We start from the raw sequence: 144,179 nt of genomic DNA, 5'->3' as shown, positions 1-144,179 counted from the left end.
TCAAAATTTATTAAAAATTTTTGCTCGTCTTGCAAAACACTCGTAAACCAAATTACTCGCAAACCGAGGTTCCACTGTACTTGTTAATGCAAAGTCCCATCACTTATTCTAGAGATGACTGCACCATTTTTCATTGTGCTACAGTACCTGCCTTGAAGTTGGTGAATGTGTATACAAAAGAAACCATAATAGTTTTTGTCTTGTTGACTTAGAATTTATGGACATTAAGGTACTGTGCTTAATATAACAGTCCATAATGTAACAGTGTTTCTAAAGAGTAAATTCACCCTATCTGCCAACTTGCTTACTTTAAATCTTGCAAATAACAGTGTCAACATCAAAAATGTATCAAATCTAAAATGTTTAACATTTCCATTTTTGGTTGGGGTTTGAGTGTTATCCACAATAGTCATGTTCTCTAATATTTATTGAACGTTTCTCCATGCAGTTTCCTTCAAATTTTCATTTCTTAATATGTAGAAGAGTAACACCAGATAATTTGTCAAAACTTGAGCATTTTTGTGAACAGTTTCGCACACCAGTGAGATTGAATGACTTGATGGTCTCAAAGTCAAGTCCGCTAACAATCTGATGGGACAACCTATTGAAGTAGCAACCCATCATGTTTAGAGATCTTTTAAATACTGTATTCTGTAAGTATTCATGAGCTAACACTGAAAAAATAGAGCATTGATGCATTATCATATTTTTACATTGCAAACTTTATTTTAGTCCTTCATAAAGTGATTTGGATTTTTTGTCTCTGATAGCGGAGGTGCGATATAGTCCAATTAATGTCCATAACACTTGGCTGGGGTGCTTGTCAAGTCATATAGAAACTGTAAGTTATTTCTGTGTTCCTGGTCATGAAAATGACTGTTGCCACACTACTATGATTTTTGTGATAGCTATGCTACAGCATATCGATTACAACTTTGAATCCATAATGTTACTTTTGATGATGGAGTTAATTTTGCAAAGAAATAACTGTTGGTGCTTGCAGTAAACAAATCACACAGCTCATATTTCCAAGCCAGACTCTTCAGATTCAATAGCTAAACAGCTTTCATCTTTACACAAAACAAGCATTGTTTTAACAAAATAGAATTCTGCACTTTGCTTTTTGCCTTAGTCATGAATATAGGTGATTCTTTTTCTTTCAAATTTAAAGTACAGATGGCAGTTAATCTATAAGAAGTGGCTCAAGCTCTATATACCCCAGAATACCTTCATTAAATTTTTAAAGACAAAAAAATAAAATCACTGTCATTGATAAATTGTTTACTAAACACTATGATGATGTAGTGGATATTTCTAACATCTGTCTTTGAAGGATGAATATCACTGTTTCCTTTTTTTCTTCAAACTCATATAGGGGATAGGTCAAAGTTTTGGATCTTTGTCTAAATACCTTAGTTATGTTATCTCATATCAGGAGCTTCATTACCAACCAGCTTATAGAAATAGGTGTAGTCCTTAGATGTTTTTTCCCCCCACAGAGTTGCAGGAAGATATTCACAGCTGGTTTTGTGGGTCTTTCAAATTTAGTGCAGTGAGCACTATAGGAGTTTCACAGCAACAATCTGATGTCTTGTCAAAGCATTTATGGACTAAGATCTGCATACACTTTTTCCCCATTTGTGACAGACTCTAACAAAACATACTTTTTTTTGTTTGTTTGCTTTGAAAGCCTAGGCTTATTTGACACAAACATCTGCTTTAAATGGAAATATGAACATATTTGACAAAATGACTCTCCATAAGTGACAATGCTTAAGTGTTATTTTACTAATAATTTTGAGAGCTCCTGGATTTTACAGAAAACTATTGAGAGCAGAAATTTATTAATACAAACCAAAACTTTGATTTCACATTCTGTATGCCAAGTTTAACTCTTTGCTCACAAATCTTGATTTTTTTGTAAAACTAATAGTGATAATAGCGCAGAGCAGGGCTTTTTGTATAGAAAATAAATGTATGTATAATGAGATATATATATATATATATATGTGTAATACACACGGGTTATGTTCATAAACTCAACATTGCTCTGTGGCGGTTACCCAAATGATGTACTGGCAATTCTGTGTTTTCATTCCACCTGACATTCCTGTCATTGGTTTTGTTTTTCCTCAGACATCCTCTGCTTCAGAGTTGAGTAGAAGAAGGTACAGAAAGAAAGGGTCACTTTGCTGTGTTAACATTGTTATGTAATCTCTTAGAACACTACATTACCAATGAACATATACCATGTAGTACCTTAAATATATTTTAAAGGAAATTTAGGTCCCTAGAAAGACTGTTCATGCCCTGTACTGCCCACAAAAGCAGATGTATGTGCCATAGTAAGAAGTTAAAGCAATATTGGTTTGCTGTACAATTTTCATTTGGGATCTTTTGAAGGTTTCCAGCTTTCCTGGAATAGTTAATTTTTTATAGTTTTGCAGTGCATTTAATAAATGATGGATCGTACAAGTTTGCAATATTCAAGACGGATACATTACTTTGTATCCGTTCCAAGAGGAATAGATCATTTTGGCAAAAAATGCCTAATTTGCTGATTACTGATCAGTTTCATCCACTTTCTGTTCATATTACTTCCTGCTTGATGGCCATTATTTTAACGCTCTTTAAGAATGTGCTGTTATAATCGAAGTCTGTCTAGTTTAATGTGTCCTTAATTTTCCTAAAATATGAGCACCTGCTAAATATTTTTTATCTTGTCTTTTTCTAGTTCTGCAGTGTACCGTACGTTGTGTTATTTGACCGTCGGCATGGGACATCAGGTGGCTGACTTCCATGAGCTGTTAGTAGTTATTTTTGGGTGACCCAATTTTGTAAATGTATGTGGTGTTAAACTTTTAGGGGGAAAAAAAAACAAATTAGCATTAACAATTTCATAAAATTTGGTAAGGTTGGGATCTTTAATACATTTTAAACTTTTTTCGGTATAAATTTAGTTGATAATTCAGTGTTTTGACTAGAGAGTTGCAGTATTCTATCACAGGTGAATGAGATCCCAACAAAAGCTCAGTTTCAGTTTATACCTCAAAACTTAAAAAAAAAAAAAAAAAGTAAATAAATTCTAGATTGTGGATCTGGATTGTGTTTAAGCAAAATAAATCAAATTTTGACCATAACCTAGATCCACTTGGCATTTTGGATATTTCTGAACACCAGAAGTCTAAACTTCAAGTCCTGACCTTCAATTTTCAAGTCATGTCTCAAGTTATGATGATTACATTGAAGAAAGGCAAGTCACAGGATTTAATGAAGCAAGTCAAGTCTGAGTTGAGGATACTTGAGTAAAGTGCTTACATTTTCGTCACAATCAGCAATTGATCTAATTATAATACATGCCATATACTAGAAAACAATTCTTACTAAGAAATAACTGGTATGTAAAGTAATTGTTTCACTTTGAAGAAACTTGCATATATGCTATTTTTCAGTTTTCTCATAAATGTAGTGTCTAATACAGTATTTAAAGAAAATAAATTTTGAAAGGCTATTTGAAAAGCTGTCTCACTTTAGAGTATCCATCCAATTCCCAAACATTCTATATCCCAAATAACTTCCGTGGGCAAGCAGAGGAGACAGGGCCTGAACAATCCTTCAACAAGGAGCTAGTCCATCGCGGGGTGAACACAACTCACATGGGCCAATTTAGCATAAGCAATCTTCCTAACCTGCATGTCTTAACTGAAGAACTAAACTGGAACAACAGGAGGAAACCCTGACAGACATGGGGAGAACATGCAAACTCCCATGTAGGAAGGACCTGGAATGTGAACTCCAGCTATCATATTGCAATGTGCTGCCCACTTCAGAGTGTACATAATGAACTCATAATTATGCATATTTACCTAAATATTTTAGCAATCTTCCATTATGTAGAATACATTATACTTACAGAAAATTAAGTTTTATCACTTACTTGTGAAAATGTGCCTGCATTATAACCCCTCCATGATTTAACATCCATTCAGCAAGTTAACAGATGCAGGCACTGCCAGTATTCTCACTGCCTCTTTGATCATTGAAGGAGAGCCAGTTAGACTGTTGTGACCATCACATATCCAGGTAAAGCACTGCAGCATTCAGCTTTTTTGCTTTTTATAGTACGTTGCAGATAGCTCTGATTCACCACTACCTTCACTTCAGTATATAGACTGAATAAAACCTTCTAACATGCCTACTGTAGAATTTACCATATACCCTTTTCAATGTTTTGTTGTTTTTTCTCTTCTTCCATGAAAGAAATCAAAGTTACCATGTTAAAATGAAACTGCGTGGAGGTCTTCAGTGCAAGCTCACCACACTGGCATGCAGCTAATGAATTAGAGGTTAAGTAATCTTAGCTTTAATATCACTTAGTTTACGCTACATATCTATCCATGCTAGTCATCTAAACATTATCTAATTCATGTGAAACAAACTGTAAATGTCTCAGCCCTTCTAAACAAATTTCACAGCTACGAACTACATACAGGGCTTTGACATTGGCCATAGTGTGAGTGTTTTGCACGTTGCTTGGGGAATATCACTTACAGGACTTCACTTACTGTATTTTGTGGCATTGTGTGGATCAGGGGTAGAGAGGGGCACCGCGAAACAGGCTCAACGAAGTTCACATGCAGCTGAAGAGACGGGGTGGTTCTGTGGCTGAAGTGGTACATTCGTTGGAACAGTGACTCATCAGTCACAGTATTTTGGGTCAACTCTCTAAGAGTAACTGTCTTTCTGAATCTTCAAATGCCAAAGTTTAAAACTGATGTTGTGTCAGTGATTTTTGACCCTCAGATCTTGCCGATAGCCATTCCATTATTTACAGTATAATCTGCAGTAATTGAAAATATTAAAACTTGATAATCCCCGCTGCCGATTCCTCCATTGCTGTTGCACTCCATCATGCTGATTTAGTCTTGATGATTTTTGAAGGTGTGCAGTGCTAAGTGTATATTAATAGAATGGAAATAAAAATAATGCAGTTTGAAAAATAACTGCTGCTATAATGTGAGACTTTTTAAGTTGTTTATCTTAAGTGTGAGTTAAGTTTCAAGTCGTCATTGTCAAGCAAGTCACAAGTCAGAAAAATTAAGACTTCATGTGACTAGAGTTGTCCATTTCTGCTGTTCACTGCTTTCCTGTAGTTAAGCAAATAAACCTTATCATACCTATTTAATCCAATATACTGTATGTAACATAGTGAAGGCCTGCCCCAGTGGCTTCAAAGAGAAGGCAGAAAACATCTCTGCTAGACAGGGTGCCAGTCCATCTCAGGGTCTACTCCTTGTACTTGCACACATTTCCACCAGTATACTTAAGGTTTATTTCAGTCCACACTCATCACATAGGTTTTATTTATTATATTGTGTATTTTAATCCATCTAATTTATTGATGTCTGCCGAATTAGTACATTTATTTGTTTTTTCCATTTTTCCTAAAGCATTCATGTAAATGAAGATGAAGCAGTGCTTACCTGAATGATCGTTGGAGTCTCAGATGTGTCATCCTATTAATGTTACCCAAAGAATGTTATTCTAAGGAGGGAAGGGGAAAAATTATGTAATCTAAGACTATTCTGATGGATCTTCTAAGTAAATTGAAGAGAACCTTGCCTTGAACAGATATACTGGTACACAGTTCTGGAGCCAGGTGATTGATTGACCTTCATAGCCTGTTGGGCTAAACACATAAAAGCTGTATGGAGATGCCATATGGTCTTCTAGTCATCAATCACCGGTGCAATTCCATGTTGGGTGACAGGCAAGATTGAGAAGGACCTTTATGTATTGGACATTGGTAGTTGAAGCTGGCTCTTGGAAAATGGAACATAACCTCTGTGGCAGAAAAGGATGCAGGATTAGTGCTGCATGTTGAAAAGCAGCAGTAAGATATAGTCAGATTCATTTCTGTGCATGACATTGACTATGAAGACTAATATCCTGAGAGAGAGACCATTCTGCCCTGAAGCTGCCTTACAGCAAGGGACCCCCACAATCCTAGGATATTCTCAAGTCTCTGGCAGAGCGCCATACAGTTAAATTTCTTCCAGTGTATAAAAGTGATTCCTTAATGAGTCATGTTATGGGTGAGAGGCAATCATTAACTGATTGCATGTATACACTAAACTTTTTAGATATATTCAACACTAACATAGGGAATGAAAGCATTGGATATTCCTGAAATTCAGAAGCAGTGTAAAATTAAAAAGATATCTGCAGTGGATAAATAAGGAGCTAAAAAATGTTCAAGACAAAAATATGTGGCTCTAATCCAGAGTCTTGTAAGAACAACTATGACAAAGTTTATTAAGAATGTTAAAAAGCAGTCAGAGAAATATTGCAGGAAAGGTCAAATATGACCCCAAGAAGACGATCTGATCAAAGTAGTACTATGGACATTTTGGTCTCCACATTACAAAAGTAAGACATAGCAGCACTAGAGAAAGTCCAGGGAAGAGTGACTGAGGTATGAAGGAAGATTGAAGAAGATTAACCTTTATGAATATGGAGAGTAATAGGTCACATAATTGAAGTCTTTATAAAGGGAACTAGTACAGTGGATCCTAGCTATTACATTAAAATGTTTGGACAAGAACATATCACACTAACATTACAAAGTCTTTCTTCACAGAGAACATCCATCCATTATCCAACTAGCTATGTCCTAACTACAGGGTCACGGGGGGTCTGCTGGAGCCAATCCCAGCCAACACAGGGTGCGAGGCAGAAAACAAACCCCGGGCAGGGTACCAGCCCACCGCAGACAAAGAATATAGACTTATGAAATAAGCTACTAAGTAGTGTCTTAGAAAGTAAATCTTTAAGGACTTTCAAAATTGAATCAATATTGTTTTGGAGAAATTAGGTGAATATGATTGGCAAGCTTATTGGACTGAGAATGGTCCTCTCCTGTCCAAATAGTTATAATGACATTAATGTGCTTTTATTTAACACATTTATTCACTGTTGCATGGAATATGGGGACAATGCCTTTGGAGCAACAGACTGGTACTCCTAAAATTTTCTTTTTAAATGGGGGCAAGGGAGTTCCAATTACCACATGATTATATTTCTTAGTGTCCTTGAAAGTCTTTTCTAGGATATGAAAACAAACTCTATCCTGTTAATTATTGGCAATTTGTTAGGACCTTGGAGTAGAACTATTTCTCAAATCTAAACAAGCAAGTTAAAGTGGTTCAGGAATGTAGTTGGGATGGACCCACAGGAGATTTATATTCTTGATTGTCTTGGAGAAAGTTGCTGAGGATAGGGAAGTGTGGTCAGTGGAGTTCAGCATATTCCCACGACCCTCACCAGAAAAAGCAAAAAAGAGGAAATTGTCTTTTTTTTATTATTTTTAATATTTTGTTTTCTTTTAGGTCATCACTGAATATGCAAGTGTCTAAATTTTTACTCTTGAGTGTAGTGCTGCTGTCTCCCATCCCAAACCCCAACCCCTCAAAACTTTTTTGCAGGTGCAGCAACATCTAAAATTGTTTTATTAACAGAATGCAAGTATTTTAATATACTGGGTGAATTGTGTTGTGGGAATGAAAGCCTGCCTACTTCTAAAACTTGGAAAGGGTAATCGGTTTGCATGTGTAATATACATTAAAATGAATGTTTTGGATAATTCATTGAGTTTCTTTAATTTCTATTGAGTCGATCATGGGCTATACTCAAAAGTTTACATCTGCTGAGAAGGTAGTAATGCTTTGCATGATTTATAGTTTACGTTCATTGTGTTGTAGAGTGAAGACATGCTTGGCTTCTTAAATTTTATTTTCCTCCATTTTCAGTGACTGACCTAACCCTAAGCATGAATATGACATAACCTTATGTGTTAAACATCTTCATTTTGCATTTTGAACTATAACTGTGGGAAGCTGTGTTTAGTCTAAAGTACTTATTTGGAAATAACTGAGGCTATATATTTGTTTTTCATTTTTAAATTTTTTTTTCAACAGTACATTGGTGTTCTCCATATTGTAATGTTATTACTAAACCCTAAATTTTTATTCAAGTTTTTTCCAGTTTTTTCCAAGTTTTCACTGCATTGTGCACGATCTTGAAATTCACTTGTGGTGTTCTACATTTTCTGTGGAAATTATAACTTGCTCCACAGTCTAACCATAAACATTTGACCATCAATTACAGGAGACTTAAAATGTGTGCATATTAACTACATTCTAGATACTGATTAATTTTTTGTTTCTTGCTTTCTTTCCTCTTAACTGCACCTGCGCAGATCCGAGTAGTGAACGCATTCCGGAGTTCCCTGTATGAAGGATTAGAAAAACCAGAATCCAGAAGCTCCATTCATAATTTTATGACCCATCCTGAATTTCGAATAGAAGATTCTGAGCCACACATCCCTTTAATTGATGATACAGATGCTGAAGATGATGCCCCCACGAAGCGCAATTCCTCCTCCCCACGAAGCTGTTCTCCCCCACCTTCACCCAACAAAAACAACAATGCTGTTGACAGTGGAATTCATCTAGCAATTGACATAAGCAAGTCGGCTACCTCTTCATCCCCAGGAAGCCCCCTTCACAGTCTTGAAACCTCCCTTTGATTTGGAAATCCTGGCCAGAAATTTTTGCACACGCAATAATGAAGCAGAGTTGTGTGCTCTTTTTTCTTTTCTTTTTGTAAAGGAGGGATTAGGGCTTGGCAGGAAATGGCAATTTACACTGTGTTACTGTACAGCTGTTTTGGACTGAAACAGAAGTAAGCAATTGTCTAAGGAAGAAAACAAACTTTATAAAAATTGAAGGTGTTTTGCTTAAGTTTTCCATGAAGAACTTCTTTGAATGTTAATTGGGGAGGTAAGGAGGGTTGGGGTTAAGAATGTTAACTCAGTTTAATTGACTTGTGGATGGGGAGCAGAAAAGGAGTATTTCATTGTTAATACTGAATATGTTGTAATAAAAGAAATACTCAAAATGAAGTGTGATTAAGCAGAACTTCTGGTTATTTTTGATTTGTATGGATGCTATTTAAAGTTCTTTTGCCCGCACTCATTTGAAGTCTCTTAATTTTTTTTCTATTGGCTGTTAATATTATGAATTATTTATGTTCTATAAAAATGCAGATCTGTTTACAAGGTTTGTAGATATTCTGTTTTAGATGGAAAGCTTCCTGGCAGAAAATGAAAAATATACACACATGCACACAAATTTCTTTCCAATAATGTTGAATTTTTCAGGGAAAAAACTGTTTCTATTGAAAACTGCACAATTTTGCCTGCAAGGTTTATTTGTGTGTATTTATATATCATAGCAACTACTGATAGCCAAACGGAGAACACTAAGACTTTTATTGCAGTGAACAGAGATGGTGTAATTCATTGGGAATAGGGTAAACACCTTTTTCCCCATTTTATATTTCTATAAATTGACACCTTTCTTGCGCTACAGTTCAAATGTTTTCTGATTTTCTGGAAAACAAATTACTGTGTTTTGGTTGTATTTTTCTAAAATTGCAAAGGTGTGTTATATTTTTTAGCATGGAAAAATATTCAAATATTCATTAAAAAAATATGGGGGTCCTAACAAACCCAGTTCATATTCTTTAGTTCTGAGTGTTTCAGGCCATTTTTTGTTTGGTTGTATATTCCATTGGATAGTCAAATTTAGAGTCAAACTTCTAGATGCAGTACACTTCAGACATAAAAGGTAAGAACTGTTGAGTGTATAATCTCTGATATAGGCGAAAATACTTGCATTTAGAGGTTTCTCCTTATTCATCTTCTCAGGCTTAGAAAGTAAAATCATGACAGTTATCTGTTGTCTGACAAAACAGTTTTGGTTATAATGGTCTGCAAAAGAATCCAGGCTTTTCATCTTCCCTATTGTGAACACTTGTCTTCATTGATAAAAAAAAAAAAAACATAAACAAGGGCTCTCTTGCTTCAGAAAGAAACCAAACTTTGAGGGGGGTAACATGCCCCTTTTGTCTAGATGAAATACTCTCAAACTCTTGAAGCAGTTATTTCTTAAGATTTGTTTTCCTTTGAAAAACTTGAAATAAAATTTTGGAAACTGTAGACAAAATTTGACACATTGCAGTTATACACTGGTATTGCTGCAAGTCGGTACTTATTCTTGGTAATAGTACCTTTTGCTAATGCTAGACATACTACTACGTATTGAATGTATCTTTTTTTTCTTTTTTTTTTTTTCCTCCCTGAAACAAAAACGGATCTGCATCATGGATAACCATCATGTATTGGGAAGAAGCTTAGTGCTAGGATCTTTTAAATATTGAGGGAATGATCGACTTGATTGTGGTTCTACTGGAAAACATTTCTCAGGGTGGTCAGCATATTTTGTCAGTGTGTACACTGGCGTATGGTTGGAAATGTTTTAAATTTCTTAATTGTGCAATAAACAGTTGTATTTTCTTTTATCCACCAACCTCCTCTTCCAAATACAAATTTGCAAAATGTCAAACTGTTTTTAATTTTATCCATTAGGTCAGAATTTGTGTTTTTATTTTTTTTATTCTAATTTAGCAACATAAAGTCCATAATTTCCCCCAGCAGCATCTTCCTATTTATGGGAATGAATGTGTATCCATCTTTATAAGGATTAATTTTTTATCAGAATATTTGGAAAAAAAACTACATAATGTCTGTTTATTTTAAGCTATGTCAATGGTTACTGTGGTTCGATTTACATTTGAAACTTGTCGAGTAATGTGTATGGTTTTTAAAAATAAAAGAAATTAATATTTAGCCTACTGCAGGGTCATGGATTTTGCATTTGCATTATTTCTGTTCCTAAGTTACACAGATAATATGTGAATGTTCACTGATTTAAATCAGTTTGCAGTAGTGAAGTAAGAAAAAAATGAATGGTTGGACAGAAGAATTACCATTGCATGAAAGTACAATGAAGCCTTTATTTTAGTTCCGGATTGAAGGATCTTCTCTCACAGAGTAGTGTTCTGACCACTTTCCCATCCTGATTTTTTTCATAAAACATCAAAATTTCATAGGGACCAAGAAACTGTAGCACAAGTATTACATTTTTACAGCTTGGAGTGCTGCAACGGTAAGTAAATTGATGAGCTGGTGGTGGTTTACAGTGGAGTGAAAGGCTACCACACACAATTGTTTATACTGTAGGTTAATAGTTATGGTTATGGACTTACTTAGTCTCCATAACACTATACAGCTTTGGTTATACAGGTAGTGGTTTTACAATGTTTGAATTCATTTTAAGATTAACATCATTTTATGCATCTGGTTTACCAAAACACTCCTGTAAAACCAGACTAATTAGAAAGTGTTATACGGCCATTTACATTTTTTTAATCAAGGCAATCTTACTGTCTACAGTACATCTGTTGAAGTCGAGGCATTTATTATTTATTTGCTTAGTTTAGGAGTATTTGGTCAGCTATGAAATTAAGGGGGTACTTCCACAAAGTTTAAATACTAGTAAGAAAGGGAGTATGTTGGTTTGCTGTTGACACTCTACGTACAATAAAAACCAAAAAATAAAAAAGCCCTGTGGATACTATTGAGTGGTGATAACTAGAATCAGTGTGGTTATTTTGCTGTGTCCACAAGTCGCTGACCTCTGAACTATAAAGATCCATACACTAACATCAATTCCATTCATTCATTCATTATCCCCCACTTATCCGAGGTCGGGTCGCGGGGGCAGCAGCCTAAGCAGAGAAGCCCAGACCTCCCTCTCCCCGGCCAGCTCCTCTGGGAGGACCCCAAGGCGTTCTAAGGCCAGCCGGGAGATGTAATCCCTCCAGCATGTCCTGGGTCTGGCCCGTGGCCTTCTCCCAGTGGGGCATGCCCAGAACACCCAACCCCAGGGAAGCATCCAGGGGACATCCTAACCAGATGCCCGAACCACCTCAACTGACTCCTCTCAATGCGGAGGAGCAGTGACTCCACTCCGAGTCTCTCCCAGATAACTGAACTCCTCACCCTATCTCTAAGGGAAAGTCCAGACACCCTGTGGAGAAAACTGATTTTGGAGAAAAAGAAAAAAACATTAATTCCAGTTGCTTTCAATTTGCCTTAGGTAATCAATTAAAGGAAATGCACATATATAACCTTGTATGCACATCCACAAAAGCCTGGCAAATTTTTCCGTTTTAGAAAGGCCCATGCTACATAAGGACAGCCATAAAGTGAAAAAATGAGAAATGTTTGCAACACAAAGTATTGTTACACAAATGTTTGTAACACAAAGGGGCCTGAGTTTTTAGTTAGCCAATAAAAGGTGTCATTTTGCTTGACTTTCATTGCAAATGTTATAAAATGTAGACGCCTGTGTGTGTTTGTCATAGTCAACACACAGTAGTATATTTTTTACTTTAATAAAACTAGGTTAAGTAAAAAGTACTGACAAAATAGAACAATTATATAACAAACAATATGTTAAAGCCAATGAAATGTATAACCACTGCACTTAGGATATTGGTCTTCAGAAGTTAGTCAGAAAAGGGATGTAGAAATTGATATTACTAGCCTTGCATTTGGGAAAGCCAGTCATTAGGGGGATTTTTGCTGGTAATCATCTTTCTCACTCAAGATGCCATGCTTTTTCCCCCAAGCATTCAACTCTCTGAATTATAAGACTTTTATTCTTGATTAAAGCAATGCAGACCTGGTTTTAGGAAGAAAGGTAGTTGATTTAGGAAAGTAAAGATTGCAGCACTATACAATTATATTAAAGTTTCAAATAAACACAAAGCAGAAACTAAAGTAGCAATGCCTTGTGTCCTCATTCCCTCTCACCTTGAAAAAGGAAGCCAGTCCTGAATTAAACATACAGGACTTTGTACCCTTCTCTATATCTGATAAGGACCATGGGATGGACTGGCACCCTGTCCAGGGATTGTTCCTACCTTGTACCCCATGTTTGTTGGGATATGCTCCAGCCCACTGTGGCCCTGCGCAGACTTAGAAAAAGGTATGGAATTTGTTGTTTACAAGCTTTTTAAGATTCATTTCTGTTTTTAAGCTGTGTAAGTGATACTGCACTGAAAATCGTAAACTATTGTCTCAGTAATAGAAAGATTTAGATTAATGTATTTCTGTATAGTTTCTACTCTTTTTTTACAACAACTCTGAATCAACATTTATTAAAGCATTCACTATTTTACTGTAGACATTGGGCATGAGCATAATAGTAGAATTGGAGTCAATTGCTCAACAGTAATAACACTCAAGCTTTGTTTGAATGCTTTCATTTGAAATTATGGATTAAAACCTGTCCATTTTAAGTAAACTTCAATTCCTTGAATGTTTTTCAATGGCTATTCCTTACAAGGTTAATTTCATTAACTTATTTAATTGTATTAAAACATTGTTTTATGTGGAGTGGTTTGCTTGCTTCATCTTTTATTCATGCAGTCAGACAGTTTTTGCTTTCTCTCTTTGGACTGTTGCGTTGTACCTACTGTTTGTCTTCTACATCCAGCACGAAGGCTCCCTTTGAATGGTTTTAATTGCCTTACTCCCAGTGGGAGGCACCTTGCTCTATTTGTTTTCTCTCTCTCTCTACTCATTTTTGTAAAGCAAAGGCAGTGCTCACTTTTTTTTTTTTGGTCTTTAACGTTTCCAGTGCTTATACACAGTCACGGGGAGCTTGTAAACCTAATTTTCCATAGGTAGTGTCTTGTGTTGTTCAGGATTGCAAATATGAGTTTTTTTTCCCTGGTTTTCCTGTTCCGAATGTGTAATCTTGATTGATGTAACATTGGAGGAATTTGTATAGATAGAGATATAGATATATAAGTATATGTTGTTTTTTTATTCCTGGCCAATTGTGCCGTTCTAATGGAAAAAATGGATAGACCATGCTTGGTACAATATTTTGAAAATCTGAACATGGAATTGGTGATTCAGAATGTTTACTGCTCCACTATAGGGGCAGCAGAGATAATAGGCACACGATATACTTAGTGTACAAAAAGCCTTAAGTAAGAACTCTTGCATAAACATGTTGTCTTTGTGCTGTGCTTAACGGTTGATTACTAAATTATTTAAAACTAGTCGTGGAAAGACCCCAGGCATGTTTGCCCCTAGAGAAGGCTTCAGAGCTGGGTATTTAACTTGGCTCCAAGTGCTGTAATGCAACAGTGTGCTGATATCCATTAATGTGAAGAGAGCATTTAACAAAAACTAAGTTGAGACAGATACCAGACTTAAGGTAACCATGTGTTGGTGCAACCTGTACTGAAGAGAAGAAAGAGCGATTAAAAGATCAACAATAAAGTTAAATTATTATGGCAGTAATAGGAACAGCAAGATTTTTATTTGTACTGTGTATTTCAATTTAATATTTTGAGAATTAGTTCCATAGCCTTAAACATGGAACTTGCTACTTCGGAGTGTGCAGTGCTATACTGTATATGATGCTGTCCTGTTTTACTTGATGAATGTGCTGGCAGTGCTCATGAGTGTACTAGTGTTTCTTACCGCAGTGTACTGTATCTTTTAACTTGTTCTGGTGTTCTGTAAAGCCTGTACAATTTGAGAATTGTCTAAAAGTGCTTGTTTAAGAGAGGTTGACTTGTACATTTTTCCTGAACCTGCTTAATCCAAACTGCACACAAAAAACCATAGACTAATCCAGACCATTAGTTGTCAGGCAGGCTGTCACAGTCCAATTAAACAGAACTTACTTTCAACATGTTCTTGGCCAGCCATTCATATACTGAACTTGCCTTGCTTCCATTATTGCTCCTTATTGTTACCCTGAATTGTAAGAAGCAAGAGTCCAACTAGAATTGGGTTGAAGGGACATGTACAAAACTATCAAAAGTAATTTGGCTGATGTTTGTTTGGTGTGCTAATGTTTGCTTTTGTCACTTTGTTACTAAATGGGAAAAGTAGTGGTATTTGTATTAATACTGCAAAAAGTCTAAACAGCTAACCGCAGTAGCCAGTAGCATTGTGAACACCCCTGTACAAAGGTTCACCAACTATGAAAATGGAACTTGAGTTTCATAGCTATTTGTTTCAAATGATGGACTTTCTCATTCTAACTTTTCATGTGGCTAACTCAGTGGTTCCCAAACTCGGTCCTGAGGACCCCTGTCACTGCAGGTTTTTATTCCAAATAGTCCGCCAGTAACAACTGATCTCATTTAATTTGCTGGCCTTTTTTCTCTTCTCTTACTCTGCATTCATAAAAGCACAACAGTATGGTAATTACATTTTTATAAGACATTTAGAATTTTTTTTTCTTTCTAAAGTTTCAATACTTAACTCTCATTTGTTGTTTTTTTCCTATTCCCCCTTTTTCTGTGTAGTTTGCTTCCTTCATTTAACCCTAATAGTGACAATTACCAACAAGCAGAGCAGACAGCCGGGATGATGAAAGCTGCAACTCCTCAAGAGTCAGACCCACTAATTAGTAAATAATGAATTAAATAACCGGAATACCAGGAAAAGCAGAATGGACATTAGGATGAATGAACTGTTAAAAAAAATCCTGCATATTCTCCATATAACTGCTTAGTACATTTTAATAGAAATCTACCAAACTTAGTTTTGTAATTTCTACATTAACTCCAAAACAACAACATATATTTATATAGCACATTTTCACACAAAAAGTAGCTCAAAGTGCTTAAAACACACACACTGGGGAATAATGACTCGCTTAATTAGGCAGGAGTCCAATAAAAAAAAACCTAAAGCCACGGGGGTCCCCAGGACTGACTTTGGAAACCACTGCTCTAACTGATCAATTTTATGAGACTTGACACTATGGCTGCTTGACCACCAAGTTAGAAGCTTCATATATTGATAGGTCTTTTATTCTAGTTTTGTATTTTTTCTGCATGAGAATTTGAAAATTAATTTGTCTTTCCTGGATGTATAACACCCGGGTTCGCTTCCCGGGTCCTCCCTGCGTGGAGTTTGCATGTTCTCCCCGTGTCTGCGTGGGTTTCCTCCGGGCGCTCCGGTTTCCTCCCACAGACCAAAGACATGCAGGTTAGGTGGATTGGCGATTCTAAATTGGCCCTAGTGTGTGCTTGGTGTGTGGGTGTGTGTCCTGCGGTGGGTTGGCACCCTGCCCGGGATTGTTTCCTGCCTTGTGCCCTGTGTTGGCTGGGATTGGCTCTAGCAGACCCCCGTGACCCTGTGTTCGGATTCAGCGGGTTGGAAAATGGATGGATGGATGGATGTATAACATTGAGGTGAGGGTGAGAGACTGACAACAGCTGCTGCTGTTTAATAGGTTACCCTCCCATTTGAAATGTAAATGTTAAAAGCCTGCTGGCTCCCTTGGATTGTTGGAAGTTCCTTTACACCCAGGAGGATGCCCGACTATTTCATGAGTTGAAGATCCCTAGTTTATGGCCAGTCCCTCTGTACACGGATAGGAAACAGAGCTGGGCAAAGACCTGAGTGAGTACTAGTCAGTGGCCGGAGGTGCCAGACATGTCTTCAGTGTACACTTCCCAGAAATAGGGTCCTTAAGGCTTGGAACACATTCGTTCAGTCAAGTATCTTGTTTGTGATGCTGCATTTGAAGTTCCTACACTACTTGTCCCTGTCACAAGGATTCATTTTATAAAACCATAGTGCTTGATTTTACCTTTTGTCAAAACTACTATTAAAAACCCAGCCACAGGAGATGCACAAACCAGTGTGTTTCTTCATGCCAGTCCCAAGCCCGGATAAATGGGGGGGGTTACGTCAGGAAGGGCATCCGGTGTAATATTTTGCCAAATCAATATGCGGACAACAATACAAATTTCCATACTGGATTGGTCGAGACCCGGGTTAACAACAACAGCCACCAGTACTGTTAGCCAACAGGGTGCTGGCAGAAATTAGGCTACTGTTGGCCGAAGAAGAAGAAGGGGGGAGACGTGTCCGATGGAAAGTAAAGAGAGTTGAACTGAGGGTAGGAACTTTGAATGTTGGCAGTATGACTGGTAAGGGGAGAGAGTTAGCCGATGTGATGGAGAGAAGGAAGGTTGATATATCGTGCGTGCAAGAGACTAAATGGAAGGGGAGTAAGGTCAGGTGGATCAGAGGTTCAAGTCCTGTCTGACTGATAGGCTAGAGTTTGTTAGTCTTGGCAACAGCTGATCCAGCTCAGCGCTAGTCACACAAGGAGTCCCTCAAGGCTCTGTCCTCTGCCCTCTTCTCTCCTGTATTTATATGCTTCCCCTTGGCCATATTATCCGTAGCTATGGACTGGGTTATCATTTTTATGCAGACGATACTCAACTCTATTTCAATGTTAAAAGTGGAACTTCATCAGAGCTTTCTCAGCTCACAACCTGCCTTAGTGAAATTAAAACCTGGATGGAGCAGAACTCTTTAAAATTAAATTGCAATAAAACTGAACTCCTGCAAATTGGGACTAAAATGCAACTTAATAAAATGAGCTCCTTCCCAGTCTATCTTAGCGGTGATCTCATCAGACCTGCCTCTACTGTAAAAAATCTTGGTGTCATTTTTGATTCCTCCCGCTCTTATTCCGCCTACATAAATCACATTAAGAAACTTTCCTACTTTCACCTCCGTAACATATCCCGTGTTCACTCCTTCCTCTCCTTCTCTAACGCTGAGAAACTTGTCCATGCTTTTATCACATCCCGCATCGATTATTGTAATTCCCTACTGGCAGGTACCCCTTCTAATCTTATATCACAGCTCCAGCTTATTCAAAACTCTGCTGCTAGAGTCCTTACTCGAACCAGCAGCAGCAAGCACATCACACCCATCCTGCTCCGTCTTCACTGGCTCACTCTGTCTTACAGAATCAAATATAAAAATCCTACTAATAACCTACAAAGCCTTAAATAACCTCGTGCCAAACTACATCAGTGACCTACTCCATCACTATGTGCCTGCCCGCCCACTAAGGTCCTCTGATTCTGGCAATCTTGTTGTGCCCCACACTAATCTACACTCCATGGGTGACAGGGCCTTCAGCTGTATAGCGCCCAGACTCTGGAATGACCTACCGAAATTAATCGGGTCAGCTGACTCCAAGAATTCTTTTAAAAAACAACTCAAAACTCATCTGTTCAGGAAGGCTTTTAGCTCTATTTGACTTTATTACCCTTCTCTCTGTTTACTTCTCTGTCAAGATGCTCATGTAACCTGTGTGTGTGTGCGAGACCATCAATTATGGTGTCTGTTTCTTTTTTTTTCAGAATTCACTGTCTTAATCTTCTTTATTTATTTATCTGGTTTGTACAACACTATATACTGTATACCCTGCTGTTCTTTCTTATATTCTGTAAGTGCCTTGAGCATGGGAAAGGTGCTATATAAATAAAATGTATTATTATTATTATTATTAAGAGTTGTGCAGGATATGTATGAGGTAAGTGTGACTGTGGTGATGTCTGCGGTAGGAGTGATGGATGCATTCAAGGTGGAGGTGGGATTACATCAGGGATCAGCTCTGAGACTTTTCTTATTTGCAATGGTAATGGACAGGTTGACAGACGTGATTAGACAGGAGTCCCCGTGGACTATGTTGCTTGCTGATGACATTGTGAACTGTAGCGATTAGTAGGGAGCAGGTTGAGGAGACCCTGGAGAGGTGGAGATATGCTCTAGAGAGGAGAGGAATGAAGGTCAGTAGGAACAAGACAGAATACATGTGTGTAAATGAGAGGGAGGTCAGTGGAATGGTGAGGATGCAGTGAGTAGAGTTGGCGAAGGTGGATTAGTTTAAATACTTGGGATCAACAGTACAGAGTAATGGGGATTGTGGAAGAGAGGTGAAAAAGAGAGTACAGGCAGGGTGGAATGGATGGAGAAGAATGTCGGGAGTGATTTGTGACAGATGGGCAAGAGTGAAAGGGAAGGTCTACAGGACGGTAATGAGACCAGCTATGTTATATGGGTTGGAGACGGTGGCACTGACCAGAAAGCAGGAGACAGAGCTGGAGGTGGCACAGTTAAAGATGCTAAGATTTGCACTGGGTGTGACGAGGATGGATAGAATTAGAAATGAGTACATTAGAGGGTCAGCTCAGGTTGGATGGTTGAGAGACAAATTCAGAGAGGCGACATTGCGTTGGTTTGGACATGTGCAGAGGGGAGATGCTGGGTATATTGGGAGAAGGATGTTAAGGATAGAGCTGCCAGGCAAGAGAAAAAGAGGAAGGCGTAAGAGAAGGTTTATGGATGTGGTGAGAGAGGACATGCAGGTGATGGGTGTAACAGAACAAGATGCAGAGGACAGAAATATATGGAAGAAGATGATCCGCTGTGGTGACCCCTAACGAAGAAGTCAAAACTACTATAAAATTTACTTTCTGATTCTGATTTATCCAGCACCAGGCACAAAGCCTAGTGTTATCTGTTTATGTTAGTGTTCACAATACCATTAGTAGTTCTTGATTGATGGAGCCCCTACCCTGCTATTAAAACTTCCTTTCAGCACAGTCAATCCAACTTTATTTCATACACCTTACAAAGAATGCAAGAATACAGTTAAAAATGATCAAGAATGGAAAGTGTTATGGTTGTGTGAATCCAAGCAGTCCTGCATTCATGAGAAAATAGTGTTACTCGAGCAACCCCTCTAACCGAATCAAACACGCACCCCCCTTAGAAGACAGAAGCCAGCCAAGTTACTGTATGGTTTTAAATGAGTTATACTGTAACAACCAAACTACTACAAAGTGCTTTTGTTGGTTGTTCCCCTTACAAAAGGGTTGCACAGCAGTAAGATGTTTTTATTTTTGTACCATGCAGGTTTTGGAGGACTGAGCAGAGCTTCCTGTTGAAATATTCTGGGATTACTTTCATTTCAGTCCTAACAGATCACTATATATACACAAATAAATGTGCTCTAGACCACTCCTGTAAGGAAATAAGGGGGGGATGCATGCCATTCAAGTCACCAGTTATGTACTTCTTATAGCTAGAAACTGAAACTTGTTGGGAGGTTAGTGGAGCAGAAGGAATCTCTGGAGAGAAAAGCCCTAGGACTCAGTTATATTTCAACACTTTTTGGTGCATATAACGTGGTGGTGTCAGTCCATCCTCAAGCCTACCATCCAATGTTAACTGTGCATCAACAAGCATGGTGGGTATGTGAGCTTCTTTAATCCTCTAAGTACAGTTCTTTCTATTTTTCATAAACCCGTCTTGCCAGTTAAAGGAATACTCCACCCAAATGATATTTCTCTTTAATATGTTACCACCTATACAGTCGTGGCCAAAAGTTTTGAGAATGACACAAGCATTGGTTTTAACCAAGTTTGCTGCTTCAGTGTTTTTAGATCTTTTAGTTAGATATTACTGTGATATACTGAAGTATAATTACAAGAATTTCACACGTTTCAAATACTTTTATTGACAATTACATTACGTTTATGCAAAGTGTCGATATTTGCAGTGTTGGCCCTTCTTTTTCAAGACCTCTGCAATGTGCCCTGCCATGCTGTCAATCAACTTCTGAGCCAAATCCTGACTGTTGGCAGCCCATTATAACATAATCAATGCTTGGAGTTTGTCAGAATTTGTGGGATTTTGTTTGTCCACCCGCATCTTGAGGACTGACCACAAGTTCTTAATGGGATTAAGGTCTGGGGAGTTTCCTGGCCATGGACCCAAAATTTCGATGTTTTGTTCCCTGAGCCACTTAGTTATCACTTTTGCCTTCTGGCACCAGACTGAACTGTGTGTCATAACCAAACTGGTCTTGGATGGTTGGGAGAACTTGCTCTTGGGGGATGTTTTAGTCCCATTCTTTATTCATGGCCGTGTTCTTAGGCAAAAAAACACTCGCTTGGTTGAGAAGCAACCCCACACATGAATGGTCTCAGGATGCTTTACTGTTGGCATGACACAGGACTGATGATAGCGCTCACCTTTTCTTCTCTGGACAATCTTTTTTCCGGATTCCCCAAACAATCGGAAAGGGGATTCATCAGTGAAAGTGACTTTACCCCAGCAGTCCACGGCAGACCAATCCCTGTCCCTGCAGAATATCATTCTGTCCCTGATGATTTTCTAGGAGAGTAGTGGCTTCTTTGCTGCCCTTCTTGACACCAGGCCATCCTCCAGTAGTCTTCACCTCACTGTATGTGCAGATGCACTCACACCTGCCTGCTGCCATTTACTGCTGGTGGCCCGATCCCACAGCTGAATCACCTTTAGGAGGCGGTCATGGCACTTGCTGGACTTTCTTGGGCGCCCTGAAGCCTTCCTCACAACAATTGAACCTCTCTATTCTACCTTAATCAGCATGATGGAGTGATCTCCAGCCCAGTCCTCCTCACCACTCTCACCCGTGTTATCGAGAGGATCACTGAAATGATGTCAGCAGGTCCTTTTGTGGCAGGGCAGTGGAAATGTTTTTTTTTTTTGGGATTAAGTTCGTTTTCATAGCAAAGAGGGAGTTTTTAAATTGCAATTCTTCTGATCACTCTTCATAACATTCTGGAGTACAGTATATGCAAATGGCTATCGTAAACACTGAGGCAGCAAACTTTGTGAAAATTAATATTTGTGTCATTCTCAAAACTTTCGGCCACGACTGTAGTTTGTAGTGATGGCTGAGAAATTTTCCATGTCCTGTTTTTGTGCAGAACAGAGAGAGTAATGTTTCTGATATTATAGGGGTTTGGTGTTTATGCAAACCAATGCCGGACTTTCAAAGAATCCCTAAAACATCTTGCCTTCCCATGTCACATAATCTATATCTATTTTATGCTCACAACATCCCAAACAAATATTTTTTACTAAATATTTGTTAAATAAACCATTTTTGAAAAACACTCTTGTGAAAGAAAAGTGGAATATACTCCGATGTGTCTGAGCACTGGAATTAAAGGTCCACCTAGTTCACTGGTCAGGAGTCCAGCCCAATAACCGCTTAGGCGTTGTTTAACATGGCGCTTCGTGTGACAGCAACAGAGAGAGTGCACTGGGAGACGTGTACAACTAAAGACTGAAAGTTCAAAAAGAATCATCCTCGCCAGGGGTATACGGTGTGCCTCATACTTGTCAATGAGAACGTCTTAGGTGTGCACGTTTCTGGTATTGTTTGCTGTCATCATATATGCCTGCTATATTGGGAACGTGCGGCATGAAAATATGAGATTACATTTTCTTGTCCATCAGTACAAATTACATGGGGTAAGTAACACACATTAAAAATAAATAAATAAAAGTCCCCTTTGGATGGAGTGTTCCTGTAAGTTTGGGAGGGCGAGAGGAGTAAACTAGTCGCTTCTAACTTGTGTCCAGTTGACCGAGCCCCGTTGTGGCAGTGTGGCTTGTGCTGCTGGCTCACCTGGGCACCCAGGTTTAAGGCCAGCTCCAGACTGTATACGGCAGGGGTCTCCAGCTCCCGTCCTGGCTGGAATGTGGCTACAGGTTTTCACTCGAACCCTTTTCCTAATTTTTGACCAGTTTGTGCTGTTGATTGAATTCACTTCCTTTTATTTTAATTGACGTTCAGTCTTCTGAATTGTTTCATTTTCTTCCTTGAACGGCACCCAAGCAGCAATGAGAAGTGAAGTCTGCCAACAGTTGACAGCTAAGTCGGGACTTCAAGCTCCAACCAATTAGAAGAATTCTGGTTGTAAAATAAACCCATTATGTAATTGCTTGGCTTGTTGGTGCTCTCGTTCTGCCACAGCAGACGGTTACAAAACGTTTTTTTTTTTTTTCCTTAAAGAAATGACATGAAGCTCACTGGATGAGCAAAGCAGCAAGCCAACTGACATAGCAGCACATATACAACATCCTCCACAATGTTTGGGACAAAGGCACATTTTTCTTTATTTACCCCTCTGCTTTAAATTTACAAATCAAACAATTCAGATGTGATTAAAGTGCACATTGCAGACGTTCATTTAAAAACATTTGCATATCCTTGTATTCAGTCTCACAGTGTACAAATTAGAACCCTTCATACGCGACACCAGTGTTTTCAAAACAGTGCCCTCCTAAATAGCCGGAGTCAGAGTTGGGAATGAGACCATTCAATTACTTTTGACATTTATTTGCTTGGCAGACGCTTTTATCCAAAGTGACTTACATAGAGGTGAACATAATCGAGTAACATAATGCTAGGGCCTGTTTATTCAGCAAGTGTAATAGGACAGGTAACAGAAAGTTAATTGCCACAAGTGAACAAGATGTTATGTACTCTCTCTCTCTCTCTCTCTGTGTATGTGTATGTATATATATATATATATATATATATATAGATATATATATTCACGGCATTCGAAGTCTGAGTCACAATCTGTTAGTGTGGGTGGTTACCTACCAGGTAACGATTTGTGGTTGGCCAGCAATCTGCTAACATCCGCCAGGTGCCCTCAGTTTGTGAAGAGCAGATTAAAGAACGGTTGCAATAGTTTACTGTCAAATAAATGCAAAGAGTACACGACACGTGTTTCGCCCTCATTCTGGGCACATCAGGCGTACACACTCCACTGCACTCCCTCTCGGGAATCGAACCTCGGCGTCAGAGGCGATGCCCCTAACGTTGCGCCACGGCGTGTGGTTCGTTTATTTGACAGCATGTAGATCGGGGTAATTACATTCACGGCATTCGAAGTCTGTGTCACAATGAATGTAATTACCCCGATCTACATGCTGTCAAATAAACGAACCACACGCCGTGGCGCAACGTTAGGGGCATCGCCTCTGACGCTGACGTCCGAGGTTCGATTCCCGAGAGGGAGTGCAGTGGAGTGTGTACACCTGATGAGCCCAGAATGAGGGCGAAACACGTGTCGTGTACTCTTTGCATTTATTTGACAGTAAACTATTTCAACCATATATATATATATATATATATATATATATATATATATAAAATATATACATACACAGGTCCATAAATATTTGGACAGAGACAACTTTTTTCTAATTTTGGTTCTGTACATTACCACAATGAATTTTAAATGAAACAACTCAGATGCAGTTGAAGTGCAGACTTTCAGCTTTAATTCAGTGGGGTGAACAAAACGATTGCATAAAAATGTGAGGCAACTAAAGCAGTTTTGTAACACAATCCCTTCATTTCAGGGGCTCAAAAGTAATTGGACAAATTAAATAACTGGAAATAAAATGTTCATTTCTAATACTTGGTTGAAAACCCTTTGCTGGCAATGACAGCCTGAAGTCTTGAACTCATGGACATCATCAGATGCTGGGTTTCCTCCTTTTTAATGCTCTGCCAGGCCTTTACTGCAGCGGCTTTCAGTTGCTGTTTGTTTGTGGACCTTTCTGTCTGAAGTTTAGTCTTCAACAAGTGAAATGCATGCTCTATTGGGTTAAGATCAGGTGACTGACTTGGCCATTCAAGAATTTTCCACTTCTTTGCTTTAATAAACTTCTGGGTTGCTTTGGCTGTATGTTTTGGGTCATTGTCCATCTGTATCATGAAACGCCGCCCAATCAGTTTGACTGCATTTAGCTGGATTTGAGCAGACAGTATGTCTCTGAACACCTCAGAATTCATTCGGCTGCTTCTGTCCTGTGTCACATCATCAATAAACACTAGTGTCCCAGTGCCACTGGCAGCCATGCACGCCCAAGCCATCACACTGCCTCCACCGTGTTTTACAGATGATGTGGTATGCTTTGGATAATGAGCTGTTCCACGCCTTCTCCATACTTTTTCCTTGCCATCATTCTGGTAGAGGTTGATCTTGGTTTCATCTGTCCAAAGAATGTTTTTCCAGAACTGTGCTGGCTTTTTTAGATGTTCTTTAGCAAAGTCCAATCTAGCCTTTCTATTCTTGAGGCTTATGAGTGGCTAGCACCTTGCAGTGCACCCTCTGTATTTACTTTCATGTAGTCTTCTCTTTATGGTAGACTTGGATATCGATATGCCTACCCCCTGGAGAGTGTTGTTCACTTGGTTGGCTGTTGTGAAGGGGTTTCTCTTCACCATAGAAATGATTCTGCAACCATCCACCACTGTTGTCTTCTGTGGACGTCCAGGTCTTTTTGCGTTGCTGAGTTCACCAGTTGCTTGCTTTCTTTCTCAGGATGTACCAAACTGTAGATTTTGCCACTCGTAATATTGTAGCAATTATTTCTTGGATGGGTTTTTTCTGTTTTCGCAGCTTAAGGATGGCTTCTTTCACCTGCATGGAGAGCTCCTTCGACCGCATGTTGTCTGTTCACAGCAAAATCTTCCACATGCAAGCACCACACCTCAAATCAACTCCAGGCCTTTTATCTGCTTAATTGATAATTACATAACGACGGACTTGCCCGCACCTCCCCATGAAATAGCCTTTGAGTCAATTGTCCAATTACTTTTGAGCCCCTGAAATGAAGGGATTGTGTTAAAAAAATGCTTTAGTTGCCTCACATTTTTATGCAATCGTTTTGTTCACCCCACTGAATTAAAGCTGAAAGTCTGCACTTCAACTGCATCTGAGTTGTTTCATTTAAAATTCATTGTGGTAATGTACAGAACCAAAATTACAAAAAAGTTGTCTCTGTCCAAGTATTTATGGACCTATTATATATATATATATATATATATATATATATATATATATATATATAATATGGTAGGTAACCACCCATACAATCAGACTGTGATTCAGACTACGAATGCTATGAATATATATATAATATATATATATATATATAAAAATCCAATGTCAATCTGTCTGTCTGTCTGTCTGCTTTTCACAAGAGAACTACTTAACAGATTTAAATTGGGCTTTTTTCTATAATTTGCTTGAACATTCCAGTTGATTTTGCAGCCTCTCTCATCATGTTAAGTATGATAGTTCGCTTGCAGTACTGATTTATTTGCGCATATCCGAGATACACGCAGTGGGCCCACCTCACTCACGCACCAGCCTCAGGGTGTATCTTACATCTGCTTAACTAGCAAACGATACAACTTCTTAATGGATTTAGATCGGGTTTTGTTTGTATTCTTTGCTTAAATATTCAGCTTGATTTTGCAACTTCTCTCATTGCGCTAAGAATCATAGTTCGCTTGCAGAAGCCATATATTCATGCTAATCCAAGACAGAGGCTGCGGGCCGAAGGGAAGGAGGAAGCGTGACATCAGGAGTAGGGAGCCGGGCAGGACCCTCATCAATGTCCTGTTTCACTACTACACAGGTGGAGCAGCGGGGGATGGCTAGTTATTAATAAATATATAACCATGGATTATAATCGATAAAGCAATTTAAGTTAATGTGACAACAAATCAACCAACAATATGAAAGATCACAGAGCAATGTTTTTTGTTTTTCTTTTTCTTCTTCTCAATCAATTCGACAGATATTCACAGAACACCTGGGTCTTCAATTGCATCTTGAATACAATGAGCAAGTCAGCAATACGGATGGAGGTGGGTAGGCCATTCCACCAACTAGCTACTACACAGGAATATAGTCTGAATTGAGACTTGATAACACACAGAGATGGCATCACCAGACGCTGTTCACTGTCACACCTGAGTGGATGAGAAGGAGCACTTCACCATTGTCTCCATATACTCAGGTGCTGACCCATTGACTACTCTGTAGCCAAGCATCATGGATTTGAACTTAATGTGTGCTGTTACAGGGAGCCAATGTAGCGACTTGAAGAGAGGAGTGACATGTGCCCATCTCGGCTGGTTAAATACAAGACGGACTGCAGCATTCTGGATCACCTGCAACAGCATTGTAGCACATGCGGGTACTTCTGGAAGGAGTGAGCTGCAGTAGTCCAGACGTGACAAGACCAGAGCCTGGACCAGAAGTTGTGCTGTGTACTCTGTCAGATAAGGTCTGATCTTATGGCTGCTGTATTGCGTGAACCTGCATGAACGAGAAACAGTAGAAATGTGGTCAGAAAAAGGCAGCAGCTCATTAATCACCACCCCAAAGTTGCTTATTGACTTGGCAGGTGTTAGTGACAGTGAGCCAAACTGTACAGAGATGGGGACTTCAGCAAACTGGCTGGCCGGGATCACAAGATGCTTGTTTTTTGCCATTGAATTAATTTTACAGGTAATGAAACGAAAGTTCGCTTTAGATAAAAGACACTCTTCCTTAATTTGTACATAACATTGTCCAATTTAATTGAAAACTGTATATCACAAAGATCTTTCTCTAGGAAACCCAAATAATGAGTAATATTGCAAGGGACATGCTTGTCTGGGTCATGTGTTCCGGGAATGATTTGCTTAAGCCATATTAAAATAAAACCTCTTATCGAAAATACTCGCAGATAAGTCGGGACTTGATTTTACAGTATTATTTCTGGTATCTTATAATGTCGGTTGTATAAGTCAAATGTGGAAATCTCACACTTTTGGTCCAAGGGATTATGATATGCTAATGCCCACCTGAGAGAGTAACCACGGAGCACACGGCCTTTTATTCTATGCATTGTGCCAACGTGACCAGACAGTAATTCCAGAATTATTTCGAAGCAACATTTGCACTGATTTGTGTTTTTTGTATTTCACACCCTCATACACCTTTTATCGTAAGAGCTTCCCTTATCTACAATGGAGCGTTCGATCAGAAGAAAATATGAAGCTGGTTTTAAATTAAATGTTGTTGAAGTAGCAAAAGAAATTTGTAACTGCGCTGCTGCAACAAAATTCAATGCATCTGAAAAACTGATGCGAGATTGGAGGCGGCAAGAAGATGTAAAAAAAAAATAAAAATTAAGTGTTGCATTTTTGAATGGGCATATAAGTTGGGATCCGATTTTATGATCGATTTTTTTGGGTTTCAAGACACGACTTATACGGGAACATATATGGTATTTAACCAAAAATGTGGGGTTCTAAATAATTCTTATTACACTAGCAGCTCTGTTACCTCTGGCGATAATCAGAGGTTATTCTCTCTGGCCACAGTTGCCACCAAATTTGCTCTGACCTCTTGCTGGAAATGGGCTGTTTTTCCTTCTTTTCCTCTCTGAAAAGGATATGTACTCAACTGTACTCTTTGTAACTCTTAGTGGACAGGATCTTCCTCTTCTAATACTGCTAAATGGCAGTTTATAGTACAATGGATGTGATGAGAGTTGGCCCGTGATCATCACTGCCCCTCTTCAGCTTAATCTTTTTGTTCCTGCGACTTGCTGTTTGGGCTGTGTTCCTCTTCTAGGTATGTCCAGGTATCGTTACTGCATATTTTTCTATCCAATTATTCAAAACTGTCATAAGGGTGCTTGGGAACTGGGGGCTGGGCTTGGTCCTCATCTTATTTGTATTGTTTCTTTTCCCTTTGTTGACAACTTGCACTTTTTTATTACATAATTATTTTTGTGTATGCTGTTTCTTTTCTTGCAAAATTTATTTGCATAAATACCTATGTTGTCTAGAGAAGTAGAGGAAGGAATATCTCATCTGAGTCTGAGGTTGTATGCTGTGTCCTACTGATGATCTGTAATATATGAGGGGGTACCCAAAAACAACCGGAATTGAAAACAAAAAAATTGTTTTAATAATTTTTACTTACTGAAACTTTAGTCTCTTTCAAAGTATTGTGAATGAATGCACTGGTGGAAATATTTTTAGAATTGCTGAAGAGGAGCGTTGTCAAGTTTTCTTTGACTTCTTCCACGGTACAAAAACTCTTTCCTTTGAGTTCTTTTTTCATATGTAGGGACAAGAAAAAGTCACACAGAGCAAGATCAGGCAAGTAGGGAAGGTGGCAAGAACTCCAAAACACACAAGTCAATTCAGAAATCTCTTCAATAGTCTGATGACGATCTTCATAAAAACTTTTTCAAGATTTTCGTCATTCCTAATTGTGGAATGCCCGGCCAGATCTTGGTTGGTCTTCAAGTGATATTCCCGCTCGTTTGAAATGTAAAAACCACTTGTAGACCTGTGTTTTCCTTAAAGCTTCTCTTTAAAAGCAGTTTCAAGCATCAGTACAGTTTCTGCAGCTGTTTTTCGCTAAGAGAAAACAAAATGTAACACAGACTCATTGTTCTTTATGATCACCCATCACAAAAATCACAGAACACATTTAATAAGCAAAACCGTATGAACAATACAGAGCAATGCCACTTGGCAGACTGCTACAGAATACTGTATGTATGCTACACCTAGCGGAGAAATTCGCAACTAAATGAAGATTGCGTGCCAAGTACAGATTCCGTTTTTTTTTTTTTTAGTACCCCTCGTCTGTATTGAGATGAAAGCTTGAAGAATAAACAAATAATATTTCTTATGTAAAGCAAATGAGAAGAATCACACTGATCAAATGAAATCAAGAGCTCTTTTCTGCTAAGTTGCGTACTTCCTTCAATCTATCCGTTTTCTATGACTTCATAAACTCCACAGTAGTCGTCTTCTTCTTTTGGCTGCTCCTTTTAGGGGTTGCCACAGCGGATCATCTTCTTCCATATATTTCTGTCCTCTGCATCTTGCTTTGTTACACCCATCACCTGCATGATATTTCTTAGCACATCCATAAACCTTCTCTTAGGCCTTCCTCTTTTCCTCTTGCCTGGCAGCTCTATCGTTAACATCCTTTTCCCAATATACCCAGCATCTCTCCTCTGCACATGTCCAAACCAACGCAATCTCACCTTTCTGACTTTGTCTCCCAACCGTCCAACCTGAGCCAACCCTCTAATGTACTCATTTCTAATCCTCTCCATCCTCATCACACCCAGACCAAATCTTAGCATCTTTAACTCTGCCACCTTCAGCTCCATCTCCTGCTTTCTAGTTAGTGCCACCGTCTCCAACCCATATAACAACTGGTCTCACTACTGTTCTGTAGACCTTCCCTTTCACTCCTGCTGATACCCACCCGTCTGTCACAAATCACTCCTGACACTCTTCTCCACCCATTCTACCCTACTTGCACTCTTTTTCACCTCTTTTCCACAATCCCTGTTACTCTGAATTGTTGATCCTAAGTATTTAACCTTCACCAGCTCTACTCCCTGCATCCTCACCATTCCTCTGACCTCCCTCTCATTCACACACATGTATTCTGTCTTGTTCTTACTGACCTTCATTCCTCTCCTATCTAGAGCATATCTTGAACTCTCCAGGGTCTCCTCAACCTGCTCCCTACTCTCACTACAGATCACAAGATGTCATCAGCAAACATCATAGTCCACGGGGACTCCTGTCTAATCTTGTCTGTCAACCTGTCCATCACCATTGCATCCTTGTACTCTTGTCTACTTTCGGCATCTCTCTATCCCACTTCTTCTTCGCCATCCACTTCCTCTGTATACTCTCCTGTACTTCCCCATTCCACCACCAGGTTTCCTTTTCCTCCTTCCTCTGTCGAGATGTCTTGCCAAGCACCCTTCTTGCTGTCACTCTTACTACTTCTGCTGCAGTTGCCCAGCTGTCTGTAACAATAAACTCCACAGTCTGGAAGAGTCAAAATGCATATACCCATATTTATTTACCTGCACCATTTTCTTTGATTCAGCTTCTTTTTGGTGTCACTCTACATGGTGAATGTTGAAATTCTGCCATTGCAGTAACCAAACTTGGGATTACAAAATATATTATTGGCAGGAAAATTAAATAATGGAAAAAAGGAGACCACTCAGCAAAATCTTCAGGGAACAGTTGACCCTAGTGTGTGTTTCTTGTATGGGTGTGGGTGTTGGCACCAGTCCATCATAGGGCAATGTACAGGGTTTCTTCCTGCCTTGCACCCTATGCTAGCTGGGGTGCAGCAGTTGGTGCTGCTGTCTCACTGATTTCAACATACCCAAAGACCTGTAGATTAGATTGATTGGCATTTGTAGCTGCCCACTGAGGGTAAGGGTAGATGTGTATGTGAGAAGGCCTTGCAATGGATTGGCACCTGGGTCTGGGCTAGCAGGTTAGGCTCCACTTGAATGTTATCTAAGACGCATGTATAAAAAATATCATGTGTGCGTGACTATCAATAGGTGCCACCAATAGAAGGAGCGCAGCCAGTGTACCTTATGACTTGCTGTTGGGCTATCCTTTTCCAGAAACTACTTTTACCAATTCAAATCTGTACTCTAGCAGCGGTAGGAGGAGAACAGGACACTGGTCTACTGCTAGATACACGTATGCTCTATGATCAGTGATTTTCACCAAAGCATTATTCACAGCGAATTTGCTGTATTCATCCATGTGCATAGAATTATTTACCTATTTATTTACTAATTCGGCCAGTTTAGGAGAACCTTATTTACTCAGGATCCCATAATGCTTTGCAAGGCCAACGTGACATTTCTGGAGCTGTAACAATCAACATTGGATGACTGAAACCCCCTCCAGATCTATAATGCTTATCATTTACATTACATACTCTGTGGGATGTAGTGGTAGAACAGATAAGTAAATAATGCAGGTTCTCAAAATGTTATTTTTATGAAATATACACAGCATAAATAACGACTTTTCTCAGCTTGTTGCCAAATGTGCAGGTCAATCTTTGAGTTCCACGTCAGTATAAGAGAAAGAGGCGCGTGCCCTATGCATGCATAAATTAGTCATGTGGTGATAAACAAAACTTGAAGGATCCTGATGACCCCCCCCCCCCCCCCCAACACAGGAGACGATAAAATAATGTTAATAACGAAAGATTTATTACTATTTACAAGACATTTATATGTTTTTGACAGAAGAAAAAGTGCAAAGCAGCAAAGGCAGTATGGAGAACCTTCAGCACGACTTTAAAAAAACAGAACGAGCGAGTGTCTTCAATCATGACATGCCACTTTGAATTGTCTGCCTTTAAAAGTCCTATGTATTTTTTTTTTTTTACTTTTGACAACGATTTCGCCATTTTGACAAAATATATGATGGCGTGTCTCTGACTGTGTTTTTTCTTCATTGATCTTACAGACACAGTGGTGCAGTAGTCACCACTGCTGCTGTACAAATTAGGTCACCTTTTTGGCCACAATAATCGGTCCAGTATAGTTGGCAGATGTTTCCCTAGCCCTCGTGGACACTTCAAAGATGACTGCACCATTATAATCCAGTCAAATCTAGTTCAGTTAGTCCTTCCCTACTGACTTCAATGCATTTGCCGAGTTCAGTGAAATTCGCAAACAGCTCTGTGATTTCTCTGAATTTGAGGTGAAGCGAACACCATGAAGTTCACTCATCACTACTCACACCTAATCCAAGAGAACATGTTAGTCAACCCAGCAAGAAATTAAACTGTGGCCCAAACTAAAAAAATACAAATAAATAATTCAACATGATAATGGAAAACAATCACTTTGGTAACAGTGCAACTGGAACATTCAATTTATAAGCCACATTTTGAATTGGAGTGTGTGGAGTTTTATCTTTGGAATAAACCTGATGAACTGTAGCTTTAAGTGCATTCGATTACTCCATTATCACCTTTAATGTCAATTTTATGCATTATTGTGCTCCTGTGAGAAATATACCAATGGAGTAAGATCACTGTCAAAAATAGCTCATAATAATTTAAGTCAAATTTACATTTCACATGTGTCAATTATGCTTGCACTTCCGAAAATTACGCTTGCTTCTGAAAATTCTGAGTACAATTTTCAGGCGTGAACAAACTGTCAAAAATACGTCATTGGCCACACAAGACATTCACTGTCAAGGAAGAAACAATTGATTTTTGTTACTACACATGTTCCACAAAGGTAGAATACTGGAGTTATTTTTGACAGCAATCGTACTTCATACTTCTCCCCTTTACAGTGGTTCCAAAGGGCAAAATGCAAAAAAACAAAATAAAACTGACACAATGAAATTAATTCAACGATTACAACGTGCAATTAACAATAAAAAGTGAGAGCATGAAATTAAATTAACGGTGGTGCGTTTTAAACTTTACATAACGTCTTAGCCGAGTGTCCATATGTTTGTTATACATGTATAGGAGAGTTACATGTTGCGGAATGTTTCCAACCTTCGGATTTCAGCACTCTTGGTCATAGCACGGAATTATGACATCCACCCCTTGGAGGATATGAATATATAGAAAACAGACGTAAAGATCGGGGGCTATGCACAATATAAACTTCTGAAGCAGCCCTCTCGTGACGGCACTGCTTTTAAGTCAGTTTTTTTTTTTTTGTTAAACACTCACGATTTTGCTATAGATGCACAGAGTTGGATTAATGACTGAGTTCGGAGAATGTTACGCCCTTATAATGGAGGAATATTTAGGACAAAAATAAATAAGCAAAATAAATCAATGAACTGTGAAATATGACAAAAACTACATAATAACATTAAATATGGGGGTTTGCAAGTTCTCCCTGTGTCTGTGGGGGTTTCCTCCCACGGTGCAAAGACATGCAGGTTAGGTGTTTTGGTGGTACTAAATTGTATGTGTGTGTGTTCCCCCTGCAATGGACTGGCGCCCTATGCTGGCTGGGATAGGCTCTGGCAGACCCTGTTCAGGACTAAGCGGGTTTGAGAATGACTGACTGACGTAAAGGAATAAGGAACAAAAGGCATATTTCGTGACCCATTTAATTATTTATACTTGGATTTCATGTTGTTATTATTTATTTAGTGTTAAATTTGACAATGTTTATTTATTTTCATACTTATCCATGCATCCATACAATTTCTAAACCTACATTATCCTGAGCAGAGGCAGAATCACAGGGAAGCTGTAGCCTATCCCAAGAAGCATAAAGCTCTTTTCTTTTCATGTCTATTCCAATTAAATATCACATAAATCTCATTCATTAGATTACAACTTTGCTAGTCAGTATGATCCATGTTAATAATAATAATAATACATTTTATTTATATAGCACCTTTCCCATGCTCAAGGCACTTACAGAATATAATAAAGAACGGCAGTGTATACAGTATAAAGCATTGCACAAACCAGATAAATAAATAAAGAAGATTAAGACAGTGAATTCTGAAAAAAAAAGAAACAGACAACATAATTGATGGTCGCACACACACACACACAGGTTACATGAGCATCTTGACATGGAGGTAAACTGAGAGAAGGGTAATAAAGTCAAGTAGAGCTAAAAGCCTTCCTGAACAGATGAGTTTTGAGTTGTTTTTTAAAAGAATTCATGGAGTCAGCTGACCTGATTAATTTTGGTAGGTCATTCCAGAGTCTGGGCGCTATACAGCTGAAGGCCCTGTCACCCATGGAGTGTAGATTAGTGAGGGGCACAACAAGATTGCCAGAATCAGAGGACCTTAGTGGGCGGGTAGGCACATAGTGATGGAGGAGGTCACTGATGTAGTTTGGCGCGAGGTTATTTAAGGTTTTGTAGGTTATTAGTAGGATTTTATATTCGATTCTGTAAGACACAGGGAGCCAGTGAAGACGGAGCAGGATGGGTGTGATGTGCTCGCTGCTGCTGGTTCAAGTAAGGAGTCTTGCAGCTGAGTTTTGAATAAGCTGGAGCTGTGATATAAGATTAGAAGGGGCACCTGCCAGTAGGGAATTACAATAATTGATGTGGGATGTGATAAAAGCATGGACAACTTTCTCCGTATTAGAGAAGGAGAGGAAGGTGCGAACAAGGGATATGTTACGGAGGTGAAAGTAAGAAAGTTTCTTAATGTGATTTATGTGGGCGGAATAAGAGAGGGAGGAATCAAAAATGACACCAAGATTTTTTTACAGTAGAGGCAGGTCTGATGAGACCACCGCCAAGATAGATTGGGGAGGAGCTCATTTTATTAAGTTGCATTTTAGTCCCAATTTGCAGGAGTTCAGTTTTATTGCAATTTAATTTTAAAGAGTTCTGCTCCATCCAGGTTTTAATTTCACTAAGGCAGGTTGTGAGCTGAGAAAGCTCTGATGAAGTTCCACTTTTAACATTGAAGTAGAATTGAATATCATCTGCATAAAAATGATAACCCAGTCCATAGCTACGGATAATATGGCCAAGGATAAGCATATAAATACAAAAAAGCAGAGGACCAAGGACAGAGCCCTGAGGAACTCCTTGTGTGACTGGTGCTGAGCTGGATCTGTTCTTGCCAAGACTAACAAACTCTTGCCTATCTGTCAAATAGGACTTGAACCACTGGAGGGTAGTGATGTGTCGTTCGCGAACGAGCTGGCTCTAAGAGCCGATGCTTTGAAGCGAACGAGAGGAGCCGATGCCCGTCGAGCAGAGCCGAAGCTTCAGCCGCTCCTGCTCAGCTCTGCTGAAAATCCATTCGGCAGGGGCGGGACTTTATTTATATGGGCACACAGAACATTGGCTCATAATGCCAGCTCGTTCACGAACAACACATCGGACTAGGATCGTACCATTATGTGAAAGAAGAAAGGGGGGCAGACGCTCCGAAGACAGCGAGTGTTGGTACAGGCCAGGCACAGTCGCTCTGTGTACCTGTCGCTGCGACAGACGAGGAGCCAGATTTAAATGCAAGCGCATCGTGAAGAAAAAAAGAAGAGTGAAGAATTGAGTGAAAGCCGAAAAAGAAGCAGCATCTGGCTGCATTTCAGTGATATTGCAGACTGCAAAGCTAAGTGCAGAATTTGTAATATGAAAATATCCGTTAGAGCAGAGTCAACAACAAACCTGCACAGACATATAAGAACCACCCACCCATCCATGCAACTGGAGGAGAGCGTGTCCTCTCTCCTGCCATCCACTGACCCTGGAAAAGAGCCAAGTACTTCTGCTGCAGCATCCACTGTCTTACCGAAAACTGCAGGTATAACACGGTCTTCAGTTCAAACCAAAATAAGCACATTTATTCCAAAACAAATGACGCCAAACAAACAAATAAGTGTCGATGAGGAGCTGGCCAAAATGATAGCTAGCGACTTTCAACCATTTTCCATTGTGGAGGACAGCGGATTTACAACTTTTGTACAGGCCTTAAACCCCATGTATGTTCTCCCTAGCAGAAAAACTTTGTCCCAAACAATTATTCCATAACTATATATCTAAGGATGGAGTACAACACTGTGCTTTCAGAAACCACTGCTCTGGAAAAAAAGTAGCATTTAATAACAAAAGAGCTGTGGATGAGGCATTTCAAAGAATAAGTGCAGCAGCAGCAAGATGCAACCCCAGCAGCCTGTCTGCTCCTCCATCAGGGGGCCAAGAGGAAGAAATTGGAGCAGGGGTGTGTTCACAGGAACCACAAGCTTCTGCTGTGTGGAGGCTCTTTGATGAAAAAGCAACAGGAGATGCTGAGGTCCTATCTTGAGGAGCACCTCATCCAAAGATCTGAAGACCCAGTGAGCTGGTGGGAGGCCAAGGCTGCAGTCTACCCACGCCTGGTTAAGGTAATGGTAGGAAGACTTTGCATTTTCACTACATCGGTCCCCTCAGAAAGAGTCTTCTCAAAAACAGGACAAATAATCACGGAGAGGAGAAATCGCATTAGCTCATCTAAGCTGAGGCATCTGGCATTTCTGAATGCCAACCAGGCCTAAAAACTTTTATTCAAAGAGTCATAGTGTTGTGTTATTGTTGTTGAGTTTGGCCTTTATTTAATTTGTTTGCTGTGGTTTTGTGTTAAGTTGTTCATGTAAAGCTTTTATTAAAATGTTAAACAATAGTAACTATTTTTTGTAATGAAAAAATGCTTAAAAATAAGTAATGTCTGAAAACAATGAATAAGAAATTGCTTATACACAAACCATTCATAATTGCTTAATTGGGCTAAAATATAAGCATCCGAGTGATACTAAACGAAGAGCCATTCGGGAGCCGTAAGAGCCGGCTCTTTAAAGGGAGCCGATCCAAAAGAGCCGAAGCTTTGAAAAGAGCCGGAGTTCCCATCACTACTGGAGGGCAGTGCCAGAGATACCCAGCATGTTCTCCATTCTGGACAGTAGGATGTCATGTCTGACAGTGTCAAATGCTGCACTGAGGTCTAACAGAATGAATATGCTGGTTTGTCCAGGGTCTGCTGCCATAAGCAAATCATTGGTTACCCGTAGCAGAGCAGTTTCACAGCCGTGCCGCGCCCTGAAACCAGACTGAAAGGGTTGTTCCATGTTGGGACAAGAAAAGTTTAAAAAGGCATCCATCTTGTCACAATGTTATTAAAATTAGGGTGGTCCAGTACAACAGCAATTGAGCAACACAGTGAAACCTATTCATTGGATATGGCAAGCTTGCCAGCCAATATGACCCATGAACTCACTTTGGGCCAGGCAAATATCAACTGCAACATGAAAAAGGAATCTTGTCACAAAGCTATGAAGACAAGGGTGGCAAAATGCTGCACAGCCATCTACAGCGCCTGTTAAACATCAAAGTTAATCCTAGTCATTAAAAATGGGAATGTGACAAAATTGCCAGTCAGTTTGAGCCAGGTAGTCACACTGGTTTGTGCAAAACTCAACTGCTACTAAACAAAGACATCTGATGTTTATTAAAACTGTGACAACTAATGTGGTCCAGCGCCATTTAGCCTTTTACTGCGCCCATTAAACATCACAGTTAATTTCCTTCACTGCCAAGTTTGCTAGTCAGTCTGACCCATGTATCCACACAGCAACAGCAAAACTCAACTACACTTTAACAAAGGTATTAACTTTTCTCTGAAGATTAGATGTGGGTCAACGGCATACAATCGTGTTTAATACCAGTCGAAAATCACAGCAAAATCTGCTCATTATATATGTGGGAATATGACAAATTTTGCCAGTCCACTTGACCTGTGTATCCAAAGTTTAACTTGCAATTTAACAAAGGCATCTTTCTTTTCTCAAAACTAGTGTAGCCCAATGCCATCTAACTCCCTGCAGTGCCCATTAAACATTTAATTCCATTCACTTGATATGGGAATGCGCCAACTTTGCCTGTCAATTTGACCCGTGTACCCAACTCATATACTGTATAACAATAATATAATATGTCTTGTCACAAAGCCGTGAAAATAAGGGCTGCCTAACATCACCTAATGCTTTACTGTGCCCATTAAACATCAGAGTACATCTTGCTTGTTAGATATGACAGTGTGTCAAGTTTGTCATTGAACTGGGAAAAACTGAACTGCCATTTAAGGTACTTGTGTACTAAACGGACGGCACTGAAACCTCTCCCACGGAGCCCAACACTAGAGTGGGTAGGGGGAAACCTTATGCAACCTCCCCTCTTCAATTTGGTGCCACCGTCCGTTTAGTACACAAGTAGGCCTACATCATTTAATAAAGGTACCTGTCTTGTCACAAAACTTTTAAAGGTTTTGATCCAATTTGATGTAACTCCTTTGTATCCAATCAGATATAAAATGTGGAAAACAAGATTTCTTTTTTTACAAATAATGGGCCCATTTTTGTGACGCACGTTAATATCTTTTTATGCGGCAGAAATATTTTCACTGGCTCTTAACATTGAATAAGAAATTGCTTTTCACAAATTGTATAAAAAAGAAACCGGCTGGAAGCGAATAAGTTCAGGCTCACGTGAAACGATCACGTTCTCCCCATATCTCCGTGGGCTTTGCGCCAAACCTCCCGAAGACTCTCAGGTGAAGTAAAGAAAAGCCGAGCAAAATGACTAAAAATCACTAAATGCTGCTAGGGAAAACCTCCAGTTAGATTATAAACACGCAACACCAAGGCGGCAATTGAACCGACGGCTAAAGCTTTTGCCCGTATATATGGAGTATGATCGCTGTCAAAAATAACTCACTCCATCGTACTACCTTTGTGGCACATGCGTAGTAACAAAAATCGATTGTTTCTTCTTCGATAGAGAATGCCTCGTGCATCCAATGACGTATTTTTCAGTTTGTTCACGCCTGAGAATGTTGTTCTCGTAATTTTGAAAAGCAAGCATAACTTTCAGAAGCGCAAGCGTCACTGACATATGTGAAATGTAAATTTGACTTAAATTATTACGAGTTATTTTCGACAGCGATCTTACTCCATACGTACCTGTCTGCAATAACCGTTCTTGCATCCCCACTCCCGGTTTACTTTGACTTTAACGGCAGTGCTGAGACTCGACAGTTACCCATCGACCACCTCGGTGCTCGACTGTCGATGTCTGAGGCGCCCAGGCTTGAGTGAAAAAAAAAATCAAAGTGGAGAAGCGGAAAACGGCGCTGAGGGAGCAGAGTGGTGGGCGCCAAGGCAACAGTGTTTGTTTTGAACGTTTTATTGTTTAAGGAGGTCCCTACATGTCATCTGCTCTGGTAAGGGTGTACATAAGTGAGATTTTTAGCATTTGTTTCTTTTGTTATTTGGTGTCAGGCCTTTCAGTGGGTTTAGCAGCTGCATCTGCGTGTGTCGCGGACTTGGACGACTGAGGCGGCTGCTTCTGCTTAAGCTTTCTTTTGTAGGCCGATTATCGAAAACGTTAATAGTGCCACATTGGGGTAGCGTGACAGACACATGCAAAAAAAGACGCGTCTGTAACCAATAATACATATCACTAATTCACGATTGTCAGTCTGTGTATTTTTTTGAAATAATAAAAATAAAAAGCTATCGTTTTTTATTTCTCATTAAAACTGATCAGTGTTTTCAGGATAACTGAAGTTTAAAATATTGGCTTTGAATCTAAACTTGCTGACTCTGTTTGCTTATTGGTCATTGTACTGTACAAAACAAGGATGAGGAGAAGGCCTGTTTTTCACCGAGTGTTCTTTTGTAGTATTTTAATCAACTAATTTATTCAACAGTTATGAATTAATACAGTGCTGTTAATCAATTTATCTTGAAGTTTTCTCATCATTTACCACAAGATGGCAGTCTTCACTTTATTATAATACAGTACCACAGCACGTGAAGGACTGAATAGAAGTACCGCTGTCGTCTCGTGTTGAGAGTGCAGTGATAGTGCTCTTAGTAGTAACGGTTATTGCTAGAAGCGATGGACTGCTACTGGCATACCAACGAATCAAGAAAGTAAGGAATTACAGAAGTTTAAGTCAAAGCGGACTTTTTTGCCATATCATCTATACATGGGCAGTACAGTAATGCGAAATGTCCTTCCCCAGGATCACACTGAAACATAAAACAAGTCCAATTTGGATACATTAGGGAGGGCTGCATACATGGAGGATAATAATTATATAATAAATCTATAGTACTAGGGTGTTGTACCGTGTTAGCCATTATGAATGCAGAGAAAAGCCAAGCAAAATGACACCTTTTATTGGCTAACTAAAAAGATTACAATATACAAGCTTTCCAGGCAACTCGGGCCCCTTCTTCAGGCAAGCAGAAGGGGCCTGAGTTGCCTGGAAAGCTTGCATATTGTAATCTTTTTAGTTAGCCAATAAAAGTTGTCATTTTGCTTGGCTTTTCTCTACATAATCTATAAATTAATGCGTTTTTAAAATACTGTGCAGTTTTCACAGTGCAGTCAGTATAACAGTTCAACATACAATACACATAGACAGTACAATTGTAAACTCTGGAGTTTATTTCACTTACCATAAGTGGCAACAGTTCCTATGAGGAGACATGCAGTTTTTGTTAGCAGAAAATGTTTAAACAGTCACTGACAATAGGTAGTTGTTTTTGTTTGTTTGTTTTTTATCGGAAGACAGTTCCCAGTATTAGAAACTGTGCAGTGGTTTAAGCCCAAATTGAATCTGGAGGTAGAAATCTGTTCAGTTGTCTAACAGCACAGGTCAAGAAATTGTTAAATAGTCTGGTAAAGCTGGTGCAGACACTCCAGTACCTTCTGCCAGATGCCAAGAGAGCAACCTGGTTGTTGTCTTCCACAATACTGAGGCCTTGTAAATGCAGTATTTTTAGAAAATGGGCTGGATGGAGGGCGGAGAGGCCCCAGTGATTTTCTACATAGTATGCACCATATGCTGTTCCCATACCACCCAGTGATACAGTTGGCCAGAACGCTGCCTGTGTTGGTTCTGTTGGATGTTGTAGGATGGTATAGGGAAAGACTGTCCCTCTTTATTTGCCACAGAAAAGCCGAGCAAAATGACACCTTTTATTGGCTAACTAAAAAGATTACAATATGCAAGCTTTCGAGGCAACTCGGGGCCCTTCTTCAGGCAAAATGTAATCAATTTATTTGCCACAGAAAGTGGAGACACTGTTGTGCCTCTTGGCCGTGGAGGCAGTGTTGAGAGTCTCAAGTGAGCCTCTGTCAGGTGCACATCAAGGAATTTGGTGCCTCTGACTAATTGCACTGTGGAGCCTTTGATGTGAAGAAGGGTGTCGTGGGCTCTGGACTTTCTAAAGTCAGCCATCGTTTCTTTAGTTTTGTCCACATTTAGAGACAGGTTGTTGACCTCAATGCCATTCTTTATGTGGCCCATCCCTGAGCCTCTTGAGTCACCTGGGATTCTCAGTGAGTAGAATACTGAATTCTTTCGTGGTCATTTAAAGTGTATTATTTTAAAAAGTATGCCTCCATTTACTGGCCCAGAATGTGCATGTTTGCAGATATAGCTGAAAAATACACTATAGAACACTGGTTTGTACTGCTTCTTCAAGCACCAGAATTCTTGGTTTAAATCCAAAGAGAACCCTGAGCCTGTTCACTTTGTCTACATGATTTTTGTTAGATAATGCTGTTTTTTGTTTTTTTTTTTACTTTTTACATCCCAAAGAGTGCATGTTAGGCTAATTGGTGGCTCTAAACTGGCCCAGTATGAATCTGTGTGGGAATGTGAATCTCCATTATTGCAGAGTACAGTGACATCTGACCAACATGCAACACATGGACACTGTTCAGCACCAGTATAGCCCTTACTGCTTGGATAGACTGTGTGTAAAAATGGTTGGATTAAATTAAAAATCCATATAATTTGTATTATACATGGAAAAATGCAAAAATTCAATGTACCTTGCAAAAGTATTCACACCACTTAAATTAAAGTGTGGTGATGGTTTCAAATTTTTGCCATCAAATTAAGTTCAGATTCTGATTCTATAATGTTACAAACTTCAAGAAAAGTTTGTTTTAGCATGCCATCTGTATGTGTGCTTGTGGAAGTCTATATACAGTACAACGATAACATCTGAAAGAATTAACCTAACTTCTTTAAACAAGGTGCATTGTGTTTGCCTTCTTAAAGGTTCTAGGCCTATTGTTTTTGATCTAATACTTATCCGCATATCTTTCAAAAATTGTTTGACTTATGACCACTGGTAACTGCTGTAGAAATAGTTTAATTTAACGGAGATTTTTCCATTCGGCTCCATGTAGTCATAAGACCAGGCCTATTTATTTGAAAAGTTTTTGTACAAGAAGGTTTTCAGATAAATAATTTATTTTAAATATTCATGTACATGCACCACACATACACACTCAAAAGATATTCATAAGATAGCTGACAACATATTTTTTGCCCTTGCAGACCACATCCTGGATGATAAACAAAAAGAAATGGGGGGGGGGGGGGGCCCACACACACACACGCAGTAGATCTGTAAAGGTTGATGTGCACAGAGGCATTAAACCACCCCTGTGCCAAGCTGCTTATGCAGCTTGTTTATTTCATTTGACCCAGTGTGTTTTAGTTTCAAATTAAGTATTAAAGTTGTTCACTTGATTCAACTTCCTGTTTATTTTACTGTAAATATATTTGTGTACGTAATACATTTTATATAACTTACTGTATACTGGGCTGTATATTATTACATGGTACATTTGACAGTATTGTAAAATATGCCATTGAGTGGTTTCCTGCATTATAATTAATGTGAAATTAACATGGAAGTACTGTGTGGTCCATTCCATACAGTTTTTTTTTTTAACTAAAAATGTCCTCCACTGAAGTTTTTGTTTTCTGTTATGTTTTTATTTTTTTTTCTAATGTAACACAATATTGTTTAAAAATAATTTTCAGTTAAAGAGATTCAATGCTTTATAATAAAAAAAGATGTTTAGGGATCATGTTTGTTAATAAGTGAAGTAGTAGTAATATTATTGTCACTTGTACAGAATACAGTGAAATTGTCATTATGGGTCCTTGCACTTGCAGCCAAACAGTCAATGTGTTTTGAAATGTGCAGGTTTGCTTTTGTAGCCTACCAAGTTGCCTTTTCCGTAAAATGTCAAAAGGTGGGCTCTTACTTCTTACCCTTTTCTTCATTTAGGCAGTTCTTCTGGTTTTGAGGTAGATTTGGAACAGTTTCTCCTTCTTGTCTTCATTAGGGTTGTCACGATTGCAGAATGTCTGTTTTCAATATTAATACCAGTGAAATGTCATAATACTTGGTACTTTTTTAATACCACGACAAATACAGAAATCTTATTTCTTTAATTAAAAGTATCTCCTTTATTCATGTGACCAATGTTGTGTTTTTTTTGTAATCCAAAATATGGAATATATAATTACTAACAATAATAGCAGCTTCAAAATTGTGGCCTGTTCATCAAATAGTTACCCAGCTATAATTTAAGTAAACTAGTATCAGCCTTCATAATGAGCAAAACTCAATGCAGGGCTTCAGTTCAGTTTAGTTTAATTTAATTTAGACATGGGGATTCCATCAGTGTCACAGAAAGTATGGTTGAGTTAGTGAATTCCAAAATTATTCAGTTTTATTTTATTTTTTCATTTAAACAAATGCTTTACAGTTGCTTGTCTAACCACATGCTTTTAAAATCTGGTTTGTCAAATAGCCTTGTTACATTTGTGACATTTGCTGTTGTAAAATTTATATTTGCAAAATTACCTTGTTAAAAACCTATTAAAGAATAATTATTTAAAGGATAGCGGTGAGATTGTGGTGCAGTGGTAGCGCTGCTGCCTCACAGTAAGCTGACCAGGGTTCGCATCCCGGGTCCTCCTCATGTGGAGTTTGCATGTTCACCCCGTCTGTGTGGGTTTCCTCTGGATGCTCCAGTTTCCTCCCACTGTCCAAAGATATGCAGATTAGGTGAATTGGCAATGGCCCTAGTGTGTGGTTGGAGTGGGTGCATGTGATTGCTCTGTGATGGGGTGCTGTGTCCAGGGTTTGTTTCTGCCTTGTGCCAGCTGGAATAGACTCCAGTACCCCTCTGCAACCCAAGACTGTGCAGGTTAGAAAATGACTGACTGACTGATTTAAAGGATAAGTCAAATACATTCACATTTTAAATGTCACAAACCCCTGGTGCTTTAACTTTCCAAATTTCGAACTTTTTATATGTTTTTCCCAACTTTTAAGAGTTCCTATATAAAATCATTTAATCATTAATTTGTTATTTCAGAACTCCTGTAAAACAACCTCTGTACTTCGATATTTTAGATGTCATACACAAGTTATATTTTGTTGGAGCTTTTGCCCATGTACAAATCCAAAATTAGAAAATGAACTTAACCAATGTCGATTGTATTCAGTTACTCCTAACTGACAAGTTTCATCCCATATGCCAACATACTATTCAGATATATGATCTATGTGCTTTTTCACAAATTTTTTATACTCATAAACATTATTTGACTTCAGAAACCAAAAGAATGACAAATTCAGCATTGGCAGATTTGTATACTGCAACGAAATATGCTACTTTGTCAGTCCTGCTATTAACACAGTTCATCTTGCATTAATAGTGAGATGTGACTTGAAGCACTGAAACACTAAATTAGTTATACAGGTAAAATTCTGTTACAACGAAATTTTCATTGTAACAAATTATTTTTATGGTCCCGACAGTTTCCCCATATGACACAAGTCTATAGAAATCTTGTTACTACAAAGTACATTCAGTAGATACTTTCATTACAACAAAGTGCCCAAAAGACCTTGAAATGCCCGAATGAATCATCCACAGAGCAGTTTTTTCTGTGGTTGCAGCTCAGTTGTGCACAACAACCCCCAAACAGAAACATTGTTTTAAAAAAAAAAATTCTTTGTTCTAACTTTCCTCATACTGTTTTTTTGCTGTTTTTGTTTTCGGTGGTTTTCAGTGATACCTTTTGCTTATTGCTCGTCAACATTTGAAAAACATCCATTGGAATTTAACTCATTGTCACCCTCCTATAGAAATGGCAGACATGAAAAAATGATAACAGTTTATATTAGAAAAATATTGCTCAATTGTGGCAAAAAGAAAAAAGTCGTTGCCAGTGAATTCGGAATTTTGCCATCAACACTGTCAACTTTCTTGAAAGACCGAACAAAAAAAAAAAAAGAAGAAAAATCTCAGGCTGCAAATGTATGCGAACTGCTGCATTTGAAGACGTCGAAAAAGCAGTTTTTATGTGGTTCAGTGATGCTCATTCAAGAAACATTCCTATTAATGCGGCACTCATTCAAGAAAATGTGAGGTTTTTAAACTCTCTTGGGACCTCCCACAACTGGACAACACACCGAAGAGCATCCCGAAGTGCAATCAACGTGTCTGTGGAAGACTGTTTATATGTTAACGGAGCAACAGCAGGCTCACAGCTCTGCTGTGTCTCTCCGCCAAAGCAAACTCAATGGGTGATGCAAGGAACATTGTAAATGCAGGGAATAGGATTACTTGGCCATTAACCTGGCCATGACCCTGCCTGACTGCTGTGTCTGTTTATAGGAGAGTGGCAGATCCCGCTACAGTAAATAACCATGCTGTTCCTGTTTCAAGCTGAATAAAGCTTGTTTTGCTAAGGTACTAAGACTCAGCCTTGTGTTTTGGGGTGTAAGACAGGGACTTATAGCGCGACCCCGATCTTTTAGGATTCGCTTCTGTGGCGCCTCACTGCACCTCTATGAGCCTGCTGTTGCCCTGCCCCGGCAACAAACACACAATCATACACAGACGCTGCAATCACGCTCCGGGACACACTTCAGCGTCACATTCTTATTTGGGGGGGGGAGTTCCAAAAGAGTTCAGAAACCTCACAATATGAAGAAGAAGAAAAGGATGATTCAGCTTCTGATTGATAACTGTGCTGCCCACAACATACTTCCGCATTTAGATAATGTTCGCGTTGAATTCCTCCCACCCAATTGCACAGCAGTGCTTCAGCCATTGGATTTGGGGATCATTCGCACCCTGAAAGTGTATTATCGCAAGGGAATGCTGAGAAAAATTCTCATCAGCATAACTTGTAGACAGGAGCAGATTAAAATTAATGGGAAAGAAGCTATTGAAATGATTGCCGACACCTGGATACAAGTTAAAGAAAGCACTAGAGCAACAAATACATTTTTCACTACAACAAAATATTTTTTTAGGTCCCTGGAAGTTCATTGTAATGGAATTTTACCTGTACTTCGGTATTTGGTACAAATGGAAAGGCTCATTTCATTGGCAGCTTAGATAACCTTGTAGCCACTTGGTTTAAAATTTTGATTTGTATTTGCTACAGCTGTTGCTGGCGCTGCCAGTGTTCTGAATTGTGTGAATTCTGAATGCGTTTCAGGTTTCCTGGATAGAAAATGGATGGATGGATGAAAGAATGAACAGCTGTAGATATACACATCCTAATCTAAGATTGCTTGCAAAGCTTCCATTTTCCGTTCCTTTGTTGGGACTCTATTAAAAAGCAATTAATTTTGCCGCCATTTCATCTTCTGTTAGAAATTCATGACATTACTAGTTAAACAATTACGTGTGTTTTTTTTTTTCTTTTTGAAGTAAGTATATTTCAGTAAGTTCTTCTGACATCTGCCGTTTTTATTTTTTACATGTGTTAATATGGTGATGTATCACCACTGCGAGACAATTTCATATGTATTTTTTACTTAGTTTTCTCTCATATTAATATGCCTTTTCAAAATAATTCATCTGCTTGCAGTCATGCATGTGTGCAATAATGACTGTCACTACCAAAACTATAGTAAAGAAAGCTAGCACTGTTATATTTTCAGAAGTACAGTATCACATTGATTTCAAAGTATTGGTTCTTTTGACATTCCTAGGCTTAATTAGATAGATAGATGTACATATTTAATTATATATTGGCAGCACTGGCAGTTATCAATAAGATTGTTTTTGCACAGCTTAGTTCTTGTAAGGCAAAGTAAATCCTTTAATAGTCTATGTATAACATTAAAATGTTTAGGTTTCTACTCCTAAACAAAAAAAAAAAAAAGTAACAGAAAGTAACAAGAAAGTTGGGGAAATGTTATTGGCTTGGGGAGATTTCAACATAAGATTTATAGAGAATGATATGATCACAGTGGACTACCAGATTATTTCGACCATGTTCACATACTAAATTTATTCACTGACATTTTCTGCCCTCTAAATGAAATATAAATACTGTTTAAAAGCAAAAAATAATAAATTAAAAAATAAAACATTTTTATAACAGTGCCAAATGAATACCACTATTATTCAGACTATTTTCATTTATACAAGCTTATGTGGAATATGGCCGACCGTTCATCCCGGCCAATACCCCCACGCCACCAGGTGGAGCCCTGCTTGCAACATAGAGGTGCCCCGAATTCCAGCAGGGCATCATGGACAGTGGAGTTTGTCATCACAGCGCTGCTGGATACCATGGGAACGTCCAGGGGACGCTGCAGGAAGGCTCAAGAGACTTTTGTTTCACCTATAACCCGGAAGTGCGTATTAGTCACGGCGACAGAGCGAATGACTCACTTCCGGGTTGAAGAAAAGGAGTTTTTATCTGACCCGGAAGTGTTAACAATCACATGGACAGAGAGAAACACTTCCGGGTCAAGGACTATAAAAGGACTATTGGAAATCCCAGACGGCGAGCTGAGTTGGGAGGCAGGGTGGCTAAGCGTCTGGGAGTGGAGGATTGAGTATTGTTTGTTTGTGGATTTATTGAGTATTGTGGAGAGGAGAGTGCTTTGTTTACTTATTTATAATAATAAATATTATTATTGGACTTTTATCTGGTGTCTGGCATCTCGAACAAGGGTTCAAGGGAGCGATAGCGCCCTCTATCTGTTACAGTGACGTAGTCGGCAGGATTCTCTAGCGTCTTTTGCAGAGGACCTGTACATAAATATTCTGGGAACAGAGAACCCCAAAAAGACAGCGTCAGGACACGCAGAGAAATCCACCATACTCGGTAGGCTGCGCTGCATAATAGAAAGCCTCCATAAACATCAGTACGTGATGGGGAAGAAGAAGACCAAACAGACTGGCAGCACAAGTGGAGGTCAAGAGCTAAACGGTGCCTATAATCAGGACGAGACTCTAGATGACGCCACGCGTCTATGGACCTACCTGGTGGGAAGTGAGGAAGACAGGGCGGAGATTGATGCCGAGAGGACCCAAGCATTACGACAACAGGATGGCTATCGGACAAAAAGGACAACCTCTACGGGACCTTATTTTAGTTGTTTTTCAAAAGCCTGTCTTCTTGAATCTGACGGTGCGTCGGATACCTACTTCCCTCCTGAGCAACATGGCCGCGATGACGGGTTTTACAGCCGATCTGGGACGCTGAACCTTGAAAGCCGATTTGCCGAAGTAGGACACGTGATCTCTCCCGAAGGATTGTGGGAAGGAGAAGGTCAGCGTCGGTCTGTAAGTGAGGTCGTCGTTTCCCCGACGGCATCCAGCTCCCTGAAGGGGAAGGGGGAGGCAAGCAAAGCAGCGCTAGCTTTAAATAAAGGTAATGAGGGACGGGGAATGACTGAACGGTCCGTCGCTAAATTAGAAAAAGCAGATCACAGTCGGCCAGTGGCGCCACCCCAGCCCTCTAAAATGCGAGACTCCAATTCCCAGAAGCCTCCGCGAAGCCCATCAGAGCACATGCCGACAGTGGACATGCTCATTGGCTCCCGGCCGGCAGGTAAGGAGAATGAGGAAGTAAACTTGCCTCCGGTTGAATTAAATAACTCTATGGACGTGCGGGTACTCGAGAAGCTAATCGAGCCAGTACGAAGTTTCTTGCAGATGCTGACAGAGATGGAGAGCAGGATAAAGGAACTGGGAGCGACGGCCGAAGCGCCACTGAAGAAGGTGGAAGAATACCTACGACGATTTGGTCAGGAGTCTCCCGTTATGATTGATTTGGCGATACGGGTGAGTTTTACCGGTATCGTACAGAATAAGGAGACGCAGAGTGAGACGGGCCCACGTTTAATAAGTAGCTGGTGCCAAAGCACTGCATGCCCTACAAAAGAATGTGAAACAATGACCGAGTGGGCGGGGGAAGACCCGATCGTACCGAAGCAGCTGGACAGTGCTGTCTTCCGGAGCGATGTGGATCTAAAGACGTCCCCACCGGTCGTTGTTAAATCGAGAGGAGTGCAAACAGTAAAGGGGCTCTCTTTTACTAATAGAGAGACTCGGACTGTGCACAAGCCCCAGAGTAAAAAGGAAATCCCAAAAATAAAATGGGGGTCTCCTGATAAAGTAGGGCTGAGAACTGAGAGCTCAGCTGCGGCTGTGGGACCCTCCTTGGTGGACAAAGGGGCAGAGCGGAAGTTTCCTGTCTGTTTCCAATCTCACAGAGGGAGACGGCGGCTATGTTATGCATGCTGCCAACCGGGCCACGTATGGTGAAGTTGTCCTCGGAGGACAGGAGATCAGAGGTCCTTTTTAAATAATTTTCCTCCAAGGTTCTCCCGGGAGTTTTCTGGACGTCGCCAAGGCCCGACCAACACCTCCTCCTGGAGGAAGACCTCCCTCGCGGGGCTGGCCGTTCCGAATTATAATTCTTCACTTTGGAGTATTGTGGAATATGGCTGACCATTCATCCCAGCCAGTACCCCCAAGCCACCAGGCAGGGCATCATGGACAGTGGAGTTTTTCATCATAGCCCTGCTGGATACCATGGGAACCTCCAGGGGACGCTGCAGGAAGGCTCAGAGACTTTTGTTTCACCTATAACCCAGAAGTGCGTATTAGTCACGGCGACAGAGAGAATGACTCACATCCGGGTTGAAGAAAAGGAGTTTTTATCTGACCCGGAAGTGTTAACAATCACTTGGACAGAGAGAAACACTTCCGGATCAAGGACTATAAAAGGACTATGGGAAATCCCAGATGGCGAGCTGAGTTGGGAGGCAGGGTGGCTAAGCGTCTGGGAGTGGAGGATTGAGTATTGTTTATTGTTTGCGGATTTATTGAGTATTGTGGAGAGGAGGGTGCTTTGTGCACTTACTTATAATAATAAATATTATTATTGGACTTTTATCTGGTGTCTGGCGTCTCGAACAAGGGTTCAAGGGAGCGATAGCGCCCTCTGTTACACTTATTAAATCACACAGTTACAAAATTAGTTTTGTCAGCATGTCAGTTTTGTGATACAGTATTTGCTTTTATGAGTTTGATATTTTCCTCAATCTGAATATTAGACAGAATGGATCCATTGTAATACTGAAGTCTAAAAGAACCCTGAAGTTTAATTATTTGGTCTTGGTTCACATTGCACTTTTGACATCAAGTTCTGTTCATAAGTCCATTATTAATCAAAATATATTTGTTTTAGGCTTTTTTGACAAATATTTTATTGTTAACAGTGTTGTCATGTTTGTGTTCTTGTTGGAGTTATTTTAGTTTTTTTTTTTTTTTCTTCATATCCTGATGTTTTTAAATTCTATTCATTAGATTATTCATTATTTAAATGCAGCACACATTCAAATGCCTACTTGATTAATTTAATAACTAATTTTGACCAAATAATTAAATAAAATAGTTGGTAGATTTAATCGTTTACAAACCTTTGAGGCAGCCCTACTTCAAACATTTCAGTAAAGTGAAGTGACTACCTGAAATCCAAAGGTGAATATCATTCTTCACCTATTTTGCCTCTAGAGCCTTTGTGTTTTTGCAGCCTTAGGTATTTTGAAATATCACTGCATGATTCTAGATTAATTTAAATTACTGTATTTATGCAACTGCAAGTTAGTCATCCGCAATAAAGAGAAGCTCTAGCTGTATTCCCAAGCTGCATTGACCCAGTCAGATTTTTTTTTTAAATTTTATTTTATTTTACATTGGACTCTGACAGTGATTATGGCCCAGTGAAATGCAAAAAGTAGTCAAGAACACAGAAAGTGATAAAGAGATATCTTTAAGATCCTAATTGTATTAACTGTATAGGAAAAAAATGTACAAATGGTTTGTGACCTTCCAGGAAAAACTGTGCAATGTTTTTTTCTGAATATTTGGCTAATATGAATGTAGTAAAATTAAAAATTCATCTTCATATATTGGACTACGTCTTCGGCACCAAAACCAGCACTTGTTGTGTTTGCCTTCTTACAGAAAGAAGAAGGCAAGAATTCAAAGCACTGTGTTTTTTGTGGCTTAACTGGGATCTGATCCCAACAAGACTTTTATTATCCATGTCCACGCTTAACCACTGTTTGGACTTAGGATGTTTCTTCGATGTAAACTTTTTGGGACTGTGGCCAGTGATAACTACTGAAGCAAGCTATTTATTCTATTTTAAAGAAGTCACAAGTTACTGTGACATGTTATGTAAATGGGTGATGTTTAATACACATGAGGAAACAACAACATGTGCACATCTTAGAAAAGGAAGGTGCTGTTTCACAAATGACAAACATTTTTTAAGGGTAAAGCAGTAGAAAATCAAATCTTTTTCTTTTTTCTTTTTTTTAATTTATTCATTTTATTGTAATCATTCCATACAAATAGATCAATTTATACAAAAAAGAATTGAAGACAAATCAAACCCCACCCTTGAAAAGGAGAGCATGGCCAAAGGAGAATTGCTTCGGGCTTTTTAATAGGTCAAAAATAAACAAAAGAAAGGAAAAAATATATATAGGTAAATAAAAAATGGAGAAGGGAAAGAAATGCGGAAATAATTATTTCTTCTTATTCTAAAATATTATTGATTAGATCCTGCCAGGTTTTGAAAAAATTCTGTTCAGATCCTCTGAGAATTTGATTTTTTCCAATTTCAAATAATGTAAAACATCGGTTTCCCACTGACTTATCAGAGGAGAGTTAGGATTCTTCCAATTTAACAAAATAAGTCTGCGTGCCAAAAGTGTAGTGAATGCAATCACAGTTTGGTTGTCCGTCTGGAAGAACACCAAACACAGCTGTTAATGGGTTAGGAGGGATTGTGATACCAAGGCTGTCTGAAAGGCACTTAAAAATTTTGGTCCAAAATGATGTTAATTTGGTGCATGCCCAAAACATGTGGCCCAGTGAGGCAGGAGCTTGGTTGCAGCGTTCGCAAGTTGGATCTTGCCCTGGAAATATTTTGGACAGTTTTATGTGAGACAGATGAGCTTGATATATAATTTTTAGTTGAATAATTCTATGCTTTGCGCATATGGAGCTCGAGTGAATTCTGTGCAGTGCTACCTTCCACTCCTTTTCTGATATATTAAGAGATCTTTTTCCCATTTTCTTCTTGGATCTTTGAAAGGAAGAGACTCTAATAAGATTTTATATAATGCGGAAATGGTGTCTAATTCCTCAAAATTGAGCAGTATTTTTTCCAGCATGGTGGAGGGTACGAGATGAGGAAAATCGGGCAGTTTCTGTTTGACAAAGTTTCTAATTTGAAGATAGTGAAAGAAATGTGTAGCTGGGAGGTTGAATTTGGAACGTAATTGTTCAAAGGATGCAAAGATATTGTCTATATAAAGATCTCTGAGCAATTTAATCCCAAATCTTTTCCAGGTACTAAAATCTGGATATGTTTGCGAGGGTTGAAAGAGGCGGTTCTCCTGCAGGGGTGCCACAGATAAAAGATTTTCCATCTTAAATTGCTTTCTAAATTGGTTCCATATTCTGAGTGAGTAAAGCACATTTGGGTTATTAGTATATTTGCGATAACTTGCATTTATTGGAGTGCAGTGCAGGGAGTATAAAGAAGTACTACAGGATTTTACTTCTATTGCGGGCCAAGCCTGTGTATGTTCATTTATTTGTGTCCAGGTTTTTATGGCTTGTGTGTTTGCTGCCCAGTAATAAAACTGAAAATTAGGTAAAGCCATGCCACCTTCTGCCTGAGGTCTTTGTAGGGTCGCTCTTCGGATACATGAGTGTTTTGAGTTCCAAATAAATTAGGTTATAGTTGAATCTAATTACTTAAAAGATGATTTATTGATATATATTGGAATGTTTTGAAATAAAAAAGTTTAGGAAGGATATTCATCTTAACGTTAATTCTTCCGGCTAGAGTGAGATGAAGGGTTGACCATCTATGCAAGTCTTGCTTCATTTTTTCCATACAGACGGCAAAATTTTGTTGATAAAGAGCTTTATGTTTACTTGTGATATTTACCCTTAGGTATTTAAACTGATCTGCTATGGTAAAGGTAGGGTGTCTAATCTAATATTATATGCTTGTGAATACACTGGAAAGAGTATACTTTTATTCAGATTAATTCTGAGACCAGATATCTTTTGAAATTCTGTTAAGTGCTGTTAAAACTGCAGGCACAGTGTTTTCTGGGTCTGATATATAAAACCATATCATCTGCATATAGAGAAATTTTCTGTTCCAGTCCTTCTCTGATAATCCCCTTTATCTGATAAGAATTTCGACAGTGAACCGCCAGTGGTTCAATGGCGATTGCACACAGCAGTGGTGACAAGGGGCATCCTTGTCTGGTGCCACATTCTAGCTTAAAGTAGTCTGAACAAATGTTGTTAATACAAACTGAAGCTTCTGGATTGGTATACAGTAGTTTGATCCATTCACAAATATTCAGGTCAAACCCAAATTTCTCCAATGCAGTGAAAAGTTAGTTCCATTCAATCATATCAAATGCTTTTTCTGCATCTAATGATAATAATATCTCTGGGGTGTTTGACTTTGCTGGTGAATATATTACATTAAACAGGCGTCGGAGATTGGAAGATAAGTGTCGGCCTTTAATAAATCCAGTTTGATCCTGTGATATTACCGAGGGCAGCACTTTCTCCATCCTTCTAGCTATAATTTTTGAGAGTATCTTAACATCATTATTCGGGAGTGAAATTGGTCCGTATGCTGCACATTGTAACAAGTCCTTATTTTGTTTAGGAAAGATGGTGATTAATGCTTGGTGAAAAGTTTGAGGTAGAATTTGATTGTCTCTAGCTTCTGTAAATGTTGCCAATAAGAGGGGAAATAGCTGAGTGGAGAATAATCAATTCTTGAGTAGCTATGATGCACTGGTGAGCAGAACGAATATGTTCTTGAGTTTCGGTTTAGAAACCTCCAGGGGTCTGATAAGTTGTGGTCAGTTACAAACTGTGTAATTGTCTTTGCAGTGTTAGATGTCGTCCCCCCTGTCTAATTTTATGAGTGTTCACATTGGGAATGGATGCAAATAGATTTTGCATGAATTCCTTATCATCGACATTGGGTGCATAAACATTTATCAAAATCATTTTACTGTTAAATAAGTTGCCCATGACCATCACATATCTCCCTTCAGGGTCTGATACTACATCTGATGCTACAAATGGGACTGTTCTGTTTATGAGAATTCCCACACCTCTAGTTTTCTTTGTAAAGCTAGAATGGAACATTTGGCCAGTCCAGTCTTTTTGTAGTCTGGACTGATCCTTGCTTAGTAAGTGGGTCTCCTGTAATAATACTATTTTAGCGTTTAAGCCTGTTGGGTGAGAGCATACTTTCTTTCTCTTTAATTCATGATTCAGGCCTTTAACATTCCAGCTCATAAAGTTAACTGTCCCATCATGGAGACATTGATTCTGAGTTTTTAATGTCATTTTATAGTCTTAACTGGTAGTGAGGCAGTTTTAATCTTAATTTCAAATTTCCCCACGAGTTATTGCCATATAGCCTATTGTTACGTTGATATTTATAGTTCTAAGGATTAGAAGAATAGATTAGATATAGCCTGCTCTCGTTCTCTCCCCCCTTTATCCCCCCACTCCCCCATTTTGTCTCCCCGCATGAGGCTTGATCCCACTTCACAATGTCCCAGTCCTCTGACATACCAAGAGACAGAGCACTTCCAAAACAAAACAAGCCCCACCCAACCGCAGCGACATTTGAGAATTAAAACAAAGTAGAGATATCTATTGCAGCTGAAGTCTAAATACTATCTGCCAAAAATATAATCATTAACAGTCTTTAAGCTTAAAATATAATCTTCAGCAATTTTAAGTTATTAAGATAATAAAATAATGAACCCTGGGAATGATTTTAAAAAAGTGGTCTAGGATAAACATAGTAGATCCTAATGCAATAGTAGAAATAGCAATAAACCAAGGGTATGATGTTAAACAGTCTACTTTAGGGTAGTAAAACAAAAAAAAAAACCAAACCCTACTTTAATTACTTCCACACTTCCACACACTCACATCTATATAACTGTAATTAAAACATAAACATATAGTGTCCAAGTAAAGAAAAGGATGTATAAGTATAACACCAGTCTCTCTTTAAAAGTGGATCCGACAGCAGATGATAAGTCCTTCCCATGCCATGAGAGAATACGGCTCCTTATTGACTTTCAAAAGAGTGTCGGGAACAGCTTCTTTAATTCCTTTTTAGCTTCCTCCTTGCTTGAAAATACATGATATTTGTCTTGAACTTCCACTTTTAGTTTGGCGGGATACAAGAGGCTGTATTTGATATCGGCTTTCTGTAGCAGCTTTTTAATGTTAAAGTAGGCTGCGCATTTTGCAGCTGTTAATGGTGAGAAGTCGGGGAAAGTACGAATAAGATTATTTTCAAATATAATCTCTTGCTTGTGTCTGAGAAGTGCCATCACATCAAGCTTATATCGTAATCGCTCGAAGCGGACAATAAAAGACCTAGGTTTAAAGGTGCTTGATCTGAGTATGCGATAAGCTGCTGCTATCTCGGTATCTAATTTAAAGTCTTCTCCAATTAGAGAGTAATTCTACTGCAAATTTCACTGGGTTTGAGCTTTCTCGTTTCTCAGGTATACCTTCAATTCTTACATTATTTCTTCTGCACCCATCTTCCAGGGCTGCAAGTCTGTCTCCGAGTTTTTGCATTCGGAATTCACAGCTGTAGCTTTTTCATCGGCGTTAGATGCCAATTGTTCCGCTGTTTCAACTCGAGCCGTGAATGCCTGCTTAACGACCTCCAGCTGATCTGTAACGTCATTCATCTGATCGGCAAGTTTTTTCAGTTTGGATCTATTTTCTTCAATGTGTTCCTCTAATTTCTCCACGATGCCTTTAAAGTCACGTCAAAACATTTAAATAGACACATTTCCCGGTCCCGGTCTCAGAGTTCGCTTCGGCTGTCGTGCTCCGCGAGTGGGATTGCAGCTCCTGTTACAGCAGATGCTGTGGGCTGGCGATGAGTAGATGAGAGCACGTACTGCAGGGCCTTTTCTGGTCTCGAATGATCCTCAGAAATCGGCGATCCATCATGACCTGTATCACTTGCACCCTCACTCCCATTTTCACTCTGAACTGGTGCCGATACAATGGAGCAGGGTCCTAGGAAATCTGTGCATTCATCTGCCTGTTCCAGGTCAGTCTCCGAGAGGCCATACCTCGCACTCTGGCCGGATGTCTGTACAGACTTTGCTGCAACTTTAAGTTTCTTTTCCGGTTTAGAAAGTCAAATCCAAGACAACAGTCAAGAAAGGAATTACATAACTACAGTATACATATACAGAGAAAGGGAATGTGAGAGCAAACACTCAGCAGAAGCATCTTACCAGTTTAACAGACCATATTAAGTTATATGCCCAAGGGAGACGTGGCAAAGGGCACGGACAGATTCAAGCTAGGAAGTAGTCACAGTGCTGGGTTCTCACACTTTAAACATGGTATTTATTCACCATGTCAAAAGAAGCTTTTTTTTAGCTACCTTTCTTGTGTGTGTTTTTTTTTAATTTAATTGTCATTACCACATGAATTATATTTTGACTTTGTAATGTGTGTTTCTTGCATTTCCGGTTTCATTGTCGTTGCTCAGTTTTAGTTGGGACGTGAAAAAAAAAAAATCACTATTTTTCCATGAAGGCCATTATTGACTCCTTTAAATGACTGGCTTATTTTATAGTCATCTTCAATTTAACAGGCCAAATCACTAAAATTGTGTCAGTGTTCAAATTTTTAGTAAAGTAAAACACAAAAAAAGCAATTTTCAGCCATTTAAAAAGGCTGAAACGTTGCTTAGATTTCATAATAAAACTAGTTGCAGCAGCAGTAAATGCTGAAACATCAGAGCAGCACTCTGTTGATGAAATGGGGAAAAAAGTGGTTCAGTACAAAGGTTTGTGTGAAAATGAGAATTGCCAAAAACCAAAATAGTGTGCATGCAATCATCCAGTGCACAAACCTCCTCCAGTGTCAGGAGACCTACGTAACCTGTTTTGACTGATGAGGTGCTATAGAGACAGCAAGAATTTTATTCAGACTATTCATGCCTGAATCCGTAGGACTTAGGGATGGTCATGATGTTCTTTAACTTTAGCCACTTTTCACACCAAGTTCATGTTTTATAAATCCAGACTTTTGTGTAACAAAAGGCTTACACAAGTCTTACATATGAAGCCCCAACTCTGCATTCTCCTTTAGTGCTTAGTCCTCCTCAGTAACCTTTCTCCCCCAGGGGTTGGTTTCTTCTTAAAAGACAAAATCACAGTAAATCTTTTTTTGGATTTTATTGATTTTAATACTAAATAACATTCCATACAAATCCAGTTTTGCAAGACTTGGTCCAAAACAAATCAACCCCCACCCATGAGAAAGATAGCTAGGCCAGCAGAGTAAAACTTTAAGCTAGTAAAATTAATACGTAAATAGATAAATGAATAAATAATTAAAAATAGAGTGAAAAAAGAAAGGAAAAAATAGAGGGGAGGGAATCTGCTTCCTCAACTAAAATGCTTTTTCTAAAATGTTATTGATTAGTTCCTGCTAGGTTTTGAAAAAGTTTTGTACAGATCCTCTAAGTGAGAATTTGATTTTTTTCCAATTTCCAATAGTATATAACATCAGCTATTCACTGACTTAAAATAGTAGGGTTAGGATTCTTCCAGTTCAGCAAGATAAGTCTATGTGCCAGTAGTGTAGTAAAGGCAATTAGTTTGTTAATGGGTTAGGAGGGATTGTGACTCCAAAGCTGTCTGAAAGGCATTTAAAGATTTTGGTCCAGAATGATGTTAATTTGGTGCAGGCCCAAAACATGTTACCCAGTGAGGCTGGAACTTGATTGTAGCGTTCGCAGGTTGGATCTTGCCCTGGAAAAATTTTGGACAATTTTAAACAAGACAGATGTGCTCGATATATAATTTGAAGTTGAATAATTGTATGCTTTGTGCATATGGAGCTCGAGTGAATTTTGTGCATTGCTACTTTCCACTCCTTTTCTGAGATGTTGATTGAGAGATCCTTTTCCCACTGTACTCTTGGATCTTTGAAAAGGAGGGACTGCATAGTAGTTTTATATATTACGGAGATGCTGTCTGAGTCCTCAATACTGATCAGTATTTTTTTCCGGCATAGAGGTACGTTGGAGGTGAGGAAAATGGGGCAGGTGTTGTTCAACAAAGTTTCTAATTTGAAGGTAGTGAAAGAAATGTGTTGCTGGAAAGTTACATTTGGAGTGTAACTGTTCGTAGGATGCAAGATTTTAGCTCCAAGATGAAAGGGGCGTGGTTGAGATAACAATAGTGTTGTACTTACAAGATTTAATCATAGGCAAGAAATTGTTATCTACAAAGAACAGTAAATCTTTTCTGCCACATGCTTGGTATTGTGTTGATTTACTTCCATATTTTTGTGAGAACTCCTCTCAGGAATGCAACTTCTATCACAAAAGTAGAGATAAAACATATTGTTAACTTGAGATAAATATGTGGTAAAATGGTTGTTTCCATAGACATGAAAGGCATATTTTCTTGTATAAAAATCTTCAAAGACAGCGTGTTAGGTAAGTTTTTGGGCTTTTATTTTTCAGTGGCATCATTGTAAAATGCCAGGACTGGCTAAGTATTTTTTTTAATTTATAGAAATCGTTTAACTTTAGAATACAGTTTTTCATGGCAAATGCATATGTACAATGTTTGTGAAGAATTAACTTCAGCTTCTACTGAATATATTCTTTAATACATCCTTTAATATCAGATCCAAGGAGCTGGTTGTGAACTTCAGAAAGCAGATGATAGATGTAATTTCCATCTGCCAGACACAGTACTGTTGAAAGAATGAACAATTTTAAATTTTTTAAACTATCACTAACACATTTTGGCACTCGTTAAAAAGACTCCCCAGAGTCTCTACAGCCATAGACATCTGGGGACAGCTGACATTTCTCAATCTTTTCTCAGGAACATCTACAGGAGCACATTAGAGTCTATCCTCCCTGGTTGTATCACATCCTGATTGGCTCATGATCATAAAGCACTAGGATCCTATTAAATGAGTTAAAATGATTTTTAAAAACACAGACAATGGAAGTTTGGAAGAAAAAAAAAGCATGTAGGTACATTATGCATGAATCTTTCTTTGCACTGGACTGAAGCACAAATTAAAGGTTTAGTTGTAAAATTGACATAAAATTGGAAACATTGAGTAAGAGATTGTACTGGAACCTATTGATTTGTCAAGGTGTTTTTAATTCATTTTCATTCTTTCTTTCAGCCGGACCCAGCGTTAGAGCAGCATTATAAAGGACATAAAGATGTTATTCTCAGCACTGATTTCAATCCAAACAACAGACAATTGGGTATGTTTTTCTTTCTGTTTAACCACAATCTTTTGGAAATTGTGCCAAGTTAGTTCCAAAGTATATTCAATTAAGGAACCATTTGTTTTTGCATAATGTTCTTTGTGTATTTCATTCCCAGAGTACTAAACAGACAACCAAATATAGTATTTAAAATGAAAAAATATAGAAAATTTAAAAAAAAAATCTACATTGGTCAGATTAGAGAAGTATGAAATAAAATTTCCACACAACAAGAATCTGTAAGAAGCAAAAATCATGTCTCATAAAATAGATAAACATAAGACAGCTGGCCTATTGTGACAGTGTACAGAAAAGTGCAGTATTGGAGCAGGCTTGTTCTTAATGCAAGGCAAGTTTTCCAAATGCATGTCATGTAACCGATATAAGAAACTTGGGGAAAAAATTGATGTGATTAGTCAATATAATTCAGCATAGTTTTGCTGAAGTTGAGGTGGGGGTAATCTCTCGCAGCCAAATGCTAACATCTCGTATACTTTCTCCCCACTGTTTTGAGTAACTACATGCACAAGCAGCATCACCTTGCTCATGTTAATCAGAAGAAACAACACTCTTACTCCAAGCTGTTGTCGTATTGCTGAGCTCCTCACTCTTAAAACAGAGTGAGCCCATCACCCTCTGCAGGAACATCATTTCAGCTGCTTCTTTTTGCATTCTTATTCTTCAGGTCTTTATTTATAACTCATGACCATAGGTGAAAATGGGGTGAAGACTAACTGGTAAACCAAATGTTTTGTCAAAGGACTTGACTTCATCTTTAATACCGCATTGCAGTACAGTGTTTGCAGAATTGCTGCTGCATTCACTGCTCAGTCTCATGATCACCTTGTCCCTTACTTGTGAACAAAAGAACCTGTACATTTCTTTTATAGGCAACTGCAAAACACACACAAAAAGGAATTTTTTTTTTATGGGAGAGAATTATAAAATCAGTTTTGGAATTATTAATTCACATCCCATGCACATAACACTCGGCTGTGAACTATTCCAGTGTACACTGGAGATGCAGTTCTTGGGTTCCCACACTGTACACCCTCTGCACTTTGGGTTCACCATGAAAATCAAGAAAAGGAGAGGAGGTGCACCTCTGACTCAGTCCAACACCCACAGTGAATAGACTCAGTTTAATGTCAAGTCTAGAAACTAAACTCTTACTTTGCAAATACAAGGATCAAAAGGTATGCAGCAGTAAGCCAGGGATCCCATGCTGTTAAAGTGATTTTCAAAAGAAGCCACAATCTTAAAGCTTTTTCCATACCCGCAAAGCCCATGTAAATGTGATTGGTAAATTCCTATGACCCCACAGATATTTGTAGTAGAAGGCGGCACAGGTCAACTTTTCCACAGCCAAGGTGGAATCATAATAGTTCCTCCAGAATCCAGTGTTTTACTTTTGGAAGGAATCACCTATTCTTTATAGAACCCTGACATAGGCTTTCCTGGGGAGGCTGAAGAGTGTGATTCCTCAGTAATTGGAATACACCTGCTAGACATCATTTTTGAAAATGAGGACCACCACTCTAATCTTCTGTACGAGAGAGATTGTCACTGCCTTTCCAGCCAACACTGAAAAGGCATATTGGCCAAAACACCCTTATAATATCCAGGGCTTCTAGAGTTACTGGTCAAATCTCACACACTCTCTGTGGCTTTGAAATTGTGAAGCTTCCGGCACTGCCTTCTCAGAGGAGAATGTCTCCACTGGGTTTAGGAGTTCCACAACGGTCAGTTTTCTCCATCACTGCTGAAGACAGGGTTATTCATTTTGTATCATTGTTTGGTTTTGCCAGAATCTCTTAGGCTTTCCAGGAGGGCCTTTACTTCAACTTGAAAGCTTTCAGTGAGTCCCAGGGTTGATTCTATGACAGGCATAAACAGCCTTCTGAACAGAACTCTTTTCAACTACCTTCACTACTGAGGACTGTGCCCATGACATTTTCCTGAAATGGGACAGGAGAAGCTCTTCTGAAGGTAAAAGTTGAACTTGCCTCAAACACAGACATCTGGTAGATGTTATTAGCAAGCCTTCGCTACATATTACAGTTTTTCAGGTCCTTCCAGCAATCTCACCATCTGCCTGATCCATCACACCAACAAGTGAAAAACACTCAACCACACTACACATCTTTTTACTTAAGTGCCAAACAATATAGCCTCGGATCAAATAAGAGAGTATTAAAATAATTATCTTTAACCCAAGTTTCTCTGTTACTAGGCACACATAATGAGCATAATTCTATTTCAACTTGGTATCATTGTGAAGAATAAATGACTAACACAGAAATCCAGTATTTACAGTATTGTCTGCAAGTATGTCTGTTGTACCAGTTTAGCATTGAAGTCTCCTAATAGGACTGTACAGTCACTACATAGTATTCCTTTGACCACTGAATCCATTGACTCTAAAAAAGAATTCATTTTTTTCCCCCTCAAGCAACTGGTTCAGCTGACACATTTCTCATGGTTTGGAACCTGAAACCAAAAGCCAGAGCCTATAGATTTGTAGGCCACAATGATGCAGTTTCTAGTGTTCAGTTTTCTCCATCTGGAAATCTTGTAGCTTCAGCTTCTTTGGACAGAACCATCAGATTGTGGACACCAAGCATGTGAGTAGTAGATACAAATTGTGCAGTTTTTTTCTTCTCGGCTTCTCAACATTTGGAGAAAATACACTTCAGCATGATGTTGCTTTTAAACTCGCAGAATATCCAGATAGGATAGCTGTTAGCTTGGCTATCAAGAATTTGAGTATCCACATCTCTCTATTATTAAAAAAAAAAAAAAAAGTCCTACAGAGGAACAGTAGGGCGTCGAGACGTGATCTTCACGTTAAGATCATGGAAGACACTTAAAAGACCTGCAAGACTAAAGTGATTGGCCACGGAGCGTCTCACGTGGGACCTTAAACATGAGACTTTGTGCCAAGAGATTGACCCAGGACCGTCTCGCGATGACGTAGAGCATGGGATTCTTGCAAGACACGTCCTACTTACAACCAAATAAGAGCACAGGCAGCAACACACTCAGTTGTGTTTTGGCTTTGAGCACACACCGATCCAGGGCTCTCAGCGCATATAAAGCATATAAGGACAATACATTACAGATGAAACGTCGATGACTAAGCGGAGAAGAAAGCAGCGCAGAGAAAAGAGGCTCAAAAGCGTTGGAGAGACAAAAAAGAAAAAGAATAATCTAGGTACAAATTCAGAAAATAAGGAAAGTAATTATCAGCCCGAAACAAGTGGAATTAAAAAAATTCTGACGTTGGCGCTATACACGTGCAGAGCAGGTTAGAGATCATGAAAGCAATGAAATTCAAAAGGCTCAAAAAAAAAAACAAAAAAAAAAAACGTTGGCACGATACACATGTGGAGAAAGTTAAAGAATATGAAAGTAGGAAAATTAGAAAGTATTAAAAAAAAAAAAGTAAAGATCGCGGTAGTGCAAACAAATGGAAAATATTACTTGAAAAAGGGAAAATAATCGCCATGGACCGGGGGGCTCATGCATAAACGGTGTGTATACACAGAAATGTTGCATGCGAACGTTTCCACGGTGAAATCACGATGTATAAAACCTAAACTTGGCGTAAAGCCACGCACATTTCCACAGTACCTCATACCCTGGTGTACGCAAGTTCTACGCTCGTTTTTGCAGACTGGCGGCACCCAGCGTCAAAGCAGTGCTACTGTTCCTGTTTGGTTACCCTTTCTTTTTCAGATCCACATCCCTGATGCGGCTTATAAATACACTGAAATTAACCGTATATTGTTTATTAGTTTAATGCACCGGATTGTAATTAACCAGTAACAATATAATGGTCCACGGAATGGTCAAACTATTCTAAATACAATAGCTGCTTTAGTGTTGCTACTCTCACTGCAACTTCTTCTTTTTCTTTCAGTTGCTCCCGTTAGGGGTTGCGGATCATCTTTTTCCATATTACTCTCACTGCGCCACTCAGAGTATTTATATCACTGTATCTGAGTGGGGAATCAATGTACAAACCTCGCGGTTCAGAAACAGTTTCATCCCAAGAACTATAAACATACTCAATCAGTCCATCAGGTGCTCCTTGTAGAACTGTTTGTACTTATAAGTACAATTACCTCACTGTAAACTTGTACTACAGTTATAATATTGCACAACCTGAGCCACTTTATAAAGCGTGTATTTACATATGATATCATTTTTAAGATGAAATGCAGCAAAATATGTTTATTAGATTATACAGATAAAACTTTAACTTCATTTAAATAATCTATATTGTTAATAATTAAACATGCCAGGACACGGTGCTGCAGTGCTAGCTAGGAGCTTGTGCTCCGTTTACGGATTGTTCCTGCTGTATTCTTGCTTGTGCTGGCGCAACACTGAAAGGATAGATGGATAAAATAATTAAACACGTGCTACGAAGATATTTCAATGTTCCTGAAAAGTTTTGAAGAATCTGCGTTCTAAGCTTACAGATGGCTTAACGTCTATTACAGAACTGATTGTATGGCGATTGGGTATTTGGAGAAAGAAAAATAAGGACAGGAATTAGGGATTAGTACGTTTGAAAGAGACAGTACTGCTACAATAAAGTATTTCATTGAAGGTCGCGCATGGCGCAGCAAGCATCTTGCGTAAGACATGAACAATCACTGCGCCACCGTGTTCCCATGTTTAATAACATGATTTAACTTTTATCATCATGAAAATGATATCACGTATACATCTCAGTATTTGAATTATTCAGAGAGCTGTACCATCACAAATGTAATGGATTCTGTGTCTTGGTGGAGGAAAAAAAAGTCCAGAAGCACGTAGTGATTCACACACATAGAGGACATAGAAGATCAAATACAAAACAAAGCATTTAACGTGCTACTTTAGCTACGATGGGATTTGAGAAACTAGTAAATTAAACGATTTTAAGATGAAGTTTATGATGTTCTACTTTTAATGACAAAATAAACTACGTGATTAAAGTGGAAATTTCGAGATTAAAGTTGACATTTCGTGCTTTTTTCCCCACTCTGTGCCTATTTTTTTTTTGTCTGTACCCTAATAAGCTTTCATATGACATTTTCACGGTGACTTTGATATCTGACAACTTCTTTTTTTATTTCAGGCACTGTGCAACTTTGTGAACTTGAGCTTTCAAGTTTCTCAGACACTCTGTCACTCGATCAACTTCCTTTTGTTGATTATATCACTGTTTAAACCAACAAATAGTACATTTTTCCTTGCCTCCACTTGGTATTCGCTGCAATTCTTCTGTTTTCCCCCATTTTTTTCCCATTGTCTTTTCACATGAGGCTGAGCTTAAGGGCTATTTATATAGATTTGCATAATCAAAGAGGCGTAATTCTGGGAGGAGTTGGGGCGGGACAGCAGGCGCGTGCACGTGCGTTACTTTTCACGCGGACCGGGATTTATGTAGCTGAAGAACGTGGAAGTTTGCATACGCACAGATTTATGCATCTGGATTTTTCTGTGTGCATGCACATTCCCGCTTTTGTGCTTACACAATGTTATAGTGTAAGTTCTATGCACCACGTTATACATGAGGCCCCAGGTGTCATTGAAACAAAAGCAGGATAAAGCGAGGTCAGTAATGAAAGACAAGAGTGGAAAACAAAGTAAAATGTCATAAAGAGATTAAAAAACAAGAGGGCCAAACACATGCAGAGCAGGTTAGAATTAATGAAAACCATAATTCAAAAGCTTCAAAAAAAAACGTAGGCGCAAAACACGTGCAGAGCAAGATACAGAATATGAAAGCAGAAAAAAAACAAAGAAAGTAAACATTTCATTAGCGCAAAGAAAGAGAAATTATTATTAAGAGAAATAACGAAAAGGCGAATACAGATCAAATATATGGACATAGATGATATGTCAGAAGTATGTAAATATTGTAAGGCTTTACAGTAAAGAGAATTTCAGAAACGGAGTTTACCTCGCATGCATTTATTGGTTACTTTGCAAAAAAAAAAAAAACTGCTGATGATGTAGATCGTTTCGTCTGTGCTGAAATTCCAAACAGAGAAGATCGAAAGATTCCAAATATTGTTTTTACAGAAGTTCAGAAATAAAAGTGAAACTAATGAAATAGCAGCAATTCAAAGAAAAAAAAATCTTAAAAGTGTGTATCTGGAAAAACAAAAACCGGGATCGGTGAGCAAAGCGAGCAGGGGTCAAAGCCCCCTAGTTTAATAAAGATTAATGTTTATGTTGTTGATAAAAATTATGCCACGTCTTTGTAGTTCACTATTTCATACTGATGTGTAAAACTGTGAGAAGTTATATTCCATCTTTCGCCCTGGTGGGTTACCACCTGCCTCAAGTGATGTGTGTATATTTTTATATATATATATATATATATATATATATATATATATATATATATATATATATATATATATATATATATATATATATATATATGTGTGTGTATGTATATGTGTATATATGTATGTATATGTTTATGTATATATGTGTGTGTGTGTAATATAGAGTGAGAGAGAGAGATGGCGCAATTATAGTTTTTAATTTTCTTCCCTTTATTAATCATGTCATTCTTCTTTGATTCAGTTTTGTATTTATACAGAATTTTATACATTTTTTTCATGTATTTTGAAGATTAATGTTATAGTCCATTTTTATGGATCAACTTTGCAATGCTATAATGGAGACTAATAGTTGCAAATTTAAGATTTGTTTCAAGTTAAATGACTGTTTCTTTGTCCAGAAAAGGTGAGTCTACTGTGTTCAGAGCTCATACAGCTGCAGTCAGAAGTGTTAACTTTTCCAAGGATGGTCAACAATTGGTTACTGCATCAGATGATAAATCTGTAAAAGTCTGGAGCGTTTACAGCCGTCGCTTCTTATATTCCTTAATTGGGCATACCAACTGGGTTCGCTGTGCAAGGTAAGAATTAAGAATTGTAAAGTTTAATAACAGAATTGTAAAGTTTAATAACAAACTGTTAACAAAAAGGCAATCAAAGCACATGTAGTACATACACCGCTAAACAGATTTATTACATGTGTTATGAATTCAAAAGCTTTATTTGACTGTGGGGTTACTGTTTTATCTTTGACTTGTAACTTCACCATTAAATATGTCAGCCCTGTATTGCAGTAAATCTTATACAGTGGAACCTCTAGATACGAGTTTAATTCGTTCCAGAACTGAGCTTGTATAGCGAATTTCTCGTATCTAGAACAAACTTCCCCATTGAAAATAATGGAAATCTAGTTAATCCGTTCTGCACCCCAAATATATTAACATAAAAATCAATTTTCCTAACAAATAACACTGATAAATTATATATACTGAAGTCTACCTTTAATAAATAACACTGGTAAATAATATAACTGATAATTAAAAGAATCAAAACAGGTGTCCAAAGTGCAGTAGAGCATTCAAAAAATCTTTAAATAAATAATCCTTAAAACAGTTGTGAAGTGGAGGTTTAAAATACACAAGAATAACAATCCTTTAACACGTGGTTAAAACGTCAAAAGGATGCCGTCTTTAAAAAGCAGATGACAATCGCCGGTGCTTCTTCTCTGTTAGCGTCTCACCTGCGGGCTCTGCAACAGGCGAGACACTCTTAATGCAGCTGACCTTCTCTACACCGTCCTGCTTCAGCTGTTTGGCTCGCCTGTTCAGCTACACGCGAGCCTGCACCTGCCTGCCTTCTCTCTCTCTCTCTCTCTCTCTCTCTCTCTCTCTCTCTCTCTCTCTCTCTCTCTCTCTCTTCTTTTCTTTTACTTTTTCTCCCCCTTAACCGGCTCGCGCTTCTCTATATATGCGGGGAGGACATGGCAGCTGCAGCCCATCAGCCACAGGAACAATCATGGATGTGGGCAGTTTCCCACCTGTGCACTTAAGTGAGAAACGCAGACACCGCAGATCGCGGCTCGCAACTGCTACCACGCCCCCTTGCTAAGCCGCGAGCTATACCCACAGCCTGGCTCGTGGCTCGTTACGCGAACCAATGCTCGTATTTAGAGCTGAATTTTTCGCTCATACTTTCCTCATATTTTGAATTTCTCGTATACAGAGGTGCTCGTATCTCGAGGTTCCACTGTAATTATATCATACAAACTGAATGATGCATTGGACTGTCATTAATTCATCTTAAAGGTGGTATTTATTATTGTCTTTTGAGCAGTGCCACTTTTTGTTGCCCTTAATTTTGGGAGAAACAAAAGCATCAAGCTATGATAAGCATTTGGAGATGTCTTAGAATGCATTGGTCTGTTGTAAAATTTATTTTTTTAATGCTTTGTGTCAGTATTGAGATGTCTGCAGTTCATTTCACCTTCTTTGAAGATATGGTGGCGCAGTGGGTAGCGCTGCTGCCTCACAGTCAGGAGACCTGGGTTCGCTTCCCAGGTCCTCCCGGTGTGGAGTTTGCATATTCTCCACATGTCTGCGTGGGTTTCTTCCGGGTACTCTGGTTTCCTCCCACAGTCCAAAGAAATGCAGGTTAGGTGCATTGGCGATTCTAAATTGTCCCTAGTGTGTGCTTGGTGTGTGTTTGTGTGTGCGCATTGCGGTGGGCTGGCACCCTGCCTAGAGTTTGTTTCCTGCCTTGCGCCCTGTGCAGGCTAGGACTGGCTCCAGCAGACCTCCGTGACCCTGTAGTTAGGATATAGCGGATTGGATAATGGATGGATGTAAACATTTCAAGCTTTGGGTATGTTTTAAGATGAAGTTTATAACAAATATCACTAATTTAATTAACTTTTATGGTATATTTGAAAATATCTTGAAATATTTTCATTTTTGAAGCATTTCAAGTTTATTTCAGTTCATCTTAAAATTGCTTCCAGTCTTGTTTCAACATCTTCATCTATGATAGTGGTTATTGTCAGTTTAATTTCACTATTTTCCTGTGGACATTTAGTGGTGTGCTATTTTATTTTGTACTGTGTTTTGTGTAAATCTTCTGAATATTTCCTAAAACCAAGGTGGAGGTTGAGCACCTTAATATTTCTGTGCACTTTCCTCTCTGACACATTCTTCTTCTTTTAAAATGTGAATGAATTGGAAAGGTTTTGGTATATTGCTGGCACTAAACCTTCTTAATTCGATTTTTAGAATTTAAAAAGACCTACTGACCAATATAACAATCACACATATTATATAATTGCCATAGGCATAATTTATTTGGTTTCTCTATTCTGATTTTTTCTGATCCTTTGCTTATACATATTAATACAAATTGAATATCCCTAATCCGAAACGTGTACAACAAGATGTATTTTTGATATTTTTTTAATTTTGGAATATTTGCTTATACATATCTTGGGGACACATTTGATCAAGCAGGGAAATACAGCCAAACCAGCTAAATGATGACTCAGGCTTATAATAATTCATATCACAGATGTGTTATTATAATCTGCGTTGATGTGACAAACACATTACTCCTCCAGAATGAAGACTGTGATGTACAGATTCTATTTTAGTTCCCTTTTAAGAGGACCATTGCTACATTTTTGCACTAAAGAACTTTTTTAGTTTTTTGTCAGTTTATATTGGCCACCTGTTATTACTTCTTTTGGGAAATGGTAGACAGGAGTATCTTGGCCAACCTTCACTTGATCATTTCCATTGTGCTGAAAGTTTTTAAAATACCAAAGATCTACTGTTAATTTTCTTATTTTATAGGTATGCATAAATTTGCCAATACAAAAATATTATTTGCAGCAGTATCTGGCTTTCCTAACCTAATCAGAGCAATTAACTAAATTCATATTGCATTAAGGACATCTAGAGTTTGAAGCTTCCTTTGTTAACACTAGAATTACCAGAGTCTACGAAAAAACTTGTAGATCCGGCCCACCTTAAAACCGATCTCGCCTCTCCGCCAGCGTCTTTTGTCTTCTAAATGTGCTGATTAAGATGATCAGCAAGCAGCCGGCTATTCCATCCCCCACCGTCGCAGAACGTTTTCCCAGCTCATGCCTTGATTGATTATCTGGGAGTGACTGAACTGCTGGAGTTTTAGTGTGGAAATAATAGATCGTTATTTGCAACACATGCATTTCATGTGTGTTCCGTTTCTACAGTAATCTGTGTAAACACATTTTTAAAACAGAAACGTTTTTCATATTTTAGTAGTAAATGACAAAATGTAGGCATAAACTATATAATGTATAAAGCCTGAAGTCCAAAGATCAAGTAAACACTTTCACAAGAGGTTCAAGGAAGAGACAACGGCTTTAGTGGCATAGCGGTAAGATTTGCTGACTTGTAATCAAGAGTCCCCAGTTCGGTCACCACTCACTCCTATATTTGCCGTTTTCAGTAGTGAGCTGCTCTTTTTGTTAATATTACACAGTACACACATACATTTGGTTTGCGTCTGTAACACACGGTGTGCATTTATAGGACTTGTAAAAGTTAACGTTTTTTTAAACTTTAATTCTCTCTAAATCACGATCACGATATTTACTACCGCCCCCCACCCAGGGATCTGACGCTGTTATTTTTTTATTTGAAATGGAATAACTGGAGATGTGAGTGGTGTTTTGAGACAATGAAACTGGACATTCTCTCATCTGGAGAGATTAAAGTGGACACACAAACGCTGGCGAATCTGCCTTCTTCGTATCTCACCATCACTTGATGATTTTTTTTTTTTATTCAGTTTTATTGAGTGTTCCTGCTCATGCTGAATTAGTGTGCACCTTATGGTGTATGATGTTAAAAAAAAAAAAAAAACACAGACGTAGGCATATATGATATTTGTAATTATTCGTTTTATGACTTGTATTGTACATTTCGGAAAACTTTGTGGCACGGATGCAACATTATTCATATTATTCATATTCATTTCCATAACATCTTGCGGTTTGTAATCAGTGACTGCGTGTTTTTTTTCCCTGATCTTGCCAGTCCCCACATGTTGCTGTGTGCTGTTTCTTTTGTACTCCAGGACATGCAGAGGAAAGAATAGTACAGAGCAGTAACTTCAGCGCTATATGCAATCAGCAGATTCAAATGTTAACTGTTCACACACCCGCAAGGATCGTCTTTCCTTCATTTGCAACGTGTGTACCGGTTACAATGTACACGCTTCTCTCTATGCTGTGGTTTGTATTACACACCTGAAAGAAAGAGACAATATATGTGAAAACATCATCGCACTAATGCAATATTATTTGAAAACGAACAGCGTCAGATCGGGTGCAGATCTATGCTGGCGCTATAACTGAAAGAAAAAAAAGATCAACGTGTGTTGATCCTGCAGCACTAAATAAGCTCACGCGCTCTAACATTCCATCCCCACCCCCCCATCTGACTCTAAGTAACAGCGCAAGTACAGACGCAAACCAAGTGTGAGTCCCTGGTTCGATCCCCACTTGCTCCTATATTTGCTGTTTTCAGTAGTAAGCTGCTCTTTTTGTTAATATTATACAGTACGCACATACACAGCAAATCTTACCGCTACGCCACGGAAGCTGTTGTATTGTTCTTGAACCTTTTGTGAAAGTGTTAATTTGATGTTTGGACTTCATGCTTCACACATTCTATAGTTTATGCCTACATTTTGTAACATTTATTACTAAAATATGAAAAAGTTTCTGTTTTAACAATGTGTTTGCACAGATTACTGTAGAAATGGAACACACATGAAATGCGTGTGTTCCAAATAACGATCTATTATTTCCACTCTAAAACTCCACTTCACTCCCAGATAATCAATGAAGGCATGAGCTTGGGAGATGCCCGTGCACGTTGAAGTCGGTGGGGGGATGGAATAGCCAGCTGCTTGCAGCTTGTTTTTATCGGCACATTTAGAGGACAAAGTACGCTGGCGGAGAGGTGCAAATGGTTTTAAGGTGGGCCGGATCTACGAGTTTTTTCGTAGACTCTGGTAATTCTAGTGTTAACCACAAGCAGTGGCATTTCCTTAACACACAAGTAATCTATAACTTTAACATTGATGTGGATGAATTTTGAACTGCTGTGCAGGTATTATCATGTTGCGTCACGCAGGACAAAGCTTGTTGACTGTGTTTTATTGCTTAGGGGTGCTCAGTACTTTACAAGGTATAGCCCCCCTCCCCACCATCACCACCACTGGTCAGTGATCTTGTGGTGTTGCTTTGTAACATTCTAAGCTTCTCTCCCACTCTGAAAGAGCCAATCAGTTTTGAATCTACAGATATACACCAAAAAATGAATGCAAATTACATAGATAGATAGATAGATAGATAGATAGATAGATAGATAGATAGATAGATAGATTAATAAAGTATCTATCTATCTATCTATCTATCTATCTATCTATCTATCTATCTATCTATCTATCTATCTATCTATCTATGTAATTTGCATTCATTTTTTGGTGTATGCATATTTTCATGCTTAAATCCAAGCAATGTTTTATAAAAGAGAACCTTAGTTTGGAATTTTCCACTTGTGGCATCACGGCAACACTCAAGAGTTTTGGATTTTGGAATTTCAGATTAGGGATACTCAGCCTATAATGGATAATGGTACAGTAATCCCTCCTCGATCGTGGGGGTTGCGTTCCAGAATGTGAAGGTAGTCTTTCAGCATTTTTTAGAGGAGCCTCCATATCCTCTAGGCCAGTGTGCAAACATCCCCTCTGCTCACACCCCCTCCGTCAGGAGCAGAGAATGTCAGAGAGAGAGAGTGAGAAAAGCAAACAATCAAAAATCAATACATGCTGTTTGATCTTTTAAGTATGCGAAGCACCGTGCGGGAAGCATATTGCTTGACAAAGCAGCCACAAGTAAGCCCAGCAAGGAAGGGAGCAATGTGAAGGTAATCTTTCAGCATTTTTTGAGGAGCGGCTGTATCCTTTAGGGGTGCGAACAACCCCCGTGCTCACAATATATTTGAGGAGTTTTATTTAATACGTAATACGCGCTGTGGTTGGGTATCTTCTCAGCCATCTGCCAATAGCGTCCCTTGTATGAAATCAACTGGGCAAACCAACTGAGGAAGCATGTACCAGAAATTAAAAGAACCATTGTCCACTGAAACCCACGAACCAGCGAAAAATCTGCGATATATATTTAAATATGCTTACATATAAAATCCGCGATAGAGTGAAGCCGCGAAAGTCGAAGCGTGACATAGTGAGGGATTACTGTAATGTTTTTACCAGTTACAGTATTCTCTCCGAAATTAAGTATTCATTGAAACAAGGTTTGTCATTTTATTATAATATCTTAATATCTTTCATAATAGCTTAATAGTTGTTTTAACAATATGTGAGCTGAAATGATCGAATATGTCGCTCACTTTGCAAAAAACAATCAAAAACATGCTTTGAGAGTCCACGCATTCACTGTCTCATTTAACCTAACAGGATAAACTACTGTGTATGCACACAGCAAGCACATAAGCATGCATGGTCAGCACACCACAAGTTAAGCTGGCATAGCTACCTAAAAGTGAGTGAGCAACCAGCGCCAAGGGATAAAACAGCCTTGCAATCTATCGTTAGATTTAATTACAAGATGTGGATCATCCTCGCTTGCGTGAAGGCGGTTTGGCTTTGAAAAGACAGATATTGTTCAATAAGACAGCAATCTACAAACTATGTAGGAAATCAGTTGCTGTTAAAAGCAGCTCAACAGCTAACTTGTTTCACCATTTGCGAACTAACAACCGCACAGAATATGAAGAATTCGAAAACCTACAGGAGTCAGCTATCCACATCAGGTCTAAATCACCCAAGGTTCAAGCACAAAAACACGCTCAACAAACTTCAGTGGAATAATTCTGCAAAAAAGTGCCATACAACAAGAAAAGCAACAGACGGCATTACATAACAGATGCCATCACCAGTTACATCTCAGAAGATGTGATGACAAATCAAGCAGTTGAGAGGGATGGTTTCAAACAACTTTTGAAAACATTAGAAACAAGGTACACACTGTCTGGCCAAAAATATTTCAAACAGCTCTACCTGAATTGTTTGATTCTTGTAGCCAAACGCTGATGCATAAACTGCAGAAGGCTTCAACATTTTGCCGCAACAACAGATTTAAGGGCAAGCCGAACATTTTGAGGCATACGTCTACTTGACAATGCATTTCATCAAACAAACCTGACAACTGCAAAACTACTGTTTGCAAACATCCTACTTTCAGGAAGACCACAGAGGTGACATCATTGCACTGGGTCTCACAGATGCGTTGGCATCATGACCATTGCAACAAGACCACATGGCTTGCATGACAACAGACAACAGGGCTTACACTGTCAGTGCACTACAGATTAATAACTGAAAGAAGTTTCCTTGTTATGGACATATGTTTTATATTGGTTCTGGTGAGTAACTTGGATTCCTCTGTAAAATGCAATTTAAGTGAAATTGATCTAGTATGGATCTTTGTAGGTATCGGGCAAAAAAAATCTGTTTGGATGAATTATCTGTTCAAACAAATTAAATAAATAATTCAAATAGATTATTATTATTTCTGTAAGAAGCATATACACCTATCGGGAGAGTTTGATTTCGCAAGCCGTCTTGGTTGGGTGTCCTTAATTCCTAAGCTCATTTTTATCTTTCATTATTTAAAACACTTGCACATATCCCCGCTTCTATGCCCTGTTCCATCCCGTAAAAAAAAAAGCAAAGCAAAAAGGAAAAAAGTCTTTTGGCAGCTATTTAAAAAAACAAAAAACAAAGGAAGTCAGAAGGCGAGTCTCTGCATACTGCTATTGAAAACACAAGAAGTACATTTCTCCAAATTGAGGAAACTTGCAAAAAAGTGCCTGTGCATCCCTGCCTCATGCAGCCCTTCCCAGAGGGCTTTCAACACTGGAGAAAATGTAACATGTAACCATGCTGCTCTGAAGCCAGATGTTTTGGACAGACTGGTATTTCTGTCACACAACTTGAAGTTTCCTCAGTAGAATTGTATAATTGTTTTATTTTTTTTCCTGATAACTTATAGTTAATAATTTGTTTAAAAATGTTACGGGTTTGGGGGTTTTTGTATCCTTGTGTAATATATGACAGAACATGATTACAAATGCTATTGTTTATTTTTTCCTGTGCAGTATTTGACAGAACAGTATGTTAGATTTTTGTTCTTGCTTGTATGCTGCGTAATTCACCTTACAGCAGAGCAGTTTGTTTATCCACACTGTAATGTTCGTGCCCTGTAGTTCAATTATGATTCATTTTATTCCGTTTGGATTCTTATCTTGTTTACATTAAGGGTAGGTGTTTGTTTAAAACGGTCTCTTTATGATAGTTTTGTTGGTCTTAGTGCAATTTTTTGTGTAAATCCTTTAGGCCACTTTGATATGGTTTCCTTATACTTTCACTGTTTGATCTCAGTAAGAGTTTGAGTGGTGATTTGAAAGTTTTTGTTATTTTACTTCAGTTTTAAGTAAATAAATAAGACTTGTTTTCCTTAACTGTTATTTCCATTAATCTCATTAGTAAGCTACAATTAATTCCCTAATAACAAGTCCATGGTAGACAAATAAGACTTTTACAAACACGTTTTTAAAGGATACAGAATAAAGTCTTATTATCGTTATCATCAAAGTCCCAGAAAATATCAAGATAATGTTTTTTGCCAATCGCACCACGGTAGCACAGTCTATTTTTTTTTTTTTTTTCAATCTTTTGTAACTGATTGCTTTAAATATCTTTGAATATCCCTCTTGTGAACAGCATAAACAACTGTTTTCTGGCATAAAAATAATTTGAAATAGATTTTTATTTAATGTGAAATATTTCAGTTTTGTTACATTTTATGTGTACAATTTCCCAAATGCTATTAATTTTAACAGATTTTCACCTGATTCAAGACTTATAATTTCCTGTGGAGATGACAAGTCTGTAAGGATATGGGACACATTAAACAAGCAGTGTGTCAATAAATTCATGGACAACAAAGAGTATGTTGTTGTTTTTTTTTCTTTCTTCATTTTAATATCTGTATGTATATCTTTGAGTTTCATTTAGTTTTTATTTCTCACTTACAAGGCTGCCCTTATATACTCTAGATCAGTGGTTCTCAATCTGGGAGAGGTACTCAAAGAATTACTGGATAGTACATGAGGGAACAAAAAAAAGGTTGAAAGACACAAGTAGGTGAGAGTTCCCAGTTGTGTAAAAGAAAGTTGCAGGTGTATGCCAAGCAGAGCTTCTGGGGCGTGTATTTCTTTTCAGGACTGTGGGTGCTTAAAAATCCTGCATGGTTTAACTTATCAAAGCAAGAGAATCTTGCTATGCTTTTGAAGCAAAAACATATTTCATTCATTTTTATTTCTAGAATTAGAAATAGAAATAAAAATAAACTGTGCATGCTTTGAGAGCACAATGCAGTGAACATTCAATTTGTCAGTTGAGCGAATGGTGAGATTATTTTTTTGATACAGTGCCATACACAGCTGTGATTTAAAAAAAAAAAAACTTAAGCTTCACATTTATCTTCAGTTTATTATGAACATGGCTATACTTGTCCATCCAACCATTCAGTTTTTGCCAGTGCCTAGAGGCACAAGGCAGGATTCAACCTTCCACCCTGGGTGGGCCGCCAATTTCACACATATCCTACATTAGCCAGATATTCTTTAATGTTTTCAAGCATAAAGCAAATCATTTGACATGTAATATGTTAAAAGAAGCTCATAAGTTCTGAGTTGCTCAATTAGCAAAGCTACTGAAATGGCATGCTTAGTCCCTGAAAATGAATCAGCAAAGACTACATTTGCATTGTTCATAAGGCTTTTTGAAACCAAAGTAATGTCTATTAGTTTAGTAGAATAACAGCTAAGATGTGATTAAAAGTGCATAAGACACACATTTGAATGATACAGGAGTGAATGCGATGTCTAAAGTTATGTCTAATTTCTGCAGTTGGAGAAACTTGCAGAGGTAAAATCCATAGCTTTTTTTAGCAAGTGATGCCACTTGAAAACAACACAAAGGCTATTTTAGGGGATTTACTAAAATAATAACCTTTAATTAACAAGTAATTTCACAAAGGTAGCTTTGAAGTTGGAAAGGATCTGATAAAGCAAGGAAAGATTTCAAAATTAAAGTATCCCATGTGTGACATTTGACATTTGAAATAATTTGACTTGTGAACTAAATGGGTTATTAGCCAGCTAATGTCTCTTCCATACACTGTTGTATTCTTGAAAAAGCAAATATCATAAAGCTGATACACTTGATTTAAAAGCATGTTGCTATAAAAGCAGCTTTAAAAAGTTTTTGTAAATTTAAATGTTCTGAATTATTTTGATAATCACTAATTCATGTGGCAATGACATAATAATGATTGAATATTTTAGTACTGGTTTAAAGCAGTTACCTGTTTTTCGGTTAAAAGATATAACTTACAAGTAAAAAAATTTTAGTATGTGCACATGATAAAATAAATCGGATAGCTCACGGTAATCCTCAATCATTCATTATAAACCTGATGTTGAAATGCCTTCAAATTCCTCCCGCTTTGTTGTTGCCCTGAAGAAAAATACCCCAAGTCCATATTTGAAATTAAAGCTCCAAACTGTATATTTTTGTAAGTTAAAAGTATGGAAATTTCAGGCTTTCTAAATTGTATTAAATATCAAACCACAGTATTGTTAATACATTTTTAAAATTGCACAAAAAAGTATTCACTGTACATAAGAAAATTGTAATGTTTTAACACCTTGTTAAAACCCCCAAATGCAATATTTTTGGGCATGTTATTAGTTTTAGTTCAGCACTTAACAATTTAAGACAAAAAAACTAAATAATGGTACTACAGAGCATTTCAGTTCCTGGGGGTTGTATGATAAAATAAAAGGTTGAGAAGCCTTTCTCTAATAATGTGTAACATTATTTGAGTTCTGTTTCTTAAAAGAAAAGCTTGTATCAAAAATGACATTTAAGTAAAATATTAATAACAATAATAATCCTAGCAGCTGTAATTAAATATTGAATTACATTCTAAAATAATGCAATTATATGCTTCATTATATGCCCCTAATATTTTTTATTATTGTGTCTTATTCTATTGACTGTTGCTGTTTCTGCTGTTAGTTATTAGTAAATCTGAGTGTTAAGTGTAATAACTGAAATATTGTTCACATTGTGTTACACACTCTGGACACTTTGGTATGCTTTATTAGACCTCTTATATACAGTTTATATACAATATTAAATATATGTGCTGTTTCTTTAATTACGCCATTTGCTGGATTTGTTTTTTTTTTTTGTTTTTTTTTTTCCTTACTACATTATTTTTTAAGTTGGATAAACCACTTGAGGATGAAACATGTTATGTTCTTATAACAAAGTTGTGACCTGCTGAGCTGGCTACTTTGAACAGCTGTTTAAAGCTGATCTTCCAGCTAGAATGTTGAATATTTCTGGGTCCACAGTTAATGACGCTGATCCTCCAATTAGCTGTGGACCATTCAGTCTCACTGAGATTATAAAGGTGGTAAACCAGCTGACTGTAGGGAAAGCTGCAAGGATCTGTGGTCTCTAGGGTGTACTTCTCTTGGCTGGTGGTAAGGCCACCCAATCTTTGCTTCCATTTGGGACATGGGTGTCATCCCAGCTGACTGCAAAATGGGACTTGTCGTCCCTGACTGGAAAGGGAAGGGTGATCACCTGGATAGTGACAACTACAGGGAGGGAATAACACTGCTGTCGGTGCTGGGTAAGGTCCTTACTAGGGTCATCCTCAATAGGATCCGTGATCACTTGCTCATCTACCAGCGACTGGAGCAGTCTGGTTTTATGCCTTAGAAGTCTACCATTGACCGCATCCTGGCACTGAGGATTCTCATTGAGCGCAATTGTGAATATTGGCAGAGTTTTTTTGCAACCTTTGTCGGTTTTCATAAGGTGTTCGACTCAGTTGATCAAGCTGCCCTGTGGGACATTCCGTGATTTCGCCGGATACCCCCCAGAGTTCCTGGATATTAAGGCTGGCCTGTGAATGCTGTGCAAAGTAGAGGCAGAACCTCTTTGTTTTTCCCAGTTGACTCCAGGGTTCATCAGGGGTGTGTTCTTGCTCCTACTCTATTCAGTGCTTGTATGGACTGGGTGTTGGGTGGGATTGTGAGGTCCAGCAGCTGTGTGGCATCTGTCGGTGAAGAAAGATTCACCGATCTTAACTTTGACTCCACGAGGAGGCTCTGATCTGGGCTCTTGAGAGACTGAGCAAGGAGTCAGAGTGTCTGGGCTTAGAAGTATCATGGGTAAAAACCAAGATCCAGGCCTTTAATGACCTCTTGGGCACAGCCATCAGCAGTGCATCTGTCGGAGGAGAGAGTATGGATCTTGTCGAGAGATTTAATTACCTTGGCAGCAGTATTCATGTCTTGGGTGACTCTTCCTATGAAGACCATAGACGGATTGGAAGATAATAAAGGGTCATGAGGTCACTGGAAAGGGGTGTGTGGCGCCCCCTATATCTTTGTCAAAGGACAAAGGTTTTGCTATATGGGTATGAGACATGGATGCTATCCAGTGACCTGAGATGAAGACTGGACTCCTTCAGTACTATGTCTCTTCAGAGAATCCTTGGGTACCGCTGGTTTGACTTTGTGTCGAACGAGTAGTTGCTCATGGAGTCCCGAATGAGGTATGTTACCTGCATTGTGAGGAAGCGTCAGTTATGGCACTCCGTCCATATGTGCAATTCCCCATGGCTGATCCTTCTCACAGGGTCCCCGTTATTGAGGACCTGAATGGCTGGATCAGGCCAACAACAACAACATTTATTTATATAGCACATTTTCATACAAAAAGTAGCTCAAAGTGCTTTACATAATGAAGAAAAGAAAAATAAAAAGACAAAATAAGAAATTAAAATAAGACAACATTAGTTAACATAGAAAAGGAGTAAGGTCCGATGGCCAGGGTGGACAGAACAAACAAAAAAAAAACTCCAGAAAGCTGGAGAAAAAAATAAAATCTGTAGGAGTTCCAGGCCATGAGACCGCCCAGTCCCCTCTGGGCATTCTACCTAACATAAATGAAATAGTCCTCTTTGTAGTTAGGGTTCTCATGGAGTCACTTGATGGTGATGGTCATACAGACTTCTGGCTTTTAATCCATCCATCATTGTTGGAACATCATGGTGCTTTGGGTAGATGGTGGTGGCGCAAGCCACCACCAAAAGGACACCGGAAAAGGAAACAGAAGACAGAGTAGGGGTTAGTACAGATTTTGAATGAATAGTTATAATGAATTGGATATACAGAGTATCAGGATTTAAATTACCAAGGGGATGCCCACGTAACACCTGGCTGAGGCAGATAGATGGTAATTTCCGGGTAGTGGGATTGGACTGCATGTCTACCTGTGGGATTGCCAACCGAGATCCTGAGCTGTTTCGTCATGTGGTTGGTGCAGCAACATGCTGTACCAGTGCATGCTCCCCAACCTGACCTGGCATTACAACCAAAAAAAAAAATTAAGTTAAAAGTGTTTTGTAAACAAGCAACTAATAGTATTCATTTATCTATTTTACTTGAATTTAACAAAAATCCTGGTCCTTCTAGTTAACTGCACCAGCTGGCAGGGCAGGCTGTTCAGATATTTATTATCCTTCCTGCCTACTTTAGCTGATCACAATTTGTACAGATGAAACAATTTTTCGGTCTGTTCAGTAGGCACATCATCCATATGAGCGAACTCACCACTGAGAGATTGTTAGTAGACGGTCCAGGACGTCTCCTTAACTGAGTGTCCAAAAAATATGGTCTTAGGTCTGATGAAACAGCAAAAAAAAAATTGATTGTTAATCTATGGCACAAATTTACCAGCTACACTTAAAAGCATCCTTATCTTAAGATGCAGTATTAACTAAGGACTGTGAATGGCCAGAACAGAAATCAAATAACAGTTCACCATTCAAGTTCAGATCAGAAAGCAATTTCTTCCAGTCAAGCTTTTATAGACATCTCCAAGCATTGAAGTCTGCCTACATAACTACAGGATCAGTGGTACCCTTTCAGACACAAAATCTCATTTTTCTAAAAAGATTAAATATTCTGACTGCATTTTGCAAATATATGCACCAAACAACTTTTCAAAGTTTTCCATTCTAAAAACACAGTCCATTTGTTTTGACACACATGCAATAGTAGAAGGCATTGTGTGACACCTAGCTGGGTACAAAATGCAGTTCAGGTCATCAAACTTCAGAGCAGAACAAAGATCACCTTTGCCCCTGGAACCAGACTTCTTGGTCATTGCCATGTGTAGATGTGAGTCTGACTGTATCTACCCAATATCCTGTATCCTGCACAATTTGTGTCTCCTTCCCCAGTAGAAAAATTGCAGTCCATTTTCCATGAGCAAATTTTAATTGCCATATTTTAGTATGCATACATCTATCTTTGCCTCACATATCACTCAACTGGCATTGCATCTGGCCCTCATTCTTCATATTTTAGGTGATAAACCCACATGGCAGCTACTCTTGACAGTCCTTTTTGATGTAAGCACTAATTGGCAGTTTATTGTTGTTGTTAATATATAAGTGAAATATGCCTGCTTTGTAAATCTGCATATCCATTCTTTTCAAAGCTTGAACCAGCATAGAGATTTCCAAGGTAGCGTTAAACAGTAAAAATCTGTCAGGACTTTGATTACATGTCACATGATTTTATTAATATTATATTTTTTTGATTGCTTGTTTATAAAGATAGAGCCTTTGCTTCTTCATTGTTTTGATGTGTATTTTTACTATTAGGATTTTGCCGATTTGCAACACATTGTACAAAGCCTGTATATTTTAGTTAATTTCTGACCATGCAGTATTGTAATGCTCAATACATTGTTGTAATTTTTTGAAAAATGGTAAAATTTTAATATTATCAATTTCAAACTAATTTTTATTTTAATTTTTATAGTTCTGCAACTTTTGTTGATTTCAATATAAATGGAACCTGTATAGCATCCTCAGGGGTTGACAAGACACTGAAAATCTGGGACATTCGCACAAACAAGTTATTACAACATTACCAGGGTAAGAGTCTGTGATTAGACAGAAATAATTTCAGAAGTAATGATAATCTAGTAGGCAGCACACATTTGTGTATGTGAGTCATAATATATATAGGTTGGGGACATGCACTGATTACAGTGGATTGCCACACCCACCACACGACAAAACACATGGATTGGGACCTGAGTGTAGCCGTGCAAATAGAGTTGCACAAATTATAGTCAAGTCAGTGGCATTAGGTCAGAAAAGATTTATGAAACTGAATGTTCTGCCAAGTATTGTGTTGACCAATGTGCATGAATAGTAGACATCTTACAGTTTTTTGCATACAATGTTTTATAATAAAAGAGTTTATGCTTTCCAAAAAACAGATAAGCTATGACTTTTGTGAATTGTGCAAAGATAAGATGTTTTCTTTCCTAGTGAAGCTAAGACACAATGCAGTTTATTGTATTATAGCAAATTAGGATCGTTTTCATTTACTCAAGACCTGTATATACCTGTAAATCTTTTTCTCTTATATGATGTGTTTATTTTAAACTTTTCTTGTTACAGAAGTATAGTAACAAGTTGCCTACTAGTGTTGAATTCTGTATAAAATTACTTAGACTAAAACTTTTGTAGAAATGTGAGTCAGTCCTGTTAGTTAGGGCAGAACTTTTTTGTGATTCATAAATTTGCCACAATTCTCAGTGAGCTTTTGTTGTAATGAATTTGTTGTAATACATTTGCATCTTTTAACCGCCACCTTATCGTGGTGGAGGAGTTTGCGTGTCCCAATGATCTTAGGAGCTCTGTTGTCCGGGGCTTTATGCCCCTGGTAGGGCCAACCAAGGCAAACTGGTCCTAGGTGAGGGATGAGACAAAGAGCGGTTAAACAGACCTTCTATGATGAATGAAAACTTTGGATGGCGTTTTCCCTTGCCCAGACGCGGGTCACCGGGGCCCCCCTCTGCAGCCAGGCCTGGAGGTGGGGCTCGATGGCAAGCGCCTGGTGGCCGGACCTGCACCCATGGGGCTCAGCCAGGCACAGCCTGAAGAGGCAACGTGGGTCCCCCTTCCCATGGGCTCACCACCTATGGGAGGGGCCAAGGAGGTCGGGTGCAGTGCGAGTTGGTTGGTGGCCGAAGGCGGGGACCTTGGCGGTCCGATCCTCGGCTACAGAAGCTGGCTCTTGGGATGTGGAATATCACCTTTCTGAAGGAGAAGGAGCCTGAGCTAGTGCACAAGGTCGAGAGGTTCCAGCTAGATATAGTCGGACTCACCTCGACGCACAGCTTGAACTCTGGAACCAATCTCCTTGAGAGGGGCTGGACTCTCTACCACTCTGGAGTTGCCCCCGGTGAGAGGCGCCGAGCGGGTGTGGGTATACTTATTGCCCCCCGACTTGGAGCCTGTTCATTGGGGTTTACCCCGGTGGACAAGAGGGTAGCCTCCCTCCGCCTTCGGGTGGGGGGACGGGTCCTAACTGTTGTTTGTGTGTATGCACCGAACAGCAGTTCAGAGTACCCACCCTTTTTGGAGTCCCTGGAGGAGATGCTAGAGGGCATACCTTCTGGGGACTCCCTTGTACTGCTGGGAGACTTCAATGCTCACGTGGGCAATGACAGTGAGACCTGGAAGGGCGTGATTGGGAGGAATGGCCCCCCCGATCTGAACCCGAGTGGTGTTTTGTTATTGGACTTCTGTGCTCGTCACGTATTGTCCATAACAAACACCATGTTCAAGCATAGGGGTGTTCATATGTGCACTTGGCACCAGGTCACCCTAGGGCCTCAGTTCGATGATCGACTTTGTGGTCGTGTCGTCGGACTTGCAGCCACATGTCTTGGACACTCGGGTGAAGAGAGGGGCGGAGCTGTCAACTGATCACCACCTGGTGGTGAGTTGGCTTCGATGGTGGGGGAGGATGCCGGTCAGCTGGTAGGCCCAAACGTGTTGTGAGGGTCTGCTGGGAACGTCTGGCAGAGCCCCTTGTCAGAAGTAGCTTCAACTCCCATCTCCGGCAGAACTTCGACCACATCCCGAGGGAGGTGGGGGACATTGAGTCCGAATGGGCCATGTTCTATGCCTCTATTGTTGAGGCGGCTGACCAGAGCTGTGGCTGTAAGGTGGTCGGTGCCTGTCGTGGTGGCAATCCCCGAATCCGCTGGTGGACACCGGCGGTGAGGAATGCTGTCAAGCTGAAGAAGGAGTCCTACAGGACCCTTTTGTCCTGTGGGACTCTGGAGGCAGCTGATAGATACCGGCAGGCCAAGTAGAATGCAGCTTTGGTGATTGCTGAGGCAAAAACTCAGGCGTGGGAGGAGTTTGGGGAGGCCATGGAGAACGACTTTAAGACGGCTTCGAGGAGATTCTGGTCCACCGTCCGGCGTCTCAGGAAGGGGAAGCAGTGCAGTGTCAACACTGTATATGGTGGGGATGGTGCACTGCTGACCTCGACTCGGGACGTTGTGGGTCGGTGGGGGGAGTACTTCGAAGACCTCCTCAATCCCATTAACATGCCTTCCAATGAGGAAGCAGAGCCTGGGGACTCTGAGGTGGGCTCCCCCATCTCTGGGACTGAGCTCACCGAGGTGGTCAAAAAACTCCTTGGTGGCAGGGCCCCGGGGTGGATGAGATACGCCCGGAGTTCCTCAAGGCTCTGGATGTTGTAGGGCTGTCTTGGTTGACACGTCTCTTCAACATTGCATGGACATCAGGGACAGTGTCTCTGGATTAGCAGACCGGAGTGGTGGTCCCCCTAAGAAGGGGGACCAGAGGGTGTGTTCCAACTACAGAGGGATCACACTCCTCAGCCTCCCTGGAAAAGTCTATTCGGGGGTTCTGGAGAGGAGGGTCCGTCGGATAGTTGAGCCTCGAATTCAGGAGGAACAGTGTGGTTTTCGTCCTGATCGCGGAACAGTGGACCAGCTCTACACCCTTAGCAGTGTCCTGGAGGGTGCATGGGAGTTTGCCCAACCAGTCTACATGTGTTTTGTGGACTTGGAAAAGGCATTCGACCGTGTCCCTCGGGGAATCCTGTGGGGGGTACTCCGAGAGTATGGGGTACCGGAACCCCTAATAAGGGCTGTTCGGTCCCTGTATGATCGGTGCCAGAGCTTGGTCCGCATTGCTGGGAGTAAGTCGAACCCGTTTCCAGTGAGAGTTGGACTCCGCCAGGGCTGCCCTTTGTCACCAATTCTGTTCATAACTCTTATGGACAGAATTTCTAGGCGCAGCCAGGGCGTTGAGGGGGCCCGGTTTGGTGGACTCAGGATTTGGTCACTGCTTTTTGCAGATGATGTTGTCCTGTTTGCTTCATCAGGCTGTGATCTTCAGCTCTCCCTGGATCGGTTCGCAGCTGATTGTGAAGCGGCTAGGATGGGAATCACCACCTCCAAATCCGAGACCATGGTCCTCAGCTGGAAAAGGGTGGAGTGCCCTCTCAGGGTTGGTAGCGAGATCCTGCCCCAAGTGGAGGAGTTCAAGTATCTCGGGATCTTGTTCACGAGTGAGGGAAGAATGGAGCGTGAGATTGACAGGCAGATCGGTGCGGCATCCGCAGTAATGCGGGCTCTGCATCGGTCTGTCGTGGTGAAAAAGGAGCTGAGCCGCAAGGCTCAGCTCTCAATTTACCAGTCGATCTATGTTCCTACCCTCACCTATGGTCATGAGCTATGGGTAGTGACCGAAAGAACGAGATCGCGAGTACAAGCGGCTGAAATGAGTTTCCTCCGCAGGGTGTCTGGGCTTTCCCTTAAAGATAGGGTGAGAAGCTCAGTCATCCGGGAGGGGCTCAGAGTAGAGCCGCTGCTCCTCCGCATCGAGAGGAGTCAGATGAGGTGGCTCAGGCATCTGATCAGGATGCCTCCTGGACGCCTCCCTGGTGAGGTGTTCCGGGCACATCTAACCGGGAGGAGGCCCAGGGGAAGACCCAGGACACGCTGGAGGGACTATGTCTCTCGGCTGGCCTGGGAACGCCTTGGGATTCCCCCGGAAGAACTAGAAGTAGTGGCCGGGAGGGGAGGGTTGGGGGGGGAAGTCTGGGCATCTCTGCTCAAGCTGCTGCCCCCGCGACCCGACCTCGGATAAGCGGAAGAGAATGGATGGATAGATGGACATTTGCATCCTAGGTACAATTCTTTAGGATTACTATGTCAATATTCAGTTGGATCAGTTTCTTATTACACAAATAAATGCAGTTTAAAACCATAAAATTTGAGCTTATCCGCTTTGTTGACAGGATCTCTCATTGCTGTACAATTAACCCTAAAAAATGTACAGTATAAAGGTTCAGTAAACACAAACACGCAATTAATTTGTAGAAAGGAATATTGAACTCAGAAGATGCTTAAATAATATGAGTAGAATTTATAGATAATCCTATAAAATAATGACATTTATTTGTTTTCCTTTTAAAATCAGTTCACAGGGCTTCAGTTAATTGCTTCTCTTTTCATCCCTCGGACAACTACCTCATCAGTGCATCATCAGACAAGACACTGAAGATCTTTGACTTGCTGGAAGGAAGGCTTATTTACACCCTGCATGGCCATAAGGTAGGTGAAACCTCTCAAGACCTTATTTAAGAATATTCTCAGTTTTATTAATACATGTGGTATAGAAAAATAAAAGAGCACATGCATAAATGTTAGACTGTTATGTTCTTAAACAACGTTTACTTTGCAATCTGGAGACTCGAGCATATTCAGTAAACAGATTAAACAAATTTAACAGTTGAGTTTATAGATAAGCAATTCATACCACCTTTGTGAAAGCAGTAGTTGGTTTTTGATGTGGAGAAAATTGTTGGGGATTGGTGGTGATATTCAGAGCCTCTCAGTGGCTGCTCGTGTTATTCCTCATTTCTCCACTTCAGTGCAGAATAGTCTTGTATTGTACTGAAGTGTTAACTCTTTATCCCAAACTGTTAATCAGTGCTGAAAGAGTAATTTCGGTTGTGGTTGTTTGGAAACTATACCTGGTTTGTCTGAAGAGTCTGAAAGGTGCAAAAACTAAATATGATACTGTTTTTTTGAGCATACGTAATAAACACATTACATATTTGCAGTACAGTGTAGCCCAAATTAATTGATAAAATGTAGCATCTTATCTATTTTCATCATTACATTCATTATGTTTTGTGTTTGCTGCTTTCCTGCGGTTGAAGATTACTTTCTTTTTGGGTCTTGGTAACAGAAATACTGTAGAAGTTAAACTGTTATGTACACGTCCTGAATTGAAGACAGGGAAAGTAGTCTTGAGTGATGAACTTCAGATTACATCCTTTGAAGCCAGATTAAAACATGGTTTTTGTATACATTTTTCCCCACTTTCCTACTTATATTGGCAAACTGATTTAGCTATAGATTGGGAGCATTAGAAATTTTTAACATCTCCAACAGCTGAAAGGTAGAATTGATCTGACATTGCAAAACCTGTCAAAGCCAAAAGGCTTCTCTTTCTCACTATGCAGAATGCTTTGCCATTTAATTAAAGACAGTAGTAGCCGTCTAATGAAAAATAAACTTTTCCTATAGGTTTTTCTACAGTGCATAGGAGACGGTAACCTGAAAAATCTTGTAATATAACAATTATGTTCAGGGAGTGCTGACTGGAGACAAAGATTTCAATTCAGTAAACTGTAATACACATTTGAAAGTTTTAGGAGTTTGCGTATTAACGTGACAGTCCCATAACCAATAAAGTTTCCTCTCTGCACCTGAAAGATACATTGGTCCCACCATATTGTCTGCTGTTATAAACTCCAATTAAATGACTGGGACCTAGGAAGAATTTAAAATCCTAGCAATAAAATAAATGTCTGTAAATGGTACAAGTTTTAATTCTATGGCCCTCCAACTTGGATTGTCTTGCATCAATAATTTGAAGTCCCATTAATGATTTCAGTATTTTGTTAGAACTTGCACTGAAGCTATTCACAATATTATTACTGGCTATTTCAGTGTCCTTTTGGTGTCCTGGCTTAGCACTTAGTATATCATTCATTTTGATTGAGTTATTGCTATTAATCCTTTGCAAGGATCCAAGAGTGGGTGTGTTTTTGCCAGTGACTGACCTAGTGTCAGACTTTTGGAATTATTGTGGTGCATTGTGAGGTGCATATAGTGGAGCTGTATAACTTGCTAAATGTTAAAATTTGGTGCTATGCATACTTCTAAAATTTTATTAAAATCTGTTTTTATAAAGTATTTTTTGCTTAGTGAAAAGTGTTTGTGGTCAGAATTGTTCCTCATTATTAAAAGAGTGGTCTCTGGTGGCCTATCAGTGGAAGTTCAATTTTAGAATATGATAAAATTTTAGTTTTTGTTACTTTGCAATAGTGTTTAATGAGAGTAAGGATTGTTTTACTCAAAATGGGAGTTTCATGTTTATTTTTATTGATGTATGCAGTGCTGGTATAGTTATGAGGGGGGACCCAAAAATAACCGGAATTTTGTTGTTGTTAGGTTGGCACTTGTAGTACGTGGTTGGGCTGCTAGGGCGATCTAGTTACACTACTCACAAGTCAGTCTGACAAGTGCCATCAGTCTGGAAGGTTGTGCTTGTGTTCAGTGAATTTTTTTGTAAAAGTAGGTTGCGCAACAGTGTGAGAAGGAAAGGCCCTGATTTGTGGGAGTCGGGCGATTGGTTCTTTCATCATGACAACGCTCCATCTCACACTGCTCTCAGGATTCACCAATTTTTGGCAAGAAACGGTATGACAACCCTGAACCACCCACCCTACTCACCAGATTTAGCTCCGTGTGATTTCTTTTTGTTCCCTCGGATGAAAAAAGACTTGAAAGGAAGGCGTTTTGCTGACGTCGAAGAGGTAAATCAAGAAACGACCAGAGCATTAATGGGCATTGCTTCAGACGAATTTAAAAAATGTTTCGAACAATGGAACAAACGGTTAGATAAGTGTATTTCCGCCAATGGAGAGTACTTTGAAGGAGACTAATTGTAGTTTGTACAGAAAATTAAATTAAACACGTTTTAAAAATATTTCTGGTTATATTTGGGACCCCCCTCGTATGTTGTGGTTTGGTGCTGCTTCACAAATCTAGAATCATGGGTACAAATGTTGGGGCCTCATTTATAAAGGTTGCATACACAGAAAAAGAGGCTCAAATGTACACATCCAACTTCCCATGCAAACGTCTGGACCAGCTAAATTATATCTCGCACACATAATAATTTATGTCACTGAGCCAATATTATAATGTGTGTTAACGTGAAAAAAACATTACACCTCAAAAGTCATGAATATGATATATGAGACTGCATTTTCGTTCTCTTTTTAAAGGGACAGTGCTTCGTATTTAACCTGAAGGTATTTTTTTAGTTATTTATCAGTTTATATCGACTACCTGTTGCCATTACTAAAGGAACTGGCTGACAGGTCAGGAATATCTCCGTCAAGCTTCACTTCTTGACACCCACTGTGCTAGAATCCATTAACCGACTACGTTCAGTATTCGTATGGTGTTGGTGCATATACATATAACATGTTTTTGCCAATAACTTGCAGCAGTGTCTGGTTCTCTTAATGCAGTCGAGCACTTTACTGAACTTGTATTGCAATACGGGCACCTAGTGAGAATGAAGCTGCTTTTGTTGACAGTGAGCAGTGACATTCCATTAACGCACAAGTCATCCAGCATATGACCAGCAAACATTGTGTCTCGATGGCTTGGGTAAACCTGTGATTCATTTATTTTGAGGAAAAGTAGCTTTGTTAGATGTGATGGTACTGTACATGGTTGCAGCCTTGTTGTTAAGGTTACACAGGTTAGGTTGATTGGTGGAGCCCTCAGTGATTCATATGGTCTGTACTCTTCATTGTAACAGTAATCACATCATTATATATGCCAGGTATTAGCAGCTGCCAGCTGTGATAGTGCTGCCTTACACTTTTCCTGGACCTCGAGTGCTGTGCATGATCTTGCTCTCTCAGGTGCAGAACACAACCAGTTACTCTTGAATGCAGGTAAAATTTTGCAGCATAGTGATTGTGGCGTTCAAGGTGAGCTCACGTACACATATTTGCAAGGTGATTGTGATTTTTAAATGCTACATTCCGTAGAAATGTTTTTTTTTTTTTTTTTTTTGCATGCACATATTTTCATGCCCGAATCCATGCAAAGATTTATAAATTAAGACCCTGGCCTGCACACTGTCTCTGGGAGTTTTGCACATTCTCCCTAATGTCCACTTTATTTTTTCTCTGGTGGTTCCATCCTCAATGGCATGCAGGTTAGGGTGATTGACAGTTCAAGATTGGCCTTGTCTGAGTGAGTGTGCCCTCTGATGAACTGCTTAAGGGTGCAGAAGTAGACTACGATTCCCAGTGATTCTGTAATTGAATTAGTGAACCTGAAACATGAACAGGCTACATATATGGTTGTCTAAATTTTAATTTTACCATTTATATATATCAATTATAATGAGATTTTGTTTTTAGTACAATTGTATTTCCAGATTTTCATTTTCAATTACTTGAAAATATGAACTACAAATCAAATTGTAATTATTGTAAGTTAATATCTTAGTTATTTTTTTAATATGTGTTCATTGGTTTAGATTTTTATAACAACATTTTGCAAATACTCTTGTCAATCAGGGCCCCGTTTACACTGTTACCTTTTCTCGAAATGGAGAATACTTTGCTTCAGGGGGTGGAGATACACAGGTGGGTTCATTTTGTTGCTTTCATAATTGTATGTCTGTTAATACAGATGCATGCAGAGTCAGCCCTTCACTAATAAAGTTTAATATTAGTACAGTGCTATTAATAATTGAATGTGTGCTATTTGTGAATTCTGAACTATTTGAAATAATTTAACCAAGATCTCATTTCATTATTTTTATTCATGTTATTTTAAAGTGAGTGCTACTAAAAGTCATAGATGTACAGTAATCCCTCGCTATATCGCGTTTCAACTTTCGCGGCTTCACTCTATCGCAGATTTTATATGTAAGCATATTTAAATATATATCACAGATTTTTCGTTGGTTCGTGGGTTTCAGTGGACAATGGGTCTTTTAATTTCTGGTACATGCTTCCTCGGTTGGTTTGCCCAGTTGATTTCATACAAGGGACGCTATTGGCAGATGGCTGAGAAGCTATCCAATCAGAGCACGTATTACGTATTAAATAAAACTCCTCAAATATATTGTGAGCAGGGGGGCTGTTCGCACCCCTAGAGGATACGGACGCTCCTCAAAAAATGCTGAAAGACTACCTTCACTTTGCTCCCTTCCTTGCTGGGCTTACTTGTTACTTTGTTGCGCAATATGTTTCCCGCACAGTGCTTCACATACTTAAAAGCTCAAACAGCATCTATTGATTTTTGATTGTTTGCTTTTTCTCTCTCTCTCTTGCTCTGACATTCTATGCTCCTGACGGAGGGGGTGTGAGCAGGGGGGCTGTTCGCACCCCTAGAGTATATGGGCGCTCGTCTAAAAAATGCTGAAAGATTACCTTCACATTGCTCCCTTCCTTGCTAGGCTAACTTGCGGCTGCGTTGTGAAGTGATATGCTTCCCGCAAGGTGCTTTACATACTTAAAAGCTTGAACAGAACCAATCGGTTATTGATTGTTTGCTTCTCTCTCTCTCTGACATTATCTGCTCCTGATGCGCACTCCTTTGAAGAGGAAGATATGTTTGCATTCTTTTAATTGTGAGACGAAACTGTCATCTCTGTCTTGTCATGGAGCACGTTTAAACTTTTGAAAGAGAGACAAATGTTTGTTTGCAGTGTTCGAATAAAGTTTCTGTCTCTCTACAGCATCCTGTGTTTCTGTGCAAATCTGTGACCCAAGCGTGACAATATAAAAATAACCATATAAACATATGGTTTTTACTTCTCGGATTTTCACCTTTTGCAGGGGTTCTGGAACGCAACCCCTGCGATGGAGGAGGGATCACTGTATACGTAAATCTGACTAACATATATGTAATATGTCAATTTATTCACACATATAAACTTTTATTTTTTTCTGAGTCTTAGGATTATTAAATCAAATGTGATAGTAGGACATCTTAATGTGTGATTTATTTTATTTATTTATTTATTTATTTATTTATTTTGCAATTAAGATAAATCCAAGTCCTAAGAGCAGTGTATTTTTTTTGCTCTTTTGCTAATTGACTACTTGTAGCAGTTTTCAAAGTGACAAACTATAACGTATTTAGAGCTTGAGAGTGTCCATTTTTTAATATTTTTTATTTCCATTTACTTTTTTTATATTTATGACAAGTGAAACTTGTAGATGACAGAATCTGAAGTTGGGAAAACCAACAAAATGAGTTCATTGAAAACAATTTATAGATGTGTGGTTAAAAAAAAAAAAAAAAAAAAAAAATTAAAAGTATGGTTCCTATAGGAAGCAAACTTTGAAACATTATTTACGGTTTATACTTCTGCTGAATTACTTTCCTTTAGGCAATCCTTACAAACAACTTTAATTGTAAAATAAACTGCTTTTTAATAATAACTTCAATATAAGTTAAAGGAAAACTCCACCCAAAATTATTTTTTTGTGCTACTTACCCCATGTAGTTTGTAGCGATGGCCATGAACAATTTTTAATCACGTTTTCATAAATTGTGGAGATGATGAACTTCCTCAGAACATGACTGAGACCATGCTGAACCACAGCAAACATTATAAAAATATGTATGAAAAAATCCTACATTACTTGTATCACACAATCCATATGTCAAGTCATTCAGTTGTATGCTTGTAATGGGCAAAATGCATGCATTTTTGGTAAAATATGAATGAGGGAGAGAAGCATATTTTGTATTCTTTCCCTGAATTCCCTTTATAGAGTCTAATTCCCTGTTTCATTTCAAACTTTATACGATCTCTCTGTGTCTTTTTTATGTAATTGTGCTCCAAGCTTAACAAATTTCATCTAGCACATTACATATATTACATGAAATGGCTAGGTTTCATTTGTTTTGAATATTTAAATGATATACAGTATATATTACTGCTTGTTAAGGAAGACATTGACATTATACACAGTAGACTTCTGCAGTCTATTTCTGTAGTCTAGTGCCAAAAATGTCTAAATGGCAGACACCATAATATTTCCCTTAAATTATTTGAAAGGCCATATTTAGTGTGTAGAAAATACTGTAGAGCATACACTATGTAGTGTGTAATATTTAATAATGGCTTTAATTGTAATTCTATTGTGAAGTGTTGATGTACATTATAAGATTTGCATATTGCTTGCGATGCTTTTTTCTTATTTAATTTTCTCTTTTTCTTCTAGGTATTTCTCTGGAAGAGTAATTTTGATACATTTAGCTCCAAGGATTTCATACAGGCACAGAGTAGAAGGGAAAACGCAAACCCGTCACTTAATTTTCCAGAAAGCCGTCCCAGGCCTGCTCTTATTCCTCTTCCAAAGTCGTCATCCACTGAGGTTTGTTTAATTTGTGTTGTCTTTAACTCGAGAAACTTACATACATTTGATATTTTTATTGTTAAATACACAGAGTGATGAGCATTAATATATTATCACGAGTACAGTACAGTGCAGACAGATAGGATATGTTTATATATGCATGCATGTACTTCTTTCAGAATTTAGGTAAGCTGTTCAAATTAATGTTACTGAATCGTAGGGGTGGGCGGTATGGCCAAAAGTGTATATCACAACATAATTTACATACAATAATATAATCTATGCGCACATACTTTCTCAGTTTGAATACAATTTAGGTGCTTCTATTGGCCCAATTTTTATAAGCTAACACTGGGTAGTTTTTCTTTGCTGTTTCTTTTCATAAGCACCATTTTAATTAACAGAAGTAATCACAAAATATCTGTTTTGTGCAAAATAATACAATAAGAACTGAACAAGAAATAAAAGCCATGTGCAATATACATTTAAGTAAGTCTCACCCACTTGTTCTCTCATGTTTGAGCCACTACAACAACATTAACAAGACAAAATACAAACTTCAACATTAATAAAACTGTCTATTTTCTGTATTTTCTAAGAACACCAACAAAATATTTTGGTGAACTGAGAGATCAACCTTACTGAGATCTTCACCTTATTTTCAGATATTGTGTGATGGACACAGGTGAGCTGATCATGTGGCTGCTTGTTGTGCGTCTCATTATTGTTTGGCTGCTAATTAAGGAAAAAGAAAAAAGTAGGCACCCTGAGTCAAATAAATTAAAACTTAATTAGCAGCAAAAATGGGTCACTAATTAAAAAAATGGTTAGAATTCAGCCACTGCAGCCCTCCAGGACTAGAGTTCGACACCCCCGATGTAGGCTGTATGATACCTAATTGCATGTGAATATTCAATTTTAGTTATAGCAAGTTGAAGTCTGTGTGGACGGAGTACATACCTTTTATTTCCTTAGCTCTTTAGTTCCTAAGCTCTTCATTTTATTTGCCATGTGGATGTGAGGGCAGCCTCATCGGCTCCACGGCTGTACTGCCTATGCTGCCCTGGGTCAGAAGGACAAGCAACAAAGCGGCTTCTAATATTCTCAACTGCAGTAAAAATTATATATGGAAATTTCTCATTTCTACTGGTGTACTGTGCACCACAACTGATTCCCCAGCCAGTGTTAGACTGATATATAAATAGCTAACAGTCATAAATAACATGTTCCTGAAGAAAATTTGCCTTTGGCATGTCGTAAGCGGTTCTACACATACAAATATCTAATATTTGTACCTTCTGTCACATTTGTACAGTGGATGTATATCTTATTAGATAGATGCATTGAATTTTATTACTTTGGTAATTTAAAGAAGTGCACATACACCATTCAAGGAGAAGGATGTACTGTAAATTTGACCATGACAAATCAAACTCTGTGTCTGACAAACATTGCATTAGCAAAAATTAATTCATACTTTTCAGCTTATTGCCATAATAGAAGAGAGATTTGAGCAAATAATTTCAAGGCATCTCTTGTTGTATGTTAGTGAGTTGGAACATCTTGCATGATATACAATTAGTTGCTTAATGTTAGAATAGTACTTCCCAAATTCATGTTTAGTCATTATCATGGGCTGTTTTGAGTTGTGCCTGTATTATATACATGTTTAAAATATTTCTGTTAATCCTTTATTCAATCAGATGTTTACTTCCGTTTTTCTGTTTAGATCAATCCCTCCATTCGGATGCTAGGTAACCAAAACTTGGATTCTCCTTCTCGTGGTATTGGACAGTCCTTGTTTTCAAAGGAAGTAAGTTTTCAGCAGTGATGCACAATTACACTTGTCCGCATTACCCAGTACAGGATATACTTACCTTGAGCACCTTTTTTCCTTTGCTTTCCTTTCCTCTCCGGTAAAGCTGAAAAGGGTAAGTTGTGTCAGTTTATCTGAATTCTCTTGCAGGTCATGTAAGTTGTTCAAGTTTAGTGAAAATTGAAAACTAATGTCTGGTTAAAAGGGATGCAGTTAATGGTTAATGCAGAATCATACATCTGTTGTTGGAATTCCTTTGAATATTGGTTCTTTCATAAGCATTTGTAATTGGGTTGTTGTCAAATGCATTTGCAAAAGACACTAGTAGCTCCACGCTGTTGGCTGTTCTTCCTTTGTTATCCACGGGTATTGGTTCTAGGACCTCCTGTGGATGCTCAAGTCCCTTATATAAAGTGGCATACTATTTGCATATAGCCTACACACATCCTTCTGTATACTTTAAATCATCTTTAGATTACTTTTAATACCTAATATAATGTAAATGCTATGTAAGTATGTGTTATGCTGTATTGTTTAGGGAATAATGTTGAGAAACAAAGTCTATACATGTTCAGTGCAGATGCAACCATTGTAGCCTAACTACATAATACAATTGAAGTCAGGTTACATACACTTAGGGTGAATTCTTTAAAACTCACTTTATTACCCCTAAACAGATTTTATACTAACAAACTATAAATTTGGCATATTGTTCAAGACATCTACTTTGTGCAGGGCAAATGTAATTTTTCCCAATAATTTTCACAGACAGACAATAATATGGAATAAACACCATGGGACCACACAGATGTTAATACCGCTCAGGAAGAAGATGCATTCTGGAAGGCTGCTCAGCAAGGAAGAAGCCTCTGCTACAAAGCCAACATAAAAATTTCAGACTGCAATTTGCAGTGACACATGGAGACAAAGATCTTACTTTCTGGAGAAATGTTCTCTGGTCTGATGAATCCAGGATCAAACTGTTTGACCATAATGACCATCGTTATATTTGGAGAAAAAAAGGGTGAGGCTTGCAAGCCAAATAACACCATCCCAACTGTCAACCCTGGGGGTGTGAGCACCATGTTGTGGGGGTGCTTTACTGCAGGAGGGACTGGTGAACTTCACAAACTAGATGGCATTATGAGGAAGGAAAATTATGTAGATATATTGTAGCAACATCAAGAGCTCAACAAGGAAGTTGAAATTCAGTCACTAATGGGTTTTCCAAATGGACAATGACTCCAAGCATACCTCCAAATTTGTGGCAAAATGGCTTAAGGCCAACAAGGTCAAGGTACAGAAGTGGCCATCACAAATCCCTCTCCTCAGTCTGCTTGAAAATTTGTGGGCAGAACTGAAAAAGTATGTGCTAGCAAGGAGGCCTACAAATCTATCCCAGTTATTTCTGGAGGAATGGTCCAAATTCCAACAACTTCTTGTAAGATTCTTATGGAAGGCTACCCAAAACCTTTGCCTCAGGTTGAATAATTTAAAGGCAATGCTACCAAATTTTAACAAAGTGTATGTAAACTTGTGACCCACTGGAATTTAGAGAGTCAATAAAAAGTGAAATACTCTGCCTGTGAACATTGCTGGAAAAAGTTTGTTTTGCCCTGCACAAAGTAGATGTTTTAAACAATATGCCAAATGTATAGTTTGTTAGTATAAAATCTGTGGAGAGGTTATGAAGTGAGTTTTAAAGAATTCACCCTAAGTGTATGTAAACCTCTGACTTCAACTGTACATGTCAGTAAAAATTTAACATGTTCTCTCTTTCAACACTTACAGATTGCTTTTGTTTAATAACCTTAAAGGGAAATACATAGAATAAAACAATGAGTATTTCTAATAAAGGTGTATATATAAGAAAATATATAAATACAAAAGAGCTGTCCTTCTGGTAGGTTGAACGTGTTATGGGTGTCAAAAACAGGGAAAATGTAACACACAAAATAGAATGCAAGTAATCCTTTTCTCAGACCATAATGGCCAATCTGTCATTGCCACCTCAGAAATACTATACAATAATACAGTATGATTTGTTCTTGCACAGTGTTCCTCACCAAGCACACACAGCACCATGACAACTCCCAAGGCAAAATTCAATAATTGATTATATACCACTCACTAAATACAGAACTAGCACATACTGTATAAAGATACATATTTGTTACAATACAGGGAGAACAAAGTTGAAACTGATTAACATAAATGGAAATCAACAATATCTGTCCATTAATTAATTGTAGAACTATGGCCAATTAACAGTGGAGGAGGTGAAATTGTAAGAAAGGTGCACCAAGACAGACAATAAATCACAACGCAAATTAGTCTAGCACTTTGATTGGTTCTGTCAATAATGCTGCCTTTAAAATGAGATGAAGATAAAAAATAAACTAAAGGCCTGAACGTGTTAGAGATTCTGTGGTGGGGCCTGAAACAAATAGTTCATGCTTATAAAACTATCAGTGTGTCTGAATTAAAGTAGTTCTGATTAAAAAAAAAAAAATCCTTAATAGTAATGTGAAAGACTGAAATCAAATTGTAAGAAGTATTTAATAGTTAGTAGTTGCAGCACTTTTATCAGCAGTAAATATTGAAAATTTGGGGATATTTACTTTTTCACATGGGTGACAGGGTTGTTAGGTAACTTTGCTCCTTGAATAAATAAAGTAATAATTTAAAAATTGCATTATGATTCCACTTAGGTCCCCCTTTCTGTGAGACCAGTCACTGTTGAAAATACGCAAAAACACAAACTTTTAGGAAGAGGGCCACACTTTTACATAGCACAGTATGTTTTGCTGTGAATGTGTACTGAGCTGTGCAAGATTACAGGGTGAATTACATTGTGATTTTTAGATTACAGATGTAATCACAGTTTATGCAGGGGCTAAGGAATCAACACAGTGCCAAAAATCAAGTGTAACTACTTCACCACCTGAACCTTATCGGATATGACGTGATAAGCAACACATACCAATAACAATCCATATTTTGATAAGCATGGTGACAGAAGATGCATTTTGATTAATGAAAAAAAATAAAATGTAATGCGCACACACTTTCAGCTTACTCACAAAATAAAAAAAAAAAATCTAATGTGACGAGCACATGAATTTACCAAATATATTCAAGATGCAATACGGTTATTGTTTATGAAAATTTTGACCTTTGAAAGATAGACTTCTCTAAGTTGAGTGTAAGGCTTGAGCTTTTAAAGTCCTAAATATGTATGCAATATTTGTAAACTTCTGAGCTGCTTTTAACTTTACCTTTAACTTTTAAAGCTTAAAGATGAATAGTTGAAATTCACCCAAAATGTACAGTATGTGTCTCTTAAGACTAAGAAGGGTAAGTTGTTCACAAAATTTCATCAGAATCAGTCTATTCATTCGCATTTTTTCAAAAATGCTTAAAATAGACCACAGGTGAAATGTGCATGCAACCCACAATTCCAATGTCATTTTTTTTTTTTTTTTAGTTTTGATACAGGATCACCTTTGACTTTCACTAATAAACGATTAATTTGATTCTCTAATAGAAGGAGCATAGTCTCATAATTTGATCACATTACAGAAGAGTTGTGTACATATATTTATACTGTTAAATGAGTGTACCACTGTACATTTAGTATTTGAAAAAAGTATACATTACTGTGAGAAACCCAACCTTCTGAAAACAGTGTTTTTAACATTTGCAAATGTATAGAAATGTGATCTTCATTATGAAGCTATTGCTAGATTAAAGCTGCCACTGAGAAAGACAGTCAGAATATTGGCATGATGTTGCAGTCAGCCTCATCAAATTTGTAGGTAAAGATATGACATGACAGATAGTAGTATTTTTAATTTGGTGTAATCTAAAATTGTTGGACATGTCCAGCCTTTAATCTTTTATTGCAGTGCATCACAGTGAGGGGTTTTTTTTGTTTTTTTTTAATAGTAAATGATTGATTGCATAAGTACTCACACACCTACAGTAAGTTATCTCTGGTGCATCCAGATGGCTTTATAAGTCACATTATTAATTAAATGATCACCTGTGTGTGTTCACAAGGTTATAGTGGGGTTGCTTCGATACCATTTTTTGGCACCTAATACTGACAATTACTACTTGAACATGTTGAGCCAATACAAACTACTTCTATTGGAAAGAAAAAAATGGTACTGCATTTTCAACAACAAATATATACTGTACAATATATTTTTAATAAGCCATACTGAATGAAATTTGTAGGTTTTGTTTAAGAAAAATGATGTTTCATAATATTATAATTATTGATAACTGTTTTTGTAATATTTAGCCAACTAAAGAATTCAGATTTTTATTAAACTGAAATGTCAATTAAAGCAGAAACTGGCCAGTAAAAATAAATATCTAGCCTAACTAGGCTTCCATATGTGAGATGCATGTGACTTTTAATAGCAATAACATTTCAGTGCTGTCACAGCTCTGTATGTTTCTTACCTAACCTATAACTTATTGAGAACATTGTGATTTTGTGATATTAGGTTCAGATAGATATTTCTTCACTTTAGTGTATACATCTGACCAAATTACACATTGCAAAAGAATAGACTTGACACACTTAAAAAGGTTTGGGGCAGCCACCCATATATTATTCCTGGATGCAAAAGATTCTTGCAATACTACAGAGATGTTCTCAATACCGAGTCCAAAACAGAACTGTTGATGGTTTGTCAAGATGGCGGTTTTAAGGGATTGGACAGGAAGTGATGTTCTTCAGATGTCAGAGTAGGTGAGAAAAGTGATATTCTTCTGGGCACTGGAACCGGAAGTGATATTATTCTGGGTGCCAGAGCCGGAAGTGACGTCATCTATTCTAAATCAGACAGGTTTTCCCACGGCTGGTCTGTAGAGATAACAGGAGAAGGTTTAGTGCACCCCGCCACCCCCTGGCCTGGCGTGGAATTACCTTTGCTTGGTCCATACAACGTCTTCCTAGTCGCATGTGTGTGACATGGCCCCCCTTCAGCCCAGCAGGGTCGGGCATACCTGTCCGAGAAGTCGTGGCATCGAGAAAGGGCATCAGCATTGGCTTGCAGTACACCACGGCGATAAACGACCAAAAACTTATAAGGCTGTAGATCTAAAAACCACCTTGTGATGTGTGGATTGGACTCTCTATGCAAGGCCATCCACTGTAATGGCGCATGGTCTGTCACAAGAGTGAATTCACGCCCCAAGAGATAATATCTCAGCTGAGTAATCGCCCATTTGATAGCCAAAACTTCCTGCTCCACTGCCGCATACCTGGTTTCACGACCCAGCAGTTTCTGGCTCAGGTACATAATGGGGTGTCCATAGACACTTTGGCTCAGCACGGCTTCAAGACCTGTGTCCGAAATGTCTTGTCTGAAGGATGAGAGGCATAGAAATATCAGGCACTTTCAATATAGGAGCTGACGTAAAGGCCATTTTCAGGTCACTGAATGCAGCCTCTGATGTCTCATCCCATACCACGTGATTAGGTTTCCCCTTCTTTGTGAGGTTTGTCAATGTTTGTCAAGGGCATTGCTCTCTCAGAAAAACGGGGTACAAACCAGTGATAGTAACCCTCTAAGCCAAGAAAGGCCTGAACCTGCCTCTTGTTTATCGGACAGGGCCAATTCAAAGTGGCATCTATTTTAGAACACTGTGGCCTCAACATACCTCGGCCCACTAGATAGCCTAAATATTTGGCTTCGACCAACCTAAAGTAGCATTTCTTTGGATTAATACGAAGACCAGCTTTTGTTAGTGACCGCAATACAGCTTGAACCTTCTGTAAGTGTTCCTTCCATGTGTTGGAATAGATGACCAAGTCATCCAAGTAGGCAGCACTGTATGAATTATGAGGACGGAGCACTTTGTCCACCAGACGTTGGAATGTCACAGGTCAATAGGACTGGACCAGGGACTATAACTTTCCTCAGTCACACCAAGATCCAGCATATGCATCTGATCTCCAGCTCCACTTCAGCCTTTTTTGCCTCGGGAATTCTGTATGGGTGTTCTTGGACTATAATCCCAGGTTTCATCACAATGTCATGCGCAACCAGGGAGGTCCGTCCAGGATTTTCACTTACTACCTCAGGGACAGACAGGATAACTACTTCGAGCTCCTGTCGGAGCACAGAGCAACAGAGCGCAGGACACCTGCTCCACTATTTGATTGCCCTATTGTTTATGTGCTTGCAGCCACCTAACCACCTTAGCCCATAAAGCCATTGCCTGCTTTTTCACTGCTTTAGCAGATTTATAGGTCCAGGCCATTAGGTTTTCCACCTGCCAGCCTGGGTTTCTCCCACCTTTATCAAAAGGCTTGCCTTTTGTGGGATATTTAGGGGCAGTCCCCATACTCAAGAGACCATAATAAGTCCTCAATGTGTTCCCAGACGCACCAGGCTCTATCCTGTGGTTTCCATTTCTACTCTTCCCCAGACCTTTAACAGGATGATGGATCAAAGCATACTCAAGCTTTCCCTGACATGCCCTGACTGACCCTCACTCGGCGATTCGTGAGCGGTACTTACCCATCTGACTTTTCTTGTGTTGGGTGTAGTGTGTCAAGTCTTTTTGTTCTGACTTCTGTTCTCCCCAGGAGGTCACCATCCTGCCTACTACACCACTGTAAAAGAATAGACTCGACACACTTAAAAAGGTTTGGGGCAGCCACCCGTATATTATTCCTGGCTGCAAAAGATTCTTGCAATATTCTGAAGTGATATTCTTCTGGGCGCCGGAACCGGAAATGACATCATCTCTTCTAAATCGGACCACGGCTGGTCTGTACACCGTAGAGATAACAGGAGAAGGTTTAGTGCACCTCGCCACCCCCTGGCCTGGCGTGGAATTACCCTTGCTTGGTCCATACAACATCTTCCTAGTTGCACGTGTGTGACAACATGCAAACTGCTCTTTCAGAATTTCGTCAAAAGTTATAGACGGACTTGTGGCCTTGATTTCATATTATTTTGAACATGCGCTTGTTTTACTTTTTCTCCGGTGGCTCACCAATAGCACAGGCAATCTTATATGACAGATTCTTTACCTTCACAGTTTGGGCTTTTGTAGACTGGTTATATAGTACTATAATAAACACACACAAAAACATAACTATTGACAACCTCACAGTTTGTATGCAAAAGTCGATGAAATAAGCTGAACCAGGTTACTGAAGTAGTTTAGTAGATTCATAATTTTATATTTTAATCATTCAGTGCACATGATAACACACAGTAGCTCATGCCTATTATAACAGTAAAATAGTCTGTGGAATTTTGTATTACAGTAATCCCTCCTCCATCGCGGGGGTTGCGTTCCAGAGCCACCCGCGAAATAAGAAAATCCGCGAAGTAGAAACCATATGTTTATATGGTTATTTTTATATTGTCATGCTTAGGTCACAGATTTGCGCAGAAACACATGAGGTTGTAGAGAGACAGGAACGTTATTCAAACACTGCAAACAAACATTTGTCTCTTTTTCAAAAGTTTAAACTGTGCTCAATGACAAGACAGAGATGATAGTTCAGTCTCACAATTAAAAGAATGCAAACATATCTTCCTCTTCAAAGGAGGAAAAAAATCAATAGGGCTGTTTGGCTTGTAAGTATGCGAAGCACCGCGGCACAAAGCTGTTGAAGGCGGCAGCTCACACCCCCTCCGTCAGGAGCAGAGTGAGAGTGAGAGACAGATAAAAAAATCAATACGTGCCCTTTGAGCTTTTAAGTATGCGAAGCACTGTGCAGCATAGTTAAAAGCTGCACACAGAAGGTAGCAACGTGAAGATAATCTTTCAGCATTTTCAGACGAACGTCCGTATCGTCTAGGTGTGCGAACAGCCCCCCTGCTCACACCCCCTACGTCAGGATCACAGATAGTCAGCGCAAGAGAGAGAGAAAGAAAAGTAAGTTGGGTAGCTTCTCAGCCATCTGCCAATAGCATCCCTTGTATGAAATCAACTGGGCAAACCAACTGAGGAAGCATGTACCAGAAATTAAAAGACCCATTGTCCTCAGAAACCCGCGAAGCAGCGAAAAATCCGCGATATATATTTAAATATGCTTACATATAAAATCCGCGATGGAGTGAAGCCGCGAAAGGCGAAGCGCGATATAGCGAGGGATTACTGTATTGTCTTTTTAATGTATTGTAGCTGACAGCAAATACAAAAGTACTGTTTTATTATTAACAATCCATTCCATTATCTTAACATCATTAGTAATGCAGTATTGGAAACAAATAACAGATGTTTGGTCAGTTGAAAAGCAAACATTTTTAGCTAAAAGTGAAAGTTAGTACTTAACATCCAGTGCAACTGTTTTTTGATTTACCTTTTTTCTTTAACAAATCCAGTGTAATGTACAGAATTGTGTTCAGAATAATAGCAGTGTGTTTAAAAAAGTGAGTAAAGCTCGAAATCCTTATAATAGCTTTTATTTCCGTACATGCAAATGCATTGGGAACACTGCACATTCTATTCCAAATCAAAACATGAAGAAAAAATTGTGAAATTTGTTTTATTCCTTTACACAACGTGAATAAAAGGGAATATTAAACTGTTCAAAAAAAATAGCAGTGTCTGAATTCGTCTTTACAAACTCAAACATTCACTGTATAAAGTGAAAAATGTTTCACGATTTTGCTTTCCACTGAACTAATATTTAGTTGTATAACCACTGTTTCTGAGAACTGCTGCACATCTGTGTTGCATGAAATTGACTTAACTTCTGGCACCTGTGAACAGATATTCCAGGATGATTGGACTACATTCCACAATTCTTCTGCATTTCTTGGTTTTGCCTCAGAAACAACATTTTTGATGTTTGCTGGCCACTTCATAACGTCACTCTTGTTGGTCTGGAACCAAGATGTTGCTCATTTAATGGTGTGTTTGGGGTCGTTGTCTTGTTGAAACACCCTTTCAAGGGCATTTCCTCTTCGGCATAAGGCAACATGACCTCTTCCAAGTATTCTGAGGCATTCAAACTGATTCATGATCCCTGGTATGCGATAAATAGGCCCAACACCATTGTACGAGAAACATTCCCTTATCGTGATGCTTGCACCACCATGCTTCAATGTCTTCAAAGTGTAAAGTGGCTTGAATTCAGTATTCAGTGAATTCTGTGGTCCTTACACCCAAAAAGAACAATCTTGCTTTCATCAGTCCATAAAATGTTACGCCATTTCTCTTTAGGCTAGTCAGTGTGTTCTTTGGCAAATTGTAACCTCTTCAGCACATGTCTTTTTTTCAAAAATGGGACTTTGCGGGGGCTTCTTGCCGATAGCTTGGCTTCACATAGTTGTCTTCTAATTGTTACAGTACTCACAGATAACTTTAGACCTTCTTTGATCTTCCTGGAGCTGATTATTGGCCATTTTGGCTCATCTTCGATCCATTCGAATGGTAGTTTTCTGTTTTCTTCCACGTGTTTCAGGTTTTGGTTGCCATTTTAAAGCATTTGTGATCATTTTAGTTGAGCAGCTTATCATATTCTGTACTACTTTATATGTTTTCCCCTCTCCAAATAACTTTTTAATCAGAAGTATGCTGTTCTTCTGAACAATGTCTGGAATGACCCATTTTACTCAGATTTTCAGAGAGAAATGCACTATAACCAGCATGTATACAACATTTGCTGCCTTCCTTCCTTAAATAAGGGCCGTAATTACCTGTTTTTTCACAGAATGAATGACCTCACTAACTCCACACTGCTATTATTTTGAACAATTAATGATTCAATTACACAGAATCAGCAGCATGCGTGTCATGACTATTGGGTCTGTTGGTTTTCTATTACTCTACTACACCTACTAGTAAATTATTTGCCATGTAGAAATATAATTTCTACCAAAACCAGTGATTGATTGATTAGTGATGTTGGACTGCTTTTATTTTTAACACAACTGTATTTGAATCTGTTGTAAAAGTCTATATCAAAATTGTTGGCAAAGTGTTACTGCATTGTCTTATAAAGACTTATTTTTCCATTCTACTTAAATATATTTTAATAAAATTCAACCTAATTTTTTCCCCTAATTGCTATGCTAGTTTATAGTTTATAATTGCTAGTTGATTATATACCTACATCCAAGATAAAACACTGATTGGGTGAAGAGTATTCTGCAAGGAATCAACAGTTTGGTGGAGAAAAACCGTGGATAGTTAGTGAACGTATCATTGGATCATTTATCCCTTCCATAACAAAGCTGAATTCTGAAGGATGACTAGAATTGAGATCTTACTTCAACTATTTTTCCCTACTGCATTCATTACATTTATGTATATGTAAGACAAAGTTGAATCACTGTCTTCATTTTCTTTGCTAATTATTTTGTATTTTTTTCTTATAGATCTATCAAAGCAAAATTGATTTAATTTTTTTAATACTGTACACATTTGACAGTTGCTGCAAGTAGTATTTTTCATATTTATATATTAAATAAAAATTCTAGCATTGTTGGAATACAGACAAATCTATGTACAGTATATTTAGTATGAAGGAATGCTGACGGAAATAAATTATCAAAACCTTTGAATGTTTTGTAAGACCAAGTAATTCAGCTAGAAAACACATGGTGGCAGTAAAAGTCTAGCTATTATGGTTGGTTGGTTGAATTCTCACAATGACAGCATTTATTTCATAAAAAGTTTCTATTTCATCACTGTGAATTTAATAGGGTACTATGTGTTAACAACATTATTTTTTCGTAATTTTAATAAGTTCCTCAGTGTGAATTTATTCTAATGTAATCAGATTAGGTAATAATACATTTTACTTTGGGGAATTAAACCAGGATTCAACAATTATTATGGAACAAATTAGATGTAGCCTATATTTTAAAATTTTCATCTTCAGTTACTTTGGTGGTAGAATTAGTTTCAGGTAATGTATCTGGTAATTATCAGGCAAATGCTTAAATGCGAAATTTTCAGAAATATTTAAAAAAAAAAATCTAACTTTTATTTTATATGGAAACTTTCACAAGTGTCATCTCATAGGGGTTTATTGGCAGTAAATTAAATGAAAAATGGCAACACAAAAATATATGTGCATATGTGTATGTATTCAGAGGTAAAGTTCGAGATAAAATGGAGTAAATATAGTAACACTCTGAGATTGCAGAAGTACTTTGTTTTTTTGTCATTTTTTAACATAATGAATTAAATGATAACCTAACAGAGTCAAAGGTTAAGATTTAATAAAACATTTCATCTGCATTTCTGTGGTATGTTCATGACAGAAAAACAAAGTTGGAAGTAAGTAATTTTTAACATAGGTTTTTACAACTATCTTCACCGAAGGAAGGGTATGTATTCCTATGTATAAATGTATTCATAGCCGCTGGCGTGTGCAGACCTTTCATGTAAGCAACTGTGACACTAGCCATAGTGCAAATCAGAAACACTGGTAAAATATTAAAAGTAAGGCATATATGTTACTGTTTAGCATGAAATTGCCTTTTAATGAAAATGGTTTAAACATGCACAAGCCTAGGTTGTGAAGGTGAAATGAAAACATATAGTGTATATAGCATCCATTAACACCCTTACTATAGCACTTCGGTTGGATGTATAATCCCTAATTGCAGACCATCGGAATGCTAATCAATTTGTAACACTATCTCTTCCAAGGATGATTTTATTTTTAAATGATATCTTTTGGAAAACAATATGATTGTTCAATTTTCCAATATTTGTGAAGTCTCAAGACCTGAATCAGTGCTTGGGAATATTCTTGGTTTCAAAATTTTAACTAAAAATGAATGCTTTTGTTTCCCATTTACTTTGGTGCCCAGTGGACCACTATTGTGAGTTACATTTTTTTAATTAAGGAAGACATTTCTTTATAATTCAGGGAAACAGCTTTACTATAATTTCAATAAATTGCAGTCTTCAGACATATCCACTACTTGTTTTAGCTTGTGTTTGTTATGTGCCTGTTATATATGTGAATAGGAGTCAGAAATCTAAATATACCTTAAAGCTTAAATATACATTAGCGGAAACAAAACTACATTTAGAAACACACAACACTTCCTCTGTTTAACCTTCAGTGGCACACACCCAATGAATAATAAACAACCAAAAATGAAAACGTGCTTCTGCCTTTTTGAACTTTTACCTATGTTTATTTCTTTTAAAAATGCACACTGATGCAGTCGTCTAGTAACTTTCTGCATATACTGCATTATTCCTTTGATTATATTGAATTATAAATTTCTTGTGTGTTCCAGGGTGAGGGCAGAACTTGTGCTTAGTTGGGCAATAAGAGACCGTATGCACTCTGTCACATACTATATGCATAACCAATACTGAACAATAAAGAAGTAAGTCCAGAATGCAGATGGACAGATCTTAAACAAAGAATCGGCAGCTACAGTTTAGCAATTGTACTAATGCATTATTTGAGTATAAATGTTAATCTGTTTAATGCCATACTCCTTTACCTCAATATTTTTACAGCAGTGTTTGGGCCTATAAGTTTTTCGTGAGTAGTAAATTTGGTTGTGTCTTTATTGCAGTTAATTCTTGTAATCTAAAGCCCATCCTAGGAGGTAAATTGCCCCTACTGATCCAGAAAAGCACTCGTGCTACATTTTCATGCAGTTGGAATTCTCAAAGTTTCATCTTTTGACAGCACATTTTCCCATTTCATCATAGTTGCTTGAATTTCCAGTTAAGTTTTTGGATGAAATGCAAGGTCACTGCTAATTTGCTGCTTGGTCTCCACAAAAAAGCATTTAAAGATAAACTTAAGTTTTTGTGACTGTAAAGCACATAATAAAAACATACACATTGTATTGTAACACTCCCAATATGATTTGACTGTAAAAATGCTATTTTTGGCTGATCAGGTTGAGTGAATTTTTCTTGTGGAAGATGATCAAAGAGTTTTGTTATTTACATAAATGGAGAAGGGGAAAACCCATGTTTATTTGTTAGAGATCCAAGAAAATAAGATGGATGGGAGTTGTAGACCAGTTCTTGCTTGAACTCCTGTTCACCGGGAATAAACATAACAAGTATTCATGTGCAACACATTTCAATAGTAAAGCCATAGCCAGCAACAGCAAGCATATGCACCAGAATATATTTCTATATTTTGTGAGGAATATTATATATATCATACATACATACATACATATAGCCAAGCTTGTCCTGTCAAAACTCAGGAATGTTGTAAATAAAATCTTTAATATAACTAAAAAATTCTGTAAAAGAAAATGAACACACCTACTACATCAAATTAAATGACCCTACTTAAATTGGATCATCAGTCTGTAAGTAAGGTAGTGAATAGTGCAGTGCCTAGGCATAGCAGATTTTCAGGAGACAAATCAAAGTGGCGGTAACATCGTTACTTAATGTCTTTTTGTGGTGCTAGCTTCAAAATTAGAAAACATTGCCAATGGGCATTGTATAAGAAAATTAATAAATAACATTGCTCATGCTGCAAAAATTGGAAACAAAATCATTAATCCATGCAAACACCTGTATTTTGTTTATAGTTTAACAAATATACCTTATTAAAATATTCAAAAGTGCAGTGTGCTTCTTATTATAAGCACAGCCAGAATTAAAAAAAAAAAAAAAAAAAAGACAGGCTGCTTGAATATAAATATAACTTGAATTTTCTCAAAAGACTGATTGCTAGAAGTAAAAAAACAACATGCTGACATTTTATTATTTTATGCTCATTTAACTGATTTTTATTGCAGCTGGAAAGTGCAAAAATAAGCAACACACAGTAAATATATAATTTTTATTGAAGACAAACTGAAGTGCCACATTGCATTTCTTTTAGAAACAATTCAGATTGTTTGAGTTTAGAGGTACAAATTTAAATCTAACAACTCCGTAACATTTCTTTTTCCCAGGCATAATTTTCCCTCAGTAATTGGTGACACGTGAAAAACTTTTTATGGATGCACTTTAGAAAGTAGTACAGCAAAAGTCACAACTAAAAATGTGTGTGTGTGTTGTTGTTGGGGAAAATAACTTGCAAAACATATCATAAGACACTACATATGAAGCAAACATTATGCATTTAACACCTGTGAATTCACACTTGTGAATATATCTGTCCTGATGAACTTAATATTAAACTATTAAATTACTCACATAAAGTAACATACTGTATGTGAACAGAAAACTGAGAGTCTAGCATTTCCTGTAGTGTCAGAATCAACTTCAATTTATTGCTTCACAAAGCAGAATGTAGTTTCTTGAGTGTAAAGTGTGTGTTTACACCTGCAAATGTAATGTATTCCTTGTGAACCAATTGGTGTAGCCGTTCAGGCAAGTAATTCAGAAAGAGCAAATCAAATGCTTTCCTGTGTGAAGGAATAGAGGATATCAGATAACATTGAGCTGTGCATACTTGGGTAAAGTTTCATCCTGGAAAGACTGAAATTGCTAAAGATAGTGGCTTTAGGGGCAATTTCTACCTCCGCAATTTATAACACTACAGTATTTCCTTACAGTGAGGTAATACCTCAGTGTAAAGTGGATGCCAGTGCAATGTCTGTTGCTAGTAATAATTTAAAGTTGTTTCATTGCTTCTCAAGTTGCATCACTAGTAACGTTGTGTTTTACATGCCAAATTATTAACATTGTCTAATAAAAGTTTCTATCTATGCTGTTGTTTTACTTGTGACTAGTAACTGAAGTATCATCTCATAGGAAAAACACTTTATATGTGCCAATTTATGAAACTTCACACAGTAAATATGTAATAAATATGGCATATTTTAGAAAATACTAAAAAACTTTTTTTTTCTTTTATTCACACCATTGTTTATAGTGATGGCCAAGACCAATTTTTATATCAGATTAAAGACTTTGCTTTATTAAAAACACTTAACACAAGCAGTCTTCACTTTAGATTTCTTTCTTCCTTCCATCTTCCAGTTCAAATTGGAACCATTACAGGGTTATAGTGACCCAGAGTCATTCCTGACATGCACAGAGCAAGATGACTTGACAGTCAAGCACAAGCAAGCTGAATTTATTCTTATGTGAAGCCTGAAACAGTCCAGCAACTTTCTTTGCTATGTGGTTTGTAGACAAAGTGCAATAAGTTAGGCTTTCTGATGTGCATATTTTTGCACACCCTGTAAGAACTGATTATTTCTGTTCTGTTTTTTATCAAGTACAAGTGCTAGCTTTCACCGCCCACTTTTAACAGCAGTTTGATCCTTTCCTGATGCCCTGTTGACTCTGTTATGCAGGAGAATACCAGAACAGTTGCTAATATTGATACATGTAAACTGCCAAGTCAGGAACAGTGTTGGGCATCATTACTTAAAAAAAAAAAAAAAAAAGTAAATACTGTATATGACATACTTACTTGTTATAAAAAGTAATGTGTTACAGACAATGTGTTAGTTACTTATTCTTCTTTTGTATGAAAAACTACACATTTCACTGGCCAGCGTTTGTTATTAAATCTTAAACCCCTGAACCTTCATGAAACTGACTAGAAACACAGCCAAATTTGATTAGGTTCTTGTGTTTTATAAGTTCTGTAGTGCTCCTGTGTCTGGACGTAAGAGGGACACTCTCCTCAGGTGACTGAAACCTGTCTGAGAGGACAGGAGTACCAGGAGAAGCCAACTATAAAAAGCTGTGGATTGGGAAGGGCACAAGACATGGCATATAGACAGCACTTCGATCGCTTCTTCTGGCTGTGATAATCACTAGCTTTCTGAGACTCTAAACTGGGCAGAATAAATTTACCCCTCAGCACATGTTTGATTTAAATATATACTTAAAACATTTGTTTAGTTCTTGTTACTTGATTACATGCTATGCACGTGCTTATCTTGTTCCTCTCTAGCCATATGGTGTTACTCCCAACAGCAGCAGACAGTGCCTTTTTAGTGATGCATTACTCGTTACTTTAAAAAAGTAATCTAACACATGTAACACATGTTACTTTTAATGCGATACCCCCAACATTATTCAGGAGCCTAATTTTGTGCAAAATTCATGGCTACTTAAATCTCTTATCTTGATCATTTCACCTCCAAACCTCTCAAACACACACACAGTATCATAGTACCCTCCTGTTTTGCATATTGTAGCTTTATCTCTGCGTTTATCAGTATTTATCTGTGTATTTATCAGTAAGCTGTATATGAGTGTCAGGTTTATCCAATAAAGTGGCCTTTCAGTGTATATTTTTTTGAATGGCTGTCTTCAACAGAATGGGCATGGAGAGTTTTTTTCATTTAGCAGTAAATTTGAAAGATGCTTTAATTCATTAAATATGATTTTGGAATATTAACCTTTAGTGAGAATTGCAGCTCAGTTGTCATATTAGTATAGCTTTCACATCAAATCCAGCTCTCATTGAAATATTTTTTATTTAAGACCTTTTTTTATTTAACTTTTTTACTTCAAACACTACAACGCCTAAGTGCTGCTTTTGTAGTAATCACCTTTTTTCAAATTGTAATTACCACTAACACACAGTCTGAAAATTCACAGTAAAATTTCCCAAAGTCTAGGTGTTGGTTATTTACATTAGTTTCTACAAAACATATTCTATATTATTCGTTTTGAAATTTTTATTAAAAAAATACAATGCAGTCACAATTGTGTTTATAAACAGACAAAATTATCAAAGAGAAGGGTCAAAAAATGTGTAGTGTTTATTCTTAGCAGTAAAATGCTTGTATTCCATTTATATTAACATAAAACTTTGTTGTTTATTCTGTGGCATATTTATAAGAGTTTTTACTATTACAAACTTATTAAAAGAAATAACCTTTAATTTAAATAAAATTGTAATCCATAGTTTCTTAGTGTTTTCTTTTACCCTAAATTTCAGTGTCTCGACTATTTTTCTCTTGACTTCCCATGTCGGAAACTGGTAGAATTAGTGTAGGTAGACTTTTTGTTTTTGTTTCCTGTCTTTACCATAGACTCCAGCAGAGGTAGCAGAAATATCCTGTTTGTAAGGAGACAGAAGTGTTGTTGGCGCCTTCTGTTCCTCTCAACTGATGTGAAGACACATGAGGAATGTCTATAGCTCCTGTATCATTTAGTCTAAAAAATTCAAAAAACTAAATGCCACTAGCATATGCAGTATTTAAACTAATAGTAACTGTTGGTGAAATGTGTCAAATCACAGAGGTCGATTAACTCAACATGGAAGACAGGCCCTATGAATGCTTTTTGTGTTTCCTTAACAAGCCTACTAGTTTCTCTCTAGTGCAATAATTGGTGTTCTGCTGTCCTTTGATTGTAAAAGCTGTCATGCACACCCTAATATTCTTAAGCATTTGGGTAAGGTCAAGAGGCAGCAGTAAGTGACATGAACACCAGCTGAAGTGCAATCTGGAATACACCCTCTAACCTAAAGAACTAACAAATAAGTTTCTTAACCCTAGGAATGTACTGTAGTTGCTACCACGTTCTATAAGCAAAGCATTCAGAAAAAAATGCTGAGAGTGAGATTAAAGCTCTGGGATCAAAAATGAGCAGCATAAATTGTTTAGTTAATCGTAGTATTTTTTTTTTTAAGCTGCAGGTGGAAGCTGCCGTCTCATTTTACATAACTGATCTTTGTCACTTTACGCTGTCGGAAGATAAGGAAATAAATCTAGGTAAACAACATTTGATGTGGCTTGTATATAAGTAACATATAAATGTTTTTTTACATAAAGACCACCAAAAAACAATCACAAACAGAACTTTGCATGATACCTTGGCGAGCTCTGTAGGCCCTGCTGTTTTGTTGAAAGATGTGTTTGGCAGATTCACTTGCAGGATGACACCCAACCTCTTGCTGCATTCAAACCGTGCCATCTTTCGCCTTTATGCCTTGTGTGGCTATGTTGTTCTTATGTGTGACTAGATGTTTCTTGCCAGGAGGTCTTCTGTTCCCTTTCTCCGATGTAGAACCCTAATCCTCATCTGAGGTCACCTCTGTTATAGTACGTCTTTATTTGAAAACTAACAGTGTCAGATTGGGCGGAGCATGAACGTCATTGACAGAATAAAATTGAAGAATAATAAAAAAAAAAAAAAAAAAACGCTAACCTTTACAAGTACCATAAATTTACACTGGCTGTTACAGATTCAAATCAAATGTATGTTTTTATTCTATAATAGTAACAATAAGATCACCTCACTACTCAAAACGGTAAATGCAGGAAGGATTGGAAATCGAACACACAACCTCATGATTATGAGACTGCAGTTCTTACCTCTGCACTAGCCAAGTGAACGTGTCAGCCTCGTCCCCTAACTCAATTTCTTTTTTTTCTGTTATATTCTTGAATAAACGTGCACTTGTTTTATTATACTTGTACATTTTGTGAAAATGTTTTTTTGATATTTGGAGTTCAGTCTTTACATATTATACACTTCATGTCAACATATTATTGTTATTATTATTATTTAGTCTTTAGTACTATAACATGCAAAATGTTTTTGTTTTAGTTATGTGTTCAACATTTCTTGCCTCAGATCGTTGTAGAAGTGGAGCGCACATGAAATGCATGTATTCCAAATAACAATATATTATTTACCCTATACAATTCAAGGCCTGCCGTACACCCAGATAAACAGACTTGAGCTGCGTTGGTGGGGGATGGGATAGCAGGCTGATTGACACATTTGCAAAACAAAGACGCAGATGAGTAGGTGTGAAGGAATTTAAGGTGGCCCGGGATTACAACTTTTTTCATATGTTTCAGGGATTCTACTGTTGATGAATCAGTGACAAATAAATGCAAGTCTTTGCATACTTGTAGCAGTATCAGCATAGCACTGCCACAGAAATATATTGCACAAGTATCTACATGTGCTGTTTGTCACTGCCTGGGCATCCACACATTTAATGTGTACCACTTTCGTCATTCCTGGACTGAGAGTGTGAAGGCAGTAATTTACAGCCGTACAAGGGTGAGATTTCCAGGCTGTTGTCGGGAACTTCTTAAATCAGTAGCCAACTGCAGATCAGGCTGTTAAATACAAAAAGAGAAGGTATTAACCCATTGTGAGATTCAAACACTGGGATTGCTTTCTTAAGGGTAGAAAAAACAAAAGCAGAAAATAAAAAAGAGCAGACATCCCCTTTTCCCCACCGCCTCATCCAACTACTCCAGGGTTTAGGCCTTCCAAGACCAACTAAGAGATAGAATCTCTCCAGGGTCCGCTCTAAGATCTCTTTCTGGTTGGATATACCCAAAACACGTCCACAGTGATGTGTCCAAGGGGCATCTGAACAATCTCATCCAGCTTCTTTTGATTCAAAGAAGTAGCGTCTCTACTTTGAACTTCTCTTGAATGTCTGTGCTATTCACCCTATTTCTAAGGCTGAGGACAGGGAAATAGAATAACAGGTAAGTTGAGAGATGTACCTCTCTTCAACCTGACTGACCGGTACAACATCCACGTGACTGCAGGCAGTCCTCCGATCCACATGTCAGTCTTCTGCTCCTTTTTGTGAACAAGACTGCATGCAACTTATACTTCTCTCCTTGAGGCAGCATCTCATCCTCGACCTGCGGTATAAGTAAACAATAACATAAGAAATTCGCTAAATCTAGTAGTCAGAAAGTCAATAATGTCTTTTTGAATCATTTTGAAGATACCATTATTGACAGAACCGATGAAGTGCTAGACTAAATTGCATTATGATGTGACTCAAGAAAATAAAAAGCTTACATTGCGCTGTTGGTCTGATTTCTCTTACACAAAACTTTTTAATAAACTAAATGGAATAATTTAATATGCCTAGGCAAGTGGTTGTTAGAACTGTTTTGTACTAGAAAGTCATCATAGAGGTGTTTCTGGTCTATTGAAAAACATAATGGCTGAGTGAAATATATAAAATTTCAATTAATATGCAGTTAATTGCTATTGCATTTTTTAATTGAACAGCAATTCTAAAATATGTATATCTATATATATCTGTGTGTGTATCTTGATCTATATCTACAGATATGAATAGATAAACACATTATTTTTAATAAATATGTTTGTATGTGTATGTAAGAAATAGAAGAAATGGCATAGAATGTCAAAATCCAGAATAATAATTAATGTTGTTTTTAAATATAAAAAAGTAAAATATGTCAGACTCTAAATGGCATTATAAAGATTTTTATATTGATAGTCATATGTATAGTAATACAAATAGACTGAACTATTCAAACCTTTTTATATTCCCTTAACTTTTATTATTTAAATATATTTGGAATAACCAAAAATGTATGTTATTTCTTTTTGAGTGTAGACCTTCTATTTTTGCATAAGTGAAGGAGCTAAATAAAATCTGGTACTGACAGTAGAACATATTGGAACAGGTGCACCTGTCATACAGTATGCTGTGAATATTTTGGCCACAGTTAAGCATGTCTGATCTTTCATGTGTGTTTCATTCCAGAAGAGCTACTCTGAGGTGTAGGAATTAGAATTTTCTACCAGGAAGAGTTACTTTAGCATGTGTCTGCATTTATAATGAGGTGAAAATAGATTTTAATACTTCAAACAGGAGCTTCATTTGTCTTTAAGCACAAACTCTCTGTACCTTCCTTTGCACACAACTGTACATAAAGGCTGGATTTTCTGCCTTTTGTATGTGGCTGTTATTGTGCTGAAAAGGTATTTTTCTATAAAATATAGTGGTGTGTGTTCTACTTAGATTCACCTGTAGTTCTTGTAGGAAGCTTTTTCACCCACCCACAAAACTGGAATATTTTCATAACATTTGTCTTCATATGCAGATGATAATAATGAAACTTTATTGAATGAAGTTTTATCTTGATTTGCAGTGCCAGGCCATGAAAAACATGTCTTGATTCAGCACCCTGAATATGCACATGCAAAGGATTCATGTTGTTTGGCTTACCTAGCCGTTTGTTTCTTGTGGTTTCTGTTGTCCTTCAAAAGCAGTGTTCTTTTCTTTTCACTGATACACAATATTTGTGGTTTCTGCCACTGAAACCCATTTTGCTAGGTCCAGACTGCAATATTTTACATGTATGACTCTCTTGCAGACATCTTTATGACAAAGTTTTGCTCTGCTAGCAGCTCTGGATCTAGTGGGTGGGGGGCCTTTAGAGTACTTGCATAGGGAAGCAAACATTGTCCATTCTGCTCACCTGTGCTAGTCAGTGTACATATTCAGAATATCTGCTTTGTCCAGTATGGCTGCGCTGGTAACTTCCTATCTCATGGTTATTTCTAAACATCTGTGCAAGTTGTGAAGATGGAAGGAGTTCAGATGATGCTCCCAGGTGTACAATGCCCAGGTCTCACTGCCTTACAGAAATGAGCTAAGTACACAAACTTATTTTTTATAGAAATAGACAGCATTGATCAAGCCATTATGGTAGATGCATTAAGAATTCTTGGCTTTCAGTGATAGTTTCCTGCTTACTGGAGAACCTACATAGATAAATGTATCAACCACTTCCAGCATATAATCTCCAATATAGATGCTGGAAGAGGAGCTAACATTTTGACTGAGAACCTGTGTCATTTTTAGGTTTATTGTCAAGCCAAAGTCACTGCATTCTTGTGTGAAATAGTTAAGAATTCTTTGGATGGCAGTCAGGGCTATAGTATATCATCAGCGAAAAGTGTCTCTTTGATAAGAACTCCTTTGACCTTAGTTTTGTATCTAAGGCATGTGAGGTTGTAATGATTGCCATCACTCCTAGTGTACAAAAACACACTATCCTCTGCTTCTATGAATTAATATTGTGACTGCTGGAAAAAGCATAGTGCAGTCATATTTTACACTGTTAATAATCGTGAAGAAATATGAAATGTTTCCATCGTAGTGTACAGTGCCTTGCAATATCTCGGAAAATAAGTGATTATTTTGAGAAGTCTTGGCAAGCAGGTAGTTTTCTGGAGTAGCTTCAGTACAGTATTGAAGACTTCAGTAAGGTCAATCAAGGCGACATAAAAGGGTATCATTTGTTCTTTCCTGTAAATGATATAAGTAGAAAATCATATCTCATGTTGGTCTCTCAGCTCTACAGCTGTTCTTTGCTTCTGAGTAGATTTGATCCACGAGAACCTTTAAGCCTTTTGAGTGCTGCTCAAGCATAGGCTTTCAAAATTGTAACCAACATTTTTTTCCATCATAGTTATATCAGCTGCTGCTGTTGCCATTGAGCCTGTCCAGTGAGACCCTGTTTTCACAGTACATGTCCAGAAATAATGTCCTTTCCTCCCAGTGCTGATGAGGCACTTTATGTAGGTGGGGAAGAAGAGCTTTTTCTTTATTTTTGATTGTTTTGGGAGGTATACTGTTCTATCCCTGAGCTTTTCTTTTTTTCAAGCTATAAATGGCATCACTTAGTTCTTCACTGATGGTGTGCTCATGAGGATGCAGTTCATAGTAGTGTTCAACCTCACATTCTTTTTGCTTGGCCTTGTCCTTAATGAGGCCTCCAGATAATGACTTAATCTGTTTTGTTCTGTGATGGTGCAATAGCTGTTTTGACACTGTCATCCATGCCTTTTATATTGCCCTTTTCTGCATCTAGCTGGTAGCTGTTTGCACGCCGTTTGAGGATTTTCTTTGCATCAATACAAGCTACTATGAATAGTGAGTGTTGACTCTGTAATAATAAATCAAACCAGTATGTCTGGTTTGTGTGCCTTAGCTTTGGCACTTATGTAGAGAAAAGCCAAGCAAAATGACACCTTTTATTGGCTAACTAAAAAGATTACAATATGCAAGCTTTCGAGGCAACTCAGGCCCCTTCTTCAGGCAAGATAGGAAGGGGCCTGAGTTGCCTCGAAAGCTTGCATATTGTAATCTTTTTAGTTAGCCAATAAAAGGTGTAATTTTGCTTGGCTTTTCTCTACATTCATAATGGCTAACACGGTACAACACCCTAGTACTTTGGCACTTGTGAAATTATGGGTTACTGTCTGGCTTTCTTCTGTTTTTAGCTGGTATGATAAAGCATAAGCTTCATAAACTAATCAAGAGGAAAGTTAACCCTCATGTGTTTTAAGTGTTAATTTTTCACAGTCATAATCAAGTACCAAAATAGACAATGTACATCATTCATGCTACCTTGAAGAGAGTGCCATCCTAGCCAAGTTTTTATTGCATTTACTGAGCTCTGAATGGAACTTCAGAAATGATTGGTAGTCTCTAAGAAAAATGAACCAATGCTTTATTAAGTCTTTTCATTATGTTGTTAATCAATAAGTCAAATATCTTTTTTATGCAAATTTCTGTCCCTGACAACAGTTTGTGATAGAATACAACTCTGCCAATGTGCAGAAACAGAACACATTACTTAGGACTCTGTGTGAGTCTTTGATGAGAAGAATCAGCATGGAGTATTTTATAAGATGGTTGTCCACTGGCATTCTTTCACCAGTTAGCTCTTAGAACGGACAAGATGAGAAGCAAATGCAAAGCCAGTGCTATTCAAAGAATTACTTACTGACTGCTAACAAACATTATATCCAGGTGATTCCTCTGTTTTATTAATTATTAAGATTATCAGTTAATTATCAGTTTTTAAAATATAGTAATTACTGCTTTATTATTTTTTAGTTTCCATTGGTAGTTGTTTGCCTGCCTTTATGATATTTTCTTTATCAGACATTCACATTCTCCATTCAAGTACTTTACAGCATCAAGGATGATTCATTTTGGAAGAGATGTGAAATTGCATGTCCAGCTATAGCTGTCACTTGAGATCAGAATAAAATCTGCAGAGAAAAAAAATGTTCATGCTGGCTAAAGCTAGAAAGTGACTAATAGTTATCATCACTGATCTGATTAGAATAAGCTACCGACAATAAGTGTAAAAGACAGGTTCAGACTTCGGCCTCTGTTAGTCATATTCCAGCCGTGTTTGTTTAAATTTTCCACTTGATGTCTGTCTGCTATCATATCCCCAGTTATATTGTTCTGTTTCATTGTGTGCTGCATACGACTGCTGGTTTTGTTTCATGACATGCTTCTTACAATATGCCCTTTTGTAGCATGAAAAGAATTAGAATTACTAGATAATGACTACATTTGATCAAGCTTTGGTGTTGGTATAGCAGATCTAGTCGCCTACCGTCCATATTTTTTGAGTCAAAATTTGCAGAGAATTCATTGCTGCTCTGTGTCTTGCTTTTTCTAATTGTAAGTCTATTGGGGTAAGGCTAGGATCAGGTATTGAGGATAAACCGTAGTTTAATTTGAGATTGCACTGTTTTTCACTTAGAAAAGTGTGAGAGGAAGCACGTATACTAAGCAAACAAAAAAAAAATCACACACTTCAAGGCATCATATAACACAAAGGCTGTCAGTAATCTGGAGAGTACTACGGTTGTATGCATCAGCACTTATTTTTACAAATAGTTTTTTGCCAAACTGAATACAATACAGTTTATTTTTGTGTAGCCCAAAATCACACAGGAAGTGCCGCAATGGGCTTTAACAGGCCCTGCCTCTTGACAGCCCCCCAGCCCTGACTTTCTAAGAAGACAAGGAAAACTCCCAAAAAAAAACTTGTAGGAAAAAATGGAAGAAACCTTGGGAAAGGCAGTTCAAAGAGAGACGCCTTTCTAGGTAGGTTGGTCGTGCAGTGGGTGTCAAAAGAAGGGGGTCAATACAATACAATACACAGAACAGAACAAATCCTCAATACAGTATAAAATAAAAAGTTATTTTAGAAGTAAAATAAAAAAAAATAAAAATTTTAGAAGTACGGAGCAGAATTTAACAGTAAATGATATCATATAATAAGATTTGGATATTTTTAGTGTCCTGGAGCCCTCATCCATCAAGCTGCCTTCCCCATTTGGCCATTCCACGGCTTAAACAGTTGGGCCAGCCAATCCGATGAAAGGACCCCTCTTTCCCATGATTCCTGCGATCCTCCATCAGGGATGACTTTACCTTAGGCAGGCAAAACAACATGGCAGGTGGGCCATGGCCACATTTGAGTACAGAGAAGAGAAACAGAAGAGATGAGGGTTAGTAACAAATTATAACTATCATGTTACTTATGTTTTAGTGCTAATGACTAACAACAGAGATGCAGTATGTACAGTTAATCAGCAGCTCTAGTCAGGATATGCTAAACTGAAGTAGTGGGTCTTCAGCCGGGATTTAAAAGCTGAGACCGAAGGGGCATCCCTTATAGTAGCAGGCAGACCATTCCACAGTTTAGGGGCCCTGTAACTAAAAGCTCTACCTCCCATTGTTATTTTATTAATCCTTGGAACCATAAGCAGACCGGCATCTTGAGATCTTAATGTGCACTCTGTTTTGTAAGTCATGACAAGTGCAGACAAGTAAGCCGGACCTTGGCCATTTAATGCTTTATATTTTAAAAGAAGGATTTTGAAATCTGCCCTAAACTTAACTGGGAGCCAGTGTAAGGATTTAAGAACTGGACTTATGTGTTCATATTTTCTTGTTCTTGTAATAATTCTTGCAGCCGCATTTTGGATTAACTGGAGGCTGTATAGAGAACAGTTTGAACATCCAGTGAACACTGCATTGCAGTAGTCAATCCTACTAGAAATAAATGTATGAATTAATTTCTCAGAATCCTGTTTATTTAGAAAGCGCCTTAATTGCCTAACATTTTTAAGATGGAAGACACATGTTTTGGACAACTTTGCAATATGCACTTTAAATTACATGTTAGAGTCAAAGATAACTCCTAGATTGCGGGCTGATTCAGTAAAATTAATTGGGATTCCAACTGAGTTAAATGATGACAAAATATTGTTATGATCAGCGTCATTCCCTCCAACAATTAACATCTCTGTTTTATCTGTATCTAAAGACAAGTAGTTCTCATTCATCCACTCCTTTAATTTGCGAACACAACTAATGAAAGACGACATCAGAGAAACTTCATTTGAATTAAATGAAAGGTATAACTGGGTGTCATCTGCATACGAGTGAAAATTAACATTATGTTTCCTAATGATAGATCCCAGTGGAAGCATGTAAAGTGAAAACAGTAAAGGTCCCAGTACTGAGCCCTGCGGGACACCATATTGAACTTCTGTGTATAATGATGGAGTACTGTCAGCACATTTCTGTACATATTGGAATCGATTTGATAAGTAAGAACTAAACCAAGCGAGAACGGTGCCTGTAAGCCCAACATCATTTTCTAGCCTATGCAGTAAAATAGAATGGTCGATGGTGTCAAATGCCGCATTTAAGTCCAACAACATAATTACAGTGGAGTTTCCTTCATCAGAGGATATCAATGTTGTTTACAACCCGCGTTAGTGCCGTTTTTGTACTATGACCAGTGCGAAAACCAGACTGGAACTTCTCAAATAAATTGTAATGCATAAGGTGTGTCTGAAGCTGACTGGCGACTACTTTTTCTAGTATTTTAGAGAGAAACGGTAGATTTGAAATAGGCCTAGAATTATTTAGTATGTGTGGGTCTAGGTCTGAGTTTTTAAGTAATGGTTTAATGACTGACACTTTTAGTGTATCAGGTACTGTGCCATGCAATAATGAACTACTGATAATATTTAGAATAGGCGCTGCAAGAACATCCATTGCACTTTTTGCTAGTTTTGTTGGCACTGGATCTAGGGAACAAGTAGTGGGCTTCATTTTAGAAATTAAAGTTAAGACTTCCTGCTCAGTTACAGGATTAAAATTACTAAAGTGCTGAGTGCAATGTGAGGCAGGGTCTGCTAAGCTAGTATTTGGTTTGTACTGTGATTCTGAGATCTGGGATCTTATATTTTTAATTTTCTCATTGAATAAGTTCATAAAGTCTGTACTGCTAATATCTGCTGGTATTTTGCACTGTTGATCTGAATTTCCATTTGTTAATTTAGCCACTGTTCTAAACAGTACCCGAGGATTTTTATTATTGCTATCTATTAATGTAGAATAGTATTCTGAGCGAGCTTTAAAGAGGGCTTTTTTATATTTATTAACACTCTCTGTCCATGCAATTTGAAAGTCATGTAGCTTTGTTGTTCTCCATCTGCGCTCCAGCTTTCGACACTGTACTTTAAGAGCTTGAGTGTTTTCTTTAAACCAGGGAGAGTTTATATGTGCTTTGATCACTTTTGTTTTAAGGGGAGCCACTGCGTCCAGAGCATCTCTCAAGGTCACATTATAATGTAATGTTATCTGATCTAAATTGTTTTCCACGTTTACATTTGATGTTAACTGATCTAAATGGTTTTCCACAATTACACTCGACTTACTCAAAGTATCTATAAATTTTGAAGCAGAATTACAATCTAGATGTCGCAGTCTTTGTTTTAATCTGGGAGTGTGTTGGCAAGGGCAGGACTAAATCAAATGTAATTAAGTAGTGATCGGAAATAACTTCATTTAATGGAGTAATATTTAAATTTTGAATTTCAACTTTGTAAGTTATAATTAAATCTAATGTGTGGTTATGATTATGAGTTGGACCTTTGACAATCTGACAAAATCCTACTGAATTTAACAAACAAGTAAAACATTTGCTAAAAGTGTCATTTTCCACATCAATGTATACATTAAAATCCCCCATCAGTACTACGTGATCATAATGTATAGCCAAATCAGATAGAAGGTTGCTAAATTCAGTCATGAACAATGAATATGGCCCTGGTGGTCTGTAGACTAGCACTATAATTGTGTTGGAATCTGTTTTAATATTTAAAATGAATGCCTCAAAGGATGTAAAGTTGCCTAAATTCTTAGAAGTGATTTGCTTTTTGTTACAATGAATTATTCCAAGGCCTCCTCCTCGACCAGAATCTCTAGACTTATGAAGGAACAAGTATCCATCTGGTGACGCCTCAGCTAGGGGAACAGTGTCACATTTACTAAGCCAGGTTTCAGTGAGAAGACACAGATCAGATTTTGTACTTAATATAATATCATTTACCAAAACAGCTTTAGTGCCAAGAGAGCGAATGTTCAATAAGCAGCATTTAAAACTGTATGCTTCTTTCTAAACTGGTGATATATTTTTTGTTTTAATTTGATGTAAATTTCTATTACAGATGCCCCTGGTGGAGGGTCTGGTTTTATCCCTTGGTCTAATTATACACCTTATTTTTTGGTTATCAATTAATTTAAGGTTTGTATCAAGACTAAATTTACTGGATGCCCCACAAATCTTAGTCCTTATTGAAAAATCAAATCAGTGTGGGTCCAATTAGGGACTTCATAGTCAATTCCTTCCATATCACACTGGCTGAATTATGGTAGGAAGAAAAGACAACTCATTTACAACTGTTTAAGCAGTTGAGCCCGCTTAGGACATGAGGGTAGCAAACACAAGGCCAGTTCTTTTCAAACAAACATACAAACTGGTGATGAGATTTTTTTTTTAATCCAAAGTTTGTGACATAACCAGATTATCAATTTATCAATAGTTCAAACCCATCCTTAATACAGTATGTATAAACTTGGAGAGAATTAAGTGCTTAGTCTGCTTTAACTTCTGGAAGCTTTTTTGTTACACAGTATAGCAGGGAAACTGCATGTGCCATGCTCTTGAATGGAATTTTGTAAGGTTCAGAGAAGTAAAGAAACTGAGCTGCATATGTATTCTTGGCTCAAACATCACATGTCTCACATCACACTTGGGTCCATGACCTTGCTCAAGATAAAGCAAGTTTGGAACGTAGATAGTTGGATGGTAAAAGTTTGTAATATCTTGATGTTCTGACTTAAGCTTGATGGACAACAGATATATATTTAGAATCACTGTATATGTCAATTTAAGTAAACAATATATCTATTCCTGTAGACTATATATATGACCAAGCTAAAACATGTTTTCAGAAGGGTTTGCTAATTTTTGTCAGTGTTTTATGAGTTGAACAGTATTCATGATTGTCATTTTAACATGGTGTGACGAAATTGTACACACATCATTCAAACTAAAGTCTGCAGTGTGCATGTCTGAATTGTTTAACTTGTAATTTTAAACTGTGGAGCAGAGGGGTGCATCAAGGAAAAAATTTTCTTTGTCCCAGACATTATGGAGGTACACTGTAACTATATGTAATACTGTACATTATGAGTGATATTTTGCATGATATGGTAGCTTCTGTTGTCAGTACTTAGAGAATCTCATTCATAGCATTATGGAGCATTAAAAATAAGAAAAGGTTAAAAAAAAAAAAATAACACACACACACAGGTATAAATACAACCCCTTTTGCATTAAACGGTTCGCCCAGTTACTTGCAGAGCAGCACCTGATTCAGAACTTATACCCGTGTGCAATTAAACAGCAGTTTACAGTTAGCATATTTGCAGCTGGAGATCCAAAAAGGGAGAAAATGAATCGCGTATCATAAAGTAGTTTTTATTCCTAAGCTTTCAGCCCCTACCAGGGGCCTTCATCAGAGGATAATGCTTAGACTTAAAGAATCAAAGGCGATATATAGCAAAAATTATGTAGTGGGGGGGGGGCTAAGTCAGTGTGAACGGGGGGGGTGGGGGGTGTTATTGGTTATAAAGATTTTATTTATTATGAACTTGTTCTTCTTCTTAAGTTTGCATATGCTGTATTTATGTCCAAATGTCTGTTGATGGCGTTCTCATTTGATAGCCAAGATTCGGCCAGCTCTCTGGCACTTTTGGTACTGGCCTTAAATCTTGCTTGTACATTGTCACCGTTAAATGTATGTCCTGTTGATTTAGTATGCGTGTAGATCAGTGATCGTGAGACCTTTCTTCTGATGGCGTTGCGATGTTCATGTATTCGTGTTGCAATTTTTGTTGATGTTTGTCCTATGTATACCGCTGGGCAAGAACTGCATGCAGTGCTATAAACTGCGTTTCGTGTTTCTGCTGTCAATTTCTTGTTTTTAGCATTAAAGAGGACCGTGCGCAGATTGTTCGTGGGTTTGTGTGCTATTCTGACGCCTGACTTGGCCAGGATGCGTGCTGCACCTTCAGACACCTTGTGGTGATAAGGAAGTGAGTACCAGTATATTATAGATAGATAGATTAGATAGATAGATAGATGTGGTGTAAATTTACTTGTGATCAGGTGCCACATACAGAGGTGGCAAGAAACGAACAGCATTGCCTTGTGAGACCACTGATCACCATGAATACACCGTTGCGCAATGCACACAATGTTAATCAAGCGTTCCACAGGAGAGGAAATTTGGAATTTTCTGGATGCCTATGTGAATTTTGTGATTTTTTTTTTTTTTTTTGCATCATAATCATAATAATAGGTAACTAAAGTCTGATTAAACAAATAGTGTGGCATACATAGAGAAACACTTTGTCTTACTTTTATTGAATATATTGTTTAAATATTCAAGCTTAAAGGTATTAAACTTTACAAACATCTAGAAAGAAAATTCTTTAATATGATACATGATTTCCAATCAATAGGTTTCTTTTTATGTGTTAGTTTAAGATACGTTTGCCTTATTTAAAACAAAATTGTACAATTTTGGTTCCGTTCTCTTAAAACACAGAACTTTTGAAGTGGTAAATGGTGGTAAATGATTTGGAGGTCCTGAGAAAAAGAGCTGCTGAAGTTCATGAAGTTGAAAGCAGTTACAAAATATTTCTCAAGACTTCCTCTCAAGTCAGCAGTGATTAAAATAACTACAATAAAAGTGAAATTAAATTATTATACTGATACAATTTTTCCTTTGTTAACTTTTTAATGTAAGCACAGAGTTGACTCAAATACCATTTTAAAAATCTGTAACAGTGAGATTAATTGAATGCATTGTAAATACTTTGAGACACTGCACCTTTCAAAATATATGCCCACTAGGTTACTATTCATCAGTGGTTTAATATCGTTTTAAAGTGATCAAGGCTAGGCCTGGATTACTGTTACTTCATTCAGTTAAACCTTTATGGACTAGCTACAGCATCAACTACAGTTTAATTTTCAGGGACTTCAATGCCTTCAACCTCTTTGTGAAAATCACTTTCAGGTTCTTTCTTTTTTATATTCCTTTGTTTTTTCTGAGAAACCTACCTAATATTTTTTAATGTGAATATTTTTTGAGAGTTAGTTAATGGATTGATTATAATTAAGTAAAGTCTTATTTTTGACATCTACTTTTCATAAAATACATCACTAGCATAAATTAATATTAATAACAGAATAAGCCAGTCTGTATTTAACATTAATGGATACATTTGTGTAAAGGAAAGTAAGGAGAACACTTAATGACCCAAAATGTGACATCCAGCCCATTATTAGCGGTGTGGGAATGGTGGCAGGACCATCAGCTATAGTAACACTAACACCAAAGTGTGCATATACAGTACTTATTATGGTAACATATAAAGACTAATTTAAACTAGAGTTTGTTTTAAACCATAAGAAACAGGAAAAGGTATCTGATGTTAACTGAATGATGGAATTTGTGCTCCTTTTTCTTTATTTTTCTTTTTTGAATTTGTCATAAAAGAATGGAATTGTATAGCTCCTGTTCTCTCTAAGTTGGCAGTCAGCTGTTTTAATTGTTAGTGGGTGAGTTTGTGAGCAGCATATTGGTCTTACTGCTGATGTATTATCACATTTAAGGAATGCTGTGCCTCCCCGGTGGTTGTCTTCCTGTTATTTTCACTTCCCATGTACTGGCTTAATGTCTTGGATATTTATGCCAGAATGTGAAGACGATACCACTTGGAGACCCATTAATAACACTCTCCTGCAGAGAATTTCTCACATGTTAAGAACCCGACCAAGCTGAGTTAATGGCCAGAAGCTCGTGGGAAACTTTTTAAATGAAACCTTGTCAGGCTTTACTTAGTGAAGTTAGTTATGAAGCAAGCCAGTAAAAGAGTGCTCATGCTAAAACATACTCATGTGAATGTTATGATTTTTTTTTTTTTTTTTTTTACTGTATATTAGTGACATTTGTTGTTTACTAATAAAAGTATGCCAGGTACAAACCTGGAAACATTTTTTACCAGGAATAGTTAATATTGGAACATAAAAAGCACTACATTGGTTGTGATTGTGAACTACAATGTAATAAACATTTGCAAAATATAATTGAATTAAGAATAGACGGTATGACTTAAGTATATTCAAATGTAATTTTCTGTCCAAACATTTATATTTTAGAACTTCTTATTCCAATTCAGAATCACAAGGAGCTACAAAATATCCCCACAACATTATGTGCAAGGCAGGGACCAACCCTGGAGTGGTCAGCAGTCAATTTCACTCTCAACCATTTTGATTTTAAAAAGTTGTCTTATAGTATTATCAGATATATTTAAGCCTTATGACTATTTGAAATGTGAAATAATATTACTAATGTATAGAAAAGGGGATTGTTTATTATTTGTATTTTCAAATTTGCAGAAGAAATATTTGTTTCTCATTATGAACTAAAACTAACACTGGAATTATCAGAAAAACATACTTCAGTATTCACTCTCACCTCTTCTTGATTTATTAAGTCAGCAAATTGTGCCTCAAATAATTGTGTAATTTTTTGCATTAAATATGAGGGCAACAATTCGGTAAAAAGTAAAAAAAAAAAAAAAAAAAAAGTAATTTGACACTAACATTATTTTTAGTTCTATTACAGGAAATAAAAACGTCTCTAGTGTTTGTCCTTACAACATATCTGTGGTCTGTAGGAAGAAATCAGAATTCTCAGAAGGGTCAAGAATATTCAAAAGTATTGCCGTAATATTTAATCTCAAAGTGATTGGATTATGAGTGTCTTAGTTAACAGAGACAAAGAGGGGTACTCTGAAAAATATTTCTCGCAGTTCATTCTACAATGCTACAAATAGATACGATACACTAGTCTTATGATATTAAAAATTAATGTGTTGATCAATAGATTAGGTTTCCTGAAGTATAACAAGTAATAGTACAAGTGGTTAAGGTTCTTCTTTTTGTCATGACAATTGTATATAGCAAATATTTGAAAGAAAATTAGAATCCACTGTGTCATGAGTGCTGTTTCACAGCATAGTACCAAACTTACTTTGGGTCTGCCGCCTTAGTAACAGGAGCAGCCTCCCTGTGTGAAATTGTCTCTAATTTCTTATCTTTTTCTTTTTTTTTTTTTTTACTTGAACAGTTTTTCAAAACAGTTTACCATCACGTTTGTCAACATTGAGAAGATTGTTTTTTATGCATTACCTGCCAGGGCTTTTCTCATACATTTCTGTTTAGTTGTAATTGTGCTTTGAATGAGTATAAGAAGCAATTGGGTGTCCATGTAGGACTGGAGAATGTACAGGACCTTAGGTAGAATTTGTAAACAGTAGGCCGATAACACTGCTGTACTTAAGCATACCTGTTGACTTAAACGGTTTGTCAATTTCACTGTAAATACCAATGAATTTCTTAATTATTATTCTGGACTCTTCTCCAACTCTTCCAGCTTCTCACTCTCCTCTGTCAAATTCTCTCCAGATAGACTCCATGTTATCTCGGCTTTTAAACTATGACATTTTTTATTTAAAAGCTTCCATTTCCTTACCTTAAGTTTAAGTTCTGCGAACGCTGGGATGCTTGCCTCTGAAACTGTGTTCCACTTTTTGGAAACAGTTGTCACCAATGATCTTTGACATGCTAAGGGAGACTGTATCTCTCAGACTAGCTATTAATATGAATGTCCTCACTCTGCATCTGAAACAAGATAAGGACTCTTCTCTATGCCAGAGCTATAGACCTCTGTCCCTTATGAACAGCAATGCAAAATTGCTGGCCAAGGTCCTGGCACGCTGGTAAATTAATACACCCAGACCAAGCTGTCTTTAGTCATACTTTTCTGGCAACATGCATAGACTACTACATACTGTATCATTGTTGGAGTTCCATTCTTCACCAACCCTGCAGCTCTCCTCTCGTGATGCAGATACGGCTTTTCTCTGTTAAGGTTTTGTCCAAGCTCCCCCTTTTGCTTTAATCTCAGCTTGTCGTTAGTTAAATCAATATTGTCCCTTGTCTTAATTTTATCAGTTTTTGTGTTACCTCTGCTGGTTCCCACTAGTTACTGGTCTGGGGTAAAGTCACTGCTTTCTTGATGAAATGTGTTCAAACCGCTTTGTAAGTGGAATGGCAGAAGACCCTCCCTTAAACATTCCAGTTTAATAAGATGCAAGCAGAGTGGTGGAATGTTCCTCCCTGGCCTTGAATTCTATTACTATGCATTCACCTTACACCTCATCTGGCTCTAGATTTATCCAGCTGCATGTCATAGCATGCATGGCTTCTTATGGATTCTAATTCTGTCTTTAGGGCCACTGTTGTCTTATAGTATTGATTTATGGTGTTGTGCTGAGAAACTGTTTGAGCCTACTATAAAGTGGCATAACTATAACTTTTCTCCTCCACGACCCTGCATTTTTGACTGGCAAAAAGACAAGATGATAATTCCTCACCAGCAGCACCAGGGAGTCTTCCTTTTTGTAGATCTTTTTCACAATTTGAGCCTTATGACATTCCAGTCTCTCTAGTCCTCTTTCTGTCTTTGTAGTTTTTTTATTTTTACTTTATTTCCAACTCTAAGCGGTGCTTGAGGCATGTGGCATTTCTTTATCTGGTCTGTTGACTTACAACCTCTCTATAGATCCACCTATAAACCGTTTCCTTAAATCTCACAATAGTCCTGTGATTTTTCTCCATTGCCTTCTCCTCTTATGCCAAAATATTGTAATGAATGTGAAATTTACTTCCAGAAACTCTACCAATTCACCCACTCAGTAGCATGCTCAATTCCTTACTTGCCTAATTGTTTCCTTCTCCTTCATCTGTGTACCTTGATGGTTTTGACTCCACTGCTTGGCTGTCTTTGGGTAAAATGGGTTAGGAAGGGGCAGGGAGTTGCATGGGATGTTCAGTTTTTTGATTCAATTAAAAGAAGTGGACCACAAATAATTGTAACCGTGCACCGATAGCCATTCTATAGACTTTTGTAAATGTATGCCTCCTTCATAAAAACTGAGCTTAGTGAAAAAAGATAAGTGATACTAAAGTTAGAGATGAGCCGAATAAATTGCACCTTTTAGCATGTAGGCAGTATTTTAATGTATTGCATTTTTAATCATTTCTCAACCTCCCCCTTTTGGTTGAATCAAAAGAAAAAGTTTTATCTACTTAAAATATTTACGGTAACCTTGCACTCAGCCTATATTCCCATCTTCACCTATTGTCATAATCTTAGGATAGCAACTGATTTGCATGTACAGGTGTGAGAAGTGCGGTTCATGTGCAGAGTTGTTGGCTTTCCTTTCTGTGACAGGGTGATGAGCTTGGCAATATAAGAGGACCTTGACATTATAGAGGTGCTTCTCTGGATTTTCAGAGTAGCCAGTTGAGAGACCTTATGCATGTAGTTGGGATATGCCTGGGAATGTCCCACTTGAAGTGAGTGTACAAGGAGTGGCCCACCGTAATGGTGCAAATTCAGGAAATGCTGGAAGGATTGTATCTCTCCATTGTCCCAAGAGTATATGGGTATTCTTAAGGAAGATTTTGGATACTCGCCGAAGATAGAGAGGCCTGGTCAGAAAGTTAGCATGCTCCTGCCATGATGCTCACCAGAAAAAATAGAAAGAAAATGATATTATAAATATATTTCATGCATTTTGAAGAAGAAACAAATGTGATTTAATCTCTTTTTGTCCTGCCATGCCCAATGAGAAACCAGGACAGTCCATTGCATGAAACAATATCTAAAAAATAGAGCCATAAGAAGTATTTATAGATTTCTGTCAAAACCCTGCCCAAACAAACAAGACTTTAATTAAAACTTATTTAAGTATTTAAGAAGTTAAAGAAAAAGGTAAAATAACAAAAATAAAGTAGCAATGTTTAGAAAAGTAGCAAAGTTTAGAGAATTTCCAAAAGCGTTTTCAAGGGTAAGTATGTACTGAATGTGTGTTGTAACTGATATATGCACTCAGTCTTGTGTAGTATTATTTGTGTTCAACCGTAGAAGCAGCTGTAACTTTGGCTGTGATTCTTTCTGTGATGTTTTGAGATGTTGCCTAATATGTAAAATGGTAAATAGTGTAATTCTTAATGGCATCCAAGGTCTTAACATTATTATGAAAACAAAAGTTTCAGTGGACTTCTTGAGGAGATGATCTTACTCACTTGGTATCTGGTACAATCTCTTGCATAAGTCTCAGTTGCTTCACATGCCTGGTTTGTCTGATGTGTGCTATATTCTTCAAGGCTCTGTTGCAGGCCTGTTTGTCCAGCATAATGTGGTGTTTTCATTAATAAGTTTACAGATTATATCACATATGTTTTAAACAGTGGTATGTGGCAGCACCATGAGTATTTGTTTTTGTTAGTTTTAGTTTACATTCAACACTTCGTATTAAAAGCTTTAAATATATATTAGCCGACGCCGCATAATTATTTATTGATGGGTGAACACTTCCTGAAAGACACAGTTGTCCAAATGGGGTGGGTTTGAGGATACGACTCTGAGTGAATGAAAAGAATGGAACTCTGGAGAAAGCAACATACAATTGTCCGTGACTGAAAACTGGTTTTGGCAGATATAGGCATATCTTTTTGAAAGTTTGGCCCTGTGCCTTATTAATTGTCATTGCAAAGGCTAATCTAACAGGAAATTGTCTGCGTGTAAAAGTAAAAGGCAAATTTGAATCTGATGGGGTCAGGGAAATCCGGGGAATAAGGACAGTTTGTGAGGTCAGTGGCGTAGCTAGGGGCGGGCGGAGGGGGCGGTCCGCCCCGGCTGGCACATTTTTGGGGACAGCATTATTGGCCAAAAGGCTCAGAACACTTCACGTGTAAGCAGCAGGGTTCGGAAAAATATCACTCATGAACGAAAAAAAGTAAAATTCTCTGATTTTCATCCACAAATGCTTCAAAAATCATTTTCAGAGCGTCCTTCTGTGGCGGCATCAGACACAGCAGTTGAAATTTATGAGGCAGTAACAAAAATAAACAGAAACATTACACCGATGATAATTTCTAGGAAGATAAACAACTAATTCACAATGTATAATTTCGTTTCGTTATCAATCCGAATTTGTTCTTGCTCATCCTCACCTATCACTTGTACACCACAACGGTTCTGGTTTTCGCAGCGTAATTATATTAAACTAATAATCAGAACACGGCTTATCAGTGCGTCTGTACTATGTTCTTGTCTAGATGCTTATAAATAATTATATGTGAAAAAAAATATTGCTGTTTTTCTATACAGGTGTATATAAATAAATATGTGCAAAATGTATCTTAATTTTTCTAATAAGTTAACATTTTCAGATATGTTGGAGGGCGGTAAATTGAAGCCCCACCCTACCCTGAGTGGCACGAACTCGAGCTACACCACCGTGTGAGGTAGCAGCTGCAATAGTTTTACTCTCCAGTACATTGCGGTGAATGCTGGTAACAGTCAGTCTAGTGCCATTACAGAGACTTCTTGCTGGCATGAGGTTTCTGAGAAGCATGACGACTGAACCAATTTTGATTTTGAGTTTATGCAGAGGCATGCCAGTGGGAGTAAGACTGCTAAGAAATTCTTCGGGGAATGAAGGACGTTCTTGGAAGTGAATGGTGATAGTAGCTGGAAGTATTTGGGACATTGCCACAATTTCTGCCTCGCCACCATAAACTGTGGAAGTATTCATGTAGTCAGCGTATTGTTGAGCAGACTGTATGACTATGCTTCCGTGACTAAGAACAATGGACAGCACATCGCCAAAGTTATCACAATGTTGGCAAACAATGGTTACAGCCATGTTGCGAAGTTCGAGAGCAACAGTTTCGTCGATGACATTTTTCCAGAAATATCCGACTGATAGAAAGAAACAGTTACCTGATTTAGGAATTTGTATAACCTTGAAAGAAGAGTTGTTTCCATGAAATACATGTGAAGCGGTGGCCATGTTAGGAAAATGAACAGTCAACGTGGCTCAGAGGTGCATGTGGACTATAGCACAGACCAAAGCGACTCAGGATGTGTTTGGAAAATGAACAGTCAACGTGGCTCACAGGTGCATGTGGACTGTAGCACAGACCAAAGCAACTCAGGATGTGTTTGGAAAATGAACAGTCGACGTGGTTCAGAGATGCACGTGGACTGTAGCACAGACCAAAGCGACTCAGGATGTGTTTGGTGAGGGGTTGGGGGCGGGCACATGAGCAGGCAGTGCGCATTCCTCAAGAGTGAGGGTGGACGCAGGAGGAGGGTTAGAGTTGGTGGGCGGGGCTCTGTCATTTATATCCCATGACGCGGGAGGAGGGTTAGAGTTGGCGGGCGGGGCTCTGTCGTGCGTACACCATGCACATTGCCTGCTCATGCCTCGAGAGCGAGGGTGGACGCAGGAGGAGGGTTAGAGTTGGCAGGCGGGGCTCTGTCGTGCATGCGTACCCCATGGTCGGGCGACTTGGTTCTTTTATATATATATATATATATATATATATATATATATATATATATATATATATAATAGATAGATAGATAGGGTGGCACATTTGAAAGTATCCCTGCTAATGGCAGGTAAAGTGTCCCATCCTGGTTTTAGGGGAAGCAAACATGGTCAGTTAAAGCTAGCAGGTCTCCTTGTTAATGTTTTGTCTTGCTTGTTCTGTTTCAGTATGTATGCACTTGCTGGGGAGGAGACAATGTGTATTCATTGTAACAGCGTATTTCTTTTGTGGAGCTGTATACTCATGCAAGCACTTTCAAGCTGAGAAGTGAAGGATTTATGGGAGAATATCCTGTTATTAGTGCTACTGCAAAATGTGCAATACAGCAGTTTGTGAATCATGTAGAAAGAAGACCTATTAAGTCTTTGCAGTGATTATCACAACAGTTGGATTGATGTTTGTTTTGATGAAAAGGTTGTGGCACACTGAACTTTTTATCATTGCCAACGAAGACCCATTATTGGCACAGCCTTTAAAATGGCCAGTAACCATTTACAATGTTTAATAACATTGTAAATTGATATAGATAATGATGTATATTGATACTGATATGATGTATATTGATATTAAAGTATACAATGTATTGTATTATATTAATGGTATTAATCGAAAAGTTATAAGGTGACACATGCGAGTTGAGCAAAAGATGTAGCTAGCAGCAACCTCCTTGAAGTTATCATGGTTTGTGTCTTTCCTATGGCAAAAATACAGACAGAAACTGATCAAGGAGGTGACATGCCATAAACCAAACTGCAGAAATTGATTATGTGATTGGAAGAAAAATGGCCACTCTAGTACCCTGTAAACATCAAGCACATGTGGCATGGTCTTGGAAAGATTAGAAGTCTACGTATTTCTAGTAATACAATAACAAAATAACTTTTTGTATAACATAATATTTTCCACTAATGTATTGATGTTGACACTAAGCCAGTGACACCCTGTGTATATATACAATAATCAAACTCAGACTTCCTAAAGAAAACTAAATTTCCAAATGTTAGATAGTAATAAAATATTAAGTAGTATTAGAAGTATAAAATATTTAAGAATTTACCCAAATTTAAAATGGCTTTTAGATCTTCTGCTTAGAGGCTGCAAAGAAATATTTTCCATTTTCTTTGCAATAAGGAAACTTGAGCCTGGATTAAAAATGCAGCAGCTCATTCAAAGATGCTGTAAAAAAAATAGAAACAGATTATATTGTATCACTCCTAAAATTCAGAATGCAATAGCACTTTCGAACTAGCAGGCTCTATCATTCCTAGCTGGCAGGAAGCAGTAATAATAAATAATAGTTGCTGATGACCATGAAAACATATTCACACAGACTACAAAATTTAATTTCCTGACTTAACATCCGCTTAATAATGCTGTGGTAATAGTTTCCTGGATTTATGCACTAACTTGTGAGATTTATGTTAATTTGTTACTACAGCAATACACCAGCACTGTCTTTGCTGAAACATTTAGATAAAATAACAAGCAAACAGGTATCATATGACATTTCCAATCAGTAATAATTTAGAGGTGTTTTCATTTTGCCTGTTCCAGAATTGCTTTTAAAATGCTTTTGTAACTTTAAATGGTTTACTGAAGAGTTACTAATTATTTTGTCATATTACACATAGTAGGAATCTGGAGGGCAAAGCTTTTAATTTCAACAAAAAATCATAACATAACATTCTCAGACTTGCTTAAGTGTAGGTTGGTGGGAGGCCAGTGCCTACCCCAATTGCAGGAGGCACAAGGCAGGATCAAGTCCATTAACACTCAGAAATGGCAAGTTTGGAATGGCCAGCTAACATAACCTGTGTGTTCTTATGGATTGCCACAGTAGAATCAGTCATTACTCATTTAATAACATTTACATTATACAATCATGACAAGACACTTTACAGAGATAGCAACATTATACAAATGTCCAAACTAATCAGTACAATAAAAACAGCAAGTGCAGACAAATCATTCAGCCCTGATACCAGGACACATGACAGATTTGAAAACAGCAAATATTATCCAAATGTGCTTTACAAATCAAACACTGTTAATAATATAAAATCATTTAAAAAAAAAAAAAAGAATCCATGGTTACAGTACTGACTGAGAGTGCTTGAACAGCTAGTGCTTGTCAGTTAGTGTACAGCTCAGCGATGTCACTTCAATTAGAGTGAACTGCAATTAAAAACCTAGAGAGAACAGATGGGGACCTCACCTGCAGGAGTGGCGTGTTAGTCAACAAATTACATATTTAATCTAAAATTTCAAATTATGCTTAGGCTGTATACATGAGACAAGGGAGGGTAGCTTGCTGTAGTGGTTAAGCCTTTGGACTTCAAAACTTGAAAATTTGAATTCAAATCCTGCTACTCACATTGTGTAACCATTTTAAGTCTCTTCACCTTCCTCTGCTCCATTGGGCAAGCCAAAAGAAATGTAAGCAATTGTATCTCTCACATGTTGGAAGTCACCTAAAGGCTTCATCTACTGTAAGTAGTACTAGCGTGTTGCACCGTGTTAGCCATTATGAATGTAGTGAGAAGTCAAGCAAAATGACACCTTTTATTGGTTAACTAAAAAGATTACAATATGCAAGCTTTCGAGGCAACTCAGGCCCCTTCTTCAGGCAAGATTTACTGTAAGTGATAATCATAATAATCATAGGTAACCCTTTTTGCATTAAGTACATATCTAGTTTATCTATTTAATTTTTGTCTGGGCCCTTTGTAACAATAATACTAATGCTGACTATGTAGAGCTATCGATTAACTCTTTAAGCTGGTTCCTGTGTTCATTCAGCTCTTTGTTTTATAGTTTTTGCATCCAAGATTTGCCCAGAGTCCCTGTGTTTTTCTCATTTCTCTTGCGTTTAAATTGTCCTGTAATCTACTTCATTGTATTTCATTTCTTTGCATATTTTTGTTTGTTTTCTAAAGATTTTCCTTGCTGTGAAAAGAATTATATAAAAAATATTTATTGTTGAAAACGATAGAGCTTGCCTAGGATGAAATGAACCCCATTGTAACTGGACAAACATAATCTAACAGCTGCTTGTCCAAAACAGGATGGAATTACTTTATTCTCAGACTTTTACATTTGTTTAGGATATACAAAATAGTGAAGCAGTAACTAAATGTGAGTTTGGTAATTGTTAGTAAGTCATTACTGCTCGTTCTAACTCATTATAATGAAAAGCTGTTACGGAGATACTTGCATACAGTTACTCAAAAATCCCTTTTCTCATTCTAGCAAAATAGCATCCCTGTGATCTTAGTATAGAGTTGGTTTTTAATGCTTTATTTCATTAAAGAACAAAAAGTTCAAAGAAAACATTTTCTTTTCATAAAACTGAAGTGCCTCATACATATTCTTAATTGTTTGAATAAGGCAGAGGAAATGTTCTTTATTTTCTGACAAAGCCCTGTTAAAATAAATTATAGAATTCTGGCATAATGAATTTTGTATTTCAGAGACTGAATTTTTAAAAGCTTTACTGATCTGCCAGGATACCACTTGAAGCAGGCTTAAATATACAGTACTTGGGTTGTGTTCTCCTGTAATGTTTTAATTTCTATTTTTCAATATTTGTGTATTTTATTTATAACAGTAATCATTATGAAGGATGCCTTGGTAGCCTTATTTTAGAAGACAATCACAACACCCAGTCAAATGTTTTTTCTTTAAGAAATTTGCTTGTCTGGTCATATTTACATGGAGTGCTATGAAGAAGTCTTTGGCAGTTTCAGATTTTCTCAATTATTGAGAAATTTTGAGTGAAAAAAGCTATTCAGCACCAACTAGTACTGTGTGAAAATTTAATTCCCAACTCACCAGTTACTTCTAATACCTGATTGAACCCTTTCAGCTCAGCTTCAGGGTGCAGCACATTTGTGAAGCTACTCCGCTTGAAGTAACTATCAATTTTCTTATTGCACCTTAGTGCAGGACTGGATACTGTCCATCACAATGTTCTTCTGCCCAGAACGAATATCATCTTGGGTGTCTCAAGCATAGACTAACTACCAAACCAGAAACAGAATGTCCCGCTTAGCACCAATCGCACCAGGAGCTCCTCAAGGCCTTGTACCTCAGCCCTTTGTTTTTCTGTATCTACTTCTTCAATGTGGCCATATTATCCGCACTATTTCTGCTTTTATGTGGATGATACTCTGATATGTTTGTGTTAAAAATAGGTTTTCATCAGAAATTGACCTGTATTGAAGAAATTAGATGCGTGATGGGGTACAGCTTTTTATAATTAAACTGCAATAGAACACAAGTCAGGGTGATTTGCAGTCACTAATATTCATTCACTCAGTCTAGACAATACTATCATACTTCTGTTTTACACAAGGAATCTTGGTGTCATTTTTGTTTCTGCCCTTTCTTACTTAGTTCATGTAAATGACATTACAAAAAGTTTTTTTTTCCACTTTTGTACCTTATCCCATGTTTGATTGATCATTCCTGTCCTTCTCTTGTCTGAGATTTCATCACATTCCTTATTGACATCTGTAATTGCTAAAAGGCAGATGTCCCTACAGTTCTGCTATTTCAGCTCTGGCTGATACAAGACTCTATTGCCAAGAGGCCAGCTCCAGTGAGCACTTAATGGCTTCCTGTGTCTTCTAGAACTATTGATAATCTATAAAGCTTAAAAACTCCTTGTGCCAGACTGCATCAATAGCATCCTTCATTACTTTTCATCACTACAGTGTTATGAACTCTAGTATGTTATTCATTTTTATCTTCACAAATACCATTTTGAAACCTTGTGGGTTTTTTATAGGTTCTAAACCATCATGATTCTAGTTCTGCCTTAATATTGAGGTTTTTTTTGTTTTTTTTTTTAGATTATCGTATTTTCATGTTGTAATTTTAGCCCAACCATATCATTTTTTTTTTGCTTGGGTCAGATGTACTAGAAGTTGCAATGAGTGACTTCATTGTTGTTCATCAGTCTTTTTGGTTTTGACCACCCCATAACCCAATCATCTTGATTATGATTTTACTTCTAGGTCTCTTTACTTTTCTCATATGGCCTGTGAAATACCAACACACAGTCCTGTCCACCCATTGTCATAGTGATGGCCGTGTGACATGAATGAGAGCAGTCAGATCAGAATTCATGTGGTTTATTTCTTTTACCTATATACATGGACTGACCAATGCCATCATCAGCCAGCTCCGACAATGTAGCAAAACAACAGTAGAGGAATGCTACAGCTGTAAAAAGAGTCATGTTCCCACCATCGCTGGCTCCTTCCTCGTACCCACACACTTCACAGTGCAGCAGTTCCAGAAATATCTGTTGAAATAGCAAAAGCTAGCCACTGGCTTTTTTCGCCTTCTCAACTTAATCAAGTATGGTTGATGAACTGTTTGCCATCCTCAAGAGCAAAATTTGATCCATACACTAGCTACTAGCTCAGCCATTTTATCAGTTTTAATAAAGTGAGTCATCTGTCAAATGAGACTTTTTTTTTGGTTGTTGATGTAGATGACTCATGTACAGACTTATCAATGCAGACATGTGTGCCGGTTTGGAGGACAGATGCATGCACATTACAGTCAGATACAGGTCAATTGTACTTATAAATGTAAAGCGTCACAACAGACAAATCCGATCTGTGCAAAAACCTGGAATTGTGCAATGAGGCTTGTAATGTGAACGTATTCTTAGCTTGTGCTAACCCAGAATTTGGTGTTTCATGTGCTAATCTGCTGTTACTACTTTCTACAGATTGTTATTTATTGAGTCTTTTCTATGCTTCTATTTCTGTTGTAACCTTTTGAATATTTTTGAAGTACTTTTAATATAGGGAATACTATTAATTTATTACTGTTATTGTTGGACATGTACTTCAGATTACATAGCTGTACTTAATACCTTACTTTCCAAGCTATGGTTTTGTCCATTGTTTTTTTAATTTCATTTACTTTTTGTTATAGAGGGTGCCTGGAGAAGAGGGCAGTGTTCCAGTAGCCGGTGAGTGGCAGAGAGGCGTTCAGGTGTTGCGCAGCTCCAGGGAGAGGCTGCAAGAGGATGAAGAAGAGTGTGACAGAAGTACAGAGAGTTCCTCTCAGGAAGAACGCAGTCGCGGCATTCCAACATCTCTTGTCAGCACTATGGAAACTATTGTAAAACAGCTAGAAGTTTTAACACAGGTCAGTAAGCTTTTAAAAACTCAAAATTTAGGTGAATAAAAAGAGCTGGGAGTGTTAAATCTTTTTGGTGCATTTATATAGGTTGTTTTCTTCAGTTATTTATAATGTCCAATGGTAGCCATAACTAAATATGTTTCATTGAAAGAGTTGAGCTTTTCAGTTTATTTACTGGAGATTAAGAGGTGTCATGATTGATGTGTTTAAAGTGACGGGATCCTACATACTAATTTCTTTCATAAGTTACTTTAAAATAAGTTCTTCAACAAAAACATGGGGAAACAGTTGGAAACTTGTTAACGGTAGATTTGCACAAAGGTTATTTTGAAGAAAAGTTGTTCTTCTATCAGTTGTTCTAATGTTTTTAAAAGGAAAAGGGTCAGCATTGCATCAAATAAGCAAAGATCTGCTCCAGTGATCTAATTTTTAAACAAATTCAGAAAAATAACTAGCATGTTCTGGAAAAATCCCCAGGCAGACTGACCCATGCAAAATGTGCATTGGGCTGCATTTTCAGTAGCCTCGTGGAGTTTCTGGATTTATGGAGGTTGTTTGGTTGTTGTTGTAAACTTAATGTTATAAAAAACAGACAGATGAAAGATTGAAAGTACCTTTAATCTATTGCAATCAATTGAAAATAATTACAAAAGTAAATCTTAAAGATTTGAGTAGCACATATACCTAATATATCCTTATTAAAAACTATGACAAGTTACTCACAGCCATGTCATTAAATCAGCTGACAGGTGTATAACATGATAATCATGATTTATATTCTTCACTTTTAAAGTAATATTTTGCACTTTTACTCCTGGTTCGTCCAACTCAGGAATGTAGGGGCCCAGAGCCTGTCCCAGAAGTAATGGTTGCACCACAGGACACACAGACGGACACTTATGCCAGACCACTTTAGAGCAGCCACCTAACTTAAATTCTAATTTAATACATTTTACAGAAAGACCCAATGCAAACATCACATGGGCAGTGAACCAGACTTGGGGTTGAAGTCTTCTACAACTATGAGGCAACATCAATAACCACCATGTTCCCCAATATTGTAGTGTTGTAACCAGTTAAATTTATCTGAAGCGTGATTATTGCTGGTTAAATAATCGTTTATATGTTAACAGTATAATGACAGTTGTGTTTTGTTCAGGTTTAAGTGAGTTTTGCTTAACTTCTTGTACAATGGGAAGCCAATTACTTTTTGCAAATGTACATCATGTGCACTCCCCACCAAGTATTAATAATGCACAAGATTGAACATTCATTAATGAATGATTATAGTGGTACTTGGGTTGCTGTATGGGACTCTGTATGATATACATGTTGACATGCTCCTTAGACATTATTATAAAAAGGTTTTTTTTCCTCCTCCTCTTTCATCCATAGACCATTTCAGTACTTGAGCAACGATTAACTCTGACAGAAGATCAGTTAATGGAATGTCTTGAAAACCAGGCAAAAATTGTACTTCAGGTTAGGCAAGCAGGCGAGAAGGAGGGAGCCACTGGATCCTCATCATCATCCCAGTAAATGTTTTTTTATTTCTCCCTGAAGCCATTGTTTCTTCAGAACATCTGTTGACTTTTGACTGGGTTTGACTGCCTATCATTTTACCTGTTTGAAAAAAAAATTCTTGAGGTGCTCAGCTAAGTCTGAAGACATTGGATACTTGAAAAAAAATAGATGATGCTAATTATTTAAGCCATATTTGTTATATTTTTTTAAATCATGGGCAGTTCCAATGGCAGATGGACTTGGCAAGCAGCTGCCTGATGTTATATTTTCATTTTGATTAACCGCAATTTTGCACTGTTTTTATGTTATTAAAATGTATATTTCTAAATAGCTCAAATGTTTTTATCCCTCAATAACGTAATAAAATGTTTATTTGTTTACTCTTAAGAATTGAATGAATAGGTAAAACTTGAAGAAAATGAAATAATGAAGAAAATATTTGGAAAGGATGCATAACATCAGTAAAATGATGCTTTTATAGGAAATTATTTTGATTGTGTGGCCACCATGGGGCGTTGCGGCTCCCCAAACTCCCAATACAGACTCTCAGACACAAGCTCGCAAAAACAAAGGTTTTTATTTTGTGTGAAGCTCTTATAGGAAGGGTTTCCTACAGCGCAATCACAGTCACCCATTTACAGACTCTCTGTCATCTTTTCTTTCTCTCTTTCTGCCTCCTTCGCTCCTCCAGCAAGTTTTGTCCATGTCCTCCTGACTTTGGCTTCTGCAGTTGAGGCAAGCAGCTCCTTTAATGTAATCCCCAAATGCACTTCTGGAGTCCCAAAGCTGTGGTTCAGAGGCACTTCAGGGAGAGGTTGGAGCCCAACAAAGTAGGGCTTGTATACCCTTTGGCGGCACCCACAGAACCCAACAGGGCTGAGTTGATGTATTCTACTTCCCAAGATGCCCTGTGGGAATCCTTGGCAATGCTGTTACCCGGGAATCTGCCATCTAGCATCCCAGGGTACACAAAGCCCTGTGGAAGCTGTCAACCCCAGTCCTTCCAGGCTAAGGGCATCCCGGCTAGGTAAGGTTCCTGGGCGGCATCCCTCACATGGCCCCTCCCTTAGCTGAGCCATTTTGAGAGAGGTAGGCCCATCCTACCAAGGGTTGTCTTTCTTCAAGATGGGTTGTCGTCTTTGGCCATTCCTTGGTTCCCTTCTGAAATGCAGAAGCAATAGGTAGTTGGGGAGGTGCTGTGTCGATATTGCCTTCTGGCGTCATCCATGGTAATGCACAGGAAGTGTCTCCAGCCAATGGCACTCATAACACTGGTACCCCCATCTTGGAGCCTGCAACCTGCGAGTTCGGAATCAGGACAGGAATCCCTGCTTCTCCCCACGTTCAGTTGAGTTTGGCTGGTCACTCCATGTCAACTGAGTGGGGCTCATGTGCCACCATTTTAGGAGATCTGATCTTTCTCTTATGGGTCTCCTTTCTCCTCTGCGGTACGATGGCAGGCTGAGTCTCCCAATGAAAAAGATAAACCCTGTAGTGTCGGGACTCCCTTCACCTTACATGTGACAGCTGCCAGTTTGGTGGGACGCTGGGCAGCCCAGACATCTGTGACAGGTGTCTAGTCACACTTACAGGTAATCTAATTTAATCACCATTAAAATATCCGACTGCGCCACCCAGTTTTATTAAGAGACTGGGAACTCTTGAAATTTACTGGCAATAGCACCCAGGGTTCTTTAAATTGGGCGGTGAGTAAACACACAATGAAAGACACAACAGTAATTTCAGAAAAAAGCAACCGTAAGTTCTATTACACAAGACAATATAAAGTACATTAAAAAGATAAACGAACATAACAAAATCTAAACATAACCGGAACGAATTTCCTTTTTTTAAAAAGGAAAACACACAGTCCACACTCTAAAAGTCTGTTAAAAACAAGAATTGGAGGATACAGCCTTTAGTGGTGCAGAGTCCAGTTTGCGCACTGTGTTACCCCAACACTTAATTGTTCAACTGTCCCTGGATGCAGTCTGTTCACCGGACACTCGTTTCCCAACAAAAGTTGTGTCAAATCGTTGAATCCCTGCCAGCGTCTCTTCGTCGTTCCTTTTTTTTCCACTCTGTGCTCCTTGTGTTGCTGTGACCTAGGCATGCCTCATTTCTCGTCTGCCAACTTTGCTTGGTCCTTTCTTGCGGCTTCCCTCTCTTGCTGGACCCACAACTGGCATCTCCTTGTGGAGCTGTCTCTTCCTCCCTGGAAGTAAGTGTTGCCGTCCTTGTGCCTCATGTCATGCCAGCCAGGTACCCTCGTCTGCCTACGAGCCCTGTGCTCTGTCCGAGTGTTTTGGCAGCGTTCTCAGTGGACCGTTCCTCTCTGCCTTCTGCTGCCCAGAAGTTTAAATCTCCTTTACTCCCTGCCGTTGTCAGTCCTGGACAATCAGTTTAATCAATGGCACATCTAAATTTCCTGGGTTTAACAATTAATGAAAACACAAGTTAACAAAATGTATTGTTACCAACCATTAATGAGTACAGATCTGCTGATTAGAAACCAATATTGTCAAATATGTTAATTTCAGGTAAATACAGACATCCTCCAAGGAAGGAGCAGTTCTGTTATCACAACTTGGTATTGTTTGTAATCTCAACCAGCCAAAGTGACTCCTTTGCAAAACGGCAAATACCTACATCCTGCAGACAGCCTTTTAACTTCTCATCCCCATTCCCAACAATGGGTGTCTAATGGAATCACCCAGTGCACAAAAAAATGTACCCCTCTGACACATCAGCACCAACCAGCCGGTCCTTCTCGTCCAGCTCTTGGCTTTTCTCCTCCACCACAAGCTTCTCTCTCTGGCAATCCCTGACAGGAGACATCTTCCCTGTCCCACACATTGGATTTCATACCATCCTGGAACATCTCAGTAATAAAAACTATTAGGTGTGTGTCATGTTTTTATACTACAGCTTATACTACACGTATGTACTAGTAGCAGGGTGTTGTAATGTGTTGGCCATTAAGATTGCAATGAGAAGTCAAGAAAAATAACTTTTTTGGCTACTTGGACAGATTACAATTGTACAGAATACAAGTGTAATCTTTTCAGTTAGCCAATAAAAGGTGTCCTTTTGCTTGCCTTCTCAATTTACTTTCATATTAGAAAAGTTAGTCCTCAAGAATGCTGTGCTTCCCTCTACAATTGGATTTTAGACAATGTAATTGGCAGATCTCAGCATGTGTGGATTTGTACCATCATATCCTCTATGCTGACCTTAAATACAGGTACCTCTCAGGCAAGTGTGCTGAACCCCCAAGTGTAGTCTTAACTCATCTTTGACTGCATCACCAGGCACAGCTCCAAGTCCATCGTTAAATGTGCTCTTGACCCCACTACCGTCTAGAGCTTGACATCAACAACAATGAGACAGCTTACAGAGAAGATATCTACCTTCTTTCTCAGTGGTATCTGCACAACAACCTCCCCACTAGTGTCAGCAAAATTAAAGTGTTGGTCATGAACCTAGGGAAGAGAAAGTCCACACTTTTCTCTTCATCAGAGGGGATGCTGAGTAGAAGGGTCGGT

At 38.2% G+C, this 144,179-nt stretch overlaps 2 protein-coding genes across 5 annotated transcripts in view; both read left to right on the top strand.

Moving 5' to 3' along the window:
- The window catches only part of atp2b1a (ATPase plasma membrane Ca2+ transporting 1a), a 254,802-nt gene extending 244,047 nt beyond the window's left edge, over positions 1 to 10,755 (top strand). For 3 of the 4 annotated variants that reach the window (XM_051931431.1, XM_028817370.2, XM_051931437.1), the window contains one exon: positions 8,258 to 10,755. In XM_051931431.1, the coding sequence (XP_051787391.1) occupies positions 8,258 to 8,587 (330 nt within the window). In that variant the 3' untranslated portion in view covers positions 8,588 to 10,755. The remainder of the gene's footprint in view (positions 1 to 8,257) is intronic. The other variant, XM_051931436.1, reaches the window with a different exon arrangement.
- A 28,084-nt stretch (positions 10,756 to 38,839) lies between these two features.
- On the top strand, positions 38,840 to 141,024 carry poc1b (POC1 centriolar protein B). Its single transcript, XM_028817359.2, has 12 exons — positions 38,840 to 39,041; positions 59,258 to 59,342; positions 61,798 to 61,969; positions 66,100 to 66,279; positions 75,163 to 75,270; positions 81,241 to 81,356; positions 85,743 to 85,876; positions 89,944 to 90,012; positions 92,611 to 92,763; positions 94,475 to 94,558; positions 138,901 to 139,116; positions 140,506 to 141,024. Exons 1-12 carry the CDS (start codon positions 39,027 to 39,029, stop codon positions 140,647 to 140,649), a joined length of 1,476 nt encoding a protein of 491 aa, XP_028673192.1. The 5' UTR covers positions 38,840 to 39,026; the 3' UTR covers positions 140,650 to 141,024.
- The last annotated feature ends 3,155 nt before the right edge of the window (positions 141,025 to 144,179 follow it).

The sequence above is a fragment of the Erpetoichthys calabaricus genome, chromosome 1, assembly GCF_900747795.2.
Source record: "Erpetoichthys calabaricus chromosome 1, fErpCal1.3, whole genome shotgun sequence".
Taxonomy (NCBI): Eukaryota; Metazoa; Chordata; class Cladistia; order Polypteriformes; family Polypteridae; genus Erpetoichthys; species Erpetoichthys calabaricus.
The sequence above is the reverse complement of the archived record's forward strand: the minus strand, read 5'-3'. Positions and strand labels throughout refer to the sequence as shown.

What these genes read in the sequence shown, in the direction of transcription:
- poc1b (XM_028817359.2), top strand. An exon ending in CAGGGGGTGGAGATACACAG is followed by an intron (nt 90,013 to 92,610) that starts GTGGGTTCATTT and finishes TTTTTCTTCTAG; the next exon opens with GTATTTCTCTGGAAGAGTAA. An exon ending in AGTCCTTGTTTTCAAAGGAA is followed by an intron (nt 94,559 to 138,900) that starts GTAAGTTTTCAG and finishes TTTTTGTTATAG; the next exon opens with AGGGTGCCTGGAGAAGAGGG.